The 122203-nt window shown below is 48.3% G+C and overlaps 5 protein-coding genes, 1 long non-coding RNA gene and 3 other non-coding genes across 27 annotated transcripts; 7 read left to right on the top strand and 2 right to left on the bottom strand.

Moving 5' to 3' along the window:
• Nucleotides 1-2428: 2428 nt before the first annotated feature.
• CNOT1 (CCR4-NOT transcription complex subunit 1) lies at nucleotides 2429-63049 on the top strand. 16 transcript variants are annotated; one of them, XM_075160932.1, is made up of 49 exons: nucleotides 2430-2594; nucleotides 8977-9253; nucleotides 13457-13564; nucleotides 14271-14369; nucleotides 14937-15005; nucleotides 15106-15160; nucleotides 15600-15803; nucleotides 17221-17389; nucleotides 19419-19545; nucleotides 19822-19932; nucleotides 21113-21283; nucleotides 21843-21970; nucleotides 22910-23150; nucleotides 24698-24817; nucleotides 25903-26025; nucleotides 26256-26407; nucleotides 31030-31180; nucleotides 32546-32747; nucleotides 33152-33280; nucleotides 34446-34570; nucleotides 35426-35712; nucleotides 37055-37133; nucleotides 38378-38608; nucleotides 39812-39952; nucleotides 40848-41027; nucleotides 42060-42176; nucleotides 42593-42703; nucleotides 43296-43373; nucleotides 43694-43871; nucleotides 44378-44508; nucleotides 45081-45377; nucleotides 47674-47814; nucleotides 47915-48019; nucleotides 48622-48741; nucleotides 49296-49490; nucleotides 51245-51387; nucleotides 51980-52088; nucleotides 52183-52352; nucleotides 53484-53715; nucleotides 55799-56047; nucleotides 56663-56826; nucleotides 57104-57221; nucleotides 57690-57791; nucleotides 58059-58232; nucleotides 59627-59776; nucleotides 60860-61040; nucleotides 61435-61567; nucleotides 61671-61805; nucleotides 61949-63049. In XM_075160932.1, exons 2-49 carry the CDS (start codon nucleotides 9152-9154, stop codon nucleotides 62025-62027), a joined length of 7116 nt encoding a protein of 2371 aa, XP_075017033.1. In that variant the 5' UTR covers nucleotides 2430-2594; nucleotides 8977-9151; the 3' UTR covers nucleotides 62028-63049. The 16 variants fall into 16 exon arrangements, with proteins under 16 accessions (XP_075017032.1, XP_075017030.1, XP_075017033.1 ...); XM_075160922.1 differs by having other exon boundaries at nucleotides 53484-53736; XM_075160925.1 differs by having other exon boundaries at nucleotides 33152-33295; nucleotides 49299-49490.
• On the top strand, nucleotides 31505-31640 carry LOC142087470 (small nucleolar RNA SNORA50). The gene has a single exon (XR_012675460.1). It is a non-coding gene; the product is annotated as a small nucleolar RNA SNORA50 (small nucleolar RNA).
• Nucleotides 41539-41677, top strand: LOC142087469 (small nucleolar RNA SNORA46). Its single transcript, XR_012675459.1, has one exon. It is a non-coding gene; the product is annotated as a small nucleolar RNA SNORA46 (small nucleolar RNA).
• SETD6 (SET domain containing 6, protein lysine methyltransferase) lies at nucleotides 62837-69177 on the bottom strand. Its single transcript, XM_075160933.1, has 9 exons — nucleotides 69134-69177; nucleotides 68837-68935; nucleotides 68612-68756; nucleotides 67910-68051; nucleotides 67436-67630; nucleotides 67141-67264; nucleotides 66669-66849; nucleotides 66298-66440; nucleotides 62837-65767 (listed from the first exon to the last, which is right to left on the bottom strand). The coding sequence occupies exons 1-9, from the start codon at nucleotides 69158-69160 to the stop codon at nucleotides 65456-65458; spliced, it is 1368 nt and encodes a 455-aa protein (XP_075017034.1). The 5' UTR covers nucleotides 69161-69177; the 3' UTR covers nucleotides 62837-65455.
• Nucleotides 69178-71695: 2518 nt separating this feature from the next.
• TRNAK-UUU (transfer RNA lysine (anticodon UUU)) lies at nucleotides 71696-71768 on the top strand. The gene has a single exon. It is a non-coding gene; the product is annotated as a tRNA-Lys (tRNA).
• Nucleotides 71769-72607: 839 nt separating this feature from the next.
• LOC142087118 (SNF-related serine/threonine-protein kinase-like) lies at nucleotides 72608-77304 on the bottom strand. Its single transcript, XM_075160914.1, has 5 exons — nucleotides 76614-77304; nucleotides 75021-75162; nucleotides 74627-74839; nucleotides 74375-74512; nucleotides 72608-74229 (listed from the first exon to the last, which is right to left on the bottom strand). Exons 1-5 carry the CDS (start codon nucleotides 77200-77202, stop codon nucleotides 73389-73391), a joined length of 1923 nt encoding a protein of 640 aa, XP_075017015.1. The 5' UTR covers nucleotides 77203-77304; the 3' UTR covers nucleotides 72608-73388.
• A 6127-nt stretch (nucleotides 77305-83431) lies between these two features.
• AGRP (agouti related neuropeptide) lies at nucleotides 83432-84702 on the top strand. Its single transcript, XM_075160704.1, has 3 exons — nucleotides 83432-83753; nucleotides 84035-84129; nucleotides 84472-84702. The coding sequence occupies exons 1-3, from the start codon at nucleotides 83579-83581 to the stop codon at nucleotides 84664-84666; spliced, it is 465 nt and encodes a 154-aa protein (XP_075016805.1). The 5' UTR covers nucleotides 83432-83578; the 3' UTR covers nucleotides 84667-84702.
• An 822-nt stretch (nucleotides 84703-85524) lies between these two features.
• On the top strand, nucleotides 85525-121982 carry ATP6V0D1 (ATPase H+ transporting V0 subunit d1). Of its 4 annotated transcripts, none has more exons than XM_075160908.1 (8): nucleotides 85525-85721; nucleotides 96293-96464; nucleotides 111030-111208; nucleotides 114263-114342; nucleotides 118158-118235; nucleotides 118867-119043; nucleotides 119986-120063; nucleotides 120536-121982. In XM_075160908.1, the coding sequence occupies exons 1-8, from the start codon at nucleotides 85592-85594 to the stop codon at nucleotides 120695-120697; spliced, it is 1056 nt and encodes a 351-aa protein (XP_075017009.1). In that variant the 5' UTR covers nucleotides 85525-85591; the 3' UTR covers nucleotides 120698-121982. The 4 variants fall into 4 exon arrangements, with proteins under 4 accessions (XP_075017009.1, XP_075017012.1, XP_075017013.1 ...); XM_075160909.1 differs by having other exon boundaries at nucleotides 85543-85682; XM_075160911.1 differs by lacking the exons at nucleotides 119986-120063; nucleotides 120536-121982 and adding an exon at nucleotides 119779-119979.
• On the top strand, nucleotides 96477-99144 carry LOC142087117 (uncharacterized). The gene is made up of 2 exons (XR_012675332.1): nucleotides 96477-98568; nucleotides 98853-99144. It is a non-coding gene; the product is annotated as an uncharacterized LOC142087117 (long non-coding RNA).
• Nucleotides 121983-122203: the final 221 nt, after the last annotated feature.

Below are 122203 nucleotides of genomic sequence, written 5' to 3'. Positions count from 1 at the left end.
CTTTGGGGATAAAGCAGTCAGTATTAATCCGTTTTATATTGTTCCCTTGGTCGTTTACACTCTCTGTGGCTGGTGTTGCTCTGGGCTGTCCCTCTGTTGCCTGTCTGGATGATAGTTTCACTACTGCTTTCGCTGGGTTGAGCAGTTCCCCCAGCTACAGATTCAGCTGAGGGAGTTAAACTTCAGCAGCAAATTGCTCTTGTTCAGTTTTTAAGTTTCCTTGTTCCTTGTTTGGCTTCTAAAACCCTGGGGGAGGGAGGAATTCATGTGTATCTATTGCTGCTTCTGTGATGAGGGTCCAGCCCAGCCGTGTGGAGCACCTGGCTTTGCTCCTTCTGCATCTTCTGGAAGCAGCCCAGGCTGCCATGGTGGGAAGGTGAACCATGGCGTGCTTCTGTACTTCTCACCGTGGCTCTCTCACTCTGTGACCGGTGGCGGGTGCGAGGACAGCACGTGGGCTCTTCCCCACGTGGAAACGTTTGGTCTTTCCCTACTAACGCTTGCTGGGTGTAAATGTGGACCTCCCTGCTGCTCCTCAGGGCGAGATGGGGAGACTCAGATGGAGGAGGAGGAGGAAGCCCCAAGCACAGCATGAACGTTTGAGGGACCCTGTGAAGGCACGTGTCCTTCCTGCCTCCCCCAAGGTACCTCCAACCTCCGTGCCCTCAACTTTTGACACAACCAGGCTCCAGCAGACCCCCCCATTCGCATGGCACTGGCTGCCTGCCTGACCCCCTTCGCCCGGCTCCTTCCTGAGAGCTGGCGCTGGGGCTCAGAGGACCCCTTGGCATAAATAAGAGGGACCCTGACACCACCCAACCCTGCAGACCGCTCCTCCCGGACATGGGGAGCACAGAGCCACCTCCCCTGGAGCTCAGCAGGGACCGGGATGCCCAAGGCTCAGCAGACGCCAATGCCGAGATGCCTTTCAGTGCCCGTCCCCCGTCAAGATGGAGAGGGGTTTGGTACCGGTGGCTTTTGTGGCTCTGGCTTTCCCGACGGTGAGGTCCCATGGCCGAAGCAGAGGCAGACATGGTGTCCCACATCTTTGGTTGTCACCCGGGGAGCCGCTGGGCACCCTCGATCCCCCGGGGGGGGTTGAGAGCAGGGGGGTACGAAGGTGCTGTGGCCGTTTCGCTGTTTGCCTTACCGTTCCCCTGACTGTTTACAGACACCGGCCTTTTTAAATGTATTTTCTAAGTGCAGAAAGCGGAGGGACCTCGACTCAATAAAAGTGACGTTGTGGTGCGTGTGCCGGGCGGGCGCGAGGTGGTTTCTGTGGGGCCGGGGGTGCTCGCACCGTGCTGGGGGAGGGAGATGCTCCCGGCTGGGATGCGGGGATGAGGCCGCGTCCCGAAACGCCAGCCCAGCTCTTCGAGCTCTGGGGTGGACGGCGTGGGGACGGGTTTCGGCGCTGACCCCATGGCGGCTGGCGGGGGGGTGGGGGGTGTCCCCTGCCAGAGGTGAGGCCCGATCGCCTTCCTCAGGCCCTCGTACCCCAGGTACCCTCCCGGGGAGGTCCCCATCCCAGGGTCGCCCCCAGGGCTGGAAGGCGGGTGTGGGGGCCCTGAGGCGGGCGCGAGGTGGCAGCCGCGGCCCTGCGGGGGGGAGCTGAGGGGGTCCAAGAGTTTCCTCTCCGGGACCGAGGCCGGCGGGCTGGGAGCGTGGTGTGAAAATGGAAGGGGAATTTGGGGGCAAAATGGCCCCTGCAGCGGCCCGGGGGCGGTGGTGGCCCAGCGCGCAGGGGACGCGGTGCCCGGCCCCGCGGCGCCATGTTGTGGGGACGCAGCGCCCCGGGCCGTACCACCGCACTGCGCGGGGGGGTGTGTGTGTGTGTGTGTGGAGTGCCCGGGCCACAGCGCCCCGGGCCGTACCAAGGCAGCGCGGGGGGAGGCGCTCCAGTGCCTGGGCCCGTACCACCGCGCTGCGCGGGGGGGGGGGGAGGGAAGGAGGCGCGGTGCCTGGGGCCGTACCACCGCCGGGGGGGGGAGCGCGGCGCCGGGGGGGCGGGGCGGAGCGCACCATTCGGGGAGGGGCGCCCCCGCCCGCCCCCCATGACTCCGCGCGCCCTTTGGCGCTCCCCGCCACTTCCCCTTCCCGCCCCGCCCCAGCGCAGCGGCCCGCGCTCATTGGTCGGCCTTGCCAGTCCGGGTTGGCCGCTGGTGCGCATGCGTCGGCCGAGAGGCCTGCCAGCGCTGATTGGCCAAAACGGTAGGAAGGACTCCGGCCGCTCTCGGCCAATGGGCGCGCGGCGCTGGCTCCGCGCGGAGGGCCGGGGAAGGGCGGGGGGAGGACGGCAGGACGTCCCCCAGAGGTCGCGCCGCGCTGATTGGGCAGGTCGCGCGCGGCCCTGCGTCCTGATTGGGGGAGCCCCACGCCAGGGGGGCGGGAGGCTCGGCGGGCGGCCCGCCCACCCGCGCCCCCGCTGCCCCCCCCCGCTGGCGTGCCGCGAGGGGACGGGGGAGGGGAAAGGCCGCGACGTGAGCGCGCGACCCCGTCCGCCATTTTGTAGCGAAACGGCGGAGGCGAGAGGATAAAAGCGCGAGCGGCCGCAGCCCGGCGCCCCGCTCCGGCCCCCCCCCACGCCCCCTGAGGTGAGCGTCGTCCGCCGCGCCGAGCACAGCCTCGGCCCGCGCCCCCGCCGCCCCGCGGGTGGGCGGGCGGGGGGTGCGGGAGCACCGCAGCCTCTGGGGCGGCGGGGGTCGCGGCCGCGATCTGGCCGCGGGGGTAGCGGTGTAGGCCGCGGCGGGGCCGGGCGGGCGGTGGCGGGGCCGGTAGAGGGAGCCCGCCCGGGCCGCCGTTTCCGGGGTGCGTGCGGGGCCCCCGCGGCCTGCCCCTGCCTGCGCCGCTCCCCGCCCCGGCCCGCGCCTCTTTGCCGCCGCCCGTTTCGTCAGGCGGCGTCCGCTCGACAGGAGGAGCGGCCGAGCAAACTTTGAAGGGCTCTGCCTGGGCCCGGTACGGGCCGGTCATGGCCCGGGGCGGGAGGCGCGAGTGTTTTCAGGTCCGTGGGTTGCCGCCTGCGGCTCTCGGCGCGGGGAGGAAGGCTCCGGCGGCGGCAGGCTGCACGGTGATCGTTTGGAGGTGGCACGGAAGCCTTCGGCTTTTGAGCTGTTTTAATTTCTCTTCCCCGTCCGCTGTTGTAGCGTTGATCGTGACAGGTGGAGCTCCGAGAGACTCGGGCAGCAGCCGGTGCTGGGCCTATGCCGAGCTTGGCTCGGTGGCCTCTTCAGGAGATCGGCGTTGTTGTGACTTGCCCAAAGAAAACAAGTAACCTGTAAACAGTGAGCGATAGTAAATAATCCACTGACAAAACCGTCCTGCAGACCACATGGAAGAAATGATCCTCAACGCTGTCCTCCAGTTAAGAACACGCTGCCTAGTAAAATGGATTTACTTATTTCAAAACTAGAAATAGCAACAGTTGGCTGTCTTGACAGATGCTGTATTGTTAGAAAGAGCCGCTTTGCAGTAGTTCTCTAACTCCGAGTAGTACCATGTTCTCTTTACACAATAAGGTTAGTGAGCAGTCATAGTTTAATTTCAACAAACCACAAACAGTTTGGACTGTATTTACAACAGAAGTGAGATAATATTAAAAAATACAAAACCAGACACTTAGTCTGCTGATACGTCATGGGCTTAGACTGTTTCTGAATTCCACTTGTTAAGAGGAAGTGTGACATCTACTTTTTTTAAGTGGGTAACAAAACAGGTATGACACCTGACAAGTCATTCTTAGTGCACACGACTTAAGTACTTGTTTCCTGTTTCTAAGGTAACTATGTTGGCATCGGCTAAAATTATAGGCAGGATGAGTCTGGGTGAGGTGACTGACTTACAAACAGGAAACAAACTTGGTTGGTAATAGACTTGTTTGTCCTTTCTAGGCTTGTTATTGTCTTGGTTTTTCTGCCCTTATGCTTTTGAGTTTGCTGTTAACTGTTGATCCTCTTGGATCCTTTGGTGTCTCTAAACCAAACTCAGAGCGAGCTTGCTACCTGCCTGTCTCTCCTCTTTAGAGAAATACCTGCTCCTGTTTATCCTTCTAGCATAGTGCTCCTAGATATTTAGTTCATTTTTAACTGGTGCTGAAATGGTTACTGTTGGTGTTCACTTGAGTAAGTGGAAGAGAAACTGTGCAAACATAACTTAGGAAAAGAGGGCAGTGATGTTTTGTGACCCTGTGATGGATCATCGCTAAATAGTGTTGGGAATTCTTATTACTGAGAATCATGGCTGAGGACATCACTATTTTAGCCAGATTTCTTTTTTGTTCTATAACCATCCCTAGCATTAGGAATACTGTGGTTCTCCTTTGCCTCTTGAAATGGCGTTTAACTTTATAAAACACTTCTTGGATGGAAAAACAGCAGGAAGCCTTTGAGAACGGGTCCCTAAATTTCCTTCACTTCCCTCCAACAGAAGCTTCATCCTGCAGTGTTTGACTGAACGGAAAGTGGGAAGTGAGAGTTTCTTGGGTTTTTTTTGTAGACTATCCTAGTTGAGATGTGAAAACGCCTGAAGCGGCCATGTCATGATTGATGCATGCCGGATATATTTGAGGTAGGTTCCAAACCTGAAGCTTGACTGGCCTTAGTATATGGGAACAAACATATGTGCTTAGTTCAGCCGCTCTCTGTAAACTAAAGTTACTGTGTCTAATCAGCATCATGGCTTCCAGTTGACTTGGATTGTGTGCAGTTTTCTGCTATGTGGAATGTTCAGGTGTCTTTTCTATGTGTAAACACCTAAATTTGAACCTGTCAAATTAATCAGTAGCTTATTTTACTGTTAATGTGACTTACACTGTAAGGTTTTTATCTCTGTAGATTGAGAAATGATAGACATCCTGAAGTCTAACCTAACTATGGTATGATTCAAAACCTCCTTCCCCGCCTTGGAGCACTTCTCATGTGGGGCTTCGGAGAGGTGTGCTGCTTTTCCGTGTGTTCTGTTTGTGCATGGGTTTCAGAAGAGGGTAAGAGACCGTGTTCTGAAGAACAGGTTTAGCAGTGGCACTTTTAGCATGTTTTATATGATGTTTTTTGACAAGAGTTTAGAATCTAATCAGCGAATGTGTTGCTGTTTTTGTCACTCAAACTTTTTATCTTCCAAATGCAGTACACGTGGCCTAAAATCTTTACAGCTCTTGAAACCCAGCGGGAGTAGCTACTTACCTCTGCAAAATACTAAAAGAATCCAAAGTTCAGCTTAAAGTAATTTTGAACTTACTTTCTTGGTAAGGCTCTTTCCGAATTTGTGGAAGACTTCAGGTTTGCCATCTTCAGCAGCAAGGCTTAGTTACTCCTAGTGATCCGCTTCAGGTTAGTAGAGGGTGTTTACTTTGTCAAACCCGACTGCTGGTTACATATTGGCCCTCTCTATTTTGTGATTTTTGGATTCTTGCCTAAAATCTTAGCATATTTATGTTTTTATAACCCAGCAGAATTCTGCTGTTGAAAAGAATCTACAGGAATAGATGCCAAAGGTTTTGCTGATGGCCTGTTGATTTCCTTAGGAAATGTTGAGGCTATGTTATACTGCAGATTTCAGTAAATATTTTCTACCTTTTAAAAATCAGCTGTGTTGCACAATATAAAATGGTAATCTTTTAAGAGCTCCCGGGCCCTGTGTCTGATAGCTTAATCCATTACTGTATCATAGGAACTGTAATTGAAAGTAGCTAATTTTGTCAGCAAATTTAAGTTTTTTTGGTAAACTCTTTCTGTCTGAATTGTCTGAACCTGTAAAGATGGCAGGTTTGCCCCACGGACTGAAAACTTCTTGAATTGTTGAGGCCGGTGTAGGGAGATTCATTCCCACTAAGAATATATGCATCTAAAAATAAAGTCTGCTTTGCATAGCATTCATAGCTTGGTTAATCAGTGCTGTAGAAACTGAATTTTAGCCTTGCATTGAATGACCAGAGAGGTACCTGTGCAATTCTGCTTTCCGGGCAGGGCTCCCTTAATTACTCTGATTTTTATATACTAATGTAAGTCAGGTTGCACCGTTTGAAACTCTGAAATGCTGTTAGTCTGGTGCTTGTGAGAGCTGTCAGGTTTTTTCTGTGTATCAGGATACATACTGTGCAAACCATATATTTAGAACATAAATAGGAAGCTGCTTCCTTCAGCTATTGTGTTGTGTCCTTGAGTCGCGGTGCCTGCTCAGGCTCTTGTTCTGCTTCCTTGAAAGGGAAAATCCCATTTGGACACCAGCTTGGGTTCTCCAGTGGCACTGCCAGATTTTACAGTTAGAAAGTGGCAAAGCTTGTTGCGCTTCCATGCGATTAAAGCATGTTGAGATGGTAGTCCCTGCTTTTCTTGGGAGAAAAGCGTGATGTTAACAGGGGGTGGGATGGCCAGTGTTGGCGCTCTGCGGGGCGTTGTGTGGCAGCAGGGAGGATCAGATGTACAACTGAGCCCAACTCGAGTTCCAGTACCTAAAAGCTTGATTTTTGGGTGGAGTAGGTGTGATTGCTGTGCTGTTTGTGTTGGTCTGAGGGACAATACCCAGAGAAATGTGGTTTTTCTTCGTAGGGGCCTGAAAGGCAAACTCTGAAACTTCTGTTACTGCCTTAAAAATGACCAAGTTGGAGTTTTGGTTTGTCCTGTTCCTGAGTCCCGAGTTCAACCAGCCCTTGAGTTCTTCAGGCTGGTAGCTGAAATCTGGTGCTCCGGTAGGCATTGAATTCCCCTTGCCAGCTGCTTGTGGTGGCTTTTGTAGGTGTAAGTACTGGGGCATGGTGGTCTGTTGGTTTGATTTTTAACAAACGTTTTTCAGATTTGTGTTGGTCCCATATGTTACACCTTGCCAGTAAGAACATCTTGGAAAGCGAGTGCTTGCCATGCCCAGTGACACTTTCTGGATTATTCCAAAAGAGGAGTAGAGTTATTTTTAAAAAAAAAAAATCATCAGGTACTGTGCTACTGAGAAATCTTAACTTTTGTGCCTATCCCCCTTCCTACAAAGCTGTTCTACAGTCAGTGGGCTTTTAAACCTGTGAATAAAGGTAATGAATTATAGCTTGTCAGATGTACAAAAAAGAAAAATGGGCAGTTTTCTGTAATTCTTCTTGCTGCAGTTTTAAACATGCTCTGAAATTCTTTCATAGCACAACTGCCCTGTCATTGAAGAATGTTTTCAATATTACTGCTTGAAAATTTCTTTTTCATGAGATGTGTTTTTTTGTGTAAGATCTTATATAGCTTTGAGGAGTAGCAGGGTTTTCTGCAGCATAATGAAAGTCTGGAAGTGGGTTGATGATTTGACTTTCCTTACAAATAGTTTACCCACGTTTTTATTTAATGTAATAAACTTTTCCCAAAGAGCAGAATGACCTTCATCCCCTGTGATAGGATTTGTTGCTCCTGAGGCTTTTGGTGTCTGTGGAGGATGAGGAGGAGAGTAAGTTTCCCCCCAGATGTTGCGTGTACACTTGCTAGAGAGGTGTCTTGCTACCGCTGAGGTTATCACCTGTGTGGATTCTTTCCTGTATGGTGGGGGAAAATGTTTTAAAGTATAGGCAGATGTTAAATAAGCTGTAGTTCTATGTGTAAGCGAGTGAAAACCTTTGTATAAAGGAAGGGGGGGAAAGATTTTTCTAGTTCTACCCAGCGCAGCCTTCTCAGCTTGCCTCCGTACTGCTCCTGTTTAATTCTTGCAGAAGGGTGGCCAGCATGTCGAGCCATGCTGCGGCAGGGGTTGCTTTCTGAACTGATTTGCCCTAAGCGTTGCGCGTGCCAAGTTCACACATGACCTGTGCGATCCATCTCAGTGATGAGGCAGAAATCCTGTACTGGTGGTTTTGGCCATATAGCCAAGACAGTAAAGCGATAGTTTTTATCCTGAAAAAGGCATCTTCAGACTCTTGGCACGAAGCCTAGTGACCTTTGTGTTTTGATCAAGTAGAGCTTCAAAAAAGTGACTCTCCAGCTTGATTCCACCTCTGATAAATGACAGTACTGCTTCTCTGAGCAGCTTACGGCTTCCTTTGAGATTCCTCAGACTGTTGGTTATGCAGGACTTGCTTTGGGATGCAATTTTTATCACATTGGCAATCTGTAATTTAACAGATGAGATGTCAAGTGCCAAGTTTTGTGTTGTCATAGAAATTTATTAAGCTGGCAAGCTCTGCTGTTGTAGCTCGCTGGAAAGCTGTTTCAGTATAAGCCAAATGTTAGGGTTAGTTTATTGCAGTTCTTTGTGTGTGTTGCTCATTCACAATTGCTTGTTTTGGTGTGTACGGTTGAGTGCAATACTACTTTGATGGTAGTGAGGGAAAATATTGCGGAGATGGTTAAAAAGCACATTTTTTTTTGTTTAAACTTGTGATTGATGCTTTGAATGATTCTGACCTCTGATTGTTGCTGTGTGGTATCTAATTCATTATGCATCTCATTTTCTTCTTTCTCACAGTGCTGAAAGGGTAGTCATTCTTCTGACTGAGCTGCTTGCTAGCTCTTTCAGACTGGCAAAATGCAGAAATGAATAAATGTGGACGGGTAGCATGAAAACAGCTAAGCTTGCGTTGTGAAAAGTTAATAGCACTTCTTTTTCCTTGTGGACATAGTTATGTCAAATGGTTGACATAAGTTAAGCTATCAAACATGTCTGTATTATCAATTTCTGTGTTAAACTTTATTTTTCTTGTTTGCCAAGCTAGCTTGTAAGCAAAAATATAAAAGAAAAAGCTCCGAGGCGTAATGCTGAATTCTTTTCAGATTTAACTTTCTACCCTGTAGTGTTCTGGTGGAAGTAGAAAATACAGAGAAACCACTAACTGCTTTTAACACCATACAAACAGCTTAGAGATATTTTTTTTAAATTAAAAAAAAAAAAACCAAGACAAAAGGAAACAAACTAAAAAGCTTATTTTAAATTGTCTGGTTCCATGACAAAATAACAGCAGTGCCTAGAACGTAGCTGTGAAGTTGCTACAGAACTTAAATCTAATGCAATATTGTCTTTCAGGTGCCATGTTTCAGAACAGAGGACGACAACTGAGAAAGAAGAGCTGAAGAAAGTAACACAGAACCAGATACAGGCTAATTGGGGGAAAAAAAATTAACCTGTCTCTGAGGTGACTAAAGGGGAATAATGGTGATTTTGCGCCGGGCTCGGCCGCCTGCTTCCGCCCCAACCAGCAATGAATCTTGACTCGCTCTCGCTGGCCTTGTCTCAAATCAGCTACCTGGTGGACAATTTAACCAAGAAAAACTACCGAGCCAGCCAGCAGGAAATACAGCATGTAAGTACACTAATGGTGCTACAAAAGAAATTTTGGAAAGAAAAAATGGGAGTGTCAACTGGAGTTTCTCTTCCCGTTTGAATTGTACTCTGCAGTGCTCTTGTGTGCATTACTGTATGCTGTTTTCTGCGGCATTGAGAATCGCAGCTCGCATCTCTGATATTCCTGTTGGTTTCATCTGTCAGGTCATGGAATACGGCAGCTCAGAGCTGAGACCAGTATTAACTTTGTAGTTCAATATTTGGATTAACTGCTGCTCTCGGAGTGTGGTATGCAAAGCTTTCCTAACTCCTTCAGGTTAAATCTTTTGGACATGCCATAGGACATTGTGCATTGGGAGAGGGAGGAGAGCATACACATTTACTGTTCAGAGCTGTTGCACTGATAGCATGAGTACGTGGTTACTTATATCTGAATGTTTTCACTTACCTTGGATGGAAGTTTTTTGTTCCTCTTCTGATGAAGTATGGCTTGGTGGTGAAGCCAAGCTGACTTTCTTGACCCTGGGTTTTCAGAAAGCGGGCAGAGTAACTGTAGATTGAAACCCAAATATCTAAGATCTGGGCAAGAATGCTGATTTAATTGACCCTTTTAAAAATAGCCCTGACTAGCAGGATGGACTGAAAAGCATTATCCACAGAGGAGTGCTTAGGAGGAAGTGAATGTTACTGAGCCAGTTTTAGAAACTGGTTTAGTTCAGTTCCCAGCAGACAGCTGGGTCAGTTAATTTTTTTTTTTTTACACTAGTGCAGTCCTGCAGTGATTTGAAACAGATTAGGAGGCCAGTGGGCTTAAGCACAGTGAGTTTCTGGTAACAGCTGACTTCTTTAAAAGTGCATTCATTACTTATCTTGAGGTGAGAGGGGGTGATTTCAGCAGTATTCACTGCTTAAACTGATCTCGTAAGCCATGGAGATGGAATACATCTCTTGTAACTTTTGTGACGTTTCCATGTTTTTGCAGGTTCAGTTCTTGCAGGGGTCTCGTCTGAAATCGTGCTGTCCTTTCGATCAGTGTTGGTTTCAACAGACAATTTTTGCAGCAAAGTGTGACTGAGGCGTGACTTGCAGATCTGTCCTTTCATAAAGGATAATAGACATTTCTTTGATTTGGGAGAAGATATGGTTGATCTGCCATTCAGTTGGAATATAAATCTCTAAAATGGGGACAGATTGTTCCTTACCCTTCACGACAGGCCTCTTAGACTCACTGTGTTGACACACTAGAAACCGGTCTGTGGAAATGGCTGGTTTGTGTATGGTTGGTTATAAGACAGATCTAGGATTTCAAGACTAAACTCCTAAAATCTCCAGGTCCCAGGTCTTTTTTTTTTTTAAACTTCTGGTATTCCATTACTTTTGTGGTTGCTAGTACAATTTTTCCTCAGATAGTTGAAGAGATCATATGTGCATGCTCAAACTCCACTGCTTGGTGTAAATTTTTGGCATAATAGGCTCAATTTTACAAACCTCATACCTAAGCATACAGAGTAGGTGGAAAACCACACTTGGAGTTGTTCTTGTCACAGCTGACCAAAATGACACTTGCATTTAAATATATCACTCACAAGCACAGCAGTGGCAAACCTTGAGGAACTAATTTCTCTTAAACATGCTTTCAGTAGTCATTTAACATAGGTGATGCTTTAAGACTGCTTTAAAAAATAATGTATGTTAAAAAAAAACTTCTATGCATTTTTCAGAGAGACAAATTCTAAAGAATGGCTTCCTCTGAAATGAGTTTTTGTGGTCTCCTTTTCCTGAGTTAGTGGTTGGAGAGGAGGGAAGGGCTTTGTGGACAGATCGATCTAGGAAAGCGAAACATTCTGGACTAGAAAAGCAGAGTTATTTTTGATCTAACCCTGTGTTTGCCTAAACAAAATCCAACTTGTCTCTGTATGATAAATCCAAATATGGGTCAAACTTTAGCCTGAATCACAGACTGGTTGAGGTTGGAAGGGACTTCTGGAGGTCATCTGGTCCAACCTCCTGCTCAAACAGGGTCACCCAGAGCTGGTTACCCAGGAATATGTCCAGACAGCGTTTGAGTACCTCCATGGATGGAGACTTCACAACCTCTCTGGGGAGCCTGCGCCAGTGCTTGGTCACCCTCATGGTAAAAAAAAAAAAAAAAAAAGTCAGTCTTTACAGATTATTTTATGGTCAGGTACACTGTTTTGTACATGGTGTGTGAAGGCTGCCAATACAAAAGTTTCCTTCAGCTCTTTCTACAGGAAAACCAGCAATTCTCATTCCCCGTTTCCTGGAAAAGCTTTTATGTCCATGTAATTAGAGTTGAAAGATGCTGTACTGAACTTCTGGTCTTCTCTTCCCCTCCTCCCAATTTGTTAAATTTTCAAATTACTACCCTTGTGAAGTTACTTTTATGCGAGGAAAGCAATCTAGTTCTGATGCAGAGAGGTTGTGTTGATGGCTTTAGTATGTACAGTTTTCTTCTGTATCCGTCTGATTTGAGGAATTCATCTCGGTCATGGCACCAGATAGCTCCCTAGGAGTTTGATCCAGCTTCATGCCAGACTTGTTACCACATCTAAATCTACGTATTTAATTGGGATTGCCTAAATGAACTGCCTGTTTTCTGAAGCCTGAGCTAACTAGTAGAACTTGCTGTCAATTCAGTTTTGCTGCCTTTTGCACCAATCCGAGCATCTTGCTACCTAATCATGGGGGGTGGCTGCCTTCAAAGACAGCGCTGACAACATAACTGAAGTGGGCTGTTTGCTCTGGACTGACATCTCACGAGCATGTATATTCTAGCCTCCGTCGAGAAGCAGAGCTGTATCCGACTCGGATGTTCCTTTCCAGCAGAAGAAAACTTGGAGCTGCTGGAATAAGCAGGCTATGAGGAGAAGGGAAGCATGGTGTCAGATAACGGTAGAAGAATTAAGATGAGAATAATCAGAAACAGCAGAGCCGGAGCGGACACAGCCTAAAGCAATGCTGTTTGTCTTTTTGCACAAAGCAACTCCTGGCAAACAAGGATATTTATGACGGGGTGAAGCAGTGGGCTTGGTGGAGGCAGTCAGAGCATAGGCAGAGCTGCTGGTTTGTACTGGCACATGTTCTGTCTGTTCTGCAGCTAGAAGGAGGAAACAATAGCAAAAATGTTGCCAAGAGATGAAGGTTGGATTTGATGTTAGCTGCTACTATTTGGACAAAAGAAGCAAGCTACTGGTGATTAAGTGACTTCAAATTTCTGCCAGGGTGAATTTTATTAAAAACAAGTAATGCTGTCCAGTTAGATGAGGTTTGAAGAAATGAATAAATACTGAAACATCCTGAAGGTACTTCAAACAACAAGCTGATGAGCTGGTCTATAGCCAGGAGTTAAACTTAAGGCAAATAATGAGGGATGCCAATAGTGCTGTTAAGATTTAGTAATGAGTGATAGGTGTTGCAAATTAACAAATGCAGATCACCTATTTATAACTGAGGTATAGAACTCAGTTGAATGAGCTCTAATGATAGGGGAAAGACTTGGTAAAAGGTCTCAGCTGCTCAGGTTCAGCATGTGGTATTTGATTTTAAAGCTTGCTAATGAGCAAGTTTGAGATGAACTTTTTCCTTTAGATGGCAGGAAACACTTCCTGTATCGTATTCCCTTCTGTCTTAAAAGACCGTGGAGTAATGCTGGCCAAGTCAGTTGTGACCAGGAGACAATGTAGAAGCTGCCTGCCAGATCAGTGAAGATGCTGTATGGAGGCTCATCTCTGGGATAAATTCCTGCTACGCAGGCATAGCACAGAGGCGCGTGCTGTCCCAGGGCTGTACTCTTCCGGAGTTAGGCACTGTAGCTGTGGGAAGAAATGGGGAAAAGTGAGGCCATGACACTGTGTGGATTCCGGGCTGCTTTGGTAGCAGAGAAGCTTGAAATCATCCTCTAGGTGACTTAAACTCCTTTTTACTTAGCTTTTTAAGAATATTACCCATGAAACGCATGGCTTCTGTGTCAGTGACTTGTGTCTAGATTCTTTATCTCTTAGTTTATACTATTAATTTGCAGATAGGGTTAATGACTTGGTTTCTAGGTTAAAAGGATGATTAAAAAGGAACATTCTTAGCAGTTTTGTTAGAACTGTAGATGACAACCACTAGAAGTACTGCTGTGTCCACAGTACTAGACCCAGATCTTGCTCTGTAATCACTATTTGCTACCAAATTGTTTTTTGGATTTTTTTTCCAGATTGTGAATAGGCACGGTCCCGAGGCAGACAGGCATTTACTACGCTGTCTATTCTCGCACGTGGATTTCAGTGGCGATGGTAAAAGCAGTGGCAAAGATTTCCATCAGGTAAAGTTTGCACTGAGGCATCTGCTTACTAGTTTTGGTTGTTACAAATCTGCAATAGGATTTGATCCATTTTAACCACAAAGGCAGGTTAGAGGTAGTAGTTTCAAGCAAACTTCTTTTCTGGTATATGGCCTTCCAGTTGCAAGCACCTTTTGCCAGTCCTCACATCAGAAGGCAACAAATTGTTGATATCTGACTCTTCCAATCCCTTGATCTGGAAGAACAGGTAGCTTCAGTACAATTGCTCTTTCTGCCACATGCAGTGCTCCATTTTGAAAGCCTTTCTTTGTCTTTTAAAACTTTGTCCAAATCCACTAACTAGCACTTCTGGTGCTGGTTATGTCTGTTCTCAGGAGTGTTTTCACTCTTAAGCAAGGCATCCTTTGCCACAAACTTTTTAACTCATAAACCGGAATCAAATGTTCTTAGATTGTCTATTGCAATGTGTGAGGATGCTTACAGAAAATGAAACATTACACACATCTTGGAGAATGTTTGATCACTATCTCAGTCTTAAAAGAAAAACCAAACTAAACCTGAAGAAAACTTGAATGAGAAGAAACTAGTTAATGAGAATTTGGGCACTTACAAGACTTACGCACCTTATCTTTGTTTAGTTTTACTGCACACAGTGAACAGTAGAAGTTTTCTTTTACTGTCCTGTTACAAAACAATATGAGTGTTCAAGTTATCTTGTTCTTTTCAGACTCAATTTCTGATCCAGGAGTGTGCGTCGCTGATTACAAAACCAAACTTCATCTCGACGCTGTCCTACGCCATTGACAATCCGTTGCACTATCAGAAGGTTTGTATGCTTCTTGAAGGGGACCCCCATGCCAGAAACTGCAGTGAATTGGTCTTTCTGCAGGAAACCAGCTGTTTTTCCCTTGTGTTTTTCCTGTTTTGTTTTGTTTTGTTTTTCTTTTATGGCTAAGATTGGTTGTACTAAAGTCTTCAAAAATTGAGCTTGCCCAGAAGTTGGTGGGGGATTTTTGTTAAACCGAGCGAGTTATTCAATCACTCAGAATGACTGCATACTAATTTTAAAGCTTAATCTAATGTTAGTACTTTATGGCTTGTTTGTGGCAGCCAGAAGCAAAATAAATCATCAATGTTCCTGTTTCTTTCAGTATGAAAACAATGATGAGGGTTTAATAGTGAAGGAGTGGGATATGTGGAAGAAACTGTTAGTCTAGATGTATCCAAAAATAGTTCTAAAGATGCTTTGTTTAGCCATATAAGCTTTGCGTTAACCTACAGCAGAATAGTTACTAATATGCCAGACCTGCAAATGGACTCTAGATAGCCCACCACATCACGAATGAGACTAATTATGTAACAGCTTCCATTTATATCTTCTTACCTGTTTCAGAGTCTAAAGCCTTCACCCCATTTATTTGCCCAATTGAGTAAAGTCATCAAATTAAGTAAAGTTCAAGAGGTAGGTGAACATTTATTTCAAAAATATCTTAATGTTTTTTTTACTAAGCTTGTTAGAAAGGATGATGTCGCCTTACTATGATGCTTGTTCTTGTTTGTAGGTGATTTTTGGTCTCGCTTTACTGAACTCTTTCAGCTCAGATCTACGAGGTTTTGGTAAGTGAAGCTTCCAAAGTACCGCAGCAGGGACACCTTTTTTTCTTTTTAAGCAGCGGGCTTTCTAGACGGATAGATGTGTGCCTGCGTGAGCTGAGTAATGCAAGCCCTTGCAATCAGTAGTGCTGTTGAAGTCTAACACCATTTTGGGAGGGGCAATAAATAGCACAGTCATCTTGTCATATATGAAGTTGGAGATCCCTTCTGTGAATAAATTTCTAGATAATGAATCAAATTGAGGTACTGTGATATCTTACCTTTTAGTTGTGCATTAATATTTGAGTTCTGAGGTATAGATTATGAGACTTCTATTTAAATCTGAACTGTTGTGGCTTGTGGTAAAGAAACTCAGATTAAGAGAATAGTACCTAGCTAAAAAGAGTCTTCGTATTAAAAAGAAATTTCAGGTTTTGACTCTAGCCTCTTTTGTTTTCAAAAGCTGCCCAGTTTATCAAACAGAAACTCCCCGATCTTTTGCGCTCTTACATTGACGCGGACGTCAGTGGAAATCAAGAAGGTGGCTTCCAAGATATTGCAATAGAGGTCCTGCACCTTCTCCTCTCCCATCTCCTTTTTGGGCAGAAGGGAGCCTTTGGGGTAGGACAGGAACAGATTGACGCTTTCCTCAAAACATTACGTAGAGGTAAGTGTGGCGGTGTTCCGGAAGCCTGACTAAATGCAAACTTTGAAATGGATTTTCGTAACTTACTGTCAGTGCAGACTGCTGCTGAAATGGTGGGAGCTTTTCATATTTTCATAACTCTAAACTGACAGAAAAATACCACTGTTCTGGCATCAGGCCATAACGTACAGTTTTTCTTTCAAAGAGCAGTAATGTGGTCTCAAGTTTGGGTTTTTTTGAAAAGTTGTGATAAATAAGCATTAAGTAGGAGGTACTTGTTTGTTTACTTGCTTGTGTGGGATGGTATTTCTGGATTTAACTAAAGCAACCCAGTGCACTGTAGCTAAAAAGCTTGGAACTCCCTACAGCGTAAGGAACATACGTTACCATTTCAAATAGGTGGATTTTAAGCACTGGGTTGTTTATATTGGGTGCAGACCTATGAGGAAACACTAGCACAGTGAGGGAAGTGGCTTTGAATAAAACTAGTTCATTTCCTGGAAGCTACCATGGTCCTTGAGTGATGGCAGGGGATGTTACGGATGGGCTGTGAACTGGTAGTCCCTTCGTTTCTGAAACAACAGTGTTTGCTGGAAACCCATCAGAATAAGGAGGATTTGGACTCGAAGCTAATTGAATCTAACTCAACCCACTCCTTGGTTCTGCACGGACCTAGAGGAAGGCACCCTTTATACAAGAGCAAAATATTTGTTCTGTTTGTTTAAGTGTAACTACTTACTTTAATGAAGATATGTGTATTAGCTTCTGCAATTCCCCTCACTCTGCTTTGGGAAATTGGGAACTCTTCTCTGAACGGCCCCAAAGGCTATGGAGGCATTATGCATCATCTTAAGGATAGTGCTGTCTCAGGAAGGCCCACCCATAAGGCGTCTTTGCTGCTTTCCACTGTGAGCCAAACTCCTACCCACGCATCTGATCCTCTCATTACGGTGTCTCTCTTAAACTTTGCATCCCTGGAAGGAAGAAGGGAGTATTCTCTCTTTCCATGACCAAGTGCCTGGTTTAGATTTGCTAGACTTCTTAGACTCAATAGCAACTCCTTTGTTTCCTAATACTTCCTGATTCGGAGGAGAGGCTTTTGCTCTACTGCTGTATTGTTTCCTGCTCTGTGTTTTTTTTGGATGACTGCTGTTAGTGACAATCTAGTTCTAAACTTACCGCCAGCGCAGCTGCTAGCCCTTCGGGCAGCTGCAGGGAACCTGTATGAACCTAGTCTATCCTACATTCTTGTTCTCTAGGAATATCCAAGTGCCAGTAGAGAACTGGGAGGTGGGATGGAGGAATGCTGCATGAGTGCCCTCTTGATTTCTGCAGCAGCAGGGAAACTCTAGCACAGCAGTCGAGTTATTTTGAATAGTTGCATGCAACTGGTGTTCCGGTTTTTTTGACACTTTTTTTTTGTTACTCTTGCCTTTAGATTTTCCCCAGGAGCGTTGCCCTGTGGTGCTTGCACCACTTCTATACCCTGAAAAACGGGACATTCTAATGGACAGGATCCTGCCTGATTCTGGAGGGATAGCCAAAACCATGATGGAGAGTTCTCTGGCAGATTTCATGCAAGAAGTTGGCTATGGCTTTTGTACAAGGTTGGTAGGAAAATGTCATTGTCGAGCATCTTGGGTGGCGGTGGGTTTCTTTCTTGTTTTTTTTTGAGGCAAAAGGTAAAGGACGCAAAGTACTAAAATAACTAGAACCTCCTTAAGTATTATGGGGTCATTTGTTTTGATTACTGTATATATTTTGCTTTCTTCTAATGTGTATAGCATGTCTGTTGAGATTGTGTAGGATTTTGTGGTGGTAAGAAGTGCTAGGTAAAGGTATTCAAATTCCTTGTGAAGGTTTTATAAGAATTTGATCATCACCCTTTTTTAAGTAAAAACAAAGTGGCTAGGTAGGCATAAATTCCAACTAAATTCTACTAGATCTTTAGAAGACTTTGCTCTTGTGACAGACTCCTGTTAGCTCACTGTCCATGTGAAAGAGGCTACAGAAGAACTGAAGGTAATAGTCTCACTTCAAGAGAGTTGACCAGCAGCAGCTTTCTGCTTGTATTGGGTTTTGATCGGTGTGGTACATAGTATGATTGAGATTATTTGTCGCTGTAGAATCTAATTATGATAGTGAATTGCTAGAGTATCTTGAGAACTGCATCAGTCTTTGCCTGCTTAGGCTTATTTTGGTAAAAACACAGCTGTCTTAAACTCACCCTGGGTTTGTGTGTATATTCGTAGATATGTATTACCCGCATCTTCAACAGTGTTCCATGTTCTTGCTCTCTGCCCCTAGTCTGAAATGTTAGGTGGGCAGCTCTGTTGACTGGCTGGAGCCGTGCGAAAGCGGCTGTCACCCACAGAGCTGTGGGGCTTTGCAGGAGTGGTGTGAGCAGGACTAAAGACCTTTGCTTATAGCACCTGGCACAAGTATTGCATTACATGGGCTATTTGTTTATATACGTGTGTGAATTGGAATAGTTACTAGAAAAGTGGAAGAAGCTAGACTTAGAAGCTGTCTATTGAAGAGTTAATTTGAAGATACTAAAGGTTTATTTCCTGCTGTATATCTGCTATTTGCACAAATCCAGCTCAATTTTTGAATGCAGTTTTTAAGGATTTAGGATAGTGCTCTAGTATTGGTAGTGATCGCAGGAGCCTGCGAGTGTGTCGCTGGTTTTGAAGGAAGTCTTAGTCTTAGACGTCAGTATGAACCTAATGTTTGTTTTTTTAAAGGAGTATTCACTTAAGCATAAGCTAAGAGAAGTAGATGATTCTGTATTTTAAAAGAAAGACTACTGACTACTTTTGGGAGGTGATCAAATCTCAAACATAAGTTTCTGTTTAAACAGTGAAGTAAGGGAACGCAATGTAAATGTGTTGGAAGATACTGAAAATTATTTCCTTTGTTAACATATGCCTGTTAATAAAACATTTTTTTGATCTATAGTGATGCTGTATAAATCTTGTTGGCTTAACTATGAAGTGAAACAAAAATTACAAAAAAGGCTGTCAGTTCTAAAATTTTAAGCATCTGCTCGTTGTTTGCTCTTTTGGCTCCTTGAAGGTTTTTGCTAGGGACTTCTGATCAGAAGTCATCAGGCTTGCATGAGGCTAAAAGGCATACCTCCACAGCTACCTTCCGAACAGTGCATGTCACTTTGAAACGTGCATTCTCAGAGCCTTTGTTTCACTTTTAGCTAGCAGAAAACTTCAGTCTTTGAAGCTCTGTATCACAGGTCAATACATGGAAGTGCTTTTAACAGAAAACAGTGCTAAACCTCCTCTGTGCTTTTACTTTGACAGAGCATAGCCTGCGAAACATCTCTCACTGTCACTTAAGTAGACCTAGCTTTGAACTGAATACATGGCACAGTACGTTTCATGGAAACAATTGCACGGACTTTCTACTGACTTTCTCTTCTTGCTTGTCCTGGAATTTTGTTATGTTGGATCATTTGACTAACATAACTGAAGTTGAGTGAATGGTCATATTTTACAGTCTGCAGTTAGTTTCTCCCAACAATCTGTGTGCTGTCCCACTTGTTTTGGTCTGTCTGTCTTGTGTTGCGCCACAGTGAAGCCTGCTTTCGTGTTAAGATCTCTCTGTTTTGTTGCATCTTAGTGTCGAAGAATGTCGCAACATAATCATGCAGTTTGGTGTTCGGGAAGTCACGGCTGCCCAGGTTGCCAGGGTTTTGGGGATGATGGCTCGAACTCATTCGGGGTTGACGGATGGTATTCCATTACAAGTGAGTGGCCTACTGGGGTGGGGATTATGTATATTTTAATTAGCAGAAAATGAGGAGTTAAAATGCTAGCCTCGAGTAATTTAAGAATTGCTTTTATTATTCAATGCTTCTAACTGTTCTGCTGTGAATGTCAAATGAAAGATTCTCAGAAGTGTGCAACTGGTGTCGTTACTGGTCTGAACTTCTTACCTTCATAGTAAGGGAGTTCTGTAGCTAGTGGCTTTTGAGACTGCCTTATTTTTAGCTAGTATTTGATTGCGTGTATTTAACTTGCAGTCTATTTCGGCTCCTGGCAGTGGGATTTGGAGTGACGGGAAAGATAAAAGTGATGGAGCACAAGCCCATACCTGGAATGTGGAGGTCTTAATTGATGTTCTTAAAGAGCTGGTAAGTTTTGTGAGCATCTTGGTCTTTTATGCAGAATATGTAAAGAAGGTCATGTCTCAGTATGAATATAAAGATTTTTAAGCTCCTAGAAGCCTGAATGGCTTTGAATCTCAGTAATTGTGCTGCTGTGCTTAAATGATTGGTGGTTTTTTTCCCTCATGAACAAGAATATTGTGAGGAATTGTGGGAAATAAAAGCTGCCTGAGTGACTAACTTGGGTGCAACTTGAGATTTATTCCACACTGCTCCCACAGACCCCAGCATGTGTTCTCTGAGGGTTTTTGTGTTTGAACTGATTTCTGACAGTGGAAAGTTTTGTGCGTCAGGCACCTGGTTTTGAAAAGCTTCTCACTGTAGGCAGTAATGATGAAAATGAAACAAAATATTTTTGTAGCTACTCATTCCAAAACTCTAAATGCTTCTTGCGTACGATGATGCTTCAGAAAGTTTTTCCACCACTTTATAAGCAGCAATTTTTGTAATTAACTCAGTGAAATGCGAGTATCATTTCCTTTGCCTGCCTTATATTGGGTGATTTTTTTCCCCCCTGTATGTTCCCTCTAGTCTACTCAGGAGTCACTGTTTTGTTTTTCTAAACCTCAGAGCAGACAACTAGCTTTGTCTTTGGTGCTCACCTATCTCTGAAATGAGTGATCTGCGTTCCGCAATGGCCATAGTTCCCTCCAAGCTCCCTCATCCTTACGGTTTCACACTGTTGCTGAAAATCTAATAGGTGCTTTGCAAGTACTTGCAGTGTCCATTCTTCAAAAGGAAAAGCAAGTTCTGCTTGCCAGCGGGTCAGACCCTTCTGCCTTTGATTGGAAGGCATATGGAAGCCTACGAAAGGAATGAGTTGTTAGCGTGCTAAGAAAGGAGCTATGTGTCTGCGTGTTTTGGGGTTTTTTTTCTGAAGACTTGTTAATGAGATGTTTGGAAGGATGGACCGCAACTGCCTGTAGTGCTGGGGGAAGTGCAATCTCACAGGCTAGTTTCAAACATTAACTTGCATCACGTTCTCACAACTATCTAAATCCTGTTCTTTTTAAAACAAAAACCTTGCTTTCAACTAAAAGTCAGGTGAATGTTAAGGATAAAATACTGATGAAGAGAGGTTCTTACAAGGCAGTACTGAAGATGGCAGTGTTCAAGGATGACTACTCTCTTGTTTTTCTGGTTGCAGAATCCTAGCTTGGACTTCAAAGTAGTAACCTATGAATTGGACCATCCGGGATTTCAGATTCGTGACAGCAAGGGCCTGCATATTGTAGTGTTTGGCATCCAGAGAGGGCTGGGCATGGAAGTTTTTCCAGTTAATGCCATATACAGACCTTGGAAGCACGCAGAGGGCCAGGTAGGTTTACCAACGTTTCTGCTGTATCCGTACAACACTTGCAAAGTTCTTGAATTTCTTGAGTGGCAAATGTGGATTGGTAATGTGAATTTTTAGACAAGCCACATTAGAGAGCTTGGCCTGTAAGGCACAGGCCTCAGGTATGTTACTGAAGTACAGTCTGCTAATTGAACGTTGCGTCTGCATTGTTTGGGAGGAGATGGTCGCTTGCTATAGACACGTGAGAACACCTTCAGTTTAGCAGAGTTCTGATGTGTAATGCAGCTGAGCGTAGAACTGTGGCTGCATGTCTGTGCTCTGAGGTTTTTACCTGGTTACACAAAAAGGCTACAGCTTTGTGCAAACAAGTACCCTCAGCATGCCTGTATCTGTCACTTTCAGAAATCTTGGGAGGAGAAGTGTGAGGTTCGGTCTTACGTAAAACACATTGATAGTAGATCTTGGCTCATCTCTACTGCTTTGTCCATTTGCATCGTTCTCAGAAATTTGGCAGTTGATAAAGTGGAAGGAACTTGAAACTCTAAATATCTAACCTATTTCTGATGTCTTTTTTTTCCAGCTCTCCTTCATTCAACATTCCCTCATAAACCCTGACATCTTCTGTTTTGCTGACTACCCTTGTCATACTGTTGCCACAGACATCCTGAAAGCACCACCAGAGGATGACAATCGAGAAATTGCCACATGGTAAACCTGCTCTCAACTGCTTTTCATACCTAGAGTTAGAGTAAGATCACTTGTCTGGTCAAATGTGGCTTTATCTTCATGCAACCAGATTTTTTCGTAGCTGTGTGTACATCCCAATAGATCAGCCATTAATATTTGTTCCATGTTTGATCACTGAAAGTTCTCATATTATCAGAACTTCCTGTGTACTTCTGTAATATCTGAAAGTGTACTGCCAGTTCTTGCTTTTATTGGAGTCTTATGGTTGCCTGGAGAATTTCTGCTGATGTGTTTTGGCAGATACTGTGAGCTGAGAGGAGGGGATAGAGGAGGTATGAATTTAAATCTGTCTTTCCCAGGATGACATTAGAGAAACTTGCTCTACTTGGATGAAAGAAGTCCTGGGATTTAAATAATAAATTTATATAGCTATTGCTGAGTTATTGCATAAAGCTGACTAGTGTGACTTTCTGAGCTGACCTTTACACCCCTTCTTTGATATAGCTGTGTAACTGATGTCAGTGAAGATACTTGCTTCTGTTTCCATTGTATGGCCCACAATAGAGAACTGGAGGGTGGGGAATATGGGTAAATTGGGGAAGGTGGCAATGATTACTTGTCTGTAAAGCAGATAAAACAAGTAGAATATCTTCACTAAGTTTCACGGATGGGGTCTTGGAGGTGTTTAAAAAAGTGTATTCCATTTCTGAGAGTATGTTTCAAGCTAAATTATCTAAGTGACCCACCTCAAAAAAAGAAGTTGTTATTTTTCATGGTTAAGAATGGTCTTGTAGGCTTAATTGTGTGTGATAAGACCTGCAGTATCAGGTTGCTTGCAGTGGGCATTGCTTTATGTCGTCTTACAGTTGTTGCTACAAAATGCTTGAATCCAGGATCTTGTAAGCTAACTGCTTTGTAACTTTTGGGGGGGTTTGTCTATTTGTTTTTTTCTTTTGTTAGGAAGAGCCTGGATTTGATTGAATCTCTGTTACGATTGGCAGAAGTGGGACAGTATGAGCAGGTTAAGCAGCTCTTCAGTTTTCCTATCAAGCATTGTCCAGATATGTTGGTATTGGCCTTATTGCAGATCAACACGTCCTGGCATACCTTGCGCCATGAACTCATCTCCACACTCATGCCAATTTTTCTTGGCAACCATCCCAACTCTGCCATCATTTTGCACTATGCATGGCATGGACAGGTAAGGATTTTCACTGGAGTGTGCCTGTAGTTTGTTCATGTAACCGAAAGCTTGTTAAATGGCTTGAACAGTTAGAACAACAATGCTGGTATTGGTTTATGAATAGTAATTTAAAACCCAAGAGGTAAATTATCAGTGGTTTATGCAAAGTAATATGAGTTGTCTCCTGCCTGTCTTGAAGCAAACTGTTGTGATTTGATTTTCTGTGGGGAAATATATTCAGAACAAAGAAATAATGTGAACTGAGAAAATACTACTGGAAAAGTAGAGACCAAAGTTAAGTTTGACTTTTTTTTAACCTTTCAGTTTTAACCAAAGTTGACCAAAGTTTGATTTTTTTTTTAAAAAAAACAAAACAAAAGAACACCAAAAACCTCATAACAGCAACACCCCCACCCCCCAAACTCTCAACCTCACACTACTTGAAGCAGTAAGAGGTGAGGAGGTTTAAACCAAAATAATCTCCCTTGTACATGCTAAAAGATGGAGACTATTCTAGGTATAAAGAAACTACTTATACGGTAAGTTTTAAGAGTCTAGGGTGTTTTCTGAAAACTTAGGACTGGCCGCTGACCTTTCTCAAGGAGAGCTTCCATGTAGAGACAGGGTAACTATGGAAATCCCATGCTTTTAATGGGCAAACAAGTAGGCTTTTATGGATTTGCCTTTTGGTATGGCCTTCATGATTGTGTCCTCTGGTAGTTAAGCAAGTAGGAGTCATACGAAGAAACTGAAGGCAGAGGAAGCCTCTGGGGTGGAAGGGAATCTGCATTAGGAAACATTTTGCCTGGTTCAAGTAAACTAGAGGTAATGATAAGAAGGTTGATCTCTGAGGTCTTGGTCCACATTCACTGCAAAACTATGGCTATTTGCTAGCTGAAGTGCTATGAACGTTTTATATTTTTCCTGATAGAAGTCTTTAAATCGAAGAATGGGGGGTAAGATAGAAGTGATGTGCTTTTTGCGTAAGGTCTTGAAATGGCAAAATATGCAATTTTTCCACAGGGTAGGCTTCAGAATAAAGTACAAAATGATGGCTGCCATGTCACATGGTGCCATTCCACAACTTGAGGATATTTCACTTCCCCAGATGAAGGAACCTTTAAGCAAAACCCTTGCTGCCATCAAAATCTTAGTTTAAAATTGCCCCTTTGTGAGCAAAGACCTAGATAACCGTGTTTGCCATGTTAAGGTGTGATGTTGCAATTCTCACTTCAGGACATCATGTCAGGCATAACATTTTGTAAATGATTTGCGTATTCCAAAAGCAACTTCTCTACAATTGAGAGGAATTGGACCTGTACAGTGGTAGGAAAGAGATGGGGATGTACATACTTACCATTCGTAATCACTCTACATCCTTTAGTTGTAGCTCCTGGATAGTTTATTATTGCACAAAAAGAGCTCAACTCAGAAGCTAAGTTCTGAAGCTAAAGAGTAAATATGTTTGCATGTTAAGCTTTAGAGGTAAAATATCCTCCTTAATGTTCGCAGTTGATCCTTCTCCTAGAGGCATGAAGTACAATCCTACTTTAAATTCTCCTTAGGGTCAGTCTCCTTCGATTCGTCAGCTTATCATGCATGCAATGGCAGAATGGTACATGAGAGGGGAGCAGTATGACCAGGCAAAATTGTCACGTATTCTTGATGTGGCCCAAGACTTGAAGGTGAGTTTTTCAAAACACTGCCATTGTTTTCTGTCTGGTGTCCTATGCAGACTTTTGCTTATCTTTTAACAAAGGCTAAGCTTAACTTAGATGTGACTAATTTAGTAAGGATTACTTTGTTTAAGCATGTCTGAATTCTTTTGCTGCTCTACCTCATCTTAAAAAAAAAAAACCAAACCAAAACACCCGGCCTATGTTCGCTGTGACTTCAAGTGCTCTTCAGCTGAGTTGTGATACCTGACTACAGCCGCTTTCTAGCCTGTCCAGTTGTGAACCCAAGACATTTTACTTGGTGTTTGCAGGACAGTTGGTTATCATGGCTTAGCTGACAAGTAACTTGGGAAGCAGTATAATAGAACCGCTTGCTATGTGAATATACTGTAAATCCAGGAAGAGCTTTGACTGTTTTAACCTTGAATACCGTTGCAGTGGGAATGTAGAAAATATCCTTAAGGTAGTTGTGTGAAGGTGGCACTGCTAAGCATAATGGAATGGGGATTTCTTGAGAATACTACTACTTTTCAGTTGTTTACACTTTCACAAAAGAGACTGGAAGTTGTGACTGACTTCTTTGAGGCCTTTATTGCTTCCTAAAGTTAGATGCAAAATAATTGGGTGTCTCAAAGTGGAAGAGCACCAACTGCTGCTTGAAGTCAGTTTTGTTGTAGCAGTTACTGTGTTCAAAGATGAACACTTTGAGCAGATACATTCAAAGTGGCTCTGAAGGGCTTGAAGTCTGTTTGCAGGGAGATGTTAGGCTCTTCTGATTAATTTTGTTGCAAGATCAACTTGGTAGCTTGGTAGCTGGTGGATTTTCATATAGAGGAATTTAAAACTGTCAGCACAAGGTCGCTTCAAAGAAGGTAGGGTCACGATTTCAAATGAGAGCTCTTGCTTATTTGTCTCACAAGCGAGCTATAAGTAAGTGAAGCTGATAGTACCAATCTTTTTGTTGACAAAGAAAGCATAGCAGCATGTGATAGCAAGACTTCTTTACTAAAAAGTGTATGGGGATTAGAAAGAAAAAAAAGGAGAAAGGGTATCCTTGTGTCTTCACTAGTAGTCTTCTGATTTTTTTTCTTTAGGCCTTGTCAATGCTGCTAAATGGTACTCCATTTGCCTTTGTTATTGACCTTGCTGCACTTGCCTCTCGACGGGAATACCTCAAACTTGACAAATGGCTCACAGATAAAATTCGGGAGCATGGGGTAAAGCAGGATTTTTCTTTTTATTTCTGCACTCTATCAGTGACTAACTTCAGTCACTTTAACAATTTTATAAGTAGCTTTAAAGTTGTGGAACGTGTCCATAGTCTGATAGTTCAACGTTTTCACTGAACTATAATAGCTTAGTGCAATTCTTTCCACGATGCAATTGCCAAGTTTGAAATAGTGGCTTGGATGCAGTGTGGGAGATTAAGATAACATTTTTTCCTCAGGAGCCCTTCATCCAGGCCTGTATGACTTTCTTAAAGAGAAGATGTCCATCTATCCTGGGTGGCCTTGCTCCAGAAAAAGATCAGCCCAAAAGTGCTCAGCTTCCTCCAGAAACCTTGGCGACTATGTTGGCATGTCTGCAAGCTTGTGCTGGGTAAGGATTATATTGCTTACGCTGAATGTGTAATCTGTTTGCAACCTGTTTGCTGGCACATGGTCACAGCTGGTTTAGAATTTCACATGGAGAATGGGGTTAATGAGAGTACATGAGCTTGCAGGGATAGATTCAGTAGTATGTTTAATTTTGCCCTGAAACTTCAGTTGTAGTCTAGGTCATGAGCTTGAGAGCGTGTTCTTGTCTTTATAATCAAACAGGTGAGGTGATCTTGGTAACTGGGGGATGGCTGGTTAGTCAGATCCTGGGTTGCTAATGACTAGATACAGGGCTGTAATTTGGACAAAAAGGAATACAGGCCATAACTACAGAATGAGACAGCATCCTGGAAAACAGTGACTGTATAAAGAATTTTGTGATTGCATTAAGCAAATGCCTCCATGTGTGGCTACTACCCTAGCAGAAAGGGCTAATGCAATCCTTGTGTAGGAGAAAAGTGGTAAGTGGTGATTGTAATGTAATTGAGACTGAAACTAGACATGTGTAACTTCTGTTGTCTTCATTTGAGACAGTCTCAAAGCAGTCAAAGGATGGAAAATGTCCAAGATCTTTTGCAGATTAGATTGTTTAGCTAAAGTCCAGAAGAAGAAAGAGTGGGTCCTAGAGAGCTGTTTTATCTGCTAGAGGGAGAGGTAGGCTATAGAAAGGCTAATGGAAACTGAAATTGGATGAATCTGTTTTTAAATACTGCGTTCCCATTTAGTAAAAATGACTGAATGTTGTAAAATATTTGTGGTGTCACTTCTTAACGCTGTCAGATCAAGATGGTATTTAACTGCAGCAATATTTCAAAGATAACTAGGCGTAGCATAGTGCAACATATGAGCCAGGGGAGACTGAAAGCTGGAGATGGTGCTAGTTTTGGTGCTAAATTTTGATACCAAAAGAGGCTGGCATGTCCAAGTGCATGTTACCTCATCTAAGGCTTATATTGTGTCCCTTGGTTTAGCCAGTGTTGTCTTGCAAGCTATAAGAAACATCTTTAAAGGTATCCAGGATTATCCATGGCTCTCATGTAGACTGTAGGAAATGAGTATCAACATAGAATTGTCATGATGGGTGTTTGAACTGGAAGGGAATTTGAGGTACCTGTAAGATTTTAGGAGAAGGGATTCTCCTAATTTCTTCTGGGACCTGTGCAACTAAACTTCAAAATGCTGTTGAAATATTGTTTCTGAAATATAATGGTCTAGCACACCTCTTGGACTGAGAAGATGGCTGTTATTTTTCAACTCAAAGTGCATCTTCTGAGACTATAGTTCACAAATCAACTTACATCCATTATTTTGCATGCTACTGTGTCCAGATTTGAGAGGTTTAATAGTTAACTGTAGACTTGACTTGCATCTAATGTCACTGTGTTCTGAATCTTAATGTGTTACCAAGTTTTATTTATTCAATTAATTCCAAAAGCCACTAGTTCTCTACTGGCACAATTCTCTCAGCTTTTGGTTTCTTTTTATAGCTACTTGTATTCCCTTTTATGCAAGAATGTGACCTACTTGCAGTCTTTTTCCATTAGTTATTCTCTTTGAGCTTTAAAAAGAAAATGCTTGGATTTCTTTCATGAAGCAATTGCTTTGATTAGCTTAGGTTTCAGTCACGAATGGAAGCAGGCGTTGTAAAGATAGAAGATTAAAATCGCAGTAAATATTAAATACATCTGGGAGGGTAGTTCCACTTCACTAGCTGAAGTCTGCCATCTCCTAAATCTGTTGATGTAGGAGCCTGCTCTTTAATTAGGCTGTAGTTATTTCTTGTCCTGTTTTGTGTCCAGGGAGATGCTTTTCTTAGCCACCAGGATCCTGCATGTTCTGAGGCTCTTTATTTTTGGTGCAACTTGTTTATCACTGGTGAGCACTGCGGTTGTGGCATCATGTAGCAGTGAGGCTTCAAAAAGAAATGAGTGTTCCTTTTATTACTGAGTGTTTTTAAAATGAAGTCAAGGTGGTTGCAGGCACCACAGGCTGACCGAGCATGTGATTTGGTAGCGAACTGCTTATGAGAAGTCCTCCTTTAAGGAGCTGCAGCGAGCTGAGAAGGGCAGCAGTGCCTCTTCCGTGCAATCGTGGCCAGCGCAGTCCAAGTGTGTCAGCGTGGGGAATGGACATTCCTTCTCAGTCCCTGCCGCAAGAAGGGAAGAGGCTTCTGGCTGCCTGTGCCTAGGGGAGTGAAAAGGCCTTTCCTTGCTTTGTAAAAATGGATTAAAAAAAAAAAAAGGCAAGAAATGTGAACTTGTTATTCCAGCAAGCTGGAGCTTCCCTTAAGCTGGCAGTTTTGTTCCTCTAGAGCTGGCTGACTGGGGTCCCTGGCTCTCCTCCTTACTCGTGTTTCAAAGTTCTCCTGCCTGCAGTTTTCCCCTAGTTTTCTTCCGGGAATGGCACTGATTATGTTAGATGCCTGAATGTATTTTTTACGTAGAACTTGAAAATATAAACATTTTCCTTAAGATCTTGTTATGAAGTCATGCCCACCTACTTACTTTTTCATATCATTTGTCTCAAATGCAGGGTTTTTTTGTGAAAACCTGCGGTTTTGTACTATCTGAAAATATCGTAATGTTTGCATCTTGATACAGCAGTGTGTCTTTTGACATGATAAAAAAGTTAACCTTCAATCTGTCTAGATGGCAGGACATAATGTTAGTGGTTCACTCCACTGCACGAATGGCCTAACTGGTCACCGTAAGGATCAAACTCTAGGATTGTAAGCCTGTCTTGGTCTTCATTGTGGGCTGCCATATTATCTGTGTACAGCAGATTGGAATTTGTTTTACTAAGTGTGCTATAGTATTTAAGCATAAAGACTGCAAATTTAACTGCTACGAAAAAAAAAGGAGAGGGCAAAAGGTTGAGGGTGGTAACCATCTGTGAACTCAGCTCTTCAGTCCCCAGTCCCGTTCCCTGGTTAGCTGCAGTGCTGTATGATCAGCCTCCTGCATCGGAAGAAAACTGTGCTGCCTGTTAATTGGTCATAAATACATTTAAATGTTGAGATTTCTGAGGCTGTGGCATTGGGATGTAGGCAAATCCATATTGTAGATCCTGAGCCTTCTGTGCCATGCTCAGAGCTGTCTTCAGGTCTGTTTGCACTTTCTCGAGACAGAAATCCCTTTGGGGTTTTTTTTGAAGGTAGGTTTCTGCTCGCTTTTTGATACACACCCCCCAAGCCCCTTGCTTGTAAAGTCTTTGACATTAGGCCCTGGTGAGAGGATGTTAAAGCACGTAAAGGAACTAGCTTGTGAAACAGTTGATAAAATGTTTTTTGCCCTGTATGGAAACCTGCTCACCCATGGTATCTCCCCAGCTTCCACTGCCTGTCTTGGGCGAGCTTTTGCCCATGCTACATAGTGGATCACTGGCTTTGGAGAACAACTGGAAACCCTTAACTCTGTGTAGCCTGTAATGGGATACTTGCTAAAGCTGAAGGCTGATCTGCACTTTGTTTTCCTGCCTTAATTGTCAGGATGGTTCCTCTTTCTTTCTTTTTTCCCTCATCCCAACAGCTGTGCAGTAAAAGCTTGTGAAAATTGAGTTAAAATGAGGAATCTCCAGACAAGGTGAACAAAGCAACGAAGCTGTGTTGGTGTAGTTGCACCATTACAGGAAGGAATCTCCTGCTTTAGCTGTCCTCACCAAAAAGGTAGAACTAAAGTTCAGGAAAGCCATAAATAATTGGCTGTATTTTCCAAAAGGAAAATGTTAGTGTCATGTTAGTATGTTTGTGGTTAGGTATGCCAGCAGCAGAGCTGGCTTTCCTTCCAGTTTGGGAACCTGGCAGTCAGACGTGGAATGCTTTGGAAAGAGGTTCTGACTGCTCTCCATTGGGCAATGACTTCATGCCCATGTTTGAGTTTTCTGTTGGCTTTCGATTATAATTTCCTTGAATAGTTAGGTTTCCTGTGTCTGTTTTGGTTTAATGTTAGTGCGTGAAGCATGTCTTTCAGTTTATAGACAGATGAATTCTAGTGAAGCAGGTGGGGTATTTACCTCTCATCCTTTTTTGTCTTTGAGTGTGTAGCCCAAGCTTTAATCATGTTGTATCTCCTCTTTTGGAGAGACCTTGTGTGTAACAAGATTCAGAATGGGAATAATCATGAATGGTGAAGTCTGGCGACAGGAGGGAGCCTTGAGGAGCGGATTTGAACAAGGGGTCATAGCATTAGTTATTGTGTGTTTTGGTTCATGAGGCTGAGCTGTATATAGCCCATAATGTGGACAGCAGCAGACAAAGACTGTTGTAGGTACTCTGCTCTTCCAAGGAGTGTTGGAGCCATGTAGGTACATATCCCAGCTTTCTCTAAGTCATTACTTGCGGGGGTAACTGTAAAGCAGTATTTGAATTACTGAAAACAAAGGAATATTCTGTTGGAGATGAATTTTTAGAACTACAGTTTAAAATTTTCTACTTAAATATAGCCGTTTCTCTTGGGACATGCTCTAATGCAAGTTTTGCAAATAACAAACGGTAGCTTCTGCTGGGGTTGTTTTGCAACTTCTGTTTGTGAAATATGGCCCCAATTTCTGTAGGAAAACCAAGTAAGCTAGGGGCCTTAGTTTCATGAATGTTCTACGACTCACTATCCTACTTCTCTCTTCTAGGAGTGTTTCTCAGGAGCTGTCGGAGACGATCCTCACCATGGTAGCTAACTGCAGTAATGTCATGAACAAGGCTAGACAGCCACCGCCTGGAGTCATGCCAAAAGGACGCCCGCCCAGTGCCAGCAGCTTGGATGCCATCTCTCCTGTACAGGTAGACAAAATAGCGTGCAGCATTTTTAGGTGGTGGTGTTGATTTAGCATTAGTTCTGCTGCACTATTTGAGGTCTTTCAGCAGGACTAAGTAGAACATCATCTGGCTCCCTTAGTTTTTATGTTTGCATGTCTAGATAACTTATAACTACAGAGTAATGCCTGAGGGTTGTAGTTCAGAACTGTCTTTCGCTTCACAAATGTCTGTAAGAAGTAACTGAGGTATAGCAGAATGGGAGCACTGAAGAGGGATAGGGTTTGGTTTATTTACAATAACTGAAGGTTTCTTTTAAAGTGCTAAAATTTACTAAGACTTTTGAGAATTAAGCACTGCCTTTGAACCTGATGTGTCTTGTTTGTAGCTTCACGGGCCAAGCAACAGTGCTAGAGCGTAAGGACTTGTTATAACTGGGGCTCTTCAGCTCTCAACTGAACTGCTCTTTTAAAAACAAGGTACATTTAAGTTACTCCCTGCCACTCATCATCCCTTCCTCCTCTGGGAGCAACACATTACAGACAGGTTTTGCTTCTAGCAATTACATTCAATGGCAGATTTTAAAATGGTAAAAACTTTTTCCCACGGAATAGTGGCAATTCAGCATTTAAGAATGGCTGAAGCATGAGTAGATTACGTAAACTAAATACAGAGAGCAGTTTCCTCGTAAATTGTAACTGTATTGAAGTTGCTCATCAAATGTACCAAATATCTTGGCAACCTGCTGCAGATAAGTGATGTGAGCAAATAGAGCAGCAGATGTTAGCTGTCTGTAGCCATGCTATCTTTTGGGTAGATAACAGTTTTCTGCTGTTCCTAGTCAGGAGCTCTTAATTTATTGCTTTGTCAGCTGGTATTGTACCTTCCCTCCTACTCATCACCCAGGTCTTAATGCTTTTTGTGAAGACTGCATTCAGGTATTTAGCTGTGAAAAGTGGGCTTAGTGGGATCCTTCAGACAGTCAAAAATACTCTAAGCTTGATATTGAAGTAGCCTTTTTAAGTCTTGGGGTGAGGTCTGAGGTCGCAAACAGCAGAGCTCTAGTATAAAAACCTGTGCACTTATAAGTGCTTCTTATAAGCATTTACTGTTGTGTGGCACTTAACTAGAGACTATGGAACAATCGCCTTTCTCTAAAACCTCTGATAGAATAGGATTTTATGGGATTATAGAAGAAAAAGTGAAATCACGTTTTGTAGACAAACTGATCTTCTGGGGTGATGTGGATGGCTTCAGAATTTAAAGTAACCATGCAGAAAAGCTCTTTTTAGGAATGTTTTTAGATGTAGCTGCCTTTATACAAAACCTGCCAAAAGTCAACTTGATTGCGGTTTATGGATGTCGGTGTATAACCTTCCTTTCTTCATTCAGATCGACTCGCTTGCAGGAATGGCATCTCTTAGTTTAGGTGGCTCGGCTGCTCCCCATACCCAGAGCATGCAAGGCTTCCCTCCAAACCTGGGCTCTGCATTCAGTACTCCTCAGTCACCAGCAAAAGCGTTCCCCCCTCTTTCCACCCAAAACCAGACAACAGGTTTCAGTGGCATCGGAGGACTCTCTTCACAGCTTCCAGGTACTGCTGTCTGGGTGGAGTGGTTTGTATTTTTGACATATGAGAGCTAAGGCGCTGTTACTGCCGTGGTTGGAAATACTGGACAAACAGCTGTGTGTTGTGTGGGAGGGAATTACACAGTCCTCGCTCCTAGGTCACTGCTGAAACAGCGCTTCAGAATGTTGCAGCTGCAATAGGTAAAAAGTTTGAGAGACGCAAGGGTGAGAGTTTTGACAGATTTTTAGCAACATTATTTTAGGTTGGGACAGAGGTGAGGAATTGGTTGAGATAAAACTGCTTGATGTTGGATAGTTACGAGGCTGTATAGTATAGCTCTGAGTTCTTGGAAACGGCAGGTGCTGGGAGTGATAAGTGCGTGCTGTGAAGGGTGCAACTGAGATGACCGGTTGTTTGCTTTCCAGTAGGTGGTCTTACTACGGGTAGCCTGACTGGCATAGGAACGGGAGCCCTGGGCCTTCCTGCGGTGAACAATGACCCATTCGTGCAAAGGAAGCTGAGCACATCTGGACTGAACCAGCCTACATTCCAGCAGAGTAAGATGAAACCTTGTAAGTGGTAGTGTTGTCTGTGGCTGTGAAGTGTGACTGTGGTCTGCAGTTAATCTGCATTTCCTTCAGGGGGGGCTTGGATCTGTAGGTGTTAAATGTTAGAAATGTGGCTCTTGTATTTTGCCATTAGTCTGAAAAAGGTGCTTCTAAACTTCTATACTAAAAGCTTGCCAAGCGGCTGGGGGGGGATTAAAAAAAAGCTGTTAGTGTAAAAATATAACGTTACGGATTTGCATGAACAGTGTGTTTCTGTGTCCTGTTTTTTGTTGTGGTGTCTTTTGAACAAAAGTGTTGTCCTGCTCTTCACAGAGAATTGTATGCATCTGGTAAGAGGGTGTTTTTTGTTTTGTTTGTAACAAGGTTAAACAAAGCTACCTGGGTAAGGTCCTGTTGCAGCAGAGAACTTGACAGGTGAAGCAGTGAATTAGACTGCAACATTGGAAAGAAATAAGACTAACATAAGTTGGTGGGAATGTGGTTTTTGGAAGGAATAATTTTGTCCCTAACACTGAGCCATTATCCTTAACTCATTTATGCCTCTGAAGTATGCTCAATAACTTCAAACAATGAAATGTTTAAGCAAACAAACATCGCCTTTAGGAAGCATAGCCACATGCTAAACCTTCAGCATTGCCGTTATTATATATCTCAGTCTCCTTTGATAGCTCCTCCATAAAAGCAAAGTTACTGATCTCTACAGATACACGGTAGAGGTGGCTGTAGTGACCAATGGTTTATATTTTGGGGCTTGAGCATTCAGGATAAACTTGGTTGAAGCTCACTGGCTGGCCTGAAAGTTTGTGTGAAAGTTTGTTTGCATGTTAGTGTTGTGTAGCATGCTTTATTCTAGTCTGTTCTGCATTCATTTAGTTTAGGTGTCAGTTGAGGTTAGCTTGGGGTGCAATGGGTTCTAGGAATAGGACAATATGAGGTTAATTCTGTCTTAGGATTCAGTTCTTTTGCATAAATATAATGTATTGAAAACAGATTTTTAAATAACGATTCCTGTCTACTAGAAAGGTTAAATATCCTGCTTTTCAGGAGAACTAGCGGGTTTTGTATGGTTTGGTGGAAGAGTTGAAAAGGATTAGATGAAATCCTGACTGCCTGAAGTTGTTCTGAGTGTGATACCTCTTCCCTTTTTTAACAGCTGACTTATCTCAGGTGTGGCCAGAGGCTAATCAGCACTTTAGCAAAGAAATAGATGATGAGGCAAACAGCTACTTCCAGCGTATTTACAACCATCCACCACATCCGACCATGTCTGTAGATGAGGTGAGTTCCCTTCTGTAGCAGTTGCATCATCTGTCCAGAGACTTGCTATAAAGTTGTTTGTAATTATTCCTTCATGTATTTGTTTTAGTGGAAGATAATAAAGGGCTAGTGGTAGGTGCTTGCAGCATTGCTTTTTTGCTTGGTTGAAATTGGTTACTTCTAAGGCAGCATGCTTTCAGAGTAAACTTGCAGCTGATCATTACATTCAGCTTTGACTTCTGTGGACTGAAGACTTTAGATGTTTAATTAGCACTCCTAAAATAATGCTAAGTGGGAAGAGCTCAGTGTGGAGTGGAAGCTTGTGTGTTCAAATTAAGTGCTAAAATGTGTCTTTAAACAATCTGTATAAATTATACTTATCTTGAATATATTTGTTTTTAAAGTATCTAAAAATTACTACAACTTCTAGATATATAAAGGTGTCCTAAGTTCTACCTTCTGAGCTTCGATAATTATTTTGGTTAGTCTCTATGAGAGTAATTATCAGTGTGATGTACTTGCTCTTTGAAGTACTTCAAATTTACTTTAATATCTTTGTGTGGTTATAAATTATGAAGACACTGAACATTAATTTTCATTTTTCTAATTTTGAAGCAATGGAGTAGGCGGTCACAAAAAAGTTTTATGTAAAGACAGTTACTTAAAGGAAAGGGGAGAACACTAAATCTCAAGAGGAAGCTCATAGTGATGTAGTGTCTACTGGCTAAAACGACATTTTCTTGAAGCAGTTATTTTGCAGTCTAGCTTGTGGTAGTGCAATTTACCTTAGTAGGTGCAAGCGCCTTTGAAACCTGAAGGTGCAGAAGGGCTGAAATAAAGCAGATCTGTTGGTAACAATTTCCAATTTCTTTGCAGGTCTTGGAAATGCTGCAGAGGTTTAAGGACTCCAACATTAAACGGGAACGAGAAGTGTTTAACTGTATGCTGAGGAACTTGTTTGAGGAATACCGTTTCTTTCCCCAGTACCCAGATAAAGAGCTGCACATAACAGCCTGCCTCTTTGGTGGGATAATAGAGAAAGGACTGGTTACTTATATGGCATTGGGCCTGGCCCTGCGCTATGTTCTTGAAGCCTTACGAAAGCCTTTTGCATCCAAAATGTACTATTTTGGTATTGCTGCACTAGATAGATTTAAAAATAGGTGAGTGTGGTTTTTTGTAACACTTGTAACAGTACATGTAATGTCCTGTTAACCTTGAACCTGCTCTAATTATGCAGTACGAGGTTGCTTATATGTGTTAGAAATTTACACATCTCGCCTTCAGGATTACTTTAGAGATATGCTGAGCTGAAACAAAATGTGCTAATGTGCTAGTTAAAGGGTGACTTTTAAAACCAAAATGTTCAATGCAGTACCTGTATAAATGTGAGACAAACTGAGATGCTGAAACTACTTAGCGGACTTTGTTTATAAAAATAATTTAGGGAAGTGTTGACTTAGATGAAGTTGTTGGCTTGTTAGAAATAGGGTGAATGTAATTACTCTTTACAGGTGCATTCTACTGGAGTGCTATTTGAAGTATTCATTATTGAAAGCCTGGTTAGGAAGTAAGCTCTAGGACTTTGGTTTTACACAGAAATCTCAAGTATGGCAAAAAGTATCCAAAAAAGCTTTCTCAAAGCTTTTAATGGATTGCAGGTAGAGGAAACTCTCAAGGCAGGCTGCAGTAGTAGGCAGGATTGTACACCCATGGGAAAAATTTCCATTTTGGAAGAAGATATTTGAACTTGAAAAGTAGTAGAAAGCTTCCGGAATTATTTAGTGACTAGAAATGTTTGGACTTGAAGTGTGGACTCATAAGCAAAAGGCACATTATCTTCTGTCCTTATTCTCCTTTTATAGTTCATCTGCCCTGCAGTATTTCATATGTAATAAAAGCTGTTGCTTGCAGCATTCATAGTTGGATATGGTGTCGTGGAGTTAGCTGAACAGAACGAATAAAGACACTTAAGGCTCACATACTTGAGACTTAGCCACCATCTTTCTCCTTCTCTTAAGAACCATCTTAAAGCGGGACCTAAAGATTTTACTCTCAATGAGGAGTAACGGCATCTAGCATTCATAAGTAGAACTATAATACCTGGTGTGTGTAGGTGAAGCTTCTGTCTTGGCTGTTAGGGGCAGTCTGTGCTGTTTAAAATACGCAGAGCCAGATTACAAATTACTTATCCAATAATCTTATTGCAAACACTGAATATAAAGGCAATTGTTTGCTCAGCCAGAAGTATTGAGATGTAGGATAAGATGAGTTGCTGTGAATAAACCTTGTGTTTTGCTGTTAAATGCATTCGTTTCAAATGGGTTTTGCAGCAAAAAGTACTTTATAGAAAATGATTTGTTTATAGCACAGCTGCTGTAAGCAGTCCAGAAGTAATTCTGTGATGCAGTGTGGGAATGACATACCAGTGTTATATTTGTATTTCTCTAATACTGTTTCTGATCTGGGCTTATGCTTCTGACTAATGCGTGTTTTGTCTGACAGATTGAAGGACTATCCCCAGTATTGTCAGCACTTGGCTTCTATTAGTCACTTTATACAGTTCCCGCATCATTTACAGGAGGTGAGTGTGTTTGTATTGGTGCACTAGCTTTCTATGATTTTAAATTTTCTGATTTTAAAGTCTTTTGAGCAAATTCCTGTTTTCCTTTGGAAAAATAGTCTCACCTGTCACAATTTTGGACAGCATACATCCACAGAATCAAATACCTTTTTTTAAAGGTTTTGTTGTGGGATGGGGTGGGCAGGTGAAGGTGGTTATCTGGTACCTCTTCTGTTTCCATAAATCTGTTTGGGTTGCTTATGTTGAAATAGCTGCCTGAATATAACTGCATGATCAACCAGTGCACATGGCCATGCACAAAGGTTTTAAAGTGCTTCAGTGGATTCATATTCCAGTCCCTTAAGGATTTGGATTTTTGTTCTAAAATAGAGGACATTCAGTTGGGTTTATACACAGACCTGCTAAATTAATCCAGATAAAGGTGAGAAAAATTTCATTCCTGAAGGTCTGATCAGAGTAATGGAAATACCCTGTAGTCCAAGGAGTAAAAGCAGGTGTCTGCCTCAAAGGTGCTTTCATAGGTGGAAATACAGAAAAGCTAATCCCAGTGGTAGAGCTTGAGAGCATAATCTAAATAAGGAAGAATGTTCAGCTCTAACATTAAGGCAGAGAGGCCATCCACCCAAAGCTGCCAAGTCCCATAGCAGTCTGTGTCACCAACAGGTTTCAGACTGTATCCCTTAAATGACAGCGTGTCTGATGTTACCAATTTCTGGGTATTACAGTGGGGAAGAAACTCGTTTTCTACTGTGGAGCTACTTTAGAGGATGTAAAATCTTAAAGTTGGACATTTCAGAACTGTGTTTTTGCTTATTAATTGTGAACTACCATTTCTATGTAGCTGTCCTTGGGGAAAACTTCTTGCATGCTTTGTAGCCAGTTTCTTGATACTCAGACATTTCTCTTAGGCTCTTTTCCCCTCTTTTGCTCTGCTGTCCCAGGCCTGCAGGGTTTCTGGGTAATGCTCTGTAAAATTCTAAGGATGTCAAGTCTCTTAACGCTTGGCATCAACCTGTTGAGGTCAGAGGTGGAGCTTAAGGCCCCTCTCTAGTAAGAAAGTAAGTAAATAGTGACAGGGTATAAATAGTAAGGGTATTCAGCTGTAGCTTGCAGATTCTTAGTGGCATTAGTGTCAGGTATTTTAAAGATTGTTGGCAAACCTTTATACTGCTCATGCTAAAACTCAGCCCATAGTTCTGTTGTGGTGTGTGAACTTTTGTATGTGTTTTTTTACGCTGTTTTAGTACATAGAATATGGACAGCAATCCAGAGATCCTCCTGTGAAGATGCAGGGTTCAATCACCACCCCTGGAAGTATTGCACTTGCCCAGGCTCAGGCCCAGGCCCAAGTTCCAGCAAAAGCTCCTCTTGCTGGCCAAGTCAGCACTATAGTAACCACCTCAACCACCACCACTGTTGCAAAAACCATTACAATCACCCGACCAACTGGAGTCAGCTTCAAGAAAGACGTGCCGGTAAGCATTCTGTGACTCCAGAGTCACAGATTCTCCAGGGACCTTACTGGAGAAGCAAAGGAGTTAAGTTGCTGATCTGTGTTGAGTACATGGAGACAAAATCCAATTTAATTTCTTTACTACAAGTTTTCAAACTGTGATCCATATTCTGTATCTAAAGCATATAACCTTTTCAAATATGACCAACATTTTTGTAGAGAAGGCATTTTTGATCATGAAACTGTAGAATTACTATGGTGTCAAGTAGAAATGTGGTTTTTGCATTAGGTTTTTCAAATCTTCTGTCACTCATGTAAACACAACTCTGAACTGCTAGTCAGAGTTACTGCAGGGTTTACATTTATTGATAGTATTGGCTATTCCACAGAAAGTGTTGGGGCACACTTGGTCCCACGTGTACGCTGAGGATGTGTAGGGCTGTTGCTCTATGGTAACTGATGCACTGAAAAGTCAAACCTGTCTTGCTTCCTGGTACTGTATAGTTCTCTTAAAAGAAGCTCCGCAAATTAAGGGAGGCGAAAGCCGAAGGTAGCTGAAAGCTGTGAACAACTTTTGGGGGACAGTTCATAGTGTAGCTGTCAATGTCCTTCACACCTGATTATGTCATGTAGACAGTTGTTATTTTGAGGTGTTTATATTGCCCAATTTTAAACTCAAGTCATGATTGATATTTAAAACTGTATCTCCTGTCCCCTTAATTGCAATGTACCAGGTGCTAAAGCCCTTGGGTTTAGACCTGCAGCTCTAGGGTCATGGGTCACATTCTGTTGACTTACAGTTGGCATGCTTTCTCAGAAATGAAGCTCTGGGATTTCTCCTTCCCAGTTCAGCACTGAAGGGCTCCTGGAGACTCACTGCTCTACTAAGTACTGCTCTCTATTGTACGCTGGTTTTCTCCAGGCTAACGGTGTATGCAGGCTGTTAGCCTAATGGGTGCCATGGCAGTGGCACCTATTATGTATGAATGTAAATGCTAGAAGTTTTTGTGTACAGTGTCATTCTTCTGCTGAGTATTGATCATCATTTGTAGAGTAAAAAAAAAAATCACTTGGCTTCATTAGAGTGATGTTGAAAATGAATCTGAGACAGTAGATGTCACCTGACAAAGCTCAATTCTTTTTTCGCTTGACAGAACAGAGCAAAAGTTTCTTTTGATGTCACCTCTAGGTATTGTCTGTTGTTAACTTCTTGTTCTCCCTCCAGCCTTCCATTAATACTACCAACATTGATACGTTGTTAGTAGCAACAGATCAAACGGAGAGAATTGTGGAACCTCCAGAGAACGTCCAGGAAAAAATTGCTTTCATCTTCAATAATCTGTCTCAGTCAAATATGACACAGAAGGCAAGTATGGAAAAACACTAGTAAAATTAATTTTTTAATATATATTTTTGGAAATCCATTCTAAAGTGGTGGGTGATGATGTTTCTGCAGAAATTCCAACTTGCCAAAAATTAGGGGGGGAGCACACTTTGAAGAAATAGTAGTTTTCAACACGTTCTACTTGAACCTCTTTGAAGATACAGTTTTTCAGGGAAAGGAGAGGCAGGTGAAAGAAAGCTATTCTTAATCTTGCTTTCTTCTACAAGTTTCCTTATTTCCCTGTAGCCCGAATCCTTTGTACTAAAGTATTATAGGTCTGTAATGCTTTGTTTTCAGGAAAGCACTTCTAGTAGATGCCTGGAATAACTTCTGGATAGTCCTTTCTGATGTTTTTGTCATTTGAAAGGACTGAAAAATAGTAATGCAAGTTTCTGAAAAAACATTAATACAAGTTTGAACAAACATTCACATCATAAATGGGCTGGGTACCATTTGATATTGCAAGGTTAAGATGATGGACTCTTGTATTTCAAGCTGAAATTCAGGGAGTTTTTCTGAACTAGTAGAAATCTGCAGTACTGCTGCCACTTGTGCTATCTGTCTTGCAGACAGGCGGCTTTAACGTAACATGCCAACATTTATTTTGTAGTTATCTGGTAAAAAGCTAAGTGGGGGACAGGTAAACTATTGTGCCTCGCTCACTTTATGATTAAGTCCTTACTGGTTGACCAGATCTTTGGATAATGAGACAGTGACTTCAAAGCTATTTAAAAAAAAAAAAAAAAACAACAAAAAGAACCTTAGTGTTAAAAGCCATTGACTGAATATGGCTGTGTTGGTCAGAGCTGACCCCAGAAGTTTGCGGTCATCTTCTCATACCTTCCGTGGTGTGCTTTTTCCTCTGGTATGGGGACAGGTTGAAGAATTGAAGGAAACAGTGAAAGAAGAGTTCATGCCTTGGGTATCACAGTATCTTGTGATGAAGAGAGTCAGTATTGAGCCTAATTTTCACAGCTTATATTCAAACTTCCTTGACACACTGAAGAATCCAGAGTTTAATAAAATGGTTCTGAATGAAACTTACAGAAATATCAAGGTGAGTAGTCCAAGTTTTCTAATATGTAGGTAGATTTAAATATTTAAATGTGCTGTTCTCAGGCTGTTTGCTTACTGTGTTGCTGATCTTCAAATATGGAATATCATTCAAAAATGTACTTGCTAGCTTGCAATTGAACTAGCAGGTTACTAGGATTCTTCTGTTTTCAGTCAGGAATGTACCAAAGACTTAATTTGAATTGAATAATGAGAGGGCAAATCTGCATTTGAATTCATTTATGTAGGTGGACTCTAAATTTGTGTGAGGCTTGCAAATTATAACCTCGGGGAAAATTGCTTATGGTCTAGTTCTTTTGAGTGAGGAAAGTATAAAGATAAAAAACCCATGCTCTCTGCTGTTTTGGTCAAAGAAGAATAAAGGGAAGGGGAGGGTTTGGAAAGTGGGGTGTAACAGCCAAAATTCACTAGAGGGCTAAGATAATGTGAAGGGGAGGAGGAAGGAGAAGTGGTAGCGCAGAAGAGATGAGCGGATGAAACAAGTTTGTCAAGCAAGCACTATTTTTAAACCTGTTGGTGGAGTTTCCTGACCACCATGGGTTACGCTGTAGTGCAAAAGAATCTCCTGGCTCTTTAGAGCATAGCTGACCTTGCTCTGTTCAGCTGATGCTCCTCTGAAGCTAAGGAACAGAACTAACAGCAGAATGCTATGACATGATTTAAGTCTTGAAATAAGAATTAAATGGTTTCCCGAGAAGTGCAAATTGTAGCCTTCAGATCTGCTTTACTAAGTGAGTAGTCATAACAGTCTTGACAGAGTAACTGGTAAGGTCTGGAAAAGTGTAATCCTCCTTTTGATCCTCTTGAAAGAAAGGAATTTTGAAATATTTACAGGGCAGATTTACGGGGTGCTGCTTGAAGTGAAGGCTGCTCCTGAGTATCTCTATAATGTGACTGAAGCTCAGAATTTTATGTTCTAAAGTTTTACGTCTTAAGTGTCAGATCAGCTGTTGGACTTGGTTTTGAGTCTGAGATTATCCTCCAGTTGTTGCTCGAGTTGCTTTTTTTTCATTAGGTGCTACTGACATCAGATAAAGCTGCAGCCAACTTCTCAGACCGTTCCCTGTTAAAGAACCTTGGTCACTGGCTGGGAATGATTACGCTGGCTAAAAATAAGCCCATCTTGCACACGGTGAGCTTCTGTCTTTACAGAATTCATGTTTGGCATGAATTGGTATGCTGTTATGCAGTAGTGTAGGCTATTTGAGAAATTTTATCACCTTCCTGGTGCCTCTCTTTTGTGTGCCAAGTACAAAGTATGATTCTAGAGTTGGTCATTTAAGACTTCTAAATATTTTTTTTTACCGGAAAAGTTTGTAGTTAAGTTCTTGCCAAAATAAATGAATTAATCCCATGTAAAAATGTATATCTGTAAATCTTTGTTCAGAAAGTAACTGCTGCTTAGCAGTCTGTAAAATTCAAGGACAGTCTTGACTCAACTTTGCCAATATGTCCTATAAGGAAATAGTGTGTAAGTGGAATTTTTGCAGTGTGCTTGCTGTTTCCTCCACCCTCTTCCCCTTTTCAGTTGTGGATGGTATTTTTCAGGATTTGGATGTGAAATCGCTACTACTGGAAGCATACGTTAAGGGACAGCAGGAATTGCTTTACGTAGTGCCATTTGTTGCCAAAGTCTTAGAATCCAGTGTCAGGAGTGTGGTAAGTGACTTTGTGCTGACAGAATTACTGCTTACGTGGCAAAATAAAATAAGTCTTGCAGAAAGTAATTAGCTTTTTGCACAAAGTGAAAACTGATTGAATTTCATGGAGAGAAAGAAAAGGGATCTAAGAGCTTAAAGTGAAGGAGTTCCGTTTTGAGGGAAAGTACGTGGCCCATGCATTTTTTGCAGTCTGAATAGGTGGTGGTAGCTGAACTGTACTGCGGTATCCCTGAACAAAACTCTATTGAGAAATGGAAGGATGCTATTGAAGAGGTTCTAGGATCTATTTATTCTTTGATTTTATTTTTTTTAATCCCTCCCCCCGACCTTGATCAGTTAGTGTCAGTTCTGATTGACGTAGAACTGATCTCTCAGAAGGACCAAGTCTTTGTGTTTCCAGTTTAATGTTCAATAGCGTCCTAATCTAGTTCCAGTCAAACAGATACTAAATTCAACCCTAACTGCAGCTGTACAAACTTTTCCACAGCTGTATGCACACATAGCTGTTCACGTTTCAAAAATTTCCAGTCATAAGTTATCCAAATGTTTCAAGAAGTTTGTGTAGTAATGCTTTTCTCTTTCTCTTGTAGGTCTTCAGGCCTCCAAACCCATGGACAATGGCCATTATGAATGTTTTAGCTGAGCTACATCAAGAACATGATCTAAAAGTAAACTTCTGTTTTTCTTTTCTATACCTACTGAGTGTGAGGTTTTCTTGACATACCAGTCAAGAAGGATGTTGTGAAGGACCAAATTTCACTTCTCACTTCTTTAGCATGGGGAGAATTGGGCATTGCTTAATTTGGTAGAACTTGGATGAAACTCTTCTCCTATGAGGTCAGCATGCAAGATATTTGTCTAATCCTCAGTCACTATCGAAGTCTCTAAAAGGCACGGGGTTAGAATGGGAAGCTTGGGAGTCAAGTGGCCCAGTAAATGTTTCGGGTATTTTCCTTGTGACATAACCTAAACTAGAATTGTTGTGCAGTTGAATCTGAAGTTTGAGATTGAGGTGCTCTGCAAGAATCTTGCACTAGACATCAATGAGCTGAAACCTGGAAGTCTCCTGAAAGATAAGGATCGTCTGAAAAATCTGGATGAACAACTGTCTGCTCCAAAGAAGGATGTGAAGCAGCCAGAAGAGCTACCACCCATCACAACAACCAGTAAGTACATTTCAAACAGAACCCAGAACCATACTGTACAAGTTTTAAGAAGACAGGTTATGCTATTGCAAAGAAGAATGTTAAGCTACATTCCCTACTGTGACATTGCTGAATGTTTGGGAGCACTTGGATAGTTTTCTAATAGAAGTAGGTGTACAGCGTTTGGAGACAGAAAGGGAATGGAAGCCATCCTGAGGACTAATTCTACATGCGCTGTGTGTAGCTGCTCCTGAGCAGGGAGTGAAGCAGGATGATCTATTAACAAGACATCAGGGTTTAAACTGTCGTAACAAACAGCTCTGCTAAAATGTGCTGAAGCTAGTTTGGTACTAATCATTGGAAAAATGGAGAATGAAAATTCGTTGATAAGTTCAGGAGGCTTTATGATCAAACTGCAAAACTTTTGTTTCTTGGTTACTTGCTGGTTTAAATGAGAAGTATACGCTTCCATTATAAGCCCTTGCTTTTCAGTAATGGTTCAACGCAAACATTCTTGTATTCTATAGCTGCTTCTACAACTCCAGCTACCAGCACCACTTGTACAGCCACGGTTCCTCCGCAGCCCCAGTACAGTTACCACGACATCAACGTCTATTCTTTAGGAGGTTTGGCTCCACATATTACCTTAAATCCAACGGTAAGTTTTAGAGCTGATTTGGTTTGCTAAAAGAATTATTGCCACCAGTATTGCCACAGATCTCAGCTGGTGGGAGCAGCGTTCTATAAGTTGGGAGTTATCGAAGAGTCACTTCTCAAAAGTAATGGGGAGGGTGAGTGCTAACAAGTAATGAAATGGAGAAATTTAGGGGCGGTTAGTAGTTGTATTAGCAATCTTAGATGGTCAAGTGATCTTTCACTGTGACATTAGTATCCAATTTATTTCTGGCAGTAAGTGTCAGTTGGGATAGTTGCTATCAGGACTTAAGCTTAAAAGGAGCTTCTGCGCTCCTTTTGACCAGTCAGTGACTTTGCTCTTAAGTTAGTGTTTGCATTGTGCTCGGCTGCGACTTTGGAAGAAAAATGGTCGGATGTCCCAGTTTCAGAATTATCAAACAGATACTGTAATAGCTGCATGTGGAACACAGGAGTGCTGCGCCGTAGACAAGCTATGACAGTAGACTTAAAAGTTGTTCAGAAAATGTGAATGTCTAGGGTAGATGGGGTTCTAGTTTACTTTATTCTCACTTAACTTTCCTAATCCTCCTCCAGATTCCGCTGTTTCAAGCCCACCCGCAGTTGAAGCAGTGTGTGCGGCAGGCGATAGAGCGAGCAGTGCAAGAGCTTGTCCATCCGGTGGTCGATCGGTCCATTAAGATTGCCATGACTACTTGTGAGCAGATAGTCAGGAAGGACTTTGCACTGGATTCAGAGGAGTCACGAATGCGTGTGGCTGCACACCATATGATGCGGAACCTGACTGCTGGGATGGCCATGATTACCTGCAGGGAACCTTTGCTGATGAGCATAGCTACCAACTTGAAAAATAGTTTTGCTACTGCACTGAGGGTAAGAGTTGCATCATCTGAAGCTTATTTACACTTTATAGGTCTGTAGACATCCAGCACTAGCAAATCAGTTCTCCACACTGTAGATTTGCTGATTAATTACATGGCTTAACTACTGCGGAGATGATTTAGTGGACAAGTCTCATGATTCTTGTGGAATTACAGTGGAAAAAACTGTGCTGAAATAACAGCTCGTGTCAAACAGTCTTAAGCCTGTAAGGTGGATCTTACTATGTGGTACACAAACTTCCTGACTACCTTTTTATATTGCCCCAATGTTCTTTCCAGTTTGATCACATCACAGAAACCTTGAAGTGCTTATCTTTCTATGGGTTTTGAGGTAAAAAAGGTAGAGTGGGGAGGACTGAACTGATTCTGGGACTTTGTGGTGATGTCTTGGATTGTCTCAGTAAGCATGTGTGTTTCAGGCAGATTTTATTTACTTCTGCTGTTAGCAGGTACGTGTTTAAGACTATTCTGCACAGCTTGTTAATTCATTGGGTTTTCTAGAGGATGTTTTCATCTCTTGATGAACGGGCAAAGTTTGAGCTGCAGCGCTAGCTTTGCCTTCTTGGCTAAATGGAACACGGTTTGTGAACTGCTGGCCAGAAGCAGCTGCTAACCAGAAAACTTGCTGTGCTTGCCATCAGTGTCAGCAGCAGGCACAAGAGCATAAGGATTTTGGAAAGATCAAGACATTGCTATCCTTTCAGGGATTAAAAAAAGTTACAAAGGACCGCCTACCTCTTGCTTAAGGGCATGTCACTATTTCCCATCTGTTGGGGAGTGACAGTGCAAAGGCCCTTTTGCAGTGGGGTTGGTCTCTTGCATGGCAGCTGGCTCAAGAGGGCAGGATTTAATGGTCTGAAGGGAGTATAAAGTGTTAGTGAGGATTGCATCCATGGTATAACTCCCAGGACTCAAACGCTGTTGACCCTTCATAGACAGAACTTCAAGTAACTTGATTGCTGAGATGAAGAGCAGGAAAAGCATGCAAATGTGTCTTATTCATCCATCTTAAACACAAGATGTTAACCTGTGAGCTGAGCCAGTGACCGCTGCTAGCAGCTGTGCTAACAGAGTTTGGGTGTCAAGCTAGTAACCTTAAGAGAAAGCACATTGTCCTCTGGGTAAGAGGGGGGCACAAGTATTTCTCTGGTGTGCAGTCTTGCTGTGTTTCATCAGATGTGACTACAGTTCAGATAGGGAGGCATCTGGAGAAGTGCTGGTTACCTTTTGGGTGGTATGAGAAGGTGGAGATGTGATACCCGAGTTGGGGAGGCAGGGTGAGCACAGACCGGTGTTACAGCCATGCATATCTACCAGGCACGATGTGCCACGGAAGAATGTGTATAGGCAGAAGTAATTCAAGTTTTGTGGAAGACTTAGTGCTAGTATATTGTGGTTTTTGTAAAAATGTCATGAAAGGTGTGAAAACGTAGCAACATGTCAAAGTTTTTTATCCCTGAAGATGTATGAAATTGATACAGGGCCAGTTGTAATCAAGGAGGTTTTCTTAAGGGGTAATTATACAAAACATTGCGTTGCAGAAGAAAGTTCTGTACAAGACATCAGAACGTTCGCATCTGGCTTGTATGAAGTGGGTTAACAGGCAAGAATTTCTTTTGAAAGAAGCAGTGTAGTTTTCACGAATTAATGAAGTAGGGGTAAATCTTAATGGACAAGGAAATCCAAGTAGATTGGACTGTTTGCATTTATTATATATTTATTATATATTTATTATACTGTGCATCCCATTTCCAGTGGGAGTTGCTGCTTTGCACCCTGGAAAATAAGTCCCTCTGTTCAGGGTTCTCTTAAAGCAGACCCCAAGAAGGAAAGAAGATGATCTGTATCAGAAAGGGAACCCACTGAAGAAGGCTTAGGACTACTGTTTTGCACTTAGTGATGCACCTTTATATCTTCTGATTACAACCTAGGAAGTGGAAAAACTTTTAGGCTGTGACGCGAGGCTTGCTTCTCCTGCATTAGCATCTGTTGTATGTGCATCAGTCTAAAGCAGGGCTTTATTTCTATGCCCTGGAGATAGGTTGGTGGAGAAGATGGATAACCTCCTGCTGTTCTGTTCCTTGTTGAAAGTCTTTACTGTCATCTTGCCTACATGTTTTATTCAAAGCTATGCAAAATTAAATTTATTACTGTATGCAAAGAGAGTGCATTCCTAAGAGCATTCCTTTTTATTGCTGGTATTCTGTACAGGCAGTGGTGCAGATTTTAAGGCTAGTAATATACAGGGAAAATTTACAGCCTTCACTGATTATTGTGGTTTTCAACAGGCAGCCTCCCCACAACAGAGGGACATGATGGAGCAAGCAGCTGCCCAGTTAGCGCAGGATAACTGCGAGCTAGCATGCTGCTTTATCCAGAAGACGGCTGTGGAAAAGGCAGGCCCTGAAATGGACAAGAGGCTCGCAACTGTAAGTATGGGACTGCAGTCTTTGAAAAGTATTACATGTGCTCACATACATCCAGGCTCATTGTCTAAAATTCATTGTGGTGTTTGGGGTTTTTTCCCAGGAATTTGAGCTCAGAAAACATGCTAGACAAGAGGGTCGTCGGTACTGTGATCCTGTTGTGTTAACTTACCAGGCCGAGCGGATGCCAGAACAGATCAGGTTAAAGGTGAGGATATTAACTAAGCTATGTTCTGATGCTGCTCTTCCCCCGCTCCTGAAGGGCAGATGGCACAGCTTCAGCTGAGAAATCCTGTATATTGTTAGTCTTGTCTAACAGTGCAATTGCTATTAGCTTGATCAGTGACGGAAGCACACGAATATGTTGTTCCAAAATGAGCGTTCTTACCATTTTCCTCAATTTCTTGAGGACCTTAAGAGTCCTGTCTCTTGTTCTGTGCTGTTCCTTCCACTGAAAGATGACTTGTCTGTTTCATTGTCTTGTCTCCTTTAGATTTTCTTTCCTTAAGGGACATATCATGTGTTCTGAGCAGAGCATTTCTCATGTGCATCAGACACGCGTGAAGCCAGTATTCAGTTCTTCCTGTTTCTGGGAATGTGAGCTGCAGTTGTAGAGCAAAATCCTCCCGTTAGGAGGTGTGGCAGGAAAGATAGGACCTCAGTGCAGAGCAGCTGAATCCGAATTCTTGATGTCTAGACCACTCTGTTTAAGAATGTGACCGAGCAGCTACCTGGTACACAAACTGCCCTCATTTCTTACTGCCACAGTGCTTAGCAATGAGGTTAATGCCTGTTCTTTTCATTGCAAAGGTTGGAGGTGTGGACCCAAAACAGCTGGCTGTTTATGAAGAGTTTGCACGCAATGTCCCTGGCTTCTTGCCTACCAATGACTTAACTCAGCCTACAGGATTCTTGGCTCAGCCTATGAAGGTAGAGATTTCTAAACTAATTGGCTTGAGAGTACTATTGCCCTTTTGGTGAATGTTGCAGAACTTGTGTCCTTTGCTAGAAGATTAGTAAGAATCAGCATTTGTACTGCTTGGGAATAGTGGTTGAAAGATGCATTAGTTTAAGTCAGACTAATGGCAACATAAAACTTATATCGAGTGTTAGGGGTTTGTAACCCAAATTGGGACAAGATCTGCAAGTCATGATTACTACATGTAGTTTTAGTAGCAGTGAAACATTTTATTCAAATCTCAGGTTACTTTTGGAGGAGATCATGGATGGCAAGCATGGATTTTGAGATAATGAACAGGTTTTTGTATGAGTACTTGGTCTTAAGGACTGCTAGAATTGTTTGCTAGTTATTTCCACAGCTTAATTTGCTCATATTTATTTTAAAATGCCAGCATAACTAATCACAATACCGTAGAGGTCTAAATTTTGGATGCTATGATTTCCGAAGCAGAAGAGCCAGTCAATATTTGAGTTTTGCAAACACAGACCTTGAAAAAAATCACTCACTCCTGCTTTCTCTTAAGCAGCAAGCTTGGGCTACAGATGATGTAGCACAAATCTATGACAAATGTATGACAGAACTGGAGCAGCACCTGCAGTCCATTCCACACACCCTGGCCATGAATCCTCAAGCTCAAGCATTGCGCAGCCTCTTGGAGGCTGTGGTAGTGGCTCGTAACTCCCGTGATGCTATTGCTGCACTTGGACTGCTGCAGAAGGTGAGTGTTAACAACTGTTCTCCTGTAACAACTCACCTGGAGTTTATTACTCATCTGGCTTGTGGATTGTCTTGCTGATGACTGTGTATCTTCATGCATCCTGTGGAACTTGCTTGGTGAACAATACTGAACAACTGCTGTCTTTGGAAATTCAGTAAATAAAATTGGAAGAGGTCCGTGGTGTTCACTTGGTGTATTGCACACGTGGTGGCCAGGCCACTGTGGGAAGAAGCAGGTACAGAATCCTGGGACTTAGGGGAGTTTTGTTCAGATGTGGCAAGTAGAGAGCTGTGCACTCCAGAATAGTCTTTGATTTCAGGATTATTTGGAGGCTAAGACATTTGAACTGCCCGTGTAGGTGGATAGTATTGATCGTAGTACTGGATTTATAGCGGCACACTTGTGCATTGTGTTTTGCAGTAACTGATAAATGAGTATGCGTGGTGTGTTGGCCCTGGCCAACAGCCAAGCATCCATCCAGCTGCTTGCTCTGTCCCCTCCCCTGCAGGATAGGGAGAAAATAGAGGGAAGGCAAGATGACTTGTTCATTGGCATTATGACAGTTTAGTAGGGAAAGCAAAAGCTGTGTGCCCAAACAAAGCGGGGAAAAAAAAAATCACTACTTCCCATGGCTGATGCCAAGCCACTCCTTGGAAAGCAGGGCTTCATCGCATGTAACGTTTGCTTGGGAAGGCAAACATCATAACCATGAATGCCCCCCTTCATCCTCCTTTCCCTGAGCTGTTATTGCTGAGCATGATGTCATATGGTATGGAATAATCCCTTTATTCAGTTTGGATCAGCTGTCCTGGCTGTGTTGCTTCCCAGCCTCTTGCCCATCCCCAGCCTGCTCACTGGTGGGGGAGGCAGAGTGGGAAAGAGAAAGCCTTGGTGCTGTGCAAGTGCTGTTCAGCAGTTGGCAAAACACTGGTGCGTTGTCAACACTGTTCAGCACAAATCCAAAGCAAATGGGCTGCTGTGAAGAAAACTAACTCCATCCCAGCCAGAAGCAATAGGCTGTTCCAGGTGGGGATGTTGCAGTGAGCTCTGCGAGCTGCGCTGGCGTCAGTGCCTGTGTAGTAGTGCAGAGTACAGCGATAGATGTGGAGAAGAGTCCATTTTGATATAGTGGAAGGGTACTGAGCTGTCTGCATGAGGATCCAAGAACAGTGGCAAAACAAAAGTAACTGGAGGCTGGAGGGAGGCTCTTTGTTCTTGACTGATAGTGCTCATACCTGTTAAAGGATCTAGTCCTCTCTAGGACTTGGCCAGGTGAATTGTGTTGCCACTGTAAAAGACTCATCTTCCATTTGCTATAGAATATCACAGATGCATCCGAGTGCTGCCGCTGTTTGTCTGAAGAACCTGATAGCTGACCTCTGGCAGGTTCTGTAAATTTTCTTCCGTGTAGTTTTTCATGAGCCGTAAGCAGAATTGCTCGTGAGGAGGCATCGACTCAGAAGCTGCAGCACAAACTGATGTGGTCTTTCATACTACTTGGTGCATATATAAAGCCAGTGGGGCATAGCGAGGCATAGGCTTGTTTGTGGTAGTGCAGCTGTGTACAGTGAACGTGTAGATGCCATAGTAGCTGGTAAAATCTCACATAGCCTTATCAAGGGGTCAGCACAATAACTAAATTGTTTTTTGCACGTCTGCTGAGTCTTCTACTGATAACTCTTGCTGATCTAATTTGCAGAAGATTTGGAAGAGGACTTGTTTTTTCCTCTGCTAACAGGTTGCATCTATTCTAGGCTGTAGAGGGCTTACTGGATGCCACCAGTGGGGCAGATGCTGACCTCCTGCTTCGCTATCGTGAGTGTCATCTGCTTGTGCTGAAGGCTCTGCAGGACGGCCGTGCATATGGATCTCCGTGGTGTAATAAACAAATTACTAGGTCAGTTATGAGACAATAGAAACATTGATGTAGCTTTCATCATCTTTTGAGAGTTGCTGCGTTATTCTGAATCACTTGCCTGTTAATGTTTTGCATTGCTGCAGTTTGGACAGACAATAATGAGCTTTTTTTTGTCAAAAGTAACTAGATCTTCTGACAATGCTGCTTCATTCTAGAACATGATAGGAATCTTTAATGCAATTAAGCATTAGAGATGCTTTGGGGTTTTTTTCTCATTTTATAGAGAATGTCTCTACATGCTGTCACAAACGAGGTGACATGGCATATGCCTGCAGCAGAAGCACTAGTGCTTCAGCTACTTTGTCCTCAGAAGAGAGGCTTCTTATGCTGAATAAACTGAAGCTCTTGCAGGGCTGTTGTGACCAGTGGTGCAGGGCAACAAATGCTTGAGGCTGATGACTGTTCCTGAACTCAAACATTATTACCTTAGAGAATGTTCTAGAAGAGGTTTCTTTTGGAGCCGAGTCATGAATCACAGTGAATGGCACAGTTTCTAAAGTGTTAGATTTGTGTTTCTTTGCTTAAACTGTGTTGTTTAAGTACACTTGTTAAAAGAAGTCCAATTCTTCAGGTGCCTGATTGAATGCAGAGATGAGTACAAGTACAACGTGGAAGCTGTGGAGCTGCTAATCCGCAATCACCTTGTTAACATGCAGCAGTACGACCTTCACTTGGCTCAGGTAGAGGGAACCTGCTCTCTTGCAGGAGAAGAGTTACGGTCAGTCCATTGTAAGACATGTGGCTGAACTTTAATGGCCTTTTTCATGTTGACAGTCTATGGAGAACGGCCTGAACTACATGGCTGTGGCATTTGCCATGCAGCTGGTAAAGATCCTGCTGGTGGATGAGAGAAGTGTTGCCCATGTAACAGAGGCGGATCTGTTTCACACAATTGAGACACTCATGAGGATTAATGCTCATTCCAGAGGAAACGCCCCAGAAGGGTGAGATTGAAATATTGTGCAATGTATTACTTCTTTCGTGCTCATTTATGATTTGAAATGTTATATAGGCAATGTCTCGTATCATTTAATCATACAGCTTTAAACTTTCTCTAGGGCTGCAATTCTATGTTAGTTTAAACTGTCACTCTAATGTAATTATGCTGATTTTATGTCAAAGTGGAGGCAGCTGCAGCATGATGTCAAACTGAATGCTTGAGCGGGACAATCTTTCTATGCACTGTGCTCCAAAATACTGTGGTGCTGTGAGAAACTCGCTTGAATTCCTGCTTTATCTCAAATTTAGGCAGTATTCTTACCTGTTTAAATTTTAAATATCCAGGTGTTAATATGATTATTTGTTAGTAACAAGCAATTCATCAAATCAGACAATCCTTTATTTCTTTAGACAATTTTCTGTTTAGAATCTACGAAGCAATCATCCACCAATCTCACGTGGCTTGTGTATCCACCGTCAGATAATTGGGCAGCAAATGTTGCCACAGCATCTGGAAATACCTGTGGGACTTGCAGGCCTCCTGTTACTAAAGTGGAAGCAGTTGCTGCTGGGTTTGAGAAAGACATGGATTGGAGCTTGGAGAACTCAGTTTGCTGCGAGAGCAACCAGCAGCTGGGTTGTGGTGGTGGCGGCGGTGGCTGTCACTACCAACACAACTGCTAGTGGGAGGTCCCAAAACAAAGGTCCTTTCCTCTGCAGTTGGTGTGGGTCTTCTTGTCTTTGCTGTATGACTTCACTTTCGCTGCAGCCAAATGTAGTGCCCCAGTCAGGCTGTTTAGCACTGGCATCTCGCTGTGACGGAGCACTTTAGGGCTTCCGAAGTCTGCAGAAGTGCAGCTATTTCTAGTACTTGTGGTGCTTTGTCGCAGCACACTGCTCTGTGAATTGGAGTGGAACTTCAAAGCTTGTAGGACTTGAGTGTTCCTTCTTTCGTGATAAATGTATCTGCTTACGTGACTGACTTCCGCTATTCCAGTGAGGACTGGAAGATAGGAAGATTTAGTATTAGAAATAATTTGCTTTCTTTGAACTATATTTGACTGAGCTTCCAGTTCCCGCACCTTCTAGGGGAGGAGAGGTTCTAACCCGGCTCTTGCTCTGGTCTGTTGCATTAGATTACCCCAGCTGATGGAAGTGGTCCGATCAAACTATGAAGCAATGATTGACCGTGCTCACGGAGGTCCCAATTTCATGATGCATTCAGGAATTTCCCAAGCCTCTGAGTACGATGATCCGCCAGGTCTGAGGGAGAAGGCAGAATACCTGCTGAGGGAGTGGGTGAACCTCTACCATTCAGCTGCAGCGGGCCGTGACAGTACCAAAGCATTCTCTGCGTTTGTTGGACAGGTAGAGCTTTTGGAAAGAAAGGTGCTTTTTATTCAACATAAGTAGGGTGTGATGCCCTCCATTTTAAAGCAGTGTTATAACCCATGTTAGGCATCCTTTTGAAACTTTCAGGTGTATGGCAGTTGACTACCAAAATTTTGTCTGTTTCTGCTGGAAAGTTCTGTAGAAACCCCTACCCTTCACCAAATCATGTTCTTCAGTTACTGTAGCAACAAGCTGTCAGTTCAGACCATGAGTTTTGGGATAAGTCTGGTTCTGACATGCTCTGTAATGAAGCTCGACTAGTGTTGCTCCTTACGGGTAACAGTAAAAGCTCTGACAGCCTACAGAAGGAAATCGCTAATAGAGATGCAGATGAATTGTTTCAGACCACGTGAACCACCTTTTTCTAACGGGAATCATTAGAGTGAGGGAAAACTTGAAACTTCGCTGGCTAAAGTGAATGCCTAAATTTAAACAGCCTCCAACATTTCACTCCAGGACACCTTAACAGGAGTGATGAACAGCACACATCTGCCTTCCAGGTGTGATTGAGAAGGGAGATGCCCTCAGTAGCCCAGTGTGTGGTAACAAATTCCTTATATATCTGCAGTCATCTGCCTAAAACTGTGTTCCTGGCAGCTCCTTGACTGCAGCTGCAAGGAAGCCTCTGACTTAGTCTGTTTGCATTGTGTTCCCTTTAAATTTCTGTGTTAATACCACGGAAATGCCACAGATTTTGCAGCTGCTAACAAAAAGAAGTTCAAGCTACAAAGTATGCATAAAGATCTTGACTGATGCAGTGATGTTTCATGTGACTTTTAGTGTCCTCGTGTACTGGCTTGTAGCCAGCTCTCTGTTGGTCTGACTTCTACAGCATAGCATCTTTTTTGAATGTTTTTAATGGGTCTTGTGTTAAACCCACTTTAAAAAAAAAAATTTGAACCTCTTCATGTGACCTCACTCTTTTTATACCCTAATGTATGCTTATAAAGGATACTTCAGTATAGTATATGCATAATACTCAATGCACTTTTATCCTGCTTCACTTTATCAGACTTGTTTGCTTAGCTTTTGTACATATTTAATTAGATTTGAAATAGCATTTGAAATATGTCGAAATGCAGTGTTTATATCTAATTTTTTCCTTACAGGCTTTAGCTATGGGTTTTAAAGAAGTATTTTGTAATAACTGCATTAAAGAAGGTTTTATTGCTGAACTTAAATGACCATAATTTTGGCTACTTAAATGAAGTGTTGCTTCCTTTCCACTAGTCTTTAGGACAAGAAGCAGCGTAGAACTTTGAAGACAGATACATGATTTCCTTTTTAAAAAAAAAAAATTTCTCCAGAAATACTAGAAGTTCTCCAAGAGTTAGCAATTGTACTGTTTATATAGCTTCATGTCTGTGCAGTAGGAGTTTAGAAGTAAGGTGCTTTATTCAAAACCCAGAGGTTTCCTGCAGTGTAATTTTTTTCATTTTGATGGCTTTAATACTGTGGGTGACAAATAAAAGGAGGTCTCTTTTTTTCTATATTATTAAAAACAACCCCCCAACGCAAAACAAACAAAAAAGCCCACCCAGTCTTTCTCTGAGTGTAACATTCCTGTAAGGGAAATTCACTCTCCAAATGCAGTTTGCTTCTACAGAACGTTGCTGCAAAGTAGCGATGGTTCCTGAGCTAGTAGCTGCCGTCTGCCCTTCCCAGAGCTTGTACGCCCTGTGTGGGCTCCGAAAGGCCTGACAGACTGAACTGCCGCCGCCTCTTGCTGCCCTTCATGCAAGGTTGAGTGCTGGTGGCAGAACTGATGCTGAAACAGGCTCCTCAGTTATGCTGATGGTTGAAAAGAATTGGGATCAAAGAGACTCTATTTGGGAGTAAATGTCTTTGCTAAAATTGTGTTGCCACCCTCAAGTTGCCTTGAAAATATTCATCTTGGGGGAAAAGTAGCAGAGATAGCTTGCTACCCGTCTCTTGAGTGTGGTAAAAATTAATTATGCCAGGCAAGGTGGGTGCTTTGTAAAGTGTGTGTTGTTTGAAATAAGTTGTAAGGTGAACTTTCTGTGGTTACGGTTCTGAGGTTTTTTCCTTTCCCGGATAGATGCACCAGCAAGGAATCCTGAAAACAGATGACCTGATCACCCGCTTTTTCCGTCTTTGCACCGAAATGTGTGTTGAAATCAGTTATCGTGCTCAGGCTGAGCAACAGCATAATCCTGCTGCCAACCCCACTATGATTCGAGCCAAGTGCTACCACAATCTGGATGCCTTTGTGCGACTTATTGCACTGCTAGTGAAGCACTCTGGGGAGGCAACCAACACAGTTACTAAGATCAACCTCCTGAATAAGGTTGGGAACCCTTTTTGTACTCATTGCATTTAAAGTGCATAATCGGGTGTACCTTTGCTGATAAATGTGAAATGTAGACCTTAATGCAAGCTACTACTGAAGTATCAGATGAGGACTTTAATGGGTTAGTCACGGAAATGATAAACTGTTGAGCGGAGCATCAGGATGCCAAGTGGCTTTCTAGTTCACAAAGATTTCATATCAAACAAACCGGAAACTCACCTTTGTGCCTTGAAATGAAAAAGTCAACTGATGTTGTTTTGAGGCATTAGAAAGTGTCGTTTAAGGTTGGTGATTCCTGGGTGTCTGCCTTGATTTTGTGAGGGCCTTGTCTGTACTCTTACGCTGCTTGGTTTATGGCTAGATGGTCTTAGGACCTTCCAATGCTGCCCAGTCAGTCATTGTGACTGTGATCCATGGGACAGGGAGAGCAAAGTTTAGTGGTTCGGAGTTGCTGATATAGATTATAATATTAATTTACGTAACGCTTCCAATACCTAGAATTTTTGATTCTTGTTAGAATCTACTGATTTTTTTTTTTATGGATGGTTAAAGTATAGGCTGACTTGCAGAGTAATTCTTGCTGTCACCACTGAAGTGTCTTGATCTCTTTAGGTTCTCGGTATTGTGGTGGGAGTTCTTCTGCAAGACCACGATGTTCGGCAGAGTGAGTTTCAGCAACTTCCTTACCATCGCATTTTCATCATGTTGCTGTTGGAATTAAATGCTCCTGAGCATGTGCTGGAGACCATCAACTTCCAGACACTCACAGCTTTCTGGTATGTATTCGCGATTGGCCACAATGCTCATCCTTTCCTGGTAGGATCAAGATTTTTCATCTAAAGGCTATCTGACTGTTCCTTTGTGGTGGCTTAATCACATTCAGAGTAACTGGTTCTCCTGTAGACTGTCCACTTGCTTGTTTTAAGGAGGATGACTGGTGAAACCCAAGATGCTAAAATGCCTTGCTTTTAGGGCTGTGTATGTTTTCCCTCAATGTTATGAGAAGCAATCTTATTGCTGTGCACTTCTAACCTGCTCTAACTTTTCTTTCAGTAACACATTTCACATCCTGAGGCCTACAAAAGCTCCAGGTTTTGTTTATGCCTGGCTGGAACTGATCTCCCATCGGATATTTATTGCAAGAATGCTGGCACATACACCACAGCAGAAGGTGTGGCTGCAGTTTATCTCTTCTGAATTAAAAAGCTCACACGGATGCTTATCTGGTGTGGTGCTGTTTCACATCTCGAAGTGCACTAGTAGCATGGCTGTTCTGTTTTTGTTGTCTTCCATATTCACAGTAACCTAACTGCATGGAGGAGAGTCTTTGTGTCAATGAACTATTGAATATAGGGTGAACTGAATTTAATAAACATGCCTTTGTCAAAGTCTGGAAGAGCTGTAGTCTAGAGCAAATACTGTCAACTCAGTATGGCATGTTGAGTGTTCTGGAAAGACCCATAGCATATGATGTGTAGCTAAAGCCCTTGAAATGAGCTGTGCTGCACTCTTTGCTAGAGCTAGCAGTAGGACTTAACTTCGATCCAGGTTTATACAAAGACCAGTCTAATTATAGTTTTGAACTTAAGATAACTGCTCTTCACTGCACGTTTTCCACCGGCTGTTTTTTTCTTGACAGGGTTGGCCTATGTATGCCCAGTTACTGATCGATCTTTTCAAGTACTTGGCTCCTTTCCTTAGAAATGTGGAACTCACCAAACCTATGCAAATTCTTTACAAGGTAAAAAAATGTCAGCTAATAGATGATACTTCCAACCAAAGTTGTCTGAAAGTAGAGGTGTTCTGGTAGCAAAACAGGATTTACTGTTCTTTTATGATTTATTTCTTAGGGTTAAACGCAAATGTGGTGTGGGACAGAAACAGGCTACCTTCCCAGATTAATTTATTCCTGTTAATGTTAACTGCATGACGTAAAAGGATGGCTTTGCAAGCTCTTGGGCAGTTTCAACAGTTACACACCTCTTTTATATTATATTTTATTTCCCAGGGCACTCTGCGTGTGTTGCTGGTCTTGTTGCATGATTTCCCAGAATTTCTTTGTGACTACCACTATGGGTTCTGTGATGTGATCCCACCTAACTGTATTCAGCTAAGGAATCTGATCCTGAGTGCCTTCCCACGGAACATGAGGCTTCCAGACCCTTTCACCCCCAATCTAAAGGTAGGACTTACTTTCATGAGATTGATAATGGGAGACTTTTATGCTCCAGATACTCTTTATCCAGTTTTTTTTGGCAGAGGCTGTGAAATTTTGGGAACAATTTAACTGATACTTGAATTAATGCAACCATTCAAAAGTTAACAGGTAATTTGAAACTGAAGTGACGACGTCAGCAGCTAGCAGAACAGCATTTTTTAAAGCGTGTAGGTTTCAATTATGTTTGTAATGCTCAATGTTTGACAGTTTCCATACAGACTGGGATGCAATCCTTGTCCTGTATGAAATTTGTTGCAGCTGGAAGCATAACGCTTGACTCTGGTCTGTGTGGCTTCGTTGGCACCCGTAGATACTTCGCTTGCTTGCAAGATCTGTGCAGGTTCAACCTGAAAGGACAGGCTGTTGAGACTTGTGTTACATGAGAACTGCATCGAGAATCTAGCTTTTGCATGGAAAGCCAGAGGGCTTTTCTGTTTCCAAAGGGAGACTGACTTGATGGCGTTCCTAGATCTGACTGGCACACAGTGTTGGGGCAAGGGCATCTTTATCGTTTTACTGTCTCATTTGTCACTGAAAAACAGACTACTTAAGCAGTCTTTGTGGCTTTGCTAAAGCAAACCTGTTTGACAGTTCAGCCAACAGTTCTTGTCTCAGTTTCGTGCAGCTCACGCTGGATGATACAGTTTGCACTCCGCAGGATGCGTGGGGACTGGTGTTCAGTTACTAATTGTTGAAGAGCTGGTGTCCAAGCAGTATGTAATTGTAAACACTTTTTGATGAGAAACATGGACACCATCTTATCTTGAAAATAATGAGATAAACCACCATTCTGAAGCAAGCCTCTTGCATAATGGGGAGAGACTTTGATAAGTGTTAGTTACCCAATGAAATCTTTGGGCATGTGCCAGACTACTTATCACGGAACGATTAGGAGCAAACTTTCTCACACTGCTAAAGCATCATCCTATTATTCTTCATTGCCTAAGCTATGCAGAGTGATGGGAGTGAAGCTGCAACACTCATTCAGTTAGCACTTCTTGAGATTGAAGAAGGCTGTTCTTGACTTACGTGGATGTTTGTACTTCCTTAAGCTACCAAACTGTCCTGAGTGTAGAGAGGGAGACTTTAAAGGCGGTGACTGAATTCCCCTACAGCCTCCGCCCGTGAATTCTTTCATTCTCTACTCTCAGTTCTTTGAGACAGTCATCCAAAAAGTTTGCACATTAGAGACCAAGTTTCTTCTGAAATCTGCAAAAGCCTAGTGTTTCCTTTTCATTGCTGGTAGGAAAAAGCAATCAACAGCAATAGTTGATGTCATATCACTTACAGATCTGCTTTTGCAATTTGTTCCTGTAGAGATTGCCTATGGTTTAGCTAACTGGGATTTCCCTCAACAGGTGGATATGCTGAGTGAGATTAATATCGCTCCACGAATACTCACGAATTTCACTGGAGTGATGCCACCTCAGTTCAAGAAAGACTTGGATTCCTATCTCAAAACCCGTTCTCCGGTCACTTTTTTGTCTGACTTGCGAAGCAACCTACAAGTGAGTGGCTGTTTTCTGAGGATCTGTTTTGTGGGACAAACGATCTCATTGGCCGAGTCAACTCCTTTCTGGCAGGAATTTTGTTGGTGTGGTGTAGCAAGCATGTGTTCCAGGCAGTAGAAAAGCCTCTGAAAATGCACACTTCTCGGAGTATTTCCTTTACCACTCCCTAGCAGGATGTTTAAGTCTATGATAAGTAGTTTCAGCCAGGTGGAATTTAAGGAAAGAGGAATGTTGACTTTAACAACTGTAAAATGATCTAATTTAAAAGCAGTTGGTTTTATCTACATAAGCTGCCAAATGCTCATGTAGAAAATGCAAGGTTATCTAAAACTTAACTCTTCTGCTTGCATGTCTCTAGTGCACAACCTTGCAAATCGTTAGTGAAGAATGTGGTCAGAGCTGATTGCATCGAGCTTGCTTTTTTTGTCCTCGACCATTGGGTGATGAAGAGTCTTGTGGCTTCCATCAGACAACTCCAGCACTGTTTATCTAGGCATCCTCTGAGATTCAACGGGTTTTATTTATCTTGATTGCAGTTTTTTAGAATCTGATTACATTTTGACTCCAAACCGATTCGTTGTTGCTAGTTATTGAGATCTGTGGATCTGCATGCTAATGCTTTGGAGGGGGGGAAGAGCAAATTAGCTAAAGCCCAGAATTGTTAGCCAACGGCATGCATTTAACATACCACATGGTTTGGCTTGCAACAGGCTTCAGGATTGAAGTTAGACTTTCTCAGAAAATTGCTCAGACTGAAGCATTCACACAGGTGGTGTGCGTTTCAGCCAGCCTCTGGCACTGCATTCAGATTGCCTTTACCTGTTTGTTTTTTTATTTGGTAGGGAGCACAAAAATTGTCTGTTGGGTCTGTCAGCACTTTACTGATGCTTTTGAATATATATATAACTGCTGTATTACAGAAGGGTAAATGCCAAATTGAATTTGTGGATGTCCGAGTGTGTTATCTTCTGTATAATCAAGAAGATACTTGGATGCTGTTGTTGTTGTTGTTGTACAAGCTGTTCCTCCGATTGCTGAAGGAATATAGAATGTTAATGCTTTTCATATCTTTGCTATTAGGTATCAAATGAACCTGGCAACCGCTACAACATCCAGCTGATTAATGCACTGGTGCTCTACGTAGGTACTCAAGCTATTGCGCACATTCACAACAAAGGCAGCACACCCTCTATGAGCACCATTACCCACTCAGCTCACATGGACATCTTCCAGAATTTGGCAGTAGACCTGGACACTGAAGGTGAGCTGGAAACACTTCTAGTTCATGCAATGTCGGATTTAACAGCAGATTGTCTGTTTGAGCTGTGAGAAATACAGAAGATCGTTTCATGTAGCTGCTAGCGAATTCACAGAAAGTAGTGCTACGTTAGAATAGTAAACTCTGAGTTTAGAAGCAATGTTAAAACCAAATGTTCGAGGGAATGAAAAATAAGTTTAATGAAGAGGAATTGAGTTCTTCCTGCCCCATCAGCTTGGGTTGATAAGGCTTTTTTGTATCTTCAGTTGGTTTTGTTTCTTGTACCTTCATAAGGCAGGCTCACAAACCTTAATCTTAAGCAATACTAGTTGCTGCTTTATTCCTTTTTGTGCGTGCGTAAGGAAAACCGTACGTACTGACTGTTCCTCTTCTGCAGGCCGGTACCTTTTCTTGAACGCAATTGCCAATCAGCTGCGATACCCCAACAGTCACACCCACTACTTCAGTTGCACCATGCTGTACCTGTTCGCAGAGGCCAACACCGAGGCTATCCAGGAGCAGATCACTAGGTGAGAGGGAAGGCATTTGACTTGCCAGCATTCAGCTTTTTGCTTTCCTTCCCTGTGTATTTTGGATCTTTGAGCTCTAACTGTTTTTACTTTCGGATTTCAGGGTTCTCTTGGAACGACTGATTGTAAATAGGCCTCATCCCTGGGGTCTCCTTATTACTTTCATTGAGCTGATAAAAAATCCGGCATTTAAGTTCTGGAACCATGAGTTTGTTCACTGCGCTCCAGAAATTGAGAAGTGAGTATCACTCATCCATAAAATCACGAAAACAATATATCTGAAGCAGGGGCTGGGATGCACCTTGAGTTTTTGGTGCTTCGTAGCGGAAGCACCATTTGCTGCCCTAAATGCACCTAACGCTGCCTTGCTTCTGTGTTCAGGTTGTTCCAGTCAGTTGCGCAGTGCTGCATGGGGCAGAAGCAGGCCCAGCAAGTAATGGAAGGGACTGGTGCCAGTTAGATGAGCTGCATCTTGTGTTGTAAGCGTGCCAGCCTGGAGGTCCCCGTCCCATCGACTGACAGAAGACTCTGTAAGGCTCCTCCTGACCTTCCCAGCCCCCTTGATTGGGTAGACGCAACAGACCCTGGGTGAAAGTCTGTGTGGGCACGTTCCAAAGTTTGAAACAAATTTTTGACTTTTGGCCAAAATTCAGAAGATGCTGTGAATATCATTTTGAACTAGTGTAAATACAAGGAACAGAAACGTTTGTCTGGACTTTTGGGTTTGTGCAAATTGTGTAAAAGGCAGGTGGGTAACTGGTGCCTGTCCAGCTTGTAATAAAGGGGCAGCTGCTGATGCCAAGCACTTGTCTGGGGCAGACCTCCTTGTCCTGACATTCCCAGACTCCCAAAGAATATTGAAAAGCCAGTTATAATATTATGTAACTTATTTTTCTTTATGTGGATGGGGGACCTTTAAATCACTAAGTTGTTTTACAAAAAAAAAAAGGTGGATGTGTTTGGAATATGGGAATATTATGGAGTAGGGGAGGGGTGAGGGAAGGGTTAAGGTTCAGCGTTGCTTTCCCCCCACCCTCATCAAATGCTGACAGACAGCAAGTGGAGTGGCAGTCAGAGAATGCCTCCTTTCTGTTGGAGAAGACACACCTCAGGCCCTTCGGGAGAGGGTCAGCTGTTTTTAGTAAAGAAACCAGAGACCAGGCCTATAGCTTTTTTTTTTTTTTGACACTTGTAAATTTTGGAAGAGGGGGGTTAAATCTAGACCTTTTCCCGCCTCCCACCCTGTGACCACACAGTATAAGTTTGTAAAAAAAAAAAACAAAAAAAAAAAACCAAAAGAAAAAAGAAAACAAAACGAAAAACCCAAAGGACCAATACAGCCCATTTTGTAAGGATTTTGAATGTTTTGTAAAGTATTGGTCCATGTGTTGTATTTTGTAGCCTTTCTAGTTCTTGGGCTTTAGTTCTCCCACTTCTTGTATGTATGCATACTGTAGTTACACATTAAAGTCATGACATGCAGCACGTGCCACTGTGCTTATTCTCTCCAGTTCCAACCTACCTTGCCAGTTGATGTCTTTCCAAGTCTGCTCCAAAATCTGCAGTTTTCCAGTGTGTTTTGGCCACTGCCTATTGAGAGCCACTGAGCTTGTTTTCTAGCGTGAGGTCAGAGGGGAGAACTGTTACGGGCCTTGCTTTGAGGTGCAAAAGGAAAGGACGCACTTGTGTGGAGATAGAAGTATCTTAGTTGCAAGTTCATGAGCAGAGTTTGTCTCTGACGAAGTTGTGCTGGAAAGGAGACTGCTTGCAGCGGAGGGGCACAGAGCAGAGGCAGCAGACCCGCTGTGTTTCTCCTGACTTGTGATACCATAGTTCCCTTCAGCAAGGATCTGCGCAGGGTTGCTAGTTAGCTGTAGTAAGGATAGGTGGCTTCCGTGTCACTGATACTGCAAACTCCCTTAGCCTGTGCCTTGCAGCCTAGCAGGTACTAGGAAATAGAGCTTCACTGCTTGCTTTTTTAGGTAACATCATTAGTTTGTTAAAGCTAGTTGACTGCTATTGTATGGGTGGAGAGGTCGGGATTTCAGGTTTAAGAGGTTGCGTACCTGGCTGTGCTTTTGCTGCACAGAGCAAAAACTAGATCCAGGGGACCACTGAGCCAACTGTGCCAGTGGACTGCAGCTCAAGGGGAATTCTCCGTCTGTGACCTGTTTCTAGGCAGTGTTTTTTTTCAGTTGCCTGTGAGTGAAGGAGTGGTTTCTTGCCAGATCCTACAGTTCCCTGGCATTTGTTTGGCAGGTCAGCAGTTGCGCTGAAATTGAGCCTTCTGAAGTTGGAATTTTTTTGGTTCTGGTGTTGCAACTCCAGTTTACTTTTCCTCCTGTATTGAGTTAGGATATGGAGAATTATCAGCAACCAGTTTTTCTTTATCTAGTCCAGATGCCATGGGTTTTTTCTGCCATTTAACTCTAGCAAACCACATGCAGAGCTTATTGACTTGTCCTAATGACTCAAAGCTCAAAGGTCTCTCTGGTTCTGTACTAATGCTGCTGTACATGGCTGGTTCCCTTTACGCTTTAAGAACCGTTAGGCTGGTGTAAAGAGGGGGTGGAGGGTGGACAGGACTCAGCCAAGATCCCAGTAACACAAGTTGGGCTGGTAGGATGGAGGCCACTGCACTTCATATCCTTTCTTAGCAGGTAAGGACCCTGCAGCTGGTACTGCCGAAGTAAATAGTGCTGGTGTCAGCTCCCCGAGGATTACCAGTGTCCTGGCCGGCAGAGGCCAGGGTATAACGCACTTCATATTTAAGAAATGAAGCCTAACCTTCCGATCCACTTGTGTGCCTAGTTTGAAATCTACTCTGCTGTGGGAAGGGAAGAGCCAAGATGGCAGACTGGACTCTCTTACAGCATTACACCGCTGTAAAAGGGGAGGAAAGTATCCTAGGTACTGTTGAACCATCCTGGCCCCCAGCAGTGAAGTTAGGGTTGTAGCTGATCCTTATCTACATGAGTACATAGGGTTTGCTTGTTTGCAATACTTCCAACTGCAGCAGCAGCAAAGATCCCCCCCTTTTAGATGGGGATTTGCACCCTGTTGAAGTACACAGTGTTGGCTGGATAGGAATCATAGTCTTTATTAAATGCAGCTTGGCCTGCAAACCTCCAGTGTTTTGTCGTGCAAAAACTGCTGAGGGGAAAATATTAATATAGCTAAACATGATGCAGAGCGATGCCGGAGTTCAGGGGAGAACTGTACCAACCGGAGGGTGCGTATTGAATGCTTAGCCCACAGCAGCTGCAGCACTGTGACACTGCTCCTTTATAGAGTCGTCTCAAACCCATACAGAAATGGCTTTTATAGTGGTAAAAGGAAATATCTTGCTATACTGAGCCTACATGAAAACCAGACAGATGGCCTTGTACTCTTTTTAAAATGCTTAGTATTAACAAAGTATAGGTGAAGAGTAGTTTGTCAGCATCTCCACCTGCCAGATACCTGCTCTGAACCTCTGTAAGGTAAGAGCTACCAGCTGGATTTCTGCCCTCTTCATCTGGACAAGGAACAGTTCTTGCCTTAAACTTCTGATGCTAAAAGAGAAAACCCACTTGTTATACTGACAATGTATGTCTGCCTTCCTAAAGCAGCCATTAGGAGATCTGGGTGTGCTTAAGTCCTCTAGAAGAAGGTGGTAGTTGTGCTCCAGAGCTCTCACTGTAAGATAAGGCCACCCAAAACCACTTCGGTGCTATGGAAGATATTTTTGTTCATGTAGAGGTAGCTAAAAAGCCACATGCCATTTGAGGGACAAGTGGGTCCATATTTAATCTTGCCGTGTGTTCTCACTGCTGTGGAAGAGATGGCCAAAGGCTGCCCTTCCCTTCCTGAGTTCCAGGCAGTTCATTTCCAGAGGCAGCGAGGTTTCTAGCGTACCAGCTCTAGCAGCTGATGCAAGATCCTTTTCTGTCCATAGCGCACGTGCAAAGCTTGCTGCTCCCTTCGACTCAGTTTCTCATAAGCCTCCTTGTTATTTAGCAGGTCCTGCTCTGCTTTCAAGTCTGACCTGTAGGACTCCAGGGTCAGCAGCACGCTGTCATAAAGGAGCTTCTTGCAAGGGGTTTTAAGTCTGGAGAGCGCCTCGTTAGAAAGGGTAGAGTTTTCCTCTTCCTCACTGTCATCTTCCCAGCCATCTTGTTCCTTATACTCCTTGAATTCTTCTTCTGACATGCACAGCACCTGTAATGACCCAGGCAAAAAGACAAGTCACTGGCAGTGTGATACATCAGGCTTTCTTCTCCAGAGAGGTGTGGTCTTAGAGCCACATGGAGCAGGTGAATTATTCCACAGCTGCACAAAAAGTGAGAGTAAAACTGGCTCAGATACCTCATCGCAAGTAACCTGTGGGTTAGAAGAACATTCAAACAGCCAACCTGAGTGTTGGGAACAGTCTTAAAGGACATCTCAGCTGCTACCTACAAAGGTGCAAAGCTCTCTAGAACAGCAGTAGCCCCAGAGCCACTCAAGACCAGTTCGTAAGTACAGGTGGGTGGTTAGTTCAGGAGAGGAAGACAGTAACAGTACCTGAAGCCTGGGCAGATGGGCAACCACACCCCCTACCACTTTTCACGCAGGAGTGTTAGTACCAAAATGCCTTTACAGGCTTGCCCCCCTTCACTGAACCATTTTGCGTGCCGGTTTGCACAGCTGCAGTACGCTTAGCCTGTGCTCTTCCTTGTGTAGCTCTTCCACCACTTGGCAGTGCCTACCTTCAGGGTCATGGACAGCTCTTCCTCTGTCAGCACCTCATCCCAGCCAAGCACAAAGGCGCCTTCCTCCCCCACCATCTCCAGCTGGCACAAGAAGTCCCACTGCTCCGAGACCAGCTGCTGCTGTGCTTCGCTTCTGGCGCCTGTTTTAAGACAGCAGAGCTTCAAACCCAACTCGGGTTGCGGTGGAGGGGGTGGTGGTGAATGGAGAAGGGGAAACAGGCGGCAGAAAACCAAGGCATAGCCCCAGCACCCGAAATGCTGTGGAACAGGCTTATTTTTCACATCACCCTTGATCCCTGTTTCATTACATCACTATTTAAGAGATCCCTGCCCCATCCTTTCCCGAAGCAGCTACGGGTGCCACTCACGCTGCAGTGCTGCCTTGCGTACTGTCACCATCTGGATGTCGGCTGTGTCGTTGGTGTTGCCGGGGTACGGCTCCGCGAAGCCGTACATGTGTAGGAGCTGCCAGTTGGCCATCTGCCCGTAGGTGTTGAAGATCTCTTGTCCTTTGCTGACGGGCTGCGTTGTAACCATTCGTAAACATTGCTGCAAGCGGGGAGACAAGAAGCGCTCAGAGCTGCGGTGATCCTGCCGCTCAGAAACAAGGTGTTTCAGAGAGACCCTAAGCTCTTCCTAGCTAAGGCCAGGCATGCAGCAGGGGAGCACGTTGAGCAAAATAGCTTCATATTAACGAGATCCAGGCCAGACTCGCTTGCTGCCCTGGCAGTGCTGCTCTGGGCTGACGGAGCCAGCCTCGCTGCGCCACCACTCCCAGAGGCCTTGCAGCGAAGAGGAGCCGGACTCCGATGATGCCTGGAAGAGCGGCTTCGCACTCACGGGAGAGTATTCCAGGTTGGCGTTGTGGTTGGCCACGTGATTCAAAATATCTGCTACAGGCACCATCATCGGAGGATTGGGCCCCTTCTCATCTTCATCTTCCTCCTCCAAAGGCTCCTGAAAGCTAAGACAAGGGAGATGAAGACAAACCAGTTTTACACCTTGCAGCGCAGGGCAAGCTTCACCTTATACTCACGTTCTTGTGCAACTGTTTTAAGTAACACAGTCTATCCTCTCCCCTGTGATCCTGCTCCGTGCCCTCGCTCCTTGTTGGCGCAGAGCCCTCGCTTCTCACCTGTAGGCCATGACAAATGCCACCAGCTGCTTGTACAACTCCAGCGTGTGCAGCTTGGGGTCAAAGATGTTGGGGTGGGACTCCATGAAAGGCAGGATGATGGAGCTGTACTCCAGGTGGATGTTAGCCAGGTCCTTGTCCACTGCTTCTGGGATGCCTGTGCCCTGCAGGAGCCTTGTTCGCTCTTCTTCAGGCCTGTTGCAAGAAAAACAGCAGGTTTATCTCCCTCTGCCCCAGGGTCTATAAACTCCTTTCTCCTTCAAAATCTCAGCTTCCTGCTGCCCTCCAGATTCTTGTTTTCTGGTTATGCCTGTAGCGAGCTCCAGCCCCAGGTAGGGGGGACAGCACCGGGCTGGAACAGAGGGATGAAGTCATGCTGTAGGACCACATCCAACCCCGAGACTCCTGGTCAGCAGCCCCTGCCTTCAGCTGTCACATGGGGCCACCCCACAGCCCCACTCCATTTCTCCTTACCAGAACATGGGGTGATCCAGGCTCCTGAAGTCCTGCCAGAGGGAGAAGTAAGGCTGCCAGTGGGAGTTGCTGGCTGTGTACTCGTGTAGCAGGGCCAGCAGGAGAGGCACCCAACCGGACTGGCTCTGCAGGGACTCCTGGGCTGAGGAACCAGAGACGATGGGGAAAACCTAAGTTGATCTGAGGTTTTGGTCCTTTCCTCTGAAAACAAGTCTTCCAAGAACCCAAGCTTGCTCCTGCAAGCCTCCTCGCCTGTCTTCGGCCTGGGCTGGGGCATTCTGCTTTTACTTGGTAAGACCTCTCCAGGCTTGGGTTTGTCCTGAGCTGAAGCAGAACCAGAAGCTCCTGCTCTGGAGCGATGGCTGAGCCAGAACCCCCCACGCCGCCTCGCCCTCCTCACCCCGAGGCTCTGCGGGCCTTCAACAAGAAAGGAACCGTTCTTTTCCCTAGCAGTGTCTGTCCCGGGCTTCAAGGAAAGCACCGTCGCGTGGGTGGTTGTCACTTAGAGATCAGAGATACTGCAGGAACAGGCTCCGGGCTCCATTAGGAAAGCCTTTTCCTACCTGGTGCCCAACAGCCCTGCACCCTTCTGCTCCAGCATCCTGCACGACGTTCCCTAGGCTTCATCCCAGACCCATTTTATTCCTTTAAAAGGAAAATGGGGGGGAAAACCCAGAGCGACCCGGGGAGGCTCAAGCTCACCTTCCTGCAGCAGGGCCTGGATGGAGCTGGTGTGCTGGGACAGCAGCGCGGCGCGAGGGACGGTGAAGAGGACCTCTCCTGCCTCCAGCTCCTCGGCGGCCAGCATGCCGTATCCCGCCACCGCCCCTTCCCTGCTCAGGCGGACCTGGGGCGAGAGCCGGGCTGCCCGTTAGGGGAGCCCGGGGTGCGGCCTGGGGAGGCCCAGCCCGGCCCGCGCTGCCTCACCTTGGGGCTGAGCTCCACCCCGGCCCGCCCGCACCACGCCAGGAAGGCGGAGAGGGGCTCGGCGCTGCCCTTCCCTCGGGCGCTGCTCCCGGCAGCCGCCTGTGGGGGGAAACGCGGGGTGAAGCGCGGAGCGGGAGGGGGCCTCTCCCGGAGCCCCCCCCGCGGGGGCCGGGGTCAGCTCTCCCCAGCCCCCCCGGCTGCACCACCACCCCGGCACACGCGGGTGGGGGGGGCGCTGCCGGCGGAGCCCCCGGAGCGGCGGGAGCCCCGCAGCCGGCCCGTGCCCCCCCCCGGTACCTTGGGCCTCTTGGGCGCCGACGCCATGCCGCTGCGAACACGTGGTCCCCCACCACGTGGTGCCCGCCGGGCACTTCCGGGTAGGCGAGGAGCTCCGCCCCCTTTCGCCGGCCGGCCGCGGGCTGACGGCGGCCGCCAAGGGCCAGAAAGGGGGGGGGCGGGGCGTTCGCAGAGCGAAGCGCTGAGGAAACGCGCGGGGCGGCCCCGCCCTGCAGCCGCCTCTGTGAGGGGCCGGGGGTCTGCGTGTGCCTCTCTGGGGGGTCTGGGGGTCTCCGTGTGCCTCTCTGGGGAGCCCGGGGGTCTCCGTGTGCCTCCCTGGGGGGCCCGGGGTCTCCGTGTGCCTCTCTGGGGGGTCTGGGGGGTCTGCGTGTGCCTCTCTGGGGGATCTGGGGGTCTCCGTGTGCCTCTCTGGGGGGCCTGGGGGTCTCCGTGTGCCTCTCTGGGGGATCTGGGGGTCTCCGTGTGCCTCTCTGGGGGGCCTGGGGGTCTGCGTGTGCCTCTCTGGGGGGCCTGGGGGTCTGCGTGTGCCTCTCTGGGGGGCCCGGGGTCTCCGTGTGCCTCTCTGGGGGGTCTGGGGGTCTCCGTGTGCCTCCCTGGGGGGCCCGGGGTCTCCGTGTGCCTCTCTGGGGATCTGGGGGTCTCCGTGTGCCTCTCTGGGGGGTCTGGGGGTCTCCGTGTGCCTCCCTGGGGGGTCTGGGGGTCTGCGTGTGCCTCTGGGGGGTCTGGGGGTCTCCGTGTGCCTCCCTGGGGGGCCCGGGGTCTCCGTGTGCCTCTCTGGGGATCTGGGGGTCTCCGTGTGCCTCCCTGGGGGGTCTGGGGGTCTGCGTGTGCCTCTGGGGGGTCTGGGGGTCTCCGTGTGCCTCTCTGGGGGGTCTGGGGGTCTCCGTGTGCCTCCCTGGGGGGCCCGGGGTCTCCGTGTGCCTCCCTGGGGGGGCCGGGGTCTCCGTGTGCCTCTCTGGGGGGTCTGGGGGTCTGCGTGTGCCTCTGGGGGGTCTGGGGGTCTCCGTGTGCCTCCCTGGGGGGCCCGGGGTCTCCGTGTGCCTCTCTGGGGATCTGGGGGTCTCTGTGTGCCTCCCTGGGGGGCCCGGGGTCTCCGTGTGCCTCTCTGGGGGGTCTGGGGGTCTCCGTGTGCCTCCCTGGGGGGCCCGGGGTCTCCATGTGCCTCTCTGGGGGGTCTGGGGGTCTCCGTGTGCCTCCCTGGGGGGCCCGGGGTCTCCGTGTGCCTCTCTGGGGATCTGGGGGTCTCCGTGTGCCTCCCTGGGGGGCCCGGGGTCTCCGTGTGCCTCTCTGGGGGGTCTGGGGGTCTCCGTGTGCCTCTCTGTGGGGCTTGGGGTCTCCATGTGCCTTTCTGAGGGATCTGGGGGTCCCCGTGTGCCTCTCTGAGGGGTCACACCACCAGACATGGGTTAAAAGCAGCGGGCTCTAATTAATCAGGATAATTAAGCTCATGGCCTTATTAATCAGCATCCCCCTGCCTCACTCGCCCTACAGTGCCAAGCTCTGATCTCCTGTTAGGGCTTTCCCCAGGCACGGGGGTCGCCCCCTCCTTTCCCCCGGCTAATTAATCCTGTCCCCAGTCCCATCAGAGGGAGAGCAGATGCCCTCACTTGTTGCTCTTAATGAAGCCAATTAGTGCTCGCGAGGTGTTTGAAGAGGCCCCACGAGGCTCTCCCCCACCCCGTGAGCATTTGGGCTTGGCTTTAATCTTCCGGGCTGGGCTGGGCTGGGCTGGGCTGGGCTGGCAGGGTGGGCTCCCCGCGGAGCAGAACTGGGAGGGCTGGGCAAGAGAAAAGGAGGGGTGGCCTTTAGGAGCCCGTCCGAGCTGGTGGCCCCCTCCCAGGGCTCGGCGTCTCCGCACGCCCACCTCCTCGCCGCCTCCCTGGGGTCTTCAGCCCGGCCTTCCCGGGCAGCAGCTGCTGGCACTCGGATCCGAGCCGCGGGCGCTGCGGCCCCAGCGCAGGGCGCGGACCGCGGGGCGAGCACAGCCGGGCGGGGGGCCCCGCGCTGCCGCTCCCGCCCCCGGCCGGGACCCCCGGCCTCCCCCGCGAGGGGCCACCGCCGCCCCCCCGCACCCCGCCCGCCCTCCCCGCGGGCGGTCCCTGCGGCTCCGGCGCTTCCCGGGGGGAGCCGGCCCGGCCCGTGCCCAGAGGCCGGTGCCGAGCCCGGCCCGCGCGGGCGGCAGGGCTGAGCGGGCTGCGGGGCTGGCGCTGGGCGCTGGGCTCCGGGCGAGCAGGTTCCGAGCCCGCTGCTGCCGGGTTCTTGTTTTCCCAGGCTGCTGGGGTTGGCACCCGCGGCCCCGGCCGGGCTCTCCCCCTCCTCTGCCTCCTCACCCCGGCTTCTGGCTGTCCCCGGGAGGACGGGCCTGGCGCTCACGCCTGCCCGGGCAGGGCCGGGGTCCCGGCGGTGCTCCTCCTCGTGGGGGGACGCCCTCCGCTGTGGTGGCCTCGCTGGGGCCGTGGGGGTGGAAGAGGTCAAAGGAGTCCCCACGTTGTCCCCTCGGTCACGCAGTGAAGCGGGGTCCTCGCTGCCTGTCCTGAGCATCCCCCAAAAGCCCAAACGTGAGCCTGGATAGCTCAGCTGGGAGAGCATCAGACTTTTAATCTGAGGGTCCAGGGTTCAAGCCCCTGTTCAGGCGAAGGCTTTATCCTTTAGGAGCCCCCGGGCAGCACCTCCTCCCGCTGCAGGCTCCCCAGGGCACCCTGCCCTGCTTCTTTTCCCACCATCACCTCCCCAGGGGTCTTTCCAGGGCCGGCCCCATCCCATCGGCACCCGCACGGCACCGCTCTCTCTTCCAGTACCCCAGAGAGGGGGATCCCGTGTCGGGTGATGGCGACAGGCAAGGGTGTTATTTGGGGCTATGCACGGGGGGAGATGGGAAAGGAGGGAGAAATAAGATGGATGGAGGAGGGAGAGACTCAGCGGAGCTGGAGGGAAGGCAGCCAGGGCGGGAGGAGAGAATTGGGTGGGAACTGGGGCTCGGGGGTGGCCTGCTGCCCCCACCCCAGGGTTAGGGGCTGGAGAGCTGTTGGGGGCACCCCCGGGACTGAGTGCGGTTGAACTTCAAGCCTCGCTGGAGGTGTGGCGTGCCCCAGGCCCTCCCTCACCTTTGGGTGATCCCCGGCCCTGTCCTTTTTCCCCTCTGTGCCCCCCACGAGCCCCCTTTCAGGCCCCATCCAGGTGCAGGCTGAAGCCCCGCTTTGCCTTGAGGGGCAGCTGCAGACACGCCGCGCTGCCCCAAACCTTGCTCCCCCAGAAGGGGCTGCGGCAGCGGCTGCGTCCCCCCCTCCGCAGGGACGGGGATGCGGCGGTGGCCGGGCACGCTGGCCAGGCAGTGCCGAAACAGCCCTGGGCAGGGAAAGCCCGCGCCCAGGAGCCGGCTGGGGCAGATGCTCCATCCCTGGTGGCCCGGGCTTTGCAGGGCTGGAGGACAACAGGTTTTGTTTTTTTTTTTTGCAACAAGATGTGGCAACCGCATTGACCCACGAGCTTATTTTATTGGCCCGATGAACCTTGCTTCCCAGCGGCTCCGATCCCTTCCGCGCACGCCGCGCAGCTCGGGCCGAGCTCCGGCCCACGCCTCAGTCGTCATTCATTTCTTGCCAGCAAGAAAACAAAGAGATAATAAATAGGAAGCTTATTTGCGGGGGAGGCCCAGGGGAACGGCCTCGGGTCAGGTGCAGCCGCGGGCAGGGCTGCGCCTGGTCCCGGCCGGGGGGGACGGCGGCGGGGGGCTGCGGGCAGACAAGCGATTGCCCCACGGCCGCCACGGGCAGGACAGCCTGGCCATGGGGCCATGCACGCTGCGGGGCTGGGGGGGGGAGCCGCCGTCCCCGGGAGGGGTTGGGGGGATATAGCAATCTCTATTTAATTACATTAAAATAGACTATTTAAAAAAATTATTTCTAGTAGTTAAAAAAATGTGTCGTGGTCCATCCAAACCCGGCGGGGCCATGGACCTGCCCCGGCAGCCCCGGGGGCTTGGGGGCACATCAGCCTGTGCGGGGACAGACCCCAGCTCGCCTCACCCTCCAGGCAGTCCCGTCCCGGGGGTCTGTCCCAGCCCGGCCCCCCAGGCACCGCAGCGGGTGCCTGGGTTGGGTGCTAGCTGGGTGGCCACCGCAGGTGACAAAGCAGGGGCACCGTGCCCCCTGCCAGCCCCATGGCCACTGCTCCGCGGGGCACAGGCAGGACCAAAGGCAGGGGAACGGGCCCCCTCCCAGAGCCCGCAGAGGGGCCGGACCCTCGCCCTGGGGGCTTAAATGACGTGGCAGCAGTTGAACTGCCCCAGCGAGAGGAGGCTCTCCTTGGAGCCCGGCCGGATTTTGAAGGCCAGGGCTTTCTCGCAGAGCGGGAACTGCAGGAGCCTGTCCCGCAGGCTGCCCCCCTTGCTCTTGCCCGGGTCCAGCTTGATCACGCTCTCCGCACCCCCCTCGGTGCCCCCCAGGGTCGGGCTGGCGGCTGACCCGGGCCCCGGGGACTTGTCCATGGGGCCCTGCAGGGCAGTGGGGGTCGTCTCTGCCCCCAGCACCTGGGGGACCCCAGCAGAACTGCTCTGGGGTGACGGGATGGCTCCCCTTTCCCCGGGGGGCTCTGCCGAGGAGCCCCCGGGCTCTGCGTCCTCCTCCCTCCTGGGGGGCTCGGCTCCGTCCCCCCGCATCGCCGGGGGACCCCGGCCCCTGCTCACTCCCTTCCCAGCCCAGGCCACCCCCGGGCGCCTGCCCCGGCCCCCCAGCTCGGCCCCCGGCCCCCACACCTCCCCACGGCCGGGCAGGCGGCGGGCGCGCAGGAAGGCTCGCATCTGCTCCTGGTTCAGCGAGCTGCTCTTCCTCTCCATGGCGCTGGGCTTGCCCTCCTCTTCCTCCTCCTCCTCCTCTTCCTCCTCGCAGATCTGCTGCAGGGCCGGGGTGCTCTTGGTGATGGCGGTGTCAACAGCGGGAACCTTCAGCAGGGTCCCGGGGGGCTGCCGGCCGCCGATGTCCCCTCCGGTGGGCAGAGGGGGCAGCCGGGAGCCGGTGGCGAGGCCGCCTGGCACCTCCGTGAAGGGCAAGAGGCCGCCGGCGCTGCCCACGGGGCCGAACGTGTCCGATAAGTTGGTCCTGAGGAAGGGGCGGGATGGGGGTGTCGGTACCCAGCTGGGCATCGCAAGGGCTGTGGCGAGGAAGGGGACAGGGGACCAGCCGGGACCCTGCGCTGGGGACCCGGGGTGGCGTGGGGGGGCCGGGGGGCGGCAGGGGGGCTCACCTGCTCTGCACCTCCTTGGCCAGGTTGTAGACGAGGCTGAGGCGGTGGCCCTGCTTCTCCTGCTTCTCCCGCAGCATCCTCTCCGCCAGCAGGAAATACGTGGCCGTGATGTGGTTGTAGCGGTCGGCCTCCAGCGCCCTGCGCGGGACCGAGGGACCCACGTCAGCGCGCGAGGGACGCGCTCGGAGGGCCCCCCCCCCCCCAGAGCCCTTCGCAGGGGCTCCCACCTCGGCGTCCCGCCCCGTCACTCACTCCTGGATGGTGTCCCGGTCGGCGATGTTCCCGCACGTCATGGCCTGCAGGATGATTTCGTGCTCCTCCTCGGACACGCGCTTGTGGGAGGTGAGGGGCAGCAGGCAGCGGCTGGCGGGGGACGGGTCCACCCCCTGCAGCCACGCGTGGCCCTCGATCTGCTCCAGGGAGGCTCGCTGCTTCGGGTCCCGCTGCAGCATCCTGGAGATGAGACTGCGGGGGCAAGGGGTGACGCTGCCATCCCGCAGCAGCACGCGAGCCCCGGACACGGCAGCTTTACCCCCGCCTCTTTCCCACCCCCCAGCTCCCAGGCATCCCCCAGGGAACGGGGCACCCACCCCCGGGGGCAGCAAGTCGGGGTCCAGGGGGATCCGGGGCGGGGAGAGGTGCTTACTCAGCGCACTGTGCCGAGACGTGCGGGGGGACGGTGTAGCGGCAGTCCATGATCATGGTGAGGGTCTCGCTGTCGTTGGCCTCCTGGAAGGGGGGGTGGCCGCACACCAGCATGTAGAGGATGACCCCCAGGCTCCAGATGTCTGCAAGAAGCAGCAGCAGTTCAGGTTGCACCCACCATGGCCCAGGAGAGCATCCCGACCCTGCGGGGGCACCCCCAGTGCTGATCCAGCACAGACCAGTGCTCACTGGGATGCTCCTTGGAGGTGACGGCTCCCAGGTCCTGCCCCACAGACGGAGGGACCACAGCCCCACCAAGACGGGGAAGGACCTTCCCCATCCCCACATCCAAGCAGGTCTCAAGGGGCTTCACCAAAGCAGTTGAGGTTTTATCCCCTTTCCCAGGTGGGGACAGGGAGCCCAGCCCCGAGCTCCGTCCCCCGTGCCGGTCACCCACCTGCGGCACCATTTCATGTCACTGCTCAGCTTCCCAGTTCCCAAACAGACCCCACCGTGACCATCCCGGCACTGGGCTGTGCTGGAGGGGACACCACGGCGATGGGACAGGGCACGCAGCACCGACCCGGGCTCTCCAGCTGCCTACAGCCGCGTGGGCACCAGCCGGAGCGGGATCGCTGCCTGCCCTGGGGACAGGGACGGAGCCAGCGGCATCTTCACCTGCTCCTCCTGACAGTACATAAACTCTGCAAAAGCGCTTTTTTAGGGTGCTGAGTACACCCCGGGGCCCCCCGTTAATACCTTCAGCTTCTTAAGTGCCTGCGTTGGAAAATTTCTCCTCTGCGCCGCTCTTCTCCCTTCATTTCCCTGAGCCACCAGCTTATTTTTCTACCGTCTCCACAAACCATCCCCCGTTTTCAATTCCGGAGCTGCCTTTCCCCGAGCTGACGCTGGGCTTTTTCCTTTAAGGGCTCGTGTTTTGTTTTGCTAAATCCTCCTGCCCCAAATTCCAGCGGAGCTGGCTCAGGTCCTGCTTCCCTCCCACGTCCCAGCAGAGCCTCTGGGTGTCCCCAGCCCGGCTCCGCGCGCCCCGGGACGGTCTCCCCGGCCCCCCCTGCACCCCGGCCAGGGGAGGAAGGGTGCTGGGAGCCACGGAGAGGAAGCGGTTTTCAGGGTGGGGATGGAGCAAAGGAAACTTTCGGAGCTCCTCCGCCCAAACACCATCATCCCGAGCAGGTTTCCTTCCGGCATCACCCCCCCAAATAACCGCTAGCGCCGGCTCGCCGGCGGCTGCACCCTCGGGCTGCTCCTCCCGAGCCCCGGCGGATGCCACGCCAGGCTTGCAGCCTGCTCGGGCTTTTCCCCCTCCCTGGCATGAAATCGCGCTGCGGGATCTCGGCGGGTGCGGGGACGGTCTCCGCAGGGAGGACCACCCTGCGCCAGAGCAGGGCTGAGCAGCCGAGCACCCAAGGGACGGGATTCCTCCTCGCGGGGACAGCAGTGCCACCGGGGCATGGGTGCTCCCAGCATAAGGGGTCAAAAGCAAGGTCGGCAGGACCTCGCTCCGGGCAAGGGACACGCGGGAGGAACGTCCCCAGGGCGAGCGGCAGCCGCGGCTGCGTCCCACCGCCCTTACCGACAGCCGGGGCATCGTACTCATCCCCCAGCAGGATCTCGGGCGCCGAGTAAGCCAGCGAGCCGCAGCTGGTGGTGAGCATCTTGCCGGGTTGGAAGCGGTTGCTGAAGCCGAAGTCGGTGAGCTTGACCACCCCCTGCTCCTGGAAGAAGACCACGTTCTCGGGCTTGAGGTCACGGTGCACCACGTGGAGCTTGTGGCAGTAGGAGATGGCGTGGACGATCTGGGCGAAGTAGTGCTTGGCCCGCGCCTCGGCCAGCCCGCCCTCGTGCCGCATGATGTGGTCGAACATGTCCCCGCCGTCGCCCAGCTCCAGGATGAGGTAGAGCTTGGCGTGGGTGTCGATGACCTCGTAGAGGCGCACCACGTTGGGGTGCTGGACCAGCTTCATGCAGCGCACCTCTTGCAGGAGCTGCCCCGCCGCCTCCCCCGCCAGCTTGCTCTTGTCGATCACCTTGACGGCCACCCGCTGCCCGGTGAAGACGTGCCGCGCCAGCTTCACCACCGCAAAGTGGCCCTTGCCCAGCGTGCGCTCCAGGTCGTACAGCCCCGCGATCTTCCCCTCGCCGCAGCCCTGCGCCCCGGCCATGGTGGCAGCGTCAGGCGGGGACGGGCATCGGGCGCTGTTGGAGGGGGAGCTGCTGAGCCGTGGGGGACGGGGCACCCCCAGCACCCCGGGCACCAGGATCCCCAGGACATCAGAGACCCCAGCACCCTGGGCACAAGCAACCTGGGCAGCCCAAGACCCCACCTCCAGGTTCCCAGCACCCCAGCACTCTGAGCACCCCAATATCCTCACCTTCAGTCCCCAGCACCCTGCACACCCCCATAACCCCACCTCCACTCCCCAGCACCCCAGCGCATCCTGATACCCCCACCTCCAGGTGTCCAGCACCCCAGCACCCTGGGCACCCCAATATCCCTACCTCTAGGTCTCCAGTACCTTGGGTTCCCCAATACCATCACCTCCCCCCCCCAGTATCTTGGGCACCCCAATACCCCTACCTCCAGTCCCTCATCACCCTGGGCACTCCCATACCTCACCTCCATCACACCAGCACCCTGGGCACCCCAATACCCCACCTCCAGTCCCCATCACCTTGGGCACCCCAATACCCCACCTCCAGGTTCCCATGACCCCAGCACCCTGGGTACCCCAATACCCTCACCTCCACTCCCCAGCACCCTGGACACCCCCATGCCCCACCTCCAGTTCAGCACCCCAGCACCCTGGGTACCCCAATACCCCTACCTCCAGGTCTCCAGCACTCTGGTCACCCCAATACCCTCACCCCCATTCCCCAGCACCCTGGGCACCCCCATATTGCCAATCTCCAGGTCTGCAGCACCCTGGGCACCCCAATATCCTCACCCCCACTCCCCAGCACCCTGGGCACCCCCATACTTCCACCTCCAGTCCTCAGCACCCTGGGCACCCCAATACCCTCACCCCCGCTCCCCAGCACCCTGGGCACCCCAATACCCCCCTCCCAGCCCCCTCGGACGCCCCCATACCCCTCCCCCGGCTCCCCGGGACACCCCCGGCCCCGGTCAGCCCCGGCCCCCCGGGGCGGTCCCGCACTCACCGGGCGGCGGAGCTGGGGCCGCCGGGGCTGCGGCTGCCCTGGCGCGCCCGCCCCGCTGACGTCAGGGCGGCTCCGGGCTCGCGCCTTAAAGGGGCCCCGTCCGCCGCCCGCCAGGGCTGAGACCGGGGCGATGCTCATCGCACCTCCCCAGGGAGAGGCCCCGGGCAGCGCTGCCCCCGGCCCCCGGCTGACCGCAGCCCCCTCAGCCCGGCTCATTAGGGCCCGTTTGGGGCAGCGGGGTCTGGGTTGGCGTTAGCGGTAACGAGGGCGGCAGCACCAGGGGCCGTTAATGAACTAAATGAGCCGCCTGCCCGCCCGCCGGGCCGCTTCCAGGAAGAGAGGAAGAGCCCCCGGCCCGGGCTCGGCATCTCCCGAGGGTCCCACTGTGGGACAGGCTCTGGCTGCTGCCCTCGGGCCCCCTCATGGGCACCTCCGCCATGCCACTGACCCGCTCCATCGCCCGCTCCCATCCTCCCTCGGGGCCAGGAGCACCGAGCCGGGGCTGGGGCCCCCGTTCCCCCACGCCGTGAGCCCTCTTTTCCTGGAAGCGGCCCGGCGAGTGGCCGGCCACCTCATTTAGCTCGTTACTGGCCATCGGGATGCACACAAAGCAGACGTTGCTCCTGCAGATTAAAAAGCTCTCAGCGCGGCCGCCCTCGTTACCGCTAATGCCTTCCCAGAAGTCCTCCGCCCACGGCCCCGCAGGCTGCAAACAGGCCCTAATGAGCCGGGCTGAGGGCCCCGCTCGGGAGCTGGCGTCAGCGGGGGGCCAGGGGCAGCGTGGACCGGGGACCCGATCCCCCCGGAGCTGGGGATGGAGAAGCCGGGAGGATCAAGCTGCGCAGTAGCTCCTGCCACAAGAATGGGGCTCCATGGGGCACTCAGCACCCGCCTGGGCTTTGGGAATGGGAATGGGATTGGGAATGGGACTGGGAATGGGAAGAGGGGGGCTGCCAAACCTGCCTCTAACCCAGAATGAGGTCTTCATCCAGGCATACGGGGTGCAGGAGGCAGCTGGGTGCTGTGCATTGGGCGACCCAGCCGAGTGCCGTGCGTGGGCATCCCAGCCGGGTGCTGAGCGTTTCTTGCAGCTGGAAACTGAACCCCTCTCATGTCTTCTCCCCCCATTTCCCTGCAGGGCTGAAGCCACCCAAGGACACGGGCGTTTCCAAAAGGATCCCAGCCGAGCTGGGAGGGGGCAGCCTGCAGGGTGGTGGAGGGCGATGCTGGCGGGGAAGCAGAGGAGTTGGCAGCCCCTGGGACGCTGGGCGCCCGGGCAATTAGCCACCCTGTGTGTGCGTCTGGGGGTTCGAACGGAAAGGTGATTCCTTTCTGGCTTCTGGCACTGGGGTTCCTGGCAAACAGCTCTCAGATCTGCTGCTGTCAGTACAGGAGGGGACTGTGGAGGCTCCGTGAGCAGCATCTCCCACCACCTCTTTTGGCTGACCCTGGTTCCTGTCCACTAGTGAGGTCGGGGTCAGATCCTTCTCCTGATGGGGTGCTGGGTGCTGCACCCAAGCTGCAGGTCCGTACCCTTTTGCACAATTGCCTGTTGTACACGTGCCAACGCTGCTTTGAAGCCCTCAGTTGAAAAAGCAAAAACAAGCACGTGGTGCGCCGGGATGCTGCATCCACAACGCACGTTCCCTGCAGCCCTGGCCGGTGAGAGGCTGCGGAGATGCCGCCTCCACCAGTGCCTGGCCCCGTGACTGCGGCTGCATCGGGCTGGCTGCAGCTCCCTTTGGGCTTTGGAGCGGCCCTCAAAGGTCTCTGCACTGAGAAGTCAAGGAGCCACATAAGATGGCTGTGAAAGCCAGCGTCGGGGCTGGGGAGAACCGAGCAGCCGGTTCCTTCCTTCCCACGGTGGAGTCGAGCCCGGGAGGCGCCCGGGAGCTCCTCTGAGAGCCGCTGGCTCTGAGGAGCTGCAGGTTTTCCAAAGGATACATGAATGAGAGATGAGGTTAGCACAGGTGGGAGCCTGAAGAATCTGCAGATGGCGAGCGGTCAGGGGTTGGAGGAGTTGTGGAGGCTCTGGGCTATGGCTGGGTGCCTGCCAGGAGCTATGGGTGGGCAATATTCCCTTTGAAAACCGGTAGAGAGCTCGGCGTGTCTTTGGCGAGGAGCCTGTAGCCCTGGTATTTCTCTAGCAGGGAACTAGATGTCCTCAGGCTGCAGCCTCGGTGCTGCTCAGGCACAGCTGGAAAGGGAAGCGGCCTGGAAGGGTGGTGGGGTCACTCCCAAGAAATTTGGGAGTTTGGGGCCAGTGGGGATCCGTTCCTCCCCACAGCAGCCGAGCGGGGCACAGAGGCGTCCTCCCTCCCGCACATCGCCCCACCGGCTGCCTCTCTGTCCAGACAAAGCCCGGTTTCCAGAGAAGCCCACCTACCTGGTAGTTAGCAGAGTCATGTGGCTGCAGCACTTAATTAATAAAAAGCCGATATAAATTCCAGTAAGCATGTGGGGAGGAGGACATCGAGGCAGAGAGCGGTAGCGGCGTTCCCAGCGAGCTCGGTGGAGCAGCGAGCGGCAAGCCCCCTCTCCGCTCGGAGAGGTCAGTGCTTACAACGGGAAGGGTCTGGGGGTGTTTGGGGCGCGATACCCACGGCCGTGGGGCTCCCCACGGCGCGGAGGGGTCTCTCCTGGCAAAGAGCTGGGAGGTTTTGTGGGGATGGGGAGGTGAGGAATGGCCGGCACAGCTCTGGACTGCCGGAGCCAGGGCTGGAGCCCCAAGGCTGCCAAAGCAGCAGGCGCTGGGTTTCATGGGACTCGGCTGCCGGCAGTGACTGGGGGTCCCCCTCCCTAAGAGCCCCCCTGCTTTTTACAGCTTTCAGGCCCCCAAAGCCCACGGCCTGACCCTGCAGCATCTGCTCTCCCCCAGCTCAGCTCGCCCAGCTGTGCCTTCTCTGCATTACAGCTTCACCTTCATCTTCCTCCCTTCTGCTGGATCCCCCCGCGGGCAGGGAGGGGGGAGCAGACCCTGCACTGGGGGCAGATGAAAACCCCCCAGCTGGTCCAACTGGGAGAGACATCTCCTGGTGACGGTGTCCATGTCCCAGGCAGAGGGGGCTTTGCATCCCAACGCTTCCAGCACGGAAGACGTGCAGCCGAGCGTCAGCGGGTTTTTCAGGTAACTGGGTGGCACGGAGGGGCTGGAGCCCCCTGAAGGGTCTTGGCCATAAAGCCCGGCCCATCACTGCAGTGCTTCAGCAAAACCGCACCCGTGCCCGCTCTCGCTGCCAGCCTCCGCGTTACGCTGGATCTTCTCAAAGCCCCACGTTTGTTTATTGTCCCCAAACCCTGCGGTTTGGTTGCAAAAGGAGTTGTAGCAAAGCAGTTTGTCGTTTCCCAGGGCATTTTGGGGAGATTTCTGTTGGAGCTGCTCCAGCTGCCACGGGCAGGAGGTCTCTGGTGTTTCGACCACGTAACGTCGCTCCTGCCCGTTCCCCGGGCTCCTGCCTGCCGCGTTGCAAACCTGCCCGTCGGGCTGGGCGCGGAAACATGGCTCAAGGGCTGAGGGAGAAAGCGGGGCTGGGGGAGGGAGGCGTTACAGAGGAGCAGGACCAGGAGCAGCGAGATGCTGGGCCATCGGTTGTGGTGGTGGGCTGACCCCGGCCCAGTGCCCACCAGAGCCACTCTGTCACTGGACAGGGGAGGGAAGATGCAACGAAAGGCTCGTGGGCCGAGATAAGGACAGGGAGAGATCACTCAGCAATTACCGTCATGGGCAATACAGACTTGACTTGGGGAAATTAGTTTAAATTTTTACCAATCAATCAGAGTAGGGTAATGAGAAATAAAACCAAATCTTAAAACACCTTCCCCCCACCCCTCCCTTCTTCCCAGGCCCAACTTCACTCCCAATTTTTCTCTACCTCCTCCCCCTGAGCGGCGCAGGGGGACAGGGAATGGGGGTTGCGGTCAGTTCCTCACATGTTGTCTCTGCCGTTCCTTCCTCCTCACTCTCTTCCCCTGCTCCAGCGTGGGGTCCCTCCCATGGGACACAGTCCTCCATTAACTTCTCCAACACAAGTCCTTCCCACGGGCTGCAGTTCTTCATGAACTGCTGCAGCGTGGGTCCCTTCCACGGGGTGCAGTCCTTCAGGAACAGAGGTGGGTCCCCCACGGGGTCACAAGTCCTGCCAGCAAACCTGTTCCAGCCTGGGCTCCTCTCCATGGGGCCACAGGTCCTGCCAGGAGCCTGCTCCAGCGCGGGCTTCCCACGGGGTCACAGCCTCCTTCGGGCATCCCCCTGCTCCAGCGTGGGGTCCTCCATGGGCTGCAGGTGGATATCTACTCCACCGTGGACCTCCACGGGCTGCAGGTGGATATCTGCTCCACCGTGGACCTCCACGGGCTGCAAGTGGATATCTGCTCCACCGTGGACCTCCACGGGCTGCAGGTGGATATCTGCTCCACCGTGGACCTCCACGGGCTGCAGGTGGATATCTGCTCCACCGTGGACCTCCACGGGCTGCAGGTGGATATCTGCTCCACCGTGGACCTCCACGGGCTGCAGGTGGATATCTGCTCCACCGTGGACCTCCATGGGCTGCAGGTGGATATCTGCTCCACCGTGGACCTCCATGGGCTGCAGGGGGACAGCCTACCCCACCATGGTCTTCACCAGGGGCTGCAGGGGAATCTCTGCTCCGGTGCCTGGAGCACCTCCTCCCCCTCCTTCTCCACTGACCTTGGTGTCTGCAGGGCTGCTTCTCTCACATATTCTCACTCCTCTCTCCGGCTGCTGTTGCGCAGCAGGATTTTCCCTCCTCTTAAATATGTTATCCCAGAGGCGCTACCACCGTCACTGATGGGCTCGGCCTTGGCCAGCGGCAGGTCCATCTTGGAGCCAGCTGGCATTGGCTCTGTCAGACCTGGGGGAAGCTTCTGGCAGCTTCTCACAGAAGCCACCCCTCTAGCCCCATTACCAAAACCTGGCCATGCAAACCCAATATGGCCGTGCTGCCCTTGGCACTGCCATGGAAAAGGGCACGGGGATGGAGCTGCTGGCGGGTGCACGGCTGCCTCTCTGGTGGTACTCGGGGACCTCATGAGATCCCAGTGCTGGCTGTCATCTCAGTCCATCCTCTGCTGCACACCCCCCTCCGCGGTGAGATCATGAATGTCCCCGCATGTGGGGTGCCCCACGGCACGTGCGTTAGCTCTGGAGGGGCCACATGAAGCTCCCAGGCATGTGGTCACCCGAGAAAGGCTCCCAAGTCCAAGAAAGCAAACAGCCCGGCGCGGTGGCTGCGCTGGCAGAGGCCACCCCTCGCCGACGCGGCGCTGCTCGGGGGGTGACGGCGGCGGGGTGGAGGCGGGGGCCAGGCCGGGCTGACGCTGGCCGGGACCCCTCTGCGCAGGTTGTCCCCCGGGACCATGCTGAACATGCTGCTGCTGTGCTGCGGGCTGCTGCAGGGGATCCAGGCTGTCCTCACCACTGACCTGGGCCGTGGCCACCTGCAGAAGGCAAGCGGCGGGCTGGAGGGGACGGACAGAGCCCGCTACGCCAGCCTGCTACGGAAAGTCAAGGAGGTGTCTGCAGAGCCGGCGGGTGAGTCCTGCAGCCCCCTGCCCTGCTGCTGCCCCCCACCAGCCGCTTGCTGGCATGCCTGGGGCCCCCAAAATAGATGTGGGGACCCATGCCCAGGGTCAGATCCCCTTAAAGCAGCGCAGCTTCTCCTGCCGCTGTGAGAGCAGCCTCCTCCCTCCTGCTGCCCTGGCAACCCGTGGGGAGTGGCGGGCTTTTTTTGGGGGACACACACATGACCATGGGGAGCAGAATCAGAGCAGACCCCCAGCAACCTCCTTGTCCAGCCTCTCCGTATCTCGCAGGAGCTCTCCCCAGGCTGGGGTTTGAGCAGATGGCCCTGGAGGTCCAAGAAGCCGACGGTGACCTCGTGCAGAGAGGCGGCATGCTGGATCCGCAGGTAACACCCCCTGAGCATTCTTACAGACACCCCGAAGTGCGGGGTGGCCTCAGGCCACAGCAGCCTTCTCTGCGCCCCTGGGGCCAGGGAGGGATTGGAGCCCAACATGGTGCTGCCTGGGAAGGGAGTATCTGTTGGTCGCCAGGGCTGGGACAAGCTGAGCCTGCCCAGAGCTGCAAGGGGCTCTGGCACTCAAGGGTGGGTGGTCCAAGCCCGCACTCCTGCAATCCTTTTAATTAACCTCAAGCGCAGCCACTCTTGCCTCTCTCCCACGCAGTTCTTTATTGCTGGCATAGTGGTCCAGCACCAACTCTTTCCCTCCTCTTCCTCCTCTCTCTCCAGCAGGCATCGTCCACAGAACTGCAAGTTGTGGGCCGCGAAGAGCGCTCCCCCCGCCGCTGCGTCCGCCTCCTGGAGTCCTGCCTCGGGCATCAGGTCCCCTGCTGCGACCCCTGCGCCACCTGCTACTGCCGCTTCTTCAACGCTTTTTGCTACTGCAGGAAAATCAGCACCAGTTTCCCCTGCGGCAAGAACTAGCACCCATGCCGCGGGGCTGCCTGCTCCTTGCCCACGCGTGCCACCTCCTCCTCTGCAGCTCTAATAAACCAGACGTTAGCAAAAGCCATCGCCGAGTGGGAATGGTTCAATGCGTCCGCTTGCGATCTCAGGGGAGAGGGGTAGCAGCAAGGTGCCGGTACCTGCACCACGGCCAAGAGTCCAGGACACCTCCACGCAAACCAAAATGAGCTTATTTTGTTTCCAGAGCAGCTCCTGCAGGGCACTTCCTGGCTAGATGAGTGGTCTTGCAGCAGGAGTGCCCCAGGAGGTGACATTTTGTCTTCTCCTGCGGGTATCGCTCATGGTGGCCCAAGGTGCTTTACACCCAGGGACCCTGCAAGCTGTCGACCCCAAGGAATCAGTGACCAAGGAGGTACCCGCAGTATGGACACAGCCAGCACCAAGCATCACCTCCTCCACCACTAACACATATGCCACAAGGCGCACTCAGGGGATAAAACACGTGAAAAGCCCTAAAAACTCAAAGCCGAGCTTTCAGGGGTGCCGGAGGCGAACCTCAGGCTTAACGCAGGGTGAGGGCTTGGTTGAGGGGGGTTTCAACCCGCTCCATGAGGATGGAGGAGGGCTCACAGGGGAGTGCAGCGCTGAGGGGGTCCGGGAACCGCGGGGACGGCGGTCCCGGGGCCACGAAGGGGGAGTAGCGGCCGCGCGGCCGCTACTCCCCCTTCGTGGCCCCGGGACCGCCGTCCCCGCGGCTGTCGGTGCGCCGCCATCCCGCTCCCAACCGCCATCTCCTCAGGCGCTTCCCGCCCTCGCACTGCCTGCCGGGAACGCGGGGGGGGGGGGGGGGGGACGACACACACACGCGCGCGTAGCGTCACGTGAGCGCCGGGCGGGTCACGTGAGGCGCCGGAGTAGTTCGCCCGTCTTGTCGCTCGCCGCCATGTCGTCTTTCCCCGAGCTGTATTTTAACGTGGATAACGGCTACCTGGAAGGATTGGTACGCGGTTTTAAGGCGGGAGTGCTCCGGCAAGGTGACTACGTGAACCTGGTGCAGTGTGAGAGCCTGGAGGGTGAGTGGTGACGGGGCTCCGAGGCGGGCGGGGACACCCCCCCCCCCGTCATACCGAGGGGAAGGCCCAGCCGGCGGGCTGAGGAGAAAGCTCGGCTGGTGTGAGGGCGGAGGGCCGGTGGGGAGGCGAGGGGCTGCGTGGCAGTGGGGAAAAGAGTCGACAGCTGCGTTTTTGAGGCGCTGTCCCCTTTTCATCCTTTGCCTGAGCAGGCATTTGGTCCTCCGCCCCCCCGGCTGCTCTCTCTGAGCTCAGCTGACTCAGTTTCCCGGTCAGCCCGGCCGTGTGATTGCAACAGCTGATACAGTGGTTTAAGGAAGCTTTTGCTCCCAGTGCTTTCTTGAGGTGGCTGTATAGCTGTGGTACGTATCCTGGGGTTCTTGGAAGCCTGGCGGGTTTGTCAGGCTTTGCTGGCGAGTCTTGTTTGGTGCTTTTGCTGCCTAAATGACAGGCAGCACAGGAAGCCTTTTTAAGGCCAGAAGTAAGATTATTGGGGTAATCTAACTTAATCCCTGATACCCATGATCAGTTTTTGAGGAGATTGGGTCGTCTAGGAAAGTACCTGCTGTTATTGGAGGATTGCTAGTGGAAAAATTCCAGTGCAGATCTAAGTAAATGCACTGGTGAATTACCGTTCACTTGTAGTCTTGAGTTCTCTTTTGAGGCTAATTCCGAATTCCAGCCATTGTGTCTTTTCTAGATCAGTGTGTACAAACCTGGAGAGCTGTGAAGGTTTTGCTCTGTGACAACTCATTATCTGTGGTCAGCTCATCATCTTAATTAGTCAGTGCTAAACTGTTCCTCTGTATCAGTGATCTGCTTAACAGTTTTCACTCATGGCTGTGCAGAACCTGGATCACAAATCACAAAGAACAAACCCAGGTCTCTTGAAATAGGCTAGAAACATATGTATCCAGAGATGTTGGTTGTTTTGGTCAATGGGACTATAATTATTGAATTGTTCTTTCTTCTAAAAATGCTAGTTAAGCATCAGCTTTATCTTGATGATTATTGCTGTTTGTCTGATCACAAAGTAAGCCGATTCGAGGTCTCGCATCTTGATGAGTCAGAAATAGAGAGCCAAATAGGCTCTCTGTGATGAAGCAGGCTCCTGAGCTGGCTTTAAGAAGGGACAGGAAATTGAAATTAATATTGACTATCTAGAGGGATCCTTGGCCAGCTGAACCCTGGATGCAAGTTACTGGGAGTTGCTCACGCAAACATTAAACAACAGAATGGGAACAGAGCGCTGTGATGTGCCTCAGTCTCTACCTTAAAAATACCCAGGATATTTTTACTAGGACAGAAGCCCCTTTTCAGCTAGACTTCTTTGCAGCTCTTTGCTTGCAGTGTCTGTTGTTCTTGCTATGGAGCCCAGGGCCTGAAAGAGGGCGGTGGGAGGTATTCCTGCTCTCTTGCTCGTCAGAAGTCTCAACACGCCCTAAACTATCACTTTATCATCTTCCGTACAGATAACTTCCTCTTTGTAGTCTTTCTGTATTTATAGCTTCTCTTTTTTTGTCCCCTCCTTGCCTTCCGAACCAAGTTGCGTAAACTTAGCTCTCCCTTGGAGCGGTGTTTTCTGTGTTTGGAATGAGGCAGTTTGGAGTTCCCGTATGTTTGTCTTGGTATTGTTACTGTCCCATCCCTGACAGCTCTCTGGTGGCGGCTGCTGCTGCTGTGCTCCTTGTCAAGCTTCATTCAGTGCTTGAAGGCTGTTCCAAGTTCACTGCTAATCTCATTCCTCCTCCACTTGGCTTTCTGTGCCCCTGTCTAGTGTGCTCTTGTAGAAGGATTTTCCTTCAAAGGAACGTTGCTCTGGATCACTTATATAGGTCTGTGGTCAGACCATTTCTTTCCTCTGTCCCTTTAGTTCTGATCTTCCCATTTCAGTACCTGTTTTCTGTACTCCACAGACTTTTAATGTGCCTTTTTTTCTCTCCCAGGTGCTTGTCTGCACTAAATCCAGGCAGCGGCTAGCTTATTAGCAGCCAAAATAAGTACTTAAGCATAAAATACTCACACATTCTTCCCTACCATTTCTGTTTTGTCTTCGCTGTTGCCTCTTGCATGTGAGTCTGGCTCTGCCATTAGTCCCAGTCCTGGACCAAATGATCACCTTGGCCGTGGAGAAACCCTGAAGGACCAAGGCTGTTCTGGGGCTGGCCCTGGGAATTGGGTATCCGGCTGGTCACATTGCTTGGAGGATGTTGTGCTTCTAGGTCTGAAATACTGCTTCCTCTTGTGTGCTTGGATCGGTCTGGAAGCACAAAGGAGTTGAATCCTCTGCTTCAGGACTTGGGCTGACAGCTTAGTGCTGCCAGGAGGAGGAGATCATGCTTTTCTGCGTGATCCTCCATCATCTTTGTTTGTCTGATCACAAAGTAAGCCGATTCGAGGTCTCGCATTTTGATGAGTCAGAAATAGAGAGCCAAATAGGCTCTCTGTGATGAAGCAGGCTCCTGAGCTGGCTTTAAGAAGGGGCAGGAAAACATGACCAGGACTGAGGGGAGGGAATGAGAGCTGTTTTGGCGTAGGCTTTCTCTTGAAACCCTCGGCAATAACATGTTTAATCCCTTCTTTCAGCTCCAAAAGTCCTGGTGCTTTGGTTGTTTCTCAGCCAGAGGTCCTCGTGTGCTGTACACCTGTGCTGGATGTCTCTTGGAGCCTGCTTGGCCCTCTCAGCGGTGGCCAGTTCCTGCTTCTGACACAAGGTGTCAGTGAAGGACTTGGAGCTGCTTTCCTCTGCTTTATGAATCTGTCTTGGATAACCAAACTTATGAGTCACCCAGATTTCTACTGTCAAACGGATGGTGAGCCGTCTCCAGCTCCTAAAAGCTGTGGTAGCCTGCTGAAGGTCTGGTATCATCTCTGGAGAATAAAAAGCTGTTGATGCAGCTGGACAGCAGTGCCGCTTTTAAGAAGCAGAGTTCAATTGGGGTCTGGAATGTAGGTTATCGTCAGGCTTTACTGTTGGTCTGCAATGCTCTGTACTGCAAAAAGTATATGGAGCCTGGGAAGCATACAAAAGCATCTTCTTTAGAAACAGGAATTTCTTTAGTCAGCGTTCACAAGCCTCCTGTTGCTAATACTCCTTTTGCTTCCACAGGAACAGTGTAGGAAACCGAGGTCTTTCTGACCTGCCAGTGTGATAAAAGTGACTGGTATGGTGAAATCTAGCAGCAGGGCTTGTCACCTTCTAGCTGAGTAATGAGGCTGTGAAATAGCCAGCTGAGAAGTGGCAGGTAGTTGGCTCAAGCTTGTGAGCCTCTGTTGGGAGAGGCTTTCCAGAGGCTGCGTGTTTCCACCACCTCTCTGTGGGTGCTAGTGCTTCTGTCCGTGCAGTCAGCTCAGCTGGGGACTTGCACGCCTTATGGAAACAGCGGTGTGCCTGTGGAGGGATGAGATCTGTCCTGTCTTCGGCTTAACCTGTGTGTGGAACTAGTCTCATGCCCCCGCAGGGGTCTGTCATGTTTTATTTGTGCGTCTCAGCCTGCGGTTTATCAGTCTGCTGTGGACTTGTCCTGTGAAAACTCTTGGTTTTTCAGTCCTTGTAACCCCAAGGTAGTGGTGTCGTGTCACATCAGCTTGGGGACGAGCAGAGTAACCATCTGAGCCCCAAAGGTATATTTGGGAGGTGAAGGGTGACTAGGTGAAGCAAATACATGATTCTTCTAGAAAAAAAGGATTTCCAAGACTGTGGTTCTCTCTCATCTCCTCAGTTTGGTCCACAGACCTCCATCTCTAGGATGCATGCGAATCAACAGTGAAATCGGAGAGTTTGAAGCAAGTAGGTCACACTTGTCCTAGATTCTGGCTCCACGCCAGCTGGAGGGCACGGTGGTCTGCCTGAATGGTACCCTCACACATGCCGGAGCCTTGTTTTCTGTCGAATTAATCTGTAGCAATACATAGTGAGCACCAAACTCTTGATACCGGGCTGGATGGTGTGGAGTAAGCCACGACTGGACAGGTTGGTTGGTTGTCTTTGAGTCTTGAAGAGTATTTCCAGGGTTGCTCTGCGTAGCCCTTGCTGCCCAGAAGGGGTGTGCTGCTTTTGGTCAGCTCAGGAGTGGATTCTAAAGGCTTGCTGTCCCAAATGCCTCTTCAGTGTAAAGACATCCACTTCTCTCCCACTCTCTCCTCTTCCCTCTTTCTCCATGCAGAGGAAAGGTGATGAAATATATCGAAGTGCACTGAGCACACGGTTGAGCCACGCGGTGGGGTGAAGTGTGTCTGTCTTCCCGATTGTCTAACCACAGGACGGCTAGACACACCGAAGCAAAGGCCTGTCTGGGCAGAGCTGTGGGCTCTTGCCTCCAACAAATGGATGTTGGGGAGCGTGTCCTCTGTGCACCAGGCTTCTGCCGAGTGCAGTGTGTGCTTTTGTTTTCATAGTCCAAAGAATCTTTTTTCTCCCCTGGAGGCTGCCTTTGCTTTATGGTGTTACACACTGAGTGTTTGCCATATCTCCTTTTGCTGAGAGAAGAGCGGGAGAGGCTGTGCTACCCTTCTCTCTTCCATTTTATCATAGTGGTCCTGGAATTTGGCCCCCAAAAGGCTGGAGCTGGGCTTCTCTTTCAGCTTAATTGCATGGGCAGTGTGTCCTCTCTTGTATAGAGAAGTTGCATTGCTACCAGAGCTACAGACTACCTCAAAGAGTGCTTTTGGCACCTTGGTCCATGGTGGAGCTCATGGTGTTCTCCTGGGTGTGGGGGGAATGGGATAGATCCTTTCCTATGCAGCTCCTTTGCTGTACAACCAAGCAGGGAGAGGCCACTTGATGGTCCTGAAGTGTGGCCGTGCTTAGATCCATCTTGAACTCTGAGAATGGTTCAGTCTGAACCCCGAACTTGGTGGGTGTAGAAGCCAAGCCATAATATGGTAGGGACCTTTTGAAAGCACGATGACGATGCTGTCTGTCTCCTGACATCTAGGAGCCCTTTGTGAAAAGCTGACCCTTGCTTGCTGGCACTGTGCAGGAGGACCGGCCCTGTCCCCAGGAGCTTGCATCTGCCAGATGAGGCAGAGCATATGGGAACGGTGAGACCTGAGGAGGGTATAGACTATTCCTGTCCTGTGAATGCGGACTGCTCGTGCAGTGGCCGAAAGGCTGTCCTGCTAATCTCGGCGCTTTGTCCTGCGTCCTCCAGTGTAACCACTCACTGTGGCTGGTTAATCAGCTGTCCTGTTAAAATAAGCTCAAGGAAAACATTATTTATTGGAAGAAAGATGGCACTTCCACGGCCTGCTAAATCATGGTGGCAAACAAACACTGTGGTCTCTGGCTTCCTGCAGGGTTCAGCAGAGGCTCTTTGCTGTTTGTTCTGGCCTCCTTTACTGGGCAGAGACCTGCTTCATAGCTTCTCCTAGCTAAACTTCAAGCAGCAGCTGAGGTCAGCTTCTCAGCACTGGTGCAGCTTCAGCCCTTGTTTGGGTCCTGCCCCTTGTTAGAAGATGATGGGTGTCTGGGTTTCTTGGCAAGTATTAGCACTCGGCAGCCTGTCAGTGCTTTTCGTCTTGTTGTTTTTCCTCTGCTGTCGGCTCCTGCAGTGTGAGACTGCTTTCTGCCCTGTTTCTCTTAGCTTGTGGATGATTTGTTGCCTCTCCCTTAAACCGCTGCACTAGGTGCCGGGCCGATGTCCTGTTAGTGTACTGGACCTCTGAGGTTACGGCTGTGACTTAGGGTGATCTGCTTTTAGAGAGGGGGGAAAAAAGGGTACATAGGGGTGAAGCTTACTGGAAATGCAGGCAGATTAGGAGGGGTTACCTCACCTTTTGGAAGGATCAGGAGAGGGCTACCTGATTGAGGGGTTCCAAAGGAAACAAGACCTGGCCATGCTGGGTTTGAAGCTCTGAGGGGGGTGAGTTCAACCCCAGGAAGGGCTGGGCTAGAAACACAGGCTGCTGTTTGGTGCTGAGGACATCTCAAACGGAGAGGTTAAGAGCTAGAGGAGAGACATTGATGAGGAAAAGGGCCAAAGACGACACTTCTCTGTGTCCAGCTGTGGCCCAGAGGAATTTGCTGCCTGCCAGCAGAGGAGAGGTGGCATATCACTGCTAGTGGTGCGCAACCACAGAAAAGGTCTTAAATTCTGTGGGGAATGAAGGCTTTCTGGGTGCTTCTCAGGTGAGATTTCAGAGAAGCAGCTTCAGGAGTGTCTGAGATGGCTATAAACAGACCAAACGGACAGCAACAAGCCAAATTGTAATGACTGCAGTCTTCTGAAGGGAGACGTGGGCGATGTAGCTGATATGCAGACTGCTGTGTAATCCTGCAGCTACTTTACTGCCTCAGGCCTGGGAGATGGCAAACAATATTTTAATTTTTATATATGCAGTGATGGCCCCAGGTGCTTTGAAGTGAGATGTTGGGGTTGCAGCAGATAACTGCGTGAAAACATCAGTTCAGCTCGGAAGTTGCAAAAGCTAATTTGATGCCTGTGTGCGAGAAGACAAATCAGTCCTTGCCTGGAAGTGCTTGAGCCCTTACCTTGATTCAGGGCTCTGCAATGCGGTTACGGGAGGATGCTGAAGAAGGAAGGGGTGGAAGCGTGAGCTGGTGGGGGCATGGGTCGCCCTGTCTGAGCAGGGCTTATAGGACAGGCTTTGATGACTGACAGATGTCTGAAAGACTGAGTAGTGGCTTGATTCTTTGTTATGACAAAGCAAACTTGCAGGAGAGGATAGCAGTATTACTGTGGATCTGAAGACTCTCAAGAAAATGTCATCTGAAATGTCGAGGTGTGGTGTTGGCACAGCAGTGTGTTGAATTAAGCTTCAGTTGTGTTTATGCCTCATGTACAGCCAGCTGCATGGAAACCAGAGGGCCTGATCCGAGAGCTGAAAGGAGGTTGCTGTAAGTACATGTCATGGTAATCTCGAGCGCAAGCCTACTTGAATACTCAGCAGAAAAAGGCTGTCGTTCTGACAAGCTGTTGTGTTCTTGCACGAGGCAGCTTTCTGGGAACTGTGACCTGGCCATAATTTACCAACTTTTGCGGGGGAGGAGAGAAAACAAAAGCATTGTGGTAATTCAAGCACTCCCTTGCCAAATGCTCACTCAGTCTGTTTCTTAAAGTGCGTGAATCGCTTGGAAAAATGCCGGAACAGGCAAACATACCTCTCAAAAGCAGTCGCTGGGTTGAGGCTGTGTGCTGCTGTTAGTCAGCGTCTGGAGGACCTCATCGGGAGCGGCTGGGCTCTAGGTGCAGGTCTCCCTCCCTTTCGGCAGGCAGCTGGGGAAGAGGCACGGCAGAAGACTCGCAGCCAGCGTCTCGTCGACATGCAGCGTGTGGGATCTCTGGCAGCCGCCCCTGTCGAGGTGCTGCTGTTGCTGCCAGAGGCCGACTCCAGTTCGCTCTGAACTTGCGTTAGGAAATAGGAACTTGAGCTTTTGGAGAGCATGGGGCTTGCTCAGCAGTGGGTCCGCTTATTAGTCACCGTGCTACTGGGACAACTCTTCTGGCAGGGGATTTGTGAAACCACGGGATTAGTCCGTTCTTAACTGAGAAGCCTGACATTAAAAACTCTCAAACCCCCGTGGCTGAGACTCGGTGACTGGCCCAGTGGCTGGAGGAGGACCGGCTCGCGTAAGGCACTGGTACGCCATGGGATGCATTGAATCAGGGTTTATAAATCCGGTCCAGTTTTTTGAAAATATGTTCTGTTCCATCTGCTTGGATGCTAAAGAGATTCTGAAGAGTTAGTTCCTGCAGTCTGTGGCTGGCCTTCCCTGTAAAAATTAATTCCAAGTGTTATATAAACATGGCCCTTATTCCAGTTGCAACATAATGTTGTGCTGGCTCTTGTGCTGTAGAGTTGGGGGGGCAACCCCCTCGTCGAGCAGGACAGAATGCTCTGGCTAAGCGGCTCATGGGAGCTTGCTCAGAGCTGTTGAGGGAGAGGCTGTAAGGCACAGCGTGCAGCTTGTGTGGCTCTGGTCTAAATGCAATACAGCTCCTGGAAGTGGATTGTACAGCAAACTCTACTTTCTGTGTCACTGGGTCTCTAGCATCAAGTGACCCGATAGCAAGGCAGCTTCTTGCAGCCTCAAAAGTAAGAGCAGAGTTGCAGGTCATGGTGACACCACAAGGAACCAATGGTTTTGCTGTAGCAGAGTTGGAGTTGAGGAAACAAGCTGAAAGCCTTGGAAGCTTCCCTACTGAAGTAAGACGTGGTAGGATATGCAATAGCTGCTTCCTCTCCAAGGTCTTGTATAGCTGCAAAACAACATCACATGCCTTTTTGGGCAGGCTTGGTTTTCATTAGAGCTCTGCACAATTGCAGAGAACTGAAAGTAGGAGGTATATGAACGTAGCTACTGCCTTCCCCTGTGCCTTCCCTTGCAGTCTGATTTTGTGGGTGCAATACTCTTACCAGGACCCTTTCTCTCATGTTCATTGAGCAACTGCTGAATTTTGCTCTGTGCTTTCTCCAGCCTCCGCTAAAAGCAAACTAGTAAAGCCCTGATCTGACAGTGGAACTTAATTTCCGCTCAGACTCTAAAGCTCGTCATCCAAGAGCTTTCAGAAGAGGGACTGAAACTCATTAAGACGTAATTCCGGTAGATTTCCCCTCTGTAACTGTATCTTAGCTTTCAAAAATCAAGCAATTGCAAAACACATGGGTGAGAACTCTTTGCATACAGGGTGCTGCCTGAGCTGCCTGAGCTGGGCTTTTTGCAGGGTTTATGAAGTGATTATCGTCAATAACAATCCCATGCAGGCTGCATGGAGGTGAGGGGCGTTCTGAGTTTTGGCATGATCCACTGTTTGACTTTGACAAGGGTCATGTTGAAAACTCCACTGTCTTGAGTTATCCAGACTGTGTTTTCCCACCTCGAAAGTGTGAGCGTAAGTTAATAATGTTTTGCAGCATGATCTGGGGAGCAGAGATCTAGGTTAAGTTTCTGCTTTGCTTCAGCCATGTGTGTTGTTGGGCAAGTAGCTCTCTTTGCTGCATCCAGGATTCTTTACTAAAGGTAAGAGTACCACCAAGCTCTCCTGTAAACCGCTGAGAAACATGACAGCAACTGAGCACTATTTAAGTCTCTGGCCTTTTTTTCCCCTCTCTATAACCACCATCTGTTTCCTGTGAGACTTAGCAGTGGTAACATCTTCGTAAATAAAAAGTGCTGGGTCAAAACCATCTTTGCTAGACCCCTTTGGAAATACCCGGAAGAGTTAAAGTCAGCTTGAAAGCCGTTTGACCCTTCCACCCCTCGGGCTGGGGACTGTATCGCACTGTACAGTACCAGCTCTGTTTGGAGCCCGGTGCGGAGGATGCTCTCCAGCTCCTGCCTGTAGCTGGGTGTAATGTTAAAAGATCAAACTCCTCAAGCTAGGCTGAGTCCTTGCTCTGACCTCCGTGCCGTGGGTGCTTGTGCCATAATGCTGAGGACTTGTATGGTTCAGTGGAAGGGAAAGGCAGCCTCAGTGCTCCTGCTGCAGAGAAACCAGGGAGAAATGTCTTTTTTTCTTGTGTGTGTGTGGGGTGGTTTTTTTTTGTTTTGTTTTCTCTGGACCGTGTGTTCACATCTGGTTTGACTAAACTCTCCTTTCCCCATAAAGGTCTTGAATCCCTAGGAGGGTGCTTGCCTAACTGGCCCTCTGAGGTGAAGCTAAAGGGAGATGAACATTATGTACCAGCGCAACTAGTAGAGCTTTGAGGAGTAGGATTATATGACGTTCCTCAGTTCTGGATTCAGTTTTTCCATAGAGACACTTAAATGCTTTTGGCTTAAATAGGGCTTTTATCTTGACAGAGCTCAGCATGTTGTGGTTGCTTCTTGGCCAGGACTGCAGCTTCATTGGGCACCTGACCTGCAGCAAGGGTAACAGAGGAAACAAAGGTTTCCTCTACTTGAAACTGGAGGAGGGGGAGGCTTCTGAGCATGTTCCTCCATCCTGGGCAGGGGCTGCCTACCATATGAGATGGATTTAAATGGCCTTCCTCTTCACCAGCCCCTCTCTACCTCTTAATGCCTGACTGTTCTTTACCAGTGCAATTAGTTGGACTGACTTGATGATGTAATACCTAGCTGCTTTATAATTTCAAGGTTGCTCTTTGTGTCTTTTTGGCTTTGAAAGCTTTTCAGATGCTTCCACATCACTAGTATCTGAGGAAACTTGCTTGTGGGTGCAGATAGGTTCTTGGTCGTGATTGCTTCAGAGAAGCCTGCAACCAGAGCCCTTTTGTCTAGAGGAATCTTTTTTTTCTAGATTTCTAGCAAATACTTCCTAAAAAATCAGTAATCTTCCACCTTGATCAAGCACAGTGGACAGCAGGACCCAGGTGCGTGTTCAGTTACACAGATAATGTCACAGCTTCCTCTTTAAGATGGGGGAAGGCTGGTGTGGTGAAACACTGATCTTTTAGTGCATTTGGATTGTCCATGATAAAACTGAGCATAAATATAAGTGTGTGACTTAACATATGGGTTTTGTCTAGGTGATCTTTCAGAGAAGAGAATGCCTGGAGAAGTGCTGAGCAATAGCTTTTTTGGATACGCTCAAAAAAACCCCCAAACCCAACACAAACCCTGTAGAGTGGCATTGTTCTTTCTTTTTCAGACTTGAAACTGCACCTCCAGAGCACAGACTATGGGAACTTCCTGGCCAACGAAGCCTCCCCGCTCACCGTCTCCGTCATAGACGACAAGCTGAAGGAGAAGATGGTGGTGGAGTTTCGTCACATGAGGAACCATGCATATGAGCCCCTAGCAAGTTTTCTGGACTTCATCACGTGAGTACCAGCTGTTCATGAACAGCATTTGAAACGTTGGTGTTCTTCTAGACTTGAGGGCTCTCAGACCAGCTTTCTTCACTCAGCCCTGTAGCTGCAATGTTTTTTGCAGCTTCTTGAATGAAACTGTTTTGATTGTATCTGGAGGTCTCAAACCAGCTGCACAGTATCACTACGTTGTTAAAGTCTTCTGCTCCCAGGGTGTGCATGCTTCATTGGCACAGCTCCTTTGCAGCCTTCCATTGCAGAACTGGTTCAGTCTCTATCAGAGCTGTCATTTACCCTTGTCCCTTGTGTTAAATGTTCCTGGGTTCTTTAAAATGTGATCCTGCTGCAAAACATTTGCATGTGCGTGACAGCAGTTGCCTGCTAGTTCTGACCCACCGAGGTCAATCAGCCTTTGTCAGGGCTACTGTGATCCTGCCATCCCATCCCAGGGGCTGTAGGCCTTCCTCTGACCCCATCACAAACTGGTTCAGGGGGTTGAGCTGGCCAAAAATTGAACAACTTTTCACTTTGGGGGTTAATTTTGACTGATTTGTTTTTCTTGGCCAGCTCCGTGGGATCCAACGAACGCCAGCACTAGGGGAAGGAAGGGCCTAGAATATGCAGCAGGGAAAGATGGGGCTGCAGCAGCCTCAGCGTGTCTCTGTCGGTGCATGAAAAGACACGGGGTACGTGCGCTTCCACAGCAGGTTCAGCTGATGTGAAAAGCTTGAAATAGCACAGCGTTCGTGCAAGTACCTTTTCCTAGCGGTTTTGCGCAACCTTCTGCTTCCCTGTGTGCTGCTCTTGTTTTAATCGGTAATAAAATGAAATTGCTAGCCTTGGTGCGATACCAGTTGTGCTAGTTTGCATCTGAAACATGGAGGTAAAATTGTCTTTTTTTCCTTTCCTTAGTCTATGTTCCTGTAAGCTCTAGTTTGGCTTGAAAACTGCATAGCCAGTGGCCTTCTCTAACCAGTAAGGAGATATATCATGGACGAAAGTGAATTTCTGGTTCATTAGAACATGACTTTAACTTGCATCTCAGAGAAGAAGATTGTATTCTGTTCTTGAGTCAGACAGCTGATACATCACCACTCATTTATTTGATATAGCGAGCTTGGGCTCATCACAAGCGCTCTGGCAAGCGGTGTTTAATCTTGCATTTTTGGCAGTTGTGTGTGTATTATCTTGCTTGCCATCTAGAGATTTTTGAACGGTGTAGGCTGATGTGGAAAAGCCTTTGTGGTTGATTCAAAGATTTTAAATTTTGGCCTGCACGTGCAAATATTGATGAAAGACCTGTCTCTCTGCTGTATTCCTTCCTGTTCTGTCCTTTCTATATGTGGACAGTAACACTAGTAATTTTTCTAAGCCGGTGGCTCATATCTGTTACTTTCTGGGTCACTGTGCTAAAGCTGCCTGTCTTTTAAGCTTTTCCTATTTTCTAAAAATAGTTTTTTCTTATATGCCTGTCACTAAAAATCATTGAATTTTGGTATCTAGCTACAGATACGGAACAAGACATCAGCAAGACATTACCAAGCCCTCATTTTGCAGCAATGTTTGCAATGGATGAAGCAGTTGCTAGCTCATCATCTTAGTTGTATGGAGCAAACTCTTCTATTCTCTCAAACGTAAAATAATTAAGTTAATTTTCAAAACACCTCTTTACCCGTCTTTAATTTGCTGTAAAGACATCAATACTGTTTGAGCCTGGCAATATCAGGTAGTTTGTCCTCCACTGGTGCTTTTCCTTTGCTGCCCTAGAGGTTCATGGAAATGTCTAGTCTCTATGGAAGTATCATAGTAGTCACTAATGGTCTCTTCTTTTACCTTCTGTCATATCTTTTTAAAGGCAATAGTCTGGGCAGGACACATGAGTATCTTGCAGAGTTTAAAACTTTGCTGTTCCCTAACTCTCATTTTGAAAAACTGTGTGTGGAAAAAATGAATTGAAAGGTCTCAGACCGTGCCTGCCTGGATTACACCTTGCGTGACTTGGTAGGAGGGCTGTGAATGGCTGTGGAAATCCAGTTTCCTGTTACACCAGTCCTGTTGACCTTTACCCAGCGTCTACATCCAGCTTGAGTTGTGCAGAAGGCCTTAAACATCTCATGTAATTACATCTCATGTAATCCGATAGGCCAATTCTCGCTGTTTGAATGACTTAACTTTAAAACTGGTGTTTTGCCCTCAACTTGATTTAACTTTGGTCTTGTTCTGCTTGTGTCTCTCTGATTTTGATGATTTCTCTATTACAAAACACAATTCTGTGCGGATATCTGTATCTCTTGCCTACTGCGTAATCTCTTCTTGAATATATTGGTCCCATTGTGCACAGGATGTTTCTTCCTTGAGTTGTCTTCACTCTCATCTCTTCTTTTCCTTTTTACCCACAAGATTTGCTTCAATGCCACTGTCTGCAGTGCTGCCTAGAGGAAGGCAAAAGGTGAAGCAGGAGAAAAGCTGTTTTCCTACGTGAAGCGTCTCCACTCTCTTGCGGAGCCTTTTGTGCAAGGAGTCCGAGTGTTCGGTTGTGTTTTGGCGTGGTTCTGCTGCACCACTGATGGAGGGGTCTCCTCTGGGTCTGCACTTATCACACCAATGGAGTATTGATGAAATAGAGATGATGTTACCAGCTTCAGCTGGTCCAAGGTGGGAGTCGCTATCAGTGTATTAGAAGCTCTAATAACTTCTAACGTCACTACAGACAAGTTAAAACAGAAGAATGAGGACACTGAAACACAAGGAGTTTGGAGAGGGTGCTGGTTTTGCCCAGTGAGTCTTAATATCTTCTGTTGATAATACTAATATATTTAGTGACAGGGCTAGTAGAAAAGAGGGTAGACAAGATATGACTTCTCGGGCTGCCTTTTAGGCTGTGTTTTGTTCCCTGAAGCTGTCCCGTGGGTCGTAATAGGTCTTGGTTTGGGGTAGGGGGCAGAAGTTTCAGGGATTATTGTCCTGCTGACAGTGTGAAGCTTCCCATGCACGTCCCAAATAGTTGGAGAGGAGAACACCTCTGTTTGGAGGCTGGCAGCGTGTACTCGTGCCAGTAGTCTTCATCTAACCCAGGCTTGTGTGTGGGCAGCGTCACAGAGATGTTCGGCCAAAGGATGTTGGCAGTGCTGGGGATGTTGTGCCTGCGCAAGTGTCAGAGGGACTGTGTCATCATGCCCACCCTGGGTGACACTGGGACACTTGATCTTCCATGCTGGCTGGGCACACAGATAGGCGTGATGGGGTGATTTGTCTTTGCCTTTTAAACATGACTATTTCCCACTCCTTTCTTTTAGGGTAGTTGATGAAACTTGAGCAGGAAATGGTAAAGACCGCTCCTGGTAGACAGCTCAGGGCCAGCGATGCATCAGGTGGTCAGAAGAAGAAATTGTACTCAACTGAATGTGTCCATGTGCTAAAACTGTACAGGCTGAACTGAAATAGAAAATGGTAGAAAGATATGGAAAGTTTGAGCAGGGCTGGCTTCTGCAGGAGGAAAGCTTGAGTTCACTGAGACTCTCTTGAGAGAGAGGCATTGGGTTGTAAACAGAGATTTTCTTTTTTTTTTTTTTTTTTAAATTGAGTGGGATTGTAGGAGGTGTGTCTGGCTTAAAATGGAAGAAAATGTTTTGTAGCATGTCCAGTTCAGCTCTGAAACTCACCGCTGCTGGATGCCTTTGTATGTACTTACATTTTTTGCCTTCTTAGAAATGTTGGATAACCTCGCACAAGACAGGCTCATCGAGGCCTGTTAAGCACTTGGGTACCATCTCGCTGAGAATGACCAGGGTGTAGGTGGCTGGTGCCAGGAGGTGGATCAAGCATTTCAGGCTTTCTCCTTCATGAATGTCCTGCTGGACCTCTGGGGTGGTTTTGAGTTGATCACCAGGTGACTGTTGTGCTTGGTTTTGGAGGAGATCTTGACCCAGGGCACGTTGCTGAGAAGATCTGGGGAACTGTCTGATCTTAGAAGCAGCTTTAGTCCTTGTCCCCTCTGATTGCTCCAGAGCCAACCTGCAAAAAGCCATGTCGTTTGTCGGGATTATGCGTGTCACTTCTTTTGCCTCTTTTAAGTGGTCCATGAACTAGGTGAGGACACAAGAAGGAGAAGCAGCAACGGGGACGGCGTGGGGGCTCTGGGGCACCAGGCGGATGCGAGTTCTGGTGTGCTCTCCTTGCCCAGCTCCTGGAGATGAGGCAGCGCTGCCTGCTGCTTGCCGGAAGGTGGCACTCCAGCCCCATGGCTGCCTGGCCCCAGGTGCGCGCCGTGCCGTAGGTAAGGGTGGGCACCTGTGGAGGTGGGCAGGACTTAACTTGTCTCCTGAGCATAGGGGAAAGGACGGTGTTTAAAAGTGCATGAACGAAACCGACCCAAGAACACAGCTAGGCAGCAACCCCAAAGCAAGGTCTTCCTTCCTCAAGTCCCTTGCTGCCACTGATTTTTGTCCTGTTGTGCTCCTCTGCTGGCACCATGCTGACTCTTTCCTGGCCCTGATCCCCTCCAGGAACTCTTCTGTGGCAAGTGTTGTGTTCTTAGTACCAAAATACTGAGGAAGTTGGCTGATTTCCCTTTTGTTTTTTCAAGTGGTGGCTGTAGCCGGCCTCCTCTAGCACTGCATATCGTGGCAAGGAAAAGCTCAACTTGTTGAGCCTCCGATGGTCTCTATAAAACACCTGCTAGCTCTGCATCTTGCCATGCAGCTCCTTGCAGGAAGGCTGCTGGTGCTTCCCTGTGTCTTTCAGCCAACCACAGTAGGTTCTGACCGATAGGCACAAGTTGGCTGTTAACATCTCTGCTCCAACACAAACAATTGACTGTTTGGCTGAGGGCATGCAGTGATGTTCTGTAGGGCAGCAACAAACAGGTATTAAGTGTACTTGAAACAGCAAAACCCACTTCCTGAATTCAACAAACGCATATTGACTTGTGGGATGGAAGTGGGTTTTAGGTTCTTCTCAGTGATGTGCTGCCCTGCCTTTCTGTAAGGGCTTTGTTCTTTGTGTTAGCCTGACGTGGTGCCATGTCCTGTCTCTCCTTCCCTCCAGTGTTCCTGTATACGGTTTAGATAGGATTCTTTATCTGTGGTTCGTGGTGTCGCTCCTGACTCTAGCCTGCTGTAGCCTGATCGGATTGTCAGCTTTAGTATTGTTCCAGGTGGGGGAAAAAAGGGTGGTGTTTGGTTTGGGTTTTTTTTGTTTGTTTGTTTTGGTTTTTTGGTTTTTTTTTTGCCTTGCTTCAGCACAGTCTCTTCCCTGCTCTGGAAGGTCTGGTTTCACAGCAGCCTGACGTGAGGGCTCTGGCAGCTGTGGGGCCCCTTGAGCCCTTGCAGCAAGCTGATGGGCAGAGAAGGGTTTGATCTTGTGTTCAGGTGGGGGAGCTGCTGGTAACTGTGCGGAAACTGAGTCCACTGTAGGAGCGAGGTCTGGGGTGGAGCTGAGTCTAAACACATTTTCCAAATCCGTGATCAAGCCCGTCGTCAGAGGACAGCCTAGGTTGTCTTTTGTCTTTACCAGTCTGCTAGGGCTGGGAACCGGGTTCTTTGTTGCCCTGAGGATGCAGCTAGGAACTTGGCTTTCAGTATGTTTTTGTGGTCACAAGACGTGTTTTTGATGAGGCTGCATGTACCTTTTCCCCTTGCGCATGCCTTTTCTTAGCTGACACTTCCCTCTATTACCTTCTCTCTGACCTAGTGCTGCTCTGCCTCTCCCCTGCGCTGGATAGATCTAGTTTCTGCTGCACGACTTTGAGTTCAAACTTAGTCTTGCAGCAGTGGTTTTTCTGGAGCCAAATTATTTCAATTGCTACTTGAGCTGAAGAGCAATAATCCTCTTTGGAGTAGGAAGTTGCCTGTCTTTATTCTAAGTATACTGGAGTGTGCATCCTGGCTTAACTGCGGAGGTTACAAAATATGACTACCTGCTTTTGAAGTCTTTTTTTGTGGAAGAAAAAACTCCAAATGCTGTACATTACAGGCAGTTGCAATTTATTTGGGTGAATCCAACAGTCTGAAGGATCTTTCCTAATGCTGCTGTGGTTAAAACTGCGCTATACTATTTTCACTTAGTTGTTGACTTGTTGGTGGCGGTGGGATCGGGAAGCAAAAATTACCGTAGTGGCTGGGGATCCTGCAATAAAAGGTTTATGAGCCTTTTCTGGCAGAGACGGTTTTGGCAGAGAAGCACAGGTTTCTGACAAACAGCTTCCCTGTTTGCAGGGAGTGCAAAGTTGAACTGATAAGCCAAGTTCTTGGAGGGATTATGCAATATTCAAAATAAGAGGGCATGTAACTAATGGTCTGGAAATGATCACAGCCTTGCATCCTTTGGATGGTAGCATCAGAACTGCATCTGTTCTCCTGCATACACAAAGGATAGAGACCTCATACCAGTTTCCTAGAACCAATGTCCATGCAAATGGACTGGGTTGCATGCCTAAGTGGTGGCTGTGGAAGTCATCTTTCAAAATGGTGTGACTGTGGGTGTCCTCATTGGAAAGGGACTCTTTGAAAGGTGAATTTCACTGTGTATTATGTTGAGGGGATGCTTTTTTCCCCCAATCTCTAGTGCCTGGAGAACACTTCATTTGGCCAGTGGATTTGAACTGGAACAGCATAACCCTCCTCCTACCGACCAGTGCTGTTCTTCGCTTGGAAGGTGTTAGCATGGTGCCTAGCAAACGCAGCGAGCCACAGTAATGATCGGAAGAGCTAGCAAAAATGTTATTGGTGGCAGCAAAGATGGAGCATACTGATGAACTCCAGATGTAGGCCTATGTTTCACTAAGAGAGAGAAATCTTTAGTGAAACTCTGGAGCCCTGAGAAGGGGCTCTAGCATGCAAGCTGTGGATGATTAGGTGAGAACACATTGCCCCTGGATAACATCCGCATCCAAGCTGATGCTGTTTTATCCAAAGGCAGTGTGTGGACTTAACTACCTTCTTGGACTTTGTTTAAAGCTGAATCCCTCTGGTGATTCTGCAGCTCGCAGGAATCGTCCTTCCACGTCCGTCATGTTCCTTCTTGCAATCTTTCCCTCCAGAGGCTGAACAGCATGTCTGTTAGAGTCATAAAACAGGGAGGGAAGGAGTGTGTTAGGAGGTTATCAGTGCTCCTCTGATCAATTTATGTGTGGTTGCAACTTTTCCAGAGGACAACCTGCGTGCAGTGCCTTCAGTTGGATGAATGTTCACTGAGCACTTCTGTTCCCATGTAACATGCTTCACTCCTTGATCGAGAACAGTTTCAAGGTCTTCTGGTGCTGGACTTAGCAGCCTTCATTTTCCTTTTACCTTTCCATTGATTTGCTTCACCCAATGCTCTAGGTTGGCAAGTTCAGCCCAGAGAAGGCCTGGAGGCCAAGGGCACTGCTTCTGAAGACTTCTTGAGGGAATCTTGGGTTCTAGTCCCCTTTTCCAGATCCATTCTTATGCTAGTTGAAGTCTAGCAAATACTTACATAGAGTTTTGCGTAAATACTGCAAAGTACTGCAATGTTTAGAGGCCAAGCAAAATCTTGTGTCTACCCCACATGGTTTACTGCATGTCAAGTGGGTTGATGATTTTTCTTGTCTTCTGCTGGCAGCAGGTCTGTATGCACAGTAATGTTCGGCATGTTATCTAAGCCCAGACCACACATTGAGAATCAGGTAAAGGTGTTTAGGCCATTAAACTCAGTCAGCTTTCTTAGCTACTTCAGGCAGTTTTGGAGGCAATGTGAGTTTGCACAGTGCAGCCTTTAATCTTCTTTTATATCCTTGGAATGTGGGGTGTTTTTTTTTTTAGTGCTTTACATGTAAGGAAGGTAAGAAAACAGTATATGCAAGTTTGGCTTTTGCAGCTGGTCTATGTGAAAGCAGCATGATTAGATGTTTCTGGTCAATATTTAAAATGTATTAGTGCTGAAGTCTGCTTAGCACAGCGCAGAGTGCCAAGACTCAGCCTTGCTTACCAGCCTAGTGTTTCTCAAGCTCTGAGGTCAATCTTTGAGGCATCAGGTTTAAGCAACTAGAGACTCATGCATGAGGCTGCAAGGTGTTCAAAACATTCCCTGGTGTTTCAAGGGGTTTGTACGCATCTAGAACACAACGTCATATTCATAAAGCCTCAAAATTAAAAGGTACTTCATCTAGCTTTTTTTCTCGTTAGCCTTTAACACAGCTGATGCTGTATGACTGCTTGTAAGTTACCGGATGATACCACTGGAAAACTGAGGTCAGTATCCCAAGAGACCTAGACTCACTTAGAAGATGGTAAAAATCATGTGGAGATGAAGCTAAATATAGATTAATGCTGAGAACATTCCTGGATACTTGGATTTGAAAGGCTGCCACAGCCTCTGTTATACTGTGAAGTTATAACTCTTTGCTCTGAAATGGTCTCGTTGATCTAAGTTTAGCAGGGCACCCACTTATTGGCTGAGTGCCCTTGGTTTGTGGTGGCAACCATGAAATTCTCAGCTTTCTCTTTGGCAGGTTCATGAACATACCACTTAGGTGTGGTTTTTATTGGTGTGACTCTAGGAAAGACAGTGTGTGAAGATAGGAAGAGATCAGCGCACTTTGAGTGGAGACCATCACATGCTGCATCTACTCTTGCTGTTCCCTCGACTGCCTGAGCTTCAGCTGCAGACGAGGGGTAAAACTGCTCCTGGCCAGGAGCTGCTGGTCTGACTTGTTCTAGTCTGAGCTGAAAAACTGCTCAGTTCGTCTACTGTCTATTACTCAAACAAGCCTCAGTGAGGCACTGAGGTCTTCCTGATGTGCAACATCCCTTTCCTTTCCAGTTCAGGACAGCTGTACAATTGTTTACTAATAATCTTAAAACGACACTCCAGATACAAGCATCTCAGCTGTTGGCACTATTCTTAGTGTCAGCTACTGCTCTTTTGTGCTTTGAAGTCTGTGTGTTGCTTTCCCCCGTGTCTGCTTATGTTCGGAGCTTGAGAGAAGTGTGACAAGTGGCTCTGCATACCAGCACCTTTGCTCCAGTCTTGAATCCAGTGGGATAAAGAGATGCGTCTGTGTACTTATGCACAAACCCAAGGAAGCAGCAGTACAACCAACCCGAAAGGTTTTCCTTAGGTTACTTCCCCCACCGAGCCCCTGAGTACATGAACTGGATGAGCTGCAAGAGGGAAGCACTAGATGCTAAAGTGACTATAATCAAAACAACTTCATCATCATTTAAAGCTGTCTCTAGAATTCATGCCGAGTTCAGAGCACTGCTCTGATCCCGCTGGAGATTTCCCTTTTTCATCCCAAAATAAACACATGCTTCTACAGTAATCTGAGTAACTGCCCAATGCAATAGTCACATAGTGACTTTTGCCTTGCTAGCATTAGTCTGCATTAAAGTCTAATGCTGGTTTTGGAAAGCATTAAAGTTGCCTGAGCAATGCAATACCTTAACCCATCCTGGCAAAAACCCCCGAGCCGCAGCCCGGTTCTTCCCTGTTATGCACTTCTGCATCAGCCCGCTGCTCCCTGCGTTTGCTGTTGACACGGAGGGCTGTCCTCATGACCCCTTACAGAGCAGCTGTTAAGCTACAGTTTGGCAAGGCTTTCAGAGGATCCCTGAGAAACGCAGGTCATGCAATGTTCCGTCATTAGTCATGCTTTGTGACCACTTGCAGTATTGTTTACGGTTTCTTTAGTATCCTGGAGCAGAAAGCAATAAAAACCCAACCTATCTGCTGTAGGACAATGACTCTTTATGATTAGATTAGATTAGTAAGTGGGGGAGGGAGAAGCCCTAGCTGTCTTGGGGTCGCTGCCTTGCAGCGCTATGCCTGAGAGCCTTCAGGCCAAGTTGTACATGCCCCATGTGATGAGCTTTCATGCATTTTATGTGCCTCCCTGCTAAAAAGCCTTTCCTGATATCCAGCGGGCCATTGAAATCTTTCTCCCATGTCTCGTTTATCTGTGGCTGTACTTAAGTAACTCCAAAAGGAGGAAGACATACATTGTCAAAGTACCTGTAACATGGCTTTTGCCTGTGTGCTCCCCCCCTTGATTCTGCTTGATAGCTATCCATGGATGACTGTCCCAGAAGTTAGCTTCCGGGGCCTGGCTCTCCTCTGTTTTCTGAGAGAGGTCTTTGCTGTGCCTGTCTGAGACCGTACGTCCCAAAACCAGCAGTGAGAATGGTCTCTTTGATCTGCTGCTGCTGGAAGGAACATTTCCCCCTCACACACTCCTTTTGGCTTCTCTAAGCATATCCTAGCCTGGCTTTGTTCTCTTTATGTGAGTGTCGCCCAGCGCATATTGTGCTGAACTGGGTGTGGCTGGAGGAGCGAAGATACCGGCCTTGGTTGTCTCGGACATCAGGAAGCTGTAAGCCAACATCTCTCTCCTGCTGTGGATGATATTTCGATGCTTGTTGACTCTTTCCTGTCCTTTAATAGAAATTCTGCTCTTCTGTGAGACATCACTGACGTTTCTCAGTATCAACTAAAATTGTATTTCTGTGAATGTGAATTTCTGGAATATACCACACCTCAATTCAGTGGGTGACAGGAAGAGTGAGGCAGGGCGTAACTCTGCATGTGAAACTCTGACTGAACATCCACACTTTCTGTGTCCATCTCGCTGTGTGGGCAGACAGCAGCTCAAAGCAGGAGTGTAAAACATGTTCTTGCCCAAGAGAGTTTTGCTACGATCTTTGTGGAGGCAAGGTTGGGGGCTTGAGATAAGGTGCCATTTTACCACTTAATTAAAGCCCTGCCACCCCGTGTCACTGGCTGTAGCTTATGTAGAGCCCCCATGTAGTGCTTTTTCCTCTGAACTCCACCTGAGTGTTCCCAGTGAGCTAGTGCAGAGGCTGGTCCTCACCAAGGAGCTTGTCAGTCCTTCTACCTGTCTCCAGTCTCCCACCAGACCATCCTCTGTCCTAATCTCTTTTCCATGCCAAGTGGGCTGAGGGTGTTGCAGGTGACCAACTACTCCTGATTTCTGACATGTCCCATAGTCTGGTTCTCTTATTAGCTGCACTGAGAGCTAGTGAAGGTTAAAATGCTCTTGGAGGGGTCTGAGCATGCATTAACCATGGAAGCTGAAACACTTGAAGCTGGTCGGAATCTAGTAGGAGACGGGGAGGATGATGACAAAAGCTACTCTATTAAACAAGTAGTTGGAGGTTCCTACGAAAACTGCTGCCACCGTAATTAATCTAATCCTTTGGGCCTGGGAGGAAATGCCGGCATAGCCAGGACCCCTGCTATGGTCTTAGTACAGCTGTGCTAATGGAGGCAGATGCGTTCTTGTTGAGACCTGGCACAGGAAAGCAAGCGTTGCCCCTTCCACAGATGACAAGAGGCTTTTCCAGCTTCCCTGGCACTAGAAGACTTGCCTTGTAGTCGTGATTGACTGAGCCATGATTGTTTTTACTGGGATGAAGCAGGGACTGAATGTGAGTAAACGTGGTCTGGGCTTGTTTGAAGGAGACGGGAACTATCAGGAAGGATTATATAGTGGTGGTGGTGCCTCCGTGGCCTCGACAGGCACGAGAAGACCTTTGTCCTGCTACAACTCTCTTGTTATCGTAAAGTTTGAAATGCTGTCGCAGTGGAAATTTGAATGAGAAATTTCTCCTCTATCTTGTGCATGGTAACTCCTCTTCCTGGAGGGATGAATCCTCTGACAGCAAGATTTAAGTAGTCTCAATATGTAAAGTACTTTTTGAAAAAGTTGCTGCTTGGCCTCCGTAGAGGCCTTGGCATTTGGCCTATAGACTATGCATTTCCCCAGACTTCCCTGATGGATAAGGAAACAAGCAAGTTAAGGGGTGTAAATGAAATGGGGAGAGCCGTGCTGGGTTGTCTTTCCTGGGACCATCAGTCTGAAAGCAGGAGTTTCTCACATGTGAAAAGGGTCAATCTTGGGCTGCTCTCCCCAAACCTGCCTGTGGCTTTCATGCTGAACTGGATTGGGAGAGCATGGATGAGCTCAGTGTGGCTCCAGTACGCCAGGAGCTAAGCCTCTCTGAAGCCTTGTGGACAGAAAGGGCTCCAGGCACTTTACCTCGGTTCCTCATGTGTGGTTGACTTTGGCGAGGCTCCTTGCAAGTTGCAAATATCTTTCAGAGGGCAAGATCCATGGTAAGCTGGGAGTAGGAAAGAGGTGTGCTGATGTACCATGCAATGACCATATATCCTGGCCTGTTCCTTCATTGCAGGCTGAGTTAAAGAAGTGAATTTGGTTTGGTCCTGTCTTGCTTTGGTGAGAGTAATCCTGTGTATGGTCTTTCCTGAAAGCTGCTGTGCTGCATTAAGCAAACTTGCATGTGTTTGAGGGCAGATGGTGGAGCTCAGAAATGATCTGCTGTATCCTTGGTCTGGCACACCTCATGGAGATGCGTCTGTGTGAGGGTGCAGATGCTTGTATTTACCAGGAACCAGCTGCTTACTGCAAGGGACTTACCCTCAGTTCTCATAAACAGGCCCTTCTTGCTGTTCTGGAGATTGCAAATCATCTCCGTGGTGAGAGTTGCACAAACAGAAGGGAGGATAATGACCCTGCAGATTAAAGGGCAAAAGGAGGTTTCCTAGTACATGAAGCTTGTGCTGATTGCCCTGGTTCTAGATTCAACATCCCTGGAAAGATAGGCTGCAAACACAGAAAGGCTCTCTGCAAAAATAAGGGGGCCAGGAGGTGCGTTACCCAGCCCTGCAGCGTGGAGAAAAAAGCAGCACCTGTTTGAGGATCTAAGGTGTGTATTTGTTCATGGATGTGCCCTTTGAGCATATTTGAGAGGCAGTAAGCCCATCTAATAACTACCGAAATCTGCCTTTACCTGGCTCTGCTTACCTGCCTTTGATGTGGTTGAAAGGGAAACAGAGCTGCACTATGTCCTCCTTGTTAGCTTGGGAATATGAAGACCAGCAGCATCCTAATGCCTGACAAACGTGTGCGGAGCCTTAAGCTCCCTTTCTTCAGTACCCAAGTACACATGGGAAGCCTGAACCTCAACAGAGCTCCAACTCCAGATGTGCACAGCTCCTTCTGCTGTTCTAGTTCAGGCCTGATCCCGTTTGTTTTAGAGCAGCTCCTGCCAAGGAGCTTCTTCAGGTCTTTTCCATCATCTCACTTTTTAGAGTTAGAGCTCTAGCAGTGAGAGCAAGGGAGTGTAAAATCCCAAATATCCTGCTCTTCCAGCATCTGTGCCCCTTCCCTGTGCTGCTGAGGGACATTTGCAAAGGCGTCGTCCTCTGACTGAAAAAAAACCACCTCATCTCGCTTGATGTTTTTCAGGTTCTCAGCTTGGTTGGCTTATGGCTCAGCTGGTGGTGAAGGTGGCTAGAGCACCACTCCTGTTCTCACCGGGGACCCTTTTCCTCTCAGCTCCTTGTATTTACATGATGCCTTGATCCCTTACTAGGACCTTCTACTGGGAGAAGGCCCCCAGCCTTCCTTGTATTCCCAGTCTTCAGGCCAGCTGTGTCTCCCTTCTCTGGCTGGACTGGGAGAACTGGCAGGTGATCTTTCGCCTCTACTCAGCACTGGTGGAGACCTCACCTGGAGTGCTGTGCCCAGATCTGTGCTCCTCAGTGCGAGAGAAACAGGGAGATACTGGAGAGAAAGGCCACAAAGGACTTGTGTTGGTGGAACTTGTGCCGAGTGCCGTGGTTCCAGATTGAATGTCCCGTTACTGCAGTGCCAAAGACTGAAGCTGCTAATCCTGTATAACGTAAGCGGAGAACTTGGTTGGGGATGTCATAATATGGGCTAATGCAAAAGAGCATGTAGCTTGTGATGGCAGAGGTGTAAAAAAAGCTTGTGTGTAGTTTTGTGAGGGTGTGAATGAAGGTTGTGCCAAAGCTGCCAACCCTGTTGTTTTTGGAAGGGAGTGGGGCTGCAGAAACGTGACCCTTTCTCCGTAGTCTTGGCAAGATGGAGCGGTGCTGCTGGCAACGAAGCTGAGCTCAAGTCAGGCTATCAGCAGATTCCCCTTTGCTGGTGTCCTACAGTGCGTGCTTTTGCTCTACAGAGCATGGCAACGCGAGGAGAGCAGTGGGAATGCTGGAAAGACAACTGTTCCCAGCTATCTTGTGGGAGGATGTAGGGAAGCTGGAGCCAGGCTCCTCTTGGAGATGTGTGGGGTTAGGATGAGAGACAGTAGACAAATGGCCACGAGGGAAATTCTGAGTAGCTGTTAGGAAAAGAATTTGTTGTGAGTGTGGTCAGACACTGGAGCAGAGCCCCAGGGAGGTTGTGAGATATACATCCTTGCAAATAATTCCAAGTTCAGCTGGACAAAGCCCTGAGCAGCTGGAGCTGGCCATGCTTGGAGCAGGACATTGGGCCAGAGGCCTCCAGAAGTCCCTTCCAACCTAATACTCTTCAATGGAGATGCCCAGATAGTGTGGTTCAGCTGTAAATCACAGCCTGGGACTATACTTGACTCCCTTTTCCTAGGCTGGCGTGATAAAGAGACATTAAGGAGATGCCTTACTAGTTCTTTGTGGGAAGGGTGCATCTTTCTGGAGAAGTTTACAGAGACTGAAGATGTGTGCCTGTCTGGTGCCAGGTGCTGGTTTTTGTAGTATTTGTATTGTGACAGGCTTCCTCTTGCCTTCCTCCAGGTACAGCTACATGATTGACAACGTCATTCTGCTGATCACTGGGACCCTGCACCAGCGTTCGATCTCCGAACTGGTGCCCAAGTGCCATCCTCTGGGAAGTTTTGAGCAGATGGAAGCCGTGAACATTGCTCAGACGCCTGCGGAGCTCTACAATGCAATCCTGGTGGACACTCCCCTGGGTGAGCTGAGCCTTTCAAAATACCTCTCAACTGTGTGTGGAGCAGATGTCCGTTTCTCCCTCAGTCTAACTAGGTCCAGCTAAGTCTAAGTTGTGCTCCGGGAAGACAAAGCGTTGGGTAATGCACAGATATGGCTGTACTGCCTGTGGTGGCTGGGCTTGAGTTCAGGTTTATGCCTGTCCTATGCCAGTTTTACCTCTGGAGGATGGGCTAGCTCTCTGTATGCTTCAACAAATGTCCAAACCAGCACACTGGTGGTGCAGATTGCTGGGGAATTTGGTTTGTGTGAGCCAGGCCTCGAGCTGTCATGGCAATAGCTAGATCTGTTCTGCTAGATGTGTCCATTTACCAGCTCTTCTGGGAATCGTCACCTGAAATTAGGGAGGAATGAGAAAGTTTGAGTGGTCTTAGACAATGCGATCTTTTTAATAATTGTCATGGGACACATGGTACATGTGCTTCCTTAGTGAAGGGCTATCGGGTCCTCTGCTGGAATAAATCACTTAATTTCCAGCACTTCTAGTTGGACCATTGGGCAATTTCTTGTCGGCAATTTTTGTAGATAATTATAGAGATCTGCACATGCCCGGTCTTGTTCTGAGGCTGATAAAATTAGCTCTAGATCAAGAAAAGCTCTTTACATACCAAAAAACGCTAACCAGTAACAGCAAAAAAATCTCCAAAAGCCTTTTCAAGCTCATTGTATAGCAGGATCCTGCACTGAGGTATACTGTCTCAGGGCTACAAGCCTTGACCAGGAGGCGCATGACGCTAAAACCAAGTGTCTTATGAACAGTCAGACAGATATGTTCTTTAAAGATAAAAGGTATAGGAAGTGGTTCTGGAGAAAATATGGAAGTCTTTTTGCAGTAGCAGGAGAGGTAGTCACAGGAGACTTTCTAGGTTAGCATCTGTGGGCAAAAAAGTAATGAGGTACGCCTGAGTCAGTGATTAATCATTCTTTTGGGGTTGCTAGAAAGAACAAAACACTTTAGATCATCATATTGTCTTTGATAGAAATAGTTGTTTTTGGAACTGAAAGTGTTTTTGCAAATGCTCTCTGTAATAATGGGGCAAGTGAAGTACTTGTCATGGAAAAATGATTTGCCAGATAGAGCCCAGCAAAGGAGGGAAAACATGTCTCAAGAGGTCTGGGTTGCAAGGTAGGGCAACAACGCTGTGGGAGAACTGAGGCTCTGCATGCAGCTAAGTAGGGATAATGTGTGGGACGAAAATCCTCCTCATGAGTAAGCAGGTACCTTCCCATTCTGGGAATAAGATAGAACCAAGTATTTTAAAGATATTAGTTCTCAGAGACCGTAAAACTTCCAGCTGTGTACGGAGTGAAGATGCCCTGTTGCACTGGCGAGGTGGTTCTGGAGAACGCGGCTGGCAATTGAGGGTCTTTGCCTCTTGCATTCACGCACTTGTACGTGAGTGAGCTTTGCCTGCCTCCGCCCTGGCTAGGCTGAGGTCTTCAGACCTTTGCCCTGGCCATGCCCTTGAGGCTGTGTACCATCTAGTGTGGCATTTCTTCGGTAGGAGAACATGGGGAGTAGCTATGTTGCCTAAACAAGCAGGCATGCAGGCTCCAGTTGTTTAACTTGCACTCTTTCCAGTGACCACACGCAAAGAAACAGCAGCTCTATCTCCTAAAAGTACTTGAGTAGCTACGTGGCTTAGTAGGAATGCCTAACCCCAAATGGCTCTCATAGGTTAGCAGGGCAAAATAGGACTTGCTGTTAGCCTAATTTGGGATATTGGAGGGCCAAGAACTGAAATAGCTGTGTTCTCATTCCTCTGTTACTCTGAAGCAGCCACTGCTTAGCTATCTAGGCTAGCCAGTGAGTCCTGCAGTGAAAACCAGTCCTGGCACATTCTGTTTTCATTTTTGCCAGCCGTAGGGAGCAGTGCTCCTCCAGCTACGTGGCATTGGTCTCCCATGCTGTTGCAAAGAAACCTCGGGGGGGGTTAACCCCTGTTCAGGACTCTTTAGCCCCACAGTGCGGCTGCTGTCCGGGCCAGGAAGCTCGTGCTATAAAAGTAGTGCACGCCGGAGGTGCGAGCCTGCATCATACCCGGTTTGTCGCACAAAGCAGAGCACCAGTCCGTTCTCGGCATGAGTGTGGTGTCCTTTACCCACAGCTGGACTGCGTAAGCTGAGAAAGATCATATTTCTCTTTGTAGCAAATTCAGCAAAATTGGTTGCTGAGTGAGAGTTGAAGAAGTCATAAAAGTCCTGTCAATGGGTTTTATTGTGCTCTTGCTAACAAGTGAGTGGTACAACAGCCTTATGTTACGCTAGATGTACAAGACTCCTCTTTATCTGCAGCTTGCAGTACCCTGTGCTAGGTCTGAAATCTGTGTTCTTTCGGTGGCAACACCTTCTCAGACTCCCTCCCAGAGATTCTCTGGTAAAGTATATAAGGCTGAGCTTCCTGTTGCTTACCGCCAGCTGGAGAAATAAAAGGCCTCGGAAGAAGTGGAAGATGGGACTGATAGACTTGACCAGGGGAAACAGCTCCTGACTCCAACCGTGGAGTGTCATGGGTTGGAGGAGCTGTGGCATCCCCATGCCTCCTTAATCCAACTAAGGCATAGGAGGGTGAGGGAGAAGCACAGCACCAGCTTCCTCAGGACTCACTGAGTCTGCGAGCTGCTCTCGCAGATGCTTAAGCGCTGCTGCCATGCTGTAGCAGGCAATTTGGAAGCTGTCTTGTCACCTCTGAGTGCCTGCATCTGGGAACAGTTTGGGTTTTGCTTATTTTTAAATACAGGGTGCTCTGGCACTGATGCTGGGGGCTAGAGCTGAGAATTTCTGCTGAGAATAGGCTGGTGTGAGAGCCCCAAAAATGATTGTGGCCTAGGGAACCATGGTGGAGCCTGAGGTTTTGAGTCATGGCAATTTGGTGGCTGCTGAAGAGAAGGGCCAGGCCTAGGAGGGACAAGCTCAACGTAGGCTGTGCTTCTGCCTGCTATTGTTGAGGCCTCTGGAAAGTGCTGGGCATGGGTCTGGCTAGGGCAATGCTAACTCTGTCTGTGGCTCTGTTTCAGCTGCTTTCTTCCAAGACTGCATATCTGAACAGGACCTGGACGAAATGAACATCGAAATAATTCGAAACACACTGTATAAGGTAAATAAGATCTCTTTCCCTTCCCAGAGAGTCAACTTCCCTATTTATTCCTAGCATGACTACAGCTCTGTCTTGGGTCAGGAGGTCCGACTTAGGCTGACTTTCTTCAACCAAAGAGGAAGAGGGTATTTTCCTCTTAGAGTAGATTTAAAAATAAATTTGCTTTCCCTTTTTTTTTCTTCCCTGGAGTGGTGATAGAGTGAACGTGACCAAGAACTAGTTGCATCTGCTGGAAAGTAAAGATGGTGCTCTTGGAGGGGCCTGACATCCGATCACCCAGCTCTGCAGAGTCAGGGCACCAAAGCTAGGCAGAGTGACTTTTTTTGGAGCTGTCAGACTGTCAAGAGCCTGTGCAAGAGATTTTTTTAGAGGTCCTGCCTTTGAATAAATTTCTTCAGGCCCCAGGCAGGCAGGAGAAGGCTGCTCCTTAACCACAGGAGTTTAGATGTGTAGTTAACTGCATTCAAAGGGCTAAAGTGGCTTGATCTTAAACTTGGTTGAAGGACTTCCATGGGCTTGGCTCTTTGTCTTGACCCCTTTCCGAAGAGCCTTCAAGAGTCTGCTCAAGCCTTCAGTGGCTGTGGTTGAGGTTAGATGCTCTTGGTAGAGCAGCATAAAAGGTACAGCCGGGGTGGAGGAGTCCTGCAGGCACAGGGATGTGGAGGGGCTAAGGATCTCCTTGTCCTGAGCCTGCACAGGGAGCTGTTGTCTCCTCTGCAGGCCCTGTCTGGTTTTAGCTGGCAGTATCAAAGCATGTGTTTATGTGCAGGCTGTGGCTATCGCTCCATCTCGACTCTCTGGATTAAGGGTGGGATGCAGATTGTATCTGCCGACCTTGTTTTGGCTGGTCGCAGCCAGCCTGCAGTCAGTGTGACCTCTGCTTCCCAAGGAAGCCGTGGCCTGTTTGGAGAGGCAGAGAACAGATCAGGCGTGAAGGGAGGAAGGCAAAGGGAGGGGAGAAGGAGCTGCGTGTCGGCAGTCATGCCCAGCTGCGTGTGGCCTCTGGCATGTACTGATCTTTTGCTGTAATGGGGGGAGGTAAGCTTGTATGCATAAATACCTGCACCCGTGCAGGGTGCAGACCTCTGTGTGGAGATGAGGCAGGTGGGGGAAGGCAGGGAACAGAGAGCGCAGGGCAGACAGGTTGGAGGGGTGTGTGTGTGTGTGTGTCTCCTTGGGTCCCAGCTGCCACGTCCTTTCCCGTCTCCTTTTTGAGGCCTGATACTTCTTTGCATTCTGCTCTTCCTACCCCCAAATTGAAGCGTAGATGCCTGGTATCCCTTGGCTTGTGCTGGGACTGCTTCTTCCTAAAGAGCAGCCCCCGGGGAACATAGGGGCTCCGTCAGTAACAGATCACAAGGGTGAAAGAGGTAACTGCTGCTTACAGATTCTCACTTGAAGCCACCTCTCTCCCCAAGGACTGGAAAATGTATAATACAATGCAAATGGTCTTCATAGGCAAATGAGGAAAATAAAATCAGGTCTGGAATCTGCGCAGAGCTGCTCTGAGGAACAGAGCAGGCAGGTGCCTGGGATGGCTGCCTGCGTCCGGGAGGGCTTGGCATGGGAAGGAGAAGTGCTACCTCCCAGACCTACTGGAGGTTTTGTGAAGGAATCTGTGAGCATGTGGACAGAAGGTTTGAGCAGGATTTATAGGAGGAAAGCAATTACAAAGGTTTCTTGTTAGCAATGACAAATGAGAAGGTTCTTGAATGGAAATATGGTTAAGATGGGGAGCAGAGTTTAGACGTAAGCAGTCAGCTCTTAGTGTAGAGGGCGGTCAGCAGCCGAGTCCTGCAGCGGAGGCATGCTGGCATTATCTTCAGTGCTTGCTCCTATTTTTCCACATCTTTAATGGATATGTTGAAGTGAAGCTGCCTGACTGTTGGCCTTTGCTGGTGACCTTCTTGTGAGAACCAGCTGAAGGAGCTTTGTCAGTGGACAATAAAATATAGCAGGCAAATCAACATGGATAAATGTGGAGTGATGTATGGGAGAGGCAAGGAGGTAATCCTAACTCTGCTTGTACAGTGAGGGTCTCCTTGTTCCTCTCTACTACTAAATGAAATCTTGGGTTATGGATTGACCTAAGCAAGTGTCTCTCTACAAGGCAGTCTGTTCCTAACAGTAAAAAAGCAGAGAACTGCACAAATATCACTGTGCTGCTGCATACATCTGTAGTGCGTTTGTCTCATTCCTCTTCTCTCTCATCTCTGAATGTGAACAGCAGAACAGGAGAAGTTGCTAAGGAGGACAAGTTTAAAGGTTTGGGTACAATGACTTCTGTATGGGAAACTACAAAAACGGTTGGGATTCCTCACCTGGAAGAGGAGTGAATCAGAGCTGTGGTGGTAACTGCAGATAGTGTTGGAAAAGTCAACGTGGATGGACAGGCCACAGCTCTCCCTTCAGGCTGGAGGTGACAGACAAATGAGGCTAGCAGGATAAATGAGTGGGTTCACGGAAGTCAAATTCCATTAAGGGTTATTAAATGCAAAGAGGCTACCATTTCTGGGGTAAGGGTTTCAGGACACTGGAGAGTTTCTGTAAATTGCTGTCATCTGCAGCAGGGTCCATAGGGGAGGGTACCCAGTGCGGCTGTTTTACAGTCTGTGTTTCCATGGTGTCTGTGATACTGGATCCTCGTTCAGTGCTGGGTATTTAAGTTCACCTATTTTTGCTCCTAACGCCTTAAGGTTTGTGCGTGAACTCTGAGAACGGCAGGGGTAGTGACTGAACCTCTTACCCAGGTTCCCTCTTCTGTCAGCCTCAAGCGAAGTCCGTTATCCGTGTCCTTGGTCCTGTGGTAACTCTGAAGACTGGTGCTCTGTGCTCTCCTGCACTTGAGCAGTGGCAAGTGCTGGAGACGATGTTTCTTTGATGTGTGATGGTCACCCAGCAGTGTCCTTTTGCACTGTGTGGTAACAAATATTTACAGAACACAGAAATCCAGGTGCTTTCCTAGTGCAGAGGCTGAGGGTGTCCAACACGTGCATTCTTCGTCCATCTTCAGTCCTGGAGTTGTTGTGACAAAGCAGGGATTTGTGATGTCTCAGCATCATTTTATTCCATCCCTTTTAAGTGATTCTGGTTGCAGCTCTCTGTCCGGGGAGGTATTTTATCACATGATGGCTTCTTCTGAGAAAGTTTTTTGCTGAACAGCACTTTTAACCATGCACTGCCTTCATGGGCTCCCCCTGGGAGATACAGTCATCTTCCAGCTGGATTACGGTACATCTCCACAAAGGATTACGTTTCCTGGAGGCAGCGTAGCTGTGCCTAGCCTTATATGTTTTCTGCAGTGCTCCAGTTGGGATGGAGACCAAGCGGCTGCAGTGTGAAAAGAGAATTACAGAGAATGGCTAGCTTCCTTTACAGATGTCCTGTCTCATCTCTTGACTCTGCTTACACAGCGGTACTTTCTGAGCGTAGGTCTTGCAGCTATAGTTGTGTGGCTTGGCATGTTTGTGGAGGCCAGAGCGAGGTCAGGAAACCGTGTGAGACTTCAGTAAATGCTTTAGAGTTAGATGACTCAAAGGAGCAAAATAGGCTTTAACCTTGCTGCCTGGGGGTCTTGCCTGAAGTAGGCTCATGCAGTCACTCGAACAAACCCAACCACAGCCCTCCATGTCTCCAGATCCTGGGGGAAGCACTGACCCTCGTACGGGCTTGGTTCACGTGGGGTGAGAGTGCCCGTGCTGTGTTATAAAGCGTCTGGGAGCATCCCTGCTTGCTGTTTGTCCCCTACTGAATGGCCCTATGGGGCAGTAGATGAAGCAGTGTAGAAGAGTGCTCATCTGCCCTCTCTCTTCCAGGCTTACCTGGAGTCCTTCTACAAGTTCTGCAAGGTGCTGGGAGGTACCACGGCAGATGCCATGTGCCCGATCCTGGAGGTAGGTCTGGAAACCCCCGTAGCTGGATGGTATTGCTGTGATATTTACTGCTCTGTGCTCAGGCCCAGCTTGCCTGCCAGCATTAAGGATGCTAAAGATATTCTTCAGCATCCCCATGCACACTCTGCCTGCTCACTGGGAGACCTAGGAAAACACTGCCTGCACATGACTTTGGACAGATTTGGTTCTCCAGTCCTGATCTTGCCAGATGCTGACACATCTGTTGCCTTCGTGGCAACATCTTCATCCTCTCACATGGATAACGAGCAGGAGAACAACCAGAGCTGTTCAGTGCACGGCCCGTCTCCATGCCAAGGCTAGCTGTGGGATGTGCAGGGCTCAGGGGCAGTAGGTGAGAGAGACTCCTTGACCTGGGCAGGGTTCTGCTCAGTGATTTGGCTTGTGCCTTGGGGGGGAATTTCCTCACCTGACTGCTCCCCAGGCGTCAGCCATTGGGCGTACTGGGAGCCTGCACATGTAGCCTGCCCTGGCTGGGCACCGGATAGCTGTATGTGTCCCAGGCAGCTTGCTCATGCTGCCCTCTGATGTGGCTCTGTTCAGAGCAGCATTGGTATCTGCTGGCCTCTGGCAAAGATGCTGCATCCCAAAGTGAACTGCTCTTTTCCCGCAGTTTGAAGCTGACCGGAGGGCCTTCATTATCACCATTAACTCATTTGGTACCGAGCTGTCCAAGGAGGACCGAGCAAAGCTGTTCCCGCACTGTGGCAAGCTCTACCCTGAGGGCCTGGCTCAGCTGGCCAGAGCAGATGACTACGAACAAGTCAAAAATGTTGCTGACTACTACCCTGTGAGTGCTTTGGGGTGAGGGCTGTGGGGACTAGTGCAAGGACCTGCTCTGGATCAGAGCTTCTCAGGGATCTGGGGGAACTTGTGGATTCACAGCCTGGGGAGGGGGATGTCTATCTTCTGCTGTTACTGTTGGTCCTGTGCTCTGCTTGGCCCAGATGGAGTTGGCTTGCCTGCGATGCCGTTGGCTTGTTAATCGTGGGTGCCGTAGCAGAGGTGATAGGGAGACCAGGCGTGCCCTATGCGCCTTGTCCCAGGGTGTGGGGACTGCCCTCACCACCAAACCCTTGAGGTGTCGGTGTGGCAGCAATGACAGTCTCTCTTTGGCTGGTTGGGGGTGGAAACGTGTCTCCAGCGAGAAGTGGTGTGCCACATCTCCAGTCCTGGTGGGTCACTCTGAGCTCTGGTTCAGTTGCAGGGGAGATGCTGACCTGGGAGGACACGCTTGGATGTGTCTGAGTTCCTTAAGCTGCTCTTGTGCGTGGCTGGGGGCCTTTTTGGAGTCAGAGAGCTCAGTGTCCCCTTGCTGCAGCAGCCAGGGCACGTGCCAGTGTTTGTGGGCACAGGGGCCTGGCCCAAACACTCCGGTCTGCACTCGGAGGGGTCTGTACCCGATGCGTCCTCCTTGCAGACTCAAAGTGACGATTCGGCTTTGAGCTCTGCACGTTTCAGAGAGGGGTAGGATCTCTGACTGGACAAGCTCACAGATGAAATAAAGGCTTTCTCTGCCTTACAGGGGATTGCCTTCAGCCGGTGTGTGTGCAGTGCAGCCTCAGCAGCATCCCCTTGCCAATGCTCATGTGTACACAGGGCAGACTCTTGGCTTCTGTGTCCTCTGCTGACCTGGCACGGTGGCTGGGGTGTCTGTTTGACGTACAGGACCCAGGAACGCTGCTGAGCTTGGAGGGGTTTGGGTATATCCTCTTGTAATGTCTTCCCGCAGGAGTACAAGCTGCTGTTTGAAGGGGCTGGCAGCAACCCTGGAGACAAGACCCTTGAAGACAGGTTCTTTGAGCATGAGGTGAGTGAGCCCTGAGACAAAGCTCAGGGTAGCAGCAAGCTTGTCTGCTGCCCTGTCAGCAGTGCTGTGGATGAACAGATTTTGGGGAGAGGAAAAGGATGGTAGCCCTCTGCTCCAGCGAGGGAACCGGGGCCCGGCATGGTGCTCAGTCCATGTTCTCCCCCAGACAGATTAGAGCAGTGTGGGAGGCAAGTTTGGGGCTGCTGGTGTGTATTTGGTCCATCGATAGCAAAACCAGAGTGTAATTATGTGGGAAAAGAGGATTTTCAAATGTCAGAGCCTGTCCTGAGCCATGTGCTGTAGGTCAGAGCTGCCCCGAAGACCTAGAGAGGTGCAGAGCAGGATACCCGTACTGAGCCCCCCAGCCTGCTGGGGAAGTCATGGGACCTCCCAAGCTGCTCCACGCTTACCTTGACCAGCTCCTCCCATCTGAGGTGGACAAGTGACATGTCCTCCTCTGGGCCTTCCCCAGGTGAAGCTGAACAAGCTGGCCTTCCTCAACCAGTTCCACTTTGGAGTCTTCTACGCCTTCGTGAAGCTGAAGGAGCAGGAGTGCCGCAACATTGTGTGGATCGCAGAGTGCATTGCCCAGCGGCACAGGACCAAGATCGACAACTACATTCCCATCTTCTAACCCTGCTCTGCTCCTGTCCGACCCTCCCGCCCCTGGAGTCCGGAGGGACCCCTGTCTAACTCCCTGAGTTATCCCTTGCCCAGACTCCAGGGATGTCCCATCTGTGGAACTGGCTCAGATGAAGAAACTGTACAGTTGCTAGTTAAATTATTCACAAGCTGAAGTTTGAGTTGTGTGTGCTGCGAGGGGTCCGGAGGGACCGGTGGCACAGGCTTGGCCCTGTGTAGCAGGAGGGACACCTCCTGTTGTGTATGTAATAGTCTCCATGTTACTGTACTCATCTGCTGTATGCGCTTACGCTCGTAGAGCAAGCACCAGCCAGGGCGTTGCTGCCTCCAAGGGGTTCCCACTGCCGCAGAGGAACGCATCAGGTCTGCCCTGGCTGGGGGTCCTCTCTGTTAGTGCTCTGCACGCCTCCTAGTCAGTGTTGTTCCTGTGAGATTTAGTTCGAGTGTGATTTGTAGCGTAGCCCATGCTGCTGTGCAATCCCTGCATCCCCTGTAGCTAACCCTGACCTGGGAGAGACGGAGCAGCCCTGGCCAGGACTGGAACGGAGCCTGTGGGAACGTGGGGGCAGAGCCAGAGCGCTTGTGGAGCGCACTCCTCCCCGCTCCGGCAGCGTTTGCACTAGCGCAGCCTCGACGTGTCCTCAGAAGCAGCTCTCATCAGTCTCCCTCCTGCCCTGCAGCTTGAGAGGGCTCCATAAGCCGGCTGAGCTCCTTCCTCCCCTGAGGACCCACGGCTTGGAGTTTATTGTCACATCTGTGCAAGAGTCGGGGCTCCTTTTGGCTCTGCGGATGGTGCTGGACCCCTGCACCACCCCAGGGCAGACATCCAGGCTGGCGCAGCCTCCTCCCCTGCGCAGGGCGTCCGGGCTGGCCCTGCCGTGGAGCCCTACAGGCACAGCTGGTCGTTGGGCAGAGCAGCCCTTGGTCACCCTGATGAGCGCGGAGGGCAGCTGTTGGCAGAATGTCCCGCACCCTGTCCAGGCCCTGCCCGTCTGTGGTTAGGGGGTGGGAGCCAAGCCCTGGGCATGGCGTGGCAGCCCTCTTCCTTGCCGCTCTGTGTCCCGGCTAGCTCCCACTTGCACTCGAGGTCTGGGAGATGTCCTGTGGTGGTGTGGCAGCGGAGAAGCCCTCGCTGCTGGGAAACACGTGCTCGGTGCTGCTGCTGGGAGGGATCGATGGAGAGCGGCTCTGTCCCAGCTTGTGCTGTGGTCACCTCTGCAGTGTTTGTTATCCCGTGACCCCCTCCTCTCTACACTAATAAATATCTGCCTACTGCACTGTGCTCTCCCTGCTCACTTGGGTGCCTGCTCCCACATCCCCAAGAGCAGCCTGCATCAGCCACGGGGCCTCTTACCTGGGGAATTTGGTATTTGTAGTAGTGGAGCCTGGTGTGACTCCTGCATGATTTGGGGCACTTGCTTCTACCACAGAGAGGGGAGTCGTGCTGCCCGTTGGGGCATTTGCGCTCCAGCCCAAGCTGCGTGTGGTGCCTGGTCTG

This window comes from Calonectris borealis, chromosome 12 (assembly GCF_964195595.1).
Source record: "Calonectris borealis chromosome 12, bCalBor7.hap1.2, whole genome shotgun sequence".
Classification (NCBI taxonomy): domain Eukaryota; kingdom Metazoa; phylum Chordata; class Aves; order Procellariiformes; family Procellariidae; genus Calonectris; species Calonectris borealis.
This window is presented reverse-complemented; position numbering and strand designations above follow the sequence as displayed.

What these genes read in the sequence shown, in the direction of transcription:
- SETD6 (XM_075160933.1), bottom strand. Translation starts at nt 69,160, where the DNA reads ATGGCGTCGGCGCCCAAGAGGCCCAAG. An exon ending in CCAGGCCCTGCTGCAGGAAG is followed by an intron (nt 68,052 to 68,611) that starts GTGAGCTTGAGC and finishes CTGGTTCCTCAG; the next exon opens with CCCAGGAGTCCCTGCAGAGC. An exon ending in ACGCAAGGCAGCACTGCAGC is followed by an intron (nt 66,441 to 66,668) that starts GTGAGTGGCACC and finishes GTCTTAAAACAG; the next exon opens with GCGCCAGAAGCGAAGCACAG.
- LOC142087118 (XM_075160914.1), bottom strand. Translation starts at nt 77,202, where the DNA reads ATGGCCGGGGCGCAGGGCTGCGGCGAGGGGAAGATCGCGGGGCTGTAC. An exon ending in GTACGATGCCCCGGCTGTCG is followed by an intron (nt 75,163 to 76,613) that starts GTAAGGGCGGTG and finishes TGCTTCTTGCAG; the next exon opens with ACATCTGGAGCCTGGGGGTC. An exon ending in GACCGGGACACCATCCAGGA is followed by an intron (nt 74,513 to 74,626) that starts GTGAGTGACGGG and finishes GGTCCCGCGCAG; the next exon opens with GGCGCTGGAGGCCGACCGCT.
- AGRP (XM_075160704.1), top strand. Translation starts at nt 83,579, where the DNA reads ATGCTGAACATGCTGCTGCTGTGCTGCGGGCTGCTGCAGGGGATCCAG. An exon ending in GGTGTCTGCAGAGCCGGCGG is followed by an intron (nt 83,754 to 84,034) that starts GTGAGTCCTGCA and finishes CGTATCTCGCAG; the next exon opens with GAGCTCTCCCCAGGCTGGGG. An exon ending in GCGGCATGCTGGATCCGCAG is followed by an intron (nt 84,130 to 84,471) that starts GTAACACCCCCT and finishes CTCTCTCTCCAG; the next exon opens with CAGGCATCGTCCACAGAACT.
- CNOT1 (XM_075160915.1), top strand. Translation starts at nt 9,152, where the DNA reads ATGAATCTTGACTCGCTCTCGCTGGCCTTGTCTCAAATCAGCTACCTG. An exon ending in TTGATGTTCTTAAAGAGCTG is followed by an intron (nt 19,933 to 21,112) that starts GTAAGTTTTGTG and finishes TTCTGGTTGCAG; the next exon opens with AATCCTAGCTTGGACTTCAA. An exon ending in CAGAACAGATCAGGTTAAAG is followed by an intron (nt 48,020 to 48,621) that starts GTGAGGATATTA and finishes TTCATTGCAAAG; the next exon opens with GTTGGAGGTGTGGACCCAAA.
- ATP6V0D1 (XM_075160908.1), top strand. Translation starts at nt 85,592, where the DNA reads ATGTCGTCTTTCCCCGAGCTGTATTTTAACGTGGATAACGGCTACCTG. An exon ending in CCATGTGCCCGATCCTGGAG is followed by an intron (nt 118,236 to 118,866) that starts GTAGGTCTGGAA and finishes CTTTTCCCGCAG; the next exon opens with TTTGAAGCTGACCGGAGGGC. An exon ending in ATGTTGCTGACTACTACCCT is followed by an intron (nt 119,044 to 119,985) that starts GTGAGTGCTTTG and finishes GTCTTCCCGCAG; the next exon opens with GAGTACAAGCTGCTGTTTGA.